Raw genomic sequence first — 140,672 nt, 5'->3', positions numbered from 1 at the left:
TTGGGAGAAGTTGGCAGCCTTTAGTTGAGATACTACTATGCCAGGGCGCAGAGCCGCGGGTCTGGGGTCTCGAGGCTCTGTTGGGGGGTGGGGGCTTCATTGGAATGGCATGAGGTTCTGGCAGGGTGTGGTTATCAACTGCATCGTGAGGGGCATAGTTAGAGGGGGGCCGAGGGGTTAATTATGTTTCCAAGAGGGGCGTTGTAATTAGATGCCGGGCAGGGTGTTTTCAGATGATGCCTTGGCAGAGGGTACAATTAACTTCGGGGCGAGAGAGTCAATGACGTCTGTAGGTAGGACATAATTATGGGGTGGGGGTCCAGGTGGCCGTTGGTGGGGGGACACAGGTAGGCGTGTTGCAGTGTGTTGGCTTTTAGATGATAAGACACTTGAGATTTTTGTCAAGAGTGTGTGTGTGTGTGTGTGTGTGTGTGTGTGTGTGTGTGTGTGCCAAAGCTCCACTCTGGGTTTTTGGTTTTGGGTTTTTTTTTTTTTTGCTGGCTAATTGGAGATGAGAGTCTCACGGATTGGTCTGCCTGGGCTGGCTTTGAACCGGGATCCTCAGACCTGGTCCTTCTGAGTAGCGTGGATTGCAGGCGTGAGTCACCAGCACCTGACCTAAAATAGTGGGGTTTGTTTGTTTCTGTTGTTGGTATTTTTTAAAGGTTAGCAGAAGCGGTGAAATGTTGTTCAGACCTAGTCATTGCCGTTCGGACCTGGTAATTACGCTCATAATGCAGATGCTTCTGGAAAAAGAAAAATAGCCTGCAATGTCTTCCATCAAAACACAGGCTACCCAGATCTTACTACTTGCAGGGGACCACGATCTCTTTTCTCTGTAGCATGCTAGAATCACTGGAAGCGGGCGGCTGCCACCTGCAGCTTCTGTGCGTATTGTCCCCGAGAGCCGAGCCAGCGGAGCAGGCATCGCCTCCTGAGCCCCGTCTCTCCTCTCGGCACGCATTTCACGCCCAGCAGAGTGTGCACGGGCACGGGGGAGTGTGTGTTCATGGGAAGTGAGCGGGATGAAGTGAATAATGAAATGGATTTGCTCCCATCACAAAAAAACAATTGGGCCTCTGTGTGTGTGTGTGTGTGTGTGTGTGTCTGTGTGTGTGTCTGTGTGAGTGTGTGTGTCTGTGTGAGTGTGTGTGTGTGAGTGTGTCTGTGTGTGTGTGTGAGTGTGTCTGTGTGTGTGTGTGTCTGTGTGTCTCTGTGTGTGTGTGTCTGTGTCTCTGTGTGTGTCTCTGTGTGTGTGTCTGTGTGTCTGTGTGTCTGTGTGTGTGTCTGTGTGTGTGTCTGTGTGTGAGAGTGTGTGTGTCTGTGTGTGTGTCTGTGAGTGTGTGTCTGTGTGTGAGTATGTGTGTGTCTGTGTGTGTCTGTGTGTGTGTCTCTGTCTGTGTCTCTGTGTCTGTGTGTCTGTGTGTGTGTCTGTGTGTGTGTCTGTGTGTGAGTGTGTCTGTGTGTGAGAGTGTGTGTGTCTGTGTGTGTGTCTGTGAGTGTGTGTCTGTGTGTGAGTATGTGTGTGTCTGTGTGTGTCTGTGTGTGTCTGTGTGTGTGTCTCTGTCTGTGTCTCTGTGTCTGTGTGTCTGTGTGTGTCTGTGTCTCTGTGTCTGTGTGTGTGTCTGTGTGTGTGCCTGTCTCTGTCTGTGTGTGTCTGTGTGAGTGTGTCTGTGTCTGTGTGTGAGTGTGTGTCTGTGTGTCTCTGTCTGTGTGTCTGTGTGTCTGTCTGTCTGTGTGTGTGTGTGTGTCTGTGTGTCTCTGTGTGTGTGTCTGTGTGTCTCTGTGTCTCTCTGTGTGTCTGTGTCTTTGTGTGTCTCTGTGAGTGTGTCTCTGTGTGAGTGTGTCTCTGTGTCTGTCTCTGTGTGCGTGTGTGTGTGTGCGTGCACACGTGTCGCTGCGGGGACTTGAACTCGGGGCTCGGGCGCTGTTCCTGTGCTGAAGGCTGGCGCCGCAGCTCCGCCCCCAGCGTGTTGTTTTTGTGTTCATGGCGTGGCGCAGGTGGCCTGCAGACGGTGACAGGTCCGTGCTTTTCCGTCTGCACAGTGTCCCCCCCAGCAGCTCGTGGGTGGTTCGCTGGAGATCAGAGTCTCACGGCCTTCCCTGCCCGGGCCGGCCTCGAACCCCGGTCCTCAGCGCTCAGCTCTGAGCAGCTGGGCTGACCCGCGGGCGCCACGGACACCAAAGAACCCCAGAAAAACAGCCCCCCAAAGCCAAGGAGCAGCCTGCCCCGGGCTCGGGGGAGGCGCTCGGCGGCGCTGCCCGCCCGCCCCGCGGGGCCGCCGGCACCGGCAGCCGGGCCTCCGTCTCGGTCTCGGTCTGGTCCTGTTGGACGCAAGCTCAGGAAGTGGAGGCGATGTGACAGGAAGTGACCTTGGGTGGCGTGGCCTAGGCAGTGGGCGTGGCCTAGGCAGTGGGCGTGGCTGTGGGTAGCAGGCGTGGCCTGGGCAGTGGGCGTGGCTGTGGGTAGAGGGTGTGGCCTGGGCAGTGGGCGTGGCTGTGGGTAGCAGGCGTGGCCTGGGCAGTGGGCGTGGCTGTGGGTAGCGGGCGTGGCCTGGGCAGTGGGCGTGGCTGTGGGTAGCGGGCGTGGCCTGGGCAGTGGGCGTGGCTGTGGGTAGCGGGCGTGGCCTGGGCCGTGGGTGTGGCTGTGGGCAGCAGGCGTGACCGTGGGTAGCAGGCGTGGCCTGGACAGTGGGCGTGACTGCGGTCAGTGGGCGTGGCCTGGGGCAGTGGGCGTGACTGCGGTCAGTGGGCGTGACCTGGGTAGCAGGCGTGGCTGTGGGCAGTGGGCGTGGCCGTGACCCTCGCCCTGTCCGCAGGCCACGCCCTTCCGGCTGCCCCTGAAGAAGTGCGCGGTGGTGGGCAACGGCGGCATCCTGAAGAGGAGCGGCTGCGGCCGGCAGATCGACGACGCCAGCTTCGTCATGCGGTGAGCGCGCCCCGGCCTCCCCCCACCCTGCATCCCCCCCACCCTGCATCTCCCCCACCCTGCATCCCCCCACCACCCTGCATCTCCCCCACCCTACCCTGCATCCCCCCCACCCTGCATCCCCCCCACCCTGCATCCCCCCCACCACCCTGCATCCCCCCCACCCTGCATCCCCCCCACCCCACCCTGCATCCCCCCCACCCTACCCTGCATCCCCCCACCCTGCATCCCCCCCACCCTACCCTGCATCCCCCCCACCCTACCCTGCATCCCCCCACCCTGCATCCCCCCCACCCTACCCTGCATCCCCCCCACCCTGCATCCCCCCACCCTGCATCCCCCCACCCTGCATCCCCCCCACCCTGCATCCCCCCCACCCTGCATCCCCCCCACCCTGCATCCCCCCCACCCTACCCTGCATCCCCCCCACCCTGCATCCTCCCCACCACCCTGCATCTCCCCCACCCTGCATCCCCCCCACCCTACCCTGCATCCCCCCCACCCTGCATCCCCCCCACCCTACCCTGCATCCCCCCACCCTGCATCCCCCCCACCCTGCATCCCACCCTACCCTACCCTGCATCCCCCTACCCTACATCCCCCCACCACCCTGTATCCCCCCCACCCTGCATCCCACCCTACCCTGCATCCCCCCTACCCTGCATCCCCCCCACCCTACCCTGCATCCCCCCCACCCTACCCTGCATCCCCACCCTACCCTGCATCCCCCCCACCCTGCATCCTCCCCACCCTGCATCCCCCCCACCCTACCCTGCATCCCCCCCACCCTGCATCCTCCCACCACCCTGTATCCCCCCCACCCTGCATCCCACCCTACCCTGCATCCCCCCCACCCTGCATCCCCCCCACCCTACCCTGCATCCCCCTACCCTACATCCCCCCACCACCCTGTATCCCCCCACCCTGCATCCCACCCTACCCTGCATCCCCCCACCCTACCCTGCATCCCCCCTACCCTGCATCCCCCCTGCACCCCCCCACCCTGCATCCCCCCCACCCTGCATCCCCCCTACCCTACCCTGCATCCCCCCCACCCTGCATCCCCCCCACCCTGCATCCCCCCCCCCCGCCTCGGCCCTCTAGCGCCCCAGCCTCCCCAGCTCTGCGCCAGCCTCCCCAGCCCCCCCAGCCCCTCCCAGCCCCCCCCAGCACCCCCAGCACCCCCAGCTCCCCCAGCCCCCCCAGCGCCCCTCCCAGCCCTCCCCAGCGCCCCCAGCCCCCCCAGCCCCTCCCAGCACCCCCAGCCCCTCCCAGCCCCCCAGCCCCTCCCAGCCCCCCCAACCTCCCCAGCGCCCCCAGCCCCCCCAGCCCTCCCAGCCCCCCCAGCGCCCCCCCAGCGCCCCCCCAGCCCCTCCCAGCGCCCCCCAGCCCCTCCCAGCCCCTCCAGCGCCCCCCCAGCCCCTCCTATCCCCCCCAGCCCCCCCAGCCCCTCCAGCGCCCCCAGCCCTTCCCAGCTCCCCCCAGCCCCCCCAGCCCCTCCAGCCCCCCCCAGCCCCCCGTCAGACCCCCCAGCCCCCCTCAGACCCCCCAGCCTCTCCCAGCCCCTCCCAGCGCCCCCCAGCCCCTCCCAGCCCCTCTAGCGCCACCCCAGCCCCTCCCAGCCCCCCCAGCCCCCCCAGCCCCCCAGCCCCTCCCAGCCCCCCCAGCCCCCCCAGCGCCCCCTCAGACCCTCCCAGCCCCCCTGCACCCCCCCAGCCCCTCCCAGCCCCCCCAGTGACCCCCCAGCCCCTCCCAGCCCCCCCAGTGCCCCCCCAGCCCCTCCCAGCCCCCCCCCAGCACCTGGGTCAGGGCCCAGGCCCTGAGTTCAAGACCCACGGCCGACAAAAACAAAACCCACAAAAGATTTGATCATTATTGTTACACACATGTCCCTCTGTTATTACAGGTTAGTTATAAGTAGCACCTGCAAGGTTTTCTTGAGCTTTTATCCACGGTAGGAAATAACCAACTTGATTTGTTTTGCAATGATCAATCCAATATACAGTACACTCCCTCCATGCTCAGAGCTAACCATTTTAACAAATCATAGTTGATTCTTTAGTCTCCAAGGGCATTGAAGGTCATAGCTTCTCTTCTTCCTCCTCATTCTTCTTTCTCTTCCTCTTTTTTCTTTTTTTTGCTTTGCCAGTCCTGGGCCTTGAACTCAGGGCCTGGGCGCTGTCCCTGAGCCTCTCTGAGCTCAAGGCTGGCGCTCTACCACTTGAGCCACAGCGCTACTTCTGGCTCTTTCTGTGTACGTGGTGCTGAGGAATCGAACCCAGGGCTTCATGCATGCTAGGCGAGCGCTCTACCACTGAGCCACCTTCCTAGTCTGATCATTGCTTCTTTAACAGTCAGGATCTAGCCAGACACCGGTGGTTCACGCCTGTCATCCCAGCGACTCAGGAGGCTGAGATCTGAGGATGGCAGTTCAAAGGCCAACTTGGGGCAGGAGAGTCTGTGAGACTCTTAATGAACCACCAAAAAGCAGGAAGTGGGGGTGTGGCTCAAGTGGTAGAGTGCCAGCCTTGAGCAAAAAGAAAACCCAAAAACCCTCAAGGGCAGCACCCAGGCCATGTGTTCAAGCACGCGCGCGCGCGCACACACACACACACACACACACACACACACACACACACACACACACACACACACACACACCGCTCATTCTCAAATGCTGTCTTTCCCCCTTCTGTTTGTAGATGCAATCTCCCTCCCTTGTCGAGCGAGTACACTAAAGATGTGGGCTCCAAAACGCATCTGGTGACAGCCAATCCCAGCATCATTCGGCAGAGGTAAGAGGAGAGGAGGCTGACACACTCACCAGCTTCTGCTGGCCTGGGAACCGGGAACCTTCTGCATAGGCAGGAAGGAGGGAGAGGGAATTGGAAACAAACAAGACTGGCCATGGACATCCAAACAGTGTCTCCTGCTTCCTCTGGGATCTCTGTGCTAGTGTCAGAGCTGCCACCAATCACGGGGAGGATCAGTCATTTTGTTCAAAGAAGCACCACTCCTATCCAGCTTCCTCTAGTTATTTATTTATTTGTGTGTTTATTTTGCCAGTGCTGGGGCTTGAACTCAGGACCTGGGTGCTGTCCCTGAGCCCTTTCATTCAAGGCTGGCGCTCTACCACTTGAACCACAGCACCACTTTCAGCCTTCTGGTGGTTCACTGGAGATCAGAGTCTCACAGACTTTCCTGGCCAGGCTGGCCTCGAGCCGCGAGCTCGAGTAGCGTGAGCTACTGGTACCCGGCTGACCGGTGCTTTTGTTGTTAATCTTTTTATTCTCCAGCAGGTATCTGTGTCATTTGGAAGAATGGCTCCATTTTTTTTTTTTTTTACTTTTTAATTTTTTGCCAGCCCTTGTGGGGCTTGAACTCAGAGCCTGGGCGCTGTCCCTGAGCTTCTTTTTGCTCAAGGCTGGTGCTCTACCACTTTGAAACACAGCACCATTTCTGGTTTTCTGGTGGTTCATTCTAGATGAGAGTCTCACGGGCTTTCCTGCTCAGATTGGCTTTGAACCGCGATCCTCAGATCTCAGCCTCCTGAGGAGCTGGGATGACAGGCGGGAGCCACCGGCGCCTGGCACTGGATGATTATTTTTCTCCCTCACATTCGAAGGTGATTTTTCCTGCTTATCAGCCATGACAAAACTCTTGAGTGAGTCCTTCAATCGCTTTCTCTTTTCTTCCTTGAATGTTAGGGACTTTCTTTTCTGGAAAAAAACGGAGCTTTTTTTCCTCCTCTCTCTCATGTAAATCACTTCCCAAAATAAAACTGCTGAAGTAGAACGGCCAAGGGTATTTTTTTTGTAATTCTCCTTGTGGAGCAGCTGCTGCGCTGAGCACCTTTCTGCACCAGGCTCTCCGCGAAGCACGAGAGGAGGCTGATAATTGATCAGCCCTGATCGATCATGGATCGGCTCATTAGAAGAATGCTTTGCCTTCCTGACATATTTCAGGGTCGATGCTGGGGATTGAGCTCAGGGATTCAGAGCTGAGCTCTCTCGTCTGAACTCTGCCTCCAGACCCTTGTGCACCGGTTACTTTCCAGCTAAAGTCTTTATGCCATGCCTGGATTGCGTTCCTCCTACGTGTGCTTCTTTGTGTCGGCGGGGATGACAGGCGTATGCCACCATGCCCAGCCATTTTGGTTGAGATGGCGTCTAGAGAATTTTACTGCCTGGGCTGCTTTTGACCTGCCGAGTCTTTGGACATTGCATCTCCGTCCCCCAAGTGGCTAGGATTACAGGCTTGCGCGACGCCCCCCAGCTTAACGTATTAATGAAAAGAGCTTTACCAACGTCAGTGTCCTCAAACTCATCAAGAGAGAGATTTCTGCCCAGGGCCCAGGTGGCTCCCGCCTGTCAGCCCAGCTACTCAGGAGGCTGAGATCTGAGGATCCTGGTTCGAAGCCAGCCTGGCAGGAAAGTCCGTGAGACTCTTATCTCCAATGAACCACCAGAAAACCGGAAGTGGTGCTGTGGCTCAAGTGGTAGAGCGCCAGCCTTGAGCTGAAGAGCTGAGGGACAGCGCCCAGGCCCTGAGTTCAAGCCTCAGGACTGGCAAAAAAAAAAAAAAAAAAAAAGAGCTGCTGTTGTCAGCATCTGTGGATCTCAGCAGGAAATAAAAATAAATGTCCTAAGGTGGAAAGTGAACGCCGGGGCCGGGCAGCCCGCACCTGCCGCTCCTGCGGTTCCTGCGGCCCTTTGGGGCTCTCTGCAGGCCCGGCTTGGCGTGGGGGGCGGGAGGTGAGGCCAGTGTGTAATGAATCAGCCCTTGACCTTGAGAGACCCCATGCCAGCCGCCGGGCCGCCCGCTGCCCCTCCCTGCCTAGCGCGCTCTCCGGCGATGCTCAGCGCCACAGACACAGAACCGGTCAGAGGAAAGCAACAACCTCTTGGTCACCCCGTGTTCTCCTCCCCAGTTATTGGTGGAGTCCCTCCCTCCTTCCCTTCTTCCCTCCCTCCCTCCCTTCCTTCCCTCCTTCCTTCCTTCCATCCCTCTCTCTTTTTCTTTCTTTCTTGAATATATGTGATGGTACTGGCACTTGAACTCAGGGCCTGGATGCTGTCCCTAAGCTGTTTTGCTCAAGGCTGGCGCTCTACCACTTGAGTCATAGCTCCACTCCTGACTTTTTGATGGTTCACTGCTGGTAAGTCTCTTGGACTTCCTGGAGAAAAGTCCTTGGACTTTTCTACCTGGGCTGGCTTCCAACTACAAAAATCAGATGTCAGCCTCCTGAGTAGCTGGGATTATAGGTGTGCACCACCAGCGCCCAACTTGTTCCTTTTTTTTTTTTTTTTTTTTAAGCACAGGTTTGTACTCAGGGCCAGGGTTCTGTCCCTGAATTTAATTTAATTTTCCTTCCTTCCTTCCTTTCTTCCTTCCTTTCTTTCTTCCTTCCTTCCTTCCTTCCTTCCTTCCTTCCTTCCTTCCTTTTCTTTCTTTCTCAGAGCTGGCACTCTACCACTTGAGCCACAGCACCCTTTCTGGCTTTTTTTGGTATTTAGAGTCTCACAGGCTTTCCTGCCCAGGCTGGCTTTGGGCCCTGATCCTGAGATCTCAGCCTCCTGAGTAGCTGGGATTACAGGTGTGAGCCCCTGGCACCCAATATCTTATACATATTTTAATAAGATTGACCCTTTGAATTTCCTTTACTCAGGGTTGAGATGAACATCATTGCTCTTTGTGTGTGTGTGTGTGTGTGTGTGTGTGTGTGTGTGTGCCCGTTCTGGGACTTGAACTCAGGGCCTGGGCGCTGTCCCTGAGCATTTTCTCTCAAGGCTGGCGCTCTACCACTTGAACCACAGAGCCATTTCTGGTTTTCTGGTGGTTCATTGGAGATCAGACCCTCACAGGGCTGGGAAGCTGGCTCGGTGGTAGAGTGCTCAGGGTTGGATTCCTCAGTACCACATACACAGAAAAAGCCAGAAGTGGCGCTGTGGCTCAAGTAGTAGAGCGCCAGCCTTGAGCTAAAGCTCAAGGGACAGCGCCCAGACCGAGTTCAAGTCCCAGGACTGGCAAAAAAAAAAAAATCTCCCAGACTTTCCTGTCCAGGTTGGCTTCGAACTGTGATCCTCAGGAAAGATAGTTCTCTTATTTTCCATCTCCTTTACAATAGCAGTACCTAATTATTTTTCAAAGATACATATTTTTTTCCCAAGAAGTGTCCAGTGCATTTCCACTCTGGAGCCTTCTACGAAGGCTTCTTCCTTCACTAGAATCAAAAGCACTGAGGTTCAGAAGGCCAAAGGCTACTTGGTAGCTGGAAAGTTTGGGGTGAAGCTCTGTTTTTGCTGATTGGATTTTCTCGTGGTTTCTGCTGCCGTGTCTCGAAGCCACGCGGCACACGCGTGGATCTGGCCCTTGACTGCCTTTCTCTTCCCTCATCCCGTTTTCACTGAGCCTCTTGTCTGTCCATAGATTCGAGAACCTTCTATGGTCCAGAAAGAGCTTCGTGGAGAGCATGAAGATCTACAAACACAGCTACATCTACATGCCTGCGTTCTCCATGAAGACGGGCACCGAGCCGTCGCTCCGGGTGTATTACACGCTCACTGACGTGGGTGCCAACCAGACCGTGCTGTTTGCCAACCCCAACTTCCTGAGGAGCATCGGAAAGTTCTGGAAGAACCGGGGCATCCACGCCAAGCGCCTGTCCACGGGATTGTTCCTGGTGAGCGCAGCCCTGGGCCTGTGCGAGGAGGTGGCCATCTACGGCTTCTGGCCCTTCTCGGTGGACATGCATGAACAGTCCATCAGCCACCACTACTACGACAACGTCCAGCCCTTCTCCGGATTCCACGCCATGCCCGAAGAGTTCCTCCAGCTCTGGTTTCTCCACAAAATCGGGGCGCTGAAGATGCAGCTGGACCCCTGCGAGAGGCCCTCGCTCCGGCCCACCCCCTAGGAGCCACGGGGACAGCCAACAGGACCGACAGCCGGGCGTTGGTGGGTGCACCTGTAGTCTCAGCCTGCCACTCAGGAGGCTGAGGTCTGAGGATGGAGGTTGGAGGCCAGCTCAGGGCCCGGGGGGGGGGGGGAGGGGGGGAGTCCAGGAGACTCTTGATCTCTGATGAACCACCCCCTCTTCTTTCCCCCCCAAAAAAGTGGAAGTGGAGGTGTGGCTCAAGTGGTAGAGCGCCAGCCTTGAGCAAAAGCAGCTCAGGGTCAGCGCCCAGGCCCTGAGTTCAAGGCCCAGGATGAGCATTTCCCCTCCCACTGGAAAAACAACAACAACAAAAGGAACGAGCTAGACTTTTTCCAGGTTTTCTGTGAGACATGGAAAGCGAAGGAGTCTGGCCGTGACGCTCTGTGGCCTGCACAGAGCTGCGCTGCGTGTGGGAAACTTCACACCGCCATTGTGTGCATTCTGCAAGCAGGAAAATACTCCTGAGATTGGTTGTTGACACACACACACTGACACACACACACACCATTGCTGGGATCCCAGTTTGGAGTGTGACAGTGGGAAATCAAGACCGTCTGTGCTTACTGAGACGAAAGTTACTCCAGACACAAGAATCCAGGGCCGAAGTTACTCCAGAGAGAATCCAGGGCCGACTGGCTTCATCGTCATTTAAACACGAAGACCCGTTGTACTGACACTGCTGTGAGAATTAGAGGTCGTTTGGTTGGTTGGTTGGTTTGTTTGGTTGTTTTTCAAAATTATTAATTTATTTTTGCCCTAACTGATGTCAAATGTGTGTAGATGATGGGGGTATATTTTCAAATACCGTATTGAAGCCAGGCGCCCATGGCTCACTCCGAGGCTGAGATCTGACGATTGGGGTTCAAAGCCAGCCTGGGCAGGAAAAGTCCATGAGACTCTTAGCTCCTGCAAACCAGCAAAAAGCCAGAAGTGGAGGTGGGGCTCAAGCGGTACAGCACCAGCCTTGAGCAAAAAAAAAAAAAAAAAAGGCCAAGTAGGAGTATATAACACCTTGAGTTCAAGCCTCAGTATTGGCACCAAAAATTAAATACAATAAAAATACCTTATTGAGTAATAAGGCTTTACAATGCCACCGCTGATCTATGTAATCTGTTGACTAACGTCTGCATTGCTCTACTGTTTCCAAAAACAAAACAACAACAAAAAACAACATCGCAGCAAACCTCGTTTCTTCTTGCTCAGCGTGGAGCGTGTCTGTAGCTCATGAAGCATCGCTGAATTTAGATGTGTCCATTCATAGGGCGGATAACAGGGCAATTCCTCACCTAGACATTGACAGCATGTTAGGTCTGCATTGCCTATGTCTGTCTGCGTTGTTGCTATGATTTTTGTGCAAAAAAAGTCTAATTATTTGTCATCTGCATAATCGAATGTCTAGACGTGCAGCAAAGCGTACTCGAATGTCCAGACATGCAGCAAAGTGTAATTCAATATCCAGACATGCAGCAAAGTGTAATTGAATGTCCACACATGCAGCAAAGTGAAATTGAGTGTCTAGACATGCAGCAAAGTGTAATTGAATGTCTAGACATGCAGCAAAGTGTAACTGAATGCCTAGACATGCAGCAAAGAGTAATTGAATGTGTAGACATGCAGCAAAGCGTAATTGAATGTCCAGACATGCAGCAAAGTGTAATTGAGTGTCTAGACACGCAGCAAAGCATAATTGAATGTCTAGACATGCAGCAAAGCGTAATTGAATGTCTAGACACGCAGCAAAGTGTAATTGAGTGTCTAGACACGCAGCAAAGCATAATTGAATGTCTAGACATGCAGCAAAGCGTAATTGAATGTCTAGACATGCAGCAAAGTGTAATTGAGTGTCTAGACACGCAGCAAAGCATAATCGAGTGTCTAGACATGCAGCAAAGTATAATTGAATGTCTAGACATGCAGCAAAGTATAATTGAATGTCTAGACATGCAGCAAAGTGTAATTGAATGTCTAGACATGCAGCAAAATGTAATTGAATGTCCACACATGCAGCAAAGCAAAGCACAATGGTGGAAAGGTTAGTGTGTGAGGAAAACAGACACTAGGCAGATCTCTTTGTGAGCTAATGCGTGTGAGCCAGGTCTGCACACGTGTGTGCAAGGCCCAGAAAGCTTTCCTGCAGTGAGCAAAACATCCCACACGATCCGGTGGCCAAGTGTGTAACTACATGGAAACCAAAGACCAACCTTCCTCCCCCTCCTCCTCCCCCTCCCCTTCCTCCTCCTTCTCCCCCTCCTCCCCCTCCTCCTCCCCCTCCCCTTCCTCCTCCTCCTTCCCCACCTCCTCCTCCTCCTCCCCCTCCCCTTCCTCCTCCTCCTTCCCCTCCCCTTCCTCCTCCTCCTTCCCCACCTCCTCCTCCTTCTCCCCCTCCCCTTCCTCCCCCTCCTCCCCCTTCTCCTCCTCCTCCTCCTTCTCCCCCCCTCCTCCTTTTGGTAGTACTGGGGATTGAACTTGCAGCCTGGTGCTTGTACTCTACCACTTGAGCCACACTTCCACCCCTTTTCCCATTGTCCTCTTCAGGATGGCCTTACGGACTGTGGCCCTCCTGCTGTACTTGCCCGTGTCTCTGGAGATGGCAGGCGCATGCCACTGGGCCCAGCTCTCGTGCCCGGCCATTGCGTGGCGTTCACCACTGCTGGGGATACAGGTCTGTGCCACGGCACCCAGCACTAGTTGAGATGCAGTCTTGCAAAAAACCCAAAACAAAACATTTTGGCCTAGGTAGGTCTCGAACCCATGACTGCTTGATTTCTGTTTCCCAAATACGTGGGATTACAGACTTGAGCCACCACACCCAGCCAACAGAGACAGGACCACGCCCTCAGATGAACGGACTTTTTCCTTCCTGCTCACTTCAGACCCACAGACGTGAAGTCAGTCCCCCGGGCAGGGTTCGAGAATACCAGTTTTAGTGCTGTGTATTTTCTTGTGGTCTGCCCATTGCAACCACTTCAACACACAGCGAGGAAATCCTGCACACAGGAACACCCCAATGTCTTCAGTACTTGCCAGGCAACGGAAATCTCTTGATTTTGTTGTTGTTGTTGTTGTTTGTTTTTGGCCAGTCCTGGGGCTTGAACTCAGGGCCTGGGCACTGTCCCTGAGCCTGTTTGTGCTCAAGGCTGGCGCTCTACCACTTGAGCCACAGCGCCACTTCTGGCTTTTTTTTTCCTGTGATTAAGTAGAGATGAGATCATTTCACAGACGTTTCTGCCTGGGCCTGGCCTCGAGCCACGATCCTCAGATCTCAGCCTCCTGAGGAGCTGGGATGGCAGGTGGGAGCCATGGATTTTAGTTCTATAGTGAATGGCTCTGCTTCTTAGATCCTGGGTATTGGGAAAGCATCGTGAGTAAGCTGTCTTAGCACTCAGAGATCGCTCCTCTTTTCAGCTGTTAGTATTTGATAATTACAAAGAACGCATTTTTTAACCCATATACTTCAATGCATATGTAAGAAGCCTAACCAAATAAAAATCCCTACAAAAGTTAATTATTGATTAATTAAATATCAATTACCTTTCCAATTGAAAGTAGGTATTCGTTAACTTTTCAGTTAGGCCTGGCTGACATCCACAGCGTAAAATCCTAAAATCACACAGTGGACCAGAGTGGACGCAGCAGAGAAGAAAACGCTTTCTGCACGTTGGTCACCTCCATGAGACCCCCCGGGTCGATGGATGCAGTAGATTTGTAGCATAGTAGAATGCTCAATTTAAAAAACTGTGCTGTATGGCTTCTAAAACACCGTGGCTCCCGCCTGTCACCCGCGCTGCTCAGGAGGCTGAGATCTGAGGATCGCGGTTCAAAGCCAGCCTGGGCTGGAAAGTCCGTGAGACTCTGATCTCCAGGGAACCAGCAAAAAGCTGGAAGTGGCGCTGTGGCTCAGGTGGTAGAGCGCCAGCCTTGAGCACAAAAGTTCAGGGACAGCGCCCAGAGGCTCTGAGTTCAAGCCCCAGCGCCGACACCCCAAAATAATGTAACACAAAATACAAAATAGAACTGACAGCTATCGATAGTGTTTGCCTAGCCTCCTGATGCAGCTTGCGTTAGTCACTCTGCCTTCTGTAGAGCTGTGTGCCATGCCTGGAAATGCGTGTCATTGTCACCATTCAAGGATGCTTCTAGAAAGCTCCTCATGGACACCCGGAAGTTCCCACGAAGCATCCTACAATCTCAACTCAGCTTTGCACAGCAAATCATCGCCAAAGAGAAGGCCAGTCATTCCAAGATGGAACCTCAGAGCAGAGCCGTTGGGAAGTTCAGTTGTTCACATGATCTTAACGGTCCGTCCTATGCAGAGTGGCGATGAGTGAATGATCATGTTTTCTCAGGGAAGATTGTGGTTTGGCATTACTAACTCACAAGTAACATATACGTGTGTGTGTGTGTGTGTGTGTGTGCGTGCCTTGCTTGGTTCATGCATATGAACAAAAATGTGTGTGTGCATACATGTAGCATGAACTCATGCATCACTATCCTCCATTATATATAACTAAGAAATTACATATAATTGGATATTTAATTATATATATAAATGATCAGATTCTAGGGAGGACCTTAGGAATAATATATATATGTACACACATATACATATATATTCATAAACACACACACACACACACACACACACATATATATATATATGCTTTTCTAGAATTTTCCTGTAGAATACTCTGGAATACTCTTATTACTAAAAGAGAAAAAAAAAAGTTGAGTTTGAGTTTGAAACTTTCTTCATTGAGTTTATCTCAAATTAAGACCTTCAGAGTTCACCCTGGTATGTTTACCAACTTTGGTTCATTATAGTTGTGTTGTTTTTTGTTTGTTTTTTAACCCTTCAGTGGTAGCACCGAAGACATTCAAGTTACGGTTAGATTTGTTCAGGAAGCAATTATTTCATCACTTTCAATGTACCTGCCAAGAGATGGTATTTTTTTTCCCACCATAGGACAAAATCCGAACTAGTTTTTTTTTTAGTGACAAAAGACGTATTGCTTCATGAGACCAAAATGGATGCAAGGAGCCGGGCACTGGTGGCTCCCGCCTGTCATCCCAGCTACTCAGGAGGCTGAGATCTGAGGATTCAGGTTCAAAGCCAGCCAGGGCAGGAAAGTCCATGAGACTCTGATCTCCCATGAACCACCAGAAAACCAGAAGCGGTGCTGTGGCTCAAGTGGTAGAGCGCCAACCTTGAGCTGAAGAGCTCAGGGACAGCGCCCAGGCCCTGAGTTCAAGTGCCAGGACCATCGAAAAAGAGGGAAGGAAGGATGGACAGAGACCACGAGTTAATTAAGTACCATGGAAGGACTTTATGAGGTTTGTCTGATAATCGCATTGGTTCTAAAGAGCGAGAATAAGGCCCAACTGTCTGCTGTTAGTCACACTTGAGTGAAGTTAGGAAACGTGGCGGGTAAATACTGAAGCACTTGGTTGTGTTCAGTGGCACAGAGCTCACCCAGGTCCCCGTCCTGTCTCGAGCACAGCACAGCACAGCACAGTGGTGTATGTGAAAGATTTTTCCACAGAAGAACACTCAAAAGCCAGACGCTGCCGGCTCACACCCATCACCCTTGCTACCCAGAGGGTGAGATTGGACGATCAAAGGTTCGAAACCATCCTGGGCAAGAAAGTCCTCCAACCAGACTCCTATTCTCCAATGAACCAGCAAAAGGCTGGAAGGTGGGTGTGGCTCAGGCGGTAAGAGCACCAGCCTTGAAGACAAAAACTCAGGCCACAGTGCCCAGGCCCTGAGTTCAAACCCCAGGAATGGAGCAAACAAAGAATCAGAGAGATCTCTACTGTAAGCTTCCAGAACAAGCCATTTCTGTCTGAGCCAGATAGACTAATTTTGAGCGAGTCGTAATGTGTGGCGAGAGATACTGTGGAAATGTGCTGTGAGGCTTAACGTTTTCACAGTATTACTTTATTTTTGCTTAAACTTGTAGTCTCTAAATTTGGATGTCCTTTTGTAGCACAATCTGACCTTCCTGTCCTTTTTTTTTTTTTTTTTTGGCCAGTCCTGGGACTTGAACTCAGGGCCTGGGCGTGTCCCTGAGCTCTTTCACTCCAGGCTGGTGCTCTACCACTTGAGCCACAGCTCCACTTCTGGCTTTTTCTGTGTGTGGGGTACTGAGGAATCGAACCCAGGGCTTCATGCATGTGAGGCAAGTGCTCTACCCCTGAGCCACCTGCCCAGCCCCCTTCCTGTCCTATTTGTAGCCAATAAGAGTGGAGATTTTTTTACCAACCCCCCCATATAAATGGATTTCCTGATCATTTAGAAATTAGGAAGAAATAAAACCATCCACCCCTCCCCATACAGAATGGCTCAAAAGCAATGGAAATGAGCTCATTGGAATTCAGAAATCTAGAGCATCTGCCTGTCTATCTGTCTGTCTGTCTGCGAAACTCCCAAATATGCAATGCCATTATACCTTGAGTGACCACTGTAGCATTTCATTTTGCCAAGGGACTCTATATCAGCTTTATTCTTGTCACCAGGGTAACAACAGCAGCAAAAAGAGCCTGCCCGCCTTCCACTCCGTCTGCCGTGGCTCTTCTGTCTACATGTGCACGATCCAAGCATGGTGCACATTTTATTATTGTTTTTTGCTATAAGGGAGTTGTAAAAAAAAGCACGCTACTACTTTCTTCGTATTTTTTCTTTCTTGTATCAGCACTGTTTTTTGTGTCTTCTCTCATACACACACACACACACACACACACACACACACACACACACACACACACACACACACACACACACACACACACACACACATATATCTTGAGTAATAGCCAAAACCCTTGATTCTTTTTTCTCTCAAAAGACAAGTCATCGCGAGGAGCCGGTGGCTCACGCTCACCCTCTCAGCTGCTCAGGACGCTGAGATTTGAAGTCAGCCCGGGCAGGAAAGTCCGTGAGACCCTGATCTCCAATCAACCACCCAAAAGCTGGAAGTAGAGCTGTGGCTCAAGTGGTAGAGCACCAGACTTTAGCACATAAAGCTCAGGGACAGCGCCCAGGCCCTGAGTTCAAGCCCCAGGCCTCCACACACACACACACACACACACACACACACACACACACACACACACACACACACACACACACACGTGATTTAGCTCACAGAGAGGAGGGAGCTCACCTGGATGCGGTTGGGGAGAGGCTGCGGTGTCTTCATTCCTCCTAGCTCCGATCCCACGCCTGTATTTCCTTCCTGGACGTCTGTGGCCTTGTGACCAGGCTGTAGGGAGGTTGCAGGAATTGTAGCCAACGTGACTGTTTTCTACCAATGTGTGCTCCTTCTCTAGGCCTTGGAGACGTCTGTTCATGCTAGGGAAATATCCAGGTCTGATGATGCCATGTCAATGTCCTTTTGCTGTAAGGCAGAGAACCTTCTAGTAGGGTGGGCCCTGGGTGGTGGCTGTGGGAGACATCGATTAGCAATGGCTGCTGCTCTGGCCAGTTCCAGTCTTCATAGAAGACTCCATCTGTGCCTGTCTCTCAAGTGGTCAACGCCCATGCAGGAAGCTCTCTCATTGGTGGGTTCAGCTGGTAGACCCGCCCCTAGCATCATGCAGAATGACAATTGGGGATGATTGACAGCTGCTAGGACCTATGTTTAAGCCAGACACAGGTGGCTCCCGCCTGTCATCCCAGCTACTCAGGAGGCTGAGATCTGAGGATGAAGGTTCAAAGCCAGCCAGGGCAGGAAAGTCTGTGAGACTCTTATCAACAAAAACAAAACAGAACAGAACAAAAACCAGCCAGGGGTGGTGCTGTGGCTCACATGGTAGAGCACCAGCCTGGAGCAAAAGAAGCTCAGGGACAGCACCCCCAGGCCCTGAGTTCAAGTCCCGGGACTGGCACAAAGCAAGCAAGCAAGCCTGCTTAACATTTTCCTCCACAATTCTAGAATATTACAAGGCCTCTGGGGACTGTAAAACATAGCTTGGTCTGAGAATTATCAGGGGGAACTTCCCCCCCTCTTCTGATCTCTTTAAATTCTAGTACAGCACCTGACATCGTATTATTGTACGCATGTGCAAGCTGTCATTTTCCAAGTGCCGGGTTGAGTGGCGAGGGGCAAGATTCACAAGGAAGACCTCAAGTTTCTCTTCTTTCTCCTACAATGTAAATCTGACTATTACGTGCAGGTGAAGATTCTTTGATTTGGCTACCAAATTGAAATCAGCTTGGAAATGCAACCACACTTGTTTCTCTGGTTTAAAAATCAAGCTGTGGCAAGCCGCCACTTTTACAATAACCATAAAAGATGTAAAAATAAAAGAAAGCTTTGTTGGGCAGGAACTGGACATGGTCAGAGTTTGTTTCCTTTTGTGCGTGTTTTAGGGTTTTCGTTTTTCCAGTGTCAGATAAAATGGAGCAGGATTAGAAAAAAAAAATAAGAGCACTTTTTTCGGTTCTTGTAAAAATGTGACTGGTGAAAATATTCTCGTCTCTTGAGGGTGCTGGTGGCTCACGCCAGCGACTCAGGAGGCTGAGATCTGAGGATCGTGGTTCAAAGCCAGCCTGGGCAGGAAAATCCATGAGACTTCTATCTCCAATGAACCACCAGAAAACCAGAAGTGGTGCTGTGGCTCAAGTGGTAGAGCACCAGCCTTGAGCTGAAGAGCTCAGGGACAGCGCCCAGGCCCCGAGTTCAAGCCCCAGGACCTGCACTCATAGACAAAAGGCTCTGTTAGTTCTCTTGAGTTGAGAGGAGGTAGGTTTGCAATAAGACTATGGCTTTTCCTTTTTGTGTGTTCAGTCATTAATTCTGGCTGTCCGTAGAAGGCTCAATAGACTTCCATTTCTCTACCTCCCTTACTTGGAGAAACATTGGGAACTGAAACCTGGCTGAATAAAACAATTTTTAAAAATGGTTTTGTGATGTCTTTTTATTTCTCAGAAGTATCCGCATAATGCGATTTCCTTTTCTGCTCATTTAATTTCATATTTATGTCCACAGATACATATATATATATATATATATATTCATATGGATTTAAAATAATGCTCTGTAGCTGAGTGCTAGTAGTCCCGCCTGTCATCCCAGCTACTCAGGAGACTGAGATCTGGGTATCATGGTTCAAAGCCAGCCTGGGTGGGAAATTCTGTGAGACTCTGATCTCCAATGAAACCACCAGAAAACCAGAAGTGGTGCTGTGGCTCAAGTGGTAGAGCACCAGCCTTGAGCTGAAGAGCTGAGGGACAGTGCCCGGGCCCTGAGTTCAAGACCCAGGACCTGCAACTCCCCCCCCCCAAAAATTATATGAATGAGTCACTATCGTTCTTTGTGTCCTGGGGAGCATGTTCACAAATCCCTAGGAAAATGCAGCCCATATTTGCTGCTCAGCTGGGTGGCTTTGAGCTCCTGGGTGTCATGGAGAGGAAACTAATTCAATGAAATGATTGGCAACTCCTATTCCCTGGGGTCCCACGGGCCACGTTGGGCCCTTTGCTCAGCCGAGTGGCATCAGGGAAGGTGACCTTGGTCAGGTGCAGGCTCGCAGAAGCGGGTCACATGACTTCTTGCGGCGTTTATTCCTATCTGACCTGGTTTTCCTGCTATTTTAGAAGGGACTGTGCTATCCAGTGGGAAAGAAATCTGCAGCGTGTTTAGCTGAGTCATTTGGAGAGAGAAGCAGAGACTGAGTGTAAATGTGGCTTCTGGGAAGCTTTGGGGGGGCGGTGGCGAGTATTAAATAAGGAAAAACCTCCATTTCTGTGAGTGCTGCGATTCCACATTGATTTAACTATTCAAACACAGAGCTTAAGAATCCAAATGCATCTGTTTAAAATCCCCCTGCACACATACACACACTGGAAAGGAGAATAATTATAAAGATAGACTTAAAAAAATTTTTTTTTTGCTTCCAAACTTCTTATTTGAGGCCGGAGGCCTGGCTCAGGTGGTGGAGCGCCAGCCAATGGAGTTAAGAATCGTGGTGTCAGACAAAAACAAAACGGATTTTTAGAAATACATATTATTTCACATGCACGGTGAGACTTCCTAAAGATAAGTAAAATAAAAGTTGCGGGAGTTATGCATTTGTTTAGGATTCATATTATGCTTTTGAGAATGGGAAAGAAAAATCCCTTGGTATTCCTTTCAGGTAGATTGATAACAAAGTTGGCCTTAATATCTGAGAACATTTTCAGACCAAGCCATGCAATCACGATTTGGATTCACATGATGATTCAAGCCAGGCACCGTGGCTCCCGCCTGTCATCCCTGCTCCTTGGCAGGCTGAGATCTAGAGGATCGCGGTTCAAAGCCAGCCCGGGCAGGAGAGTCTGTGAGACTCTGATCTCCAATGGACCAGAAGTGGTGAACCAAAACTGGAAGTGGTGCTGTGGCTCAAGTGGTAGAGCGCCAGCCTTGAGCTGAAGAGCTCAGGGACAGCGCCCAGGCCCCGAGTTCAAGTTCCAGAACTGGCACACACACACACACAAAATGACAGTTGTGTTTATTTGTCATAGAAGTCATGATCTTTACAATTAAGGACAAAAGGACAGCAAGAGAGAAGACAGCATTTACTCAGAGATCGCTGCAATTCGTACCGGCTGCATTTCTGATTTTAGCCTGGGCGCTGTCCCTCAGCTCTTCAGCTCAAGGCTGGCGCTCTACCACTTGAACCACGGCACCACTTCCGGCTTTTTCTGCTTATGTGGTGCTGAACCCAGGGCATCGTGCATGCGAGGTGAGCGCTCTACCACGGAGCCACCTGCCCAGCCCCTATTTCTGAATTTCTGAGGAATGTCTCTCTGACTCTCTGTCTCTGTCACTCTGTCTCTCTACTGAGAGCTGAACTTTGATCTTTGTTATGAGGCCTAGAAACTTGACAAAGATGGAAGGCAGGTTATCCTGTGTCTCTAGTTTTCCATTTCTTGAGTTATCTTCACACCTGCCACCAACAAAACAAAACAAAACAATACAAAAACCCATGGAAAGAGTCACATCGCTGTTCAGTCCTGAGCTCTTACACCATTAAGACCGAGACCTGTATGTGACTCCTTTAAGCCCTAACCAGTTACACACTGTTCTCCATGCTTTCTGTCCACAGAACATGCAGCATTTTGTTTTCGTTGTTTTGGGTTTTTCTTTTTGTAACATTTTACAGGGTCTGTATTTCTATTTGATTATTCAATCATTCATTCATTAATTCCTTATTTATTATTGGTTGAGGGGCTTGAACGCAGGGCCTGGGCGCTGTCCCTGAGCTCCTTCACTCAAGCCTGGTTCTCTACCACTTGAGCCACAGCGCCACTTCTGGTTTTCCAGTGGTTCATTGGAGATCAGAGTCTCACAGACTTTCCTGCCCGGGCTGGCCTTGAACTGTGATCCTCAGATCTCAGCCTCCTGAGTCGCTGGGATGACAGGCGGGAGCCACCGGTGCCTGGCTGTATTTGAAATGTTTTGTCCAAATAAAATGACATTAAAATGCACAAATTTGGAGCGAAGTGAACATTTCTAGAGAGTGAAGTGTAAATTCACACACACACACACACACATAGAAAAGTTAACGACATGCTTGGATAAGTTAAGTCCAAAGATTAAAAACACCCAAATGGGAATCACCCACCATTACAGCAATGAGAGTAAAAATGATTGTAATGATACGGGTGAAATGCTTCTGTCGTTTAATATATTTGCCCACTTGGTTTTAAAGGTGCATTTTAACAAAACAAATGGTGGGAGGGAAGCATGGAACTTGTCATGTTTGGTTCCCAGCGAAGGACATTTGTTCTGAGTTTTCTTTTTCTTTTTGCAGTCCTCAAAGCCTCTGCTACATTTAAAACCTGTTCACTCACAGAGCGGCCCAGCCACACGATGGAGGATCCCATCAATCATACACCTGTTATTCATGCCGCGTCGCTCCCTCTAACCACTGCAGTCCCACCCGCCGCCCTTCCCTGTCTGAGATTACTTTTTACTTTTCATTTGGGGTGGTCACACACTTTTTTGGGGGGCCCAGAGCTGAACTTCCACCATGACCCCCTGCCTCCTCCTCCCATGTACTTGGATGGCAGACCTACGCCACCACGCTCATCTTGTTTGTTAAGATGAGGTCTCACCACCCACGGTGCGGGTTGTTCTCTTCTGCAGAAGCTAGATCTAAAATATCCCAGACATGATGCATGGCACAGGGGGCTGGACACACAGCCAGACCCGAGAGGGACGCTGGGAGGGAGCAGCTCCGAGGGCCAGGCCTGTGATCAGAGGAAAGAACAGCGATCCGACGGACTCAGGAAATGGACATAAGAGGTCTTGTTTCTTTTTGTCTCATGGGTGGGTTTCTCTGTCTCTGGGAGGGTGAGGGGGGGCACAGAAATGGGGGGACAGAGGGGAAAACAAGGCAGCCGTGGTTCTCACTGGACACCAGGTGGAGAATGAACTCTACCACTGGTGGGTGGGGACGGGAGGGAAACGGGGAGAGAGCGAGGGAAGGGGGGGCAGGGTCCACAGAGAAATGCTCTCTCAGGACACTGGTGGCTCATGTCTGTCATCCCAGCTACTCAGGAGGCTGAGATCTGAGGATCATAGTTCAAAGCCAGCCCCGGGAGGAAAATCCATGATTTTCCTTATCTCCAATTAATCAAAGAAAAAGCCAGAAGTGGTGCTGTGGCTCAAGGGGTAGAGCGCCAGCCTTGAGCAAAAGAAGCTCAGGGACAGCACCCAGGCCCTGAGTTCAAGTCCCAGGAGCAACACAATTTTAAAAAGGAAGGAAGAGAGAGATAGAGAGAAAGAGATAGAGAGAGAGAAAGAAAGAAAAGAAAGAAAGAAAGAAAAGAAAGAAGGAAGGAAGGAAAGAAAGAAAGAAAGAAAAAGAAAGAAAGAAAGAAAGAAAGAAAGAAAGAAAGAAAGAAAGAAAGAAAGAAAGATCTTGACTTACAGCCAGGTCAGAGCCTTGAGTAATGAATCCTTCCTCTGGTCGCCCTGGTTGGGTGCTCTGGACACTAGGGGGCGCTCACGTCCAGGGAAAATACCCATAGCCCATCTGTGGGGAGGGGTTGGTTGATTTTAAACTTTTTATTTCTTTAATAAATATCATCGAGTGTGAACTCTTCGATTATGTACAAACCTTCTCAGGCTATAATAATTATATAATGAATACATTTATAGTATACATATATATTTATGTGTATATAATACAATTATCTAATTAATACAATAATTATCTTCTGTAGCCAGGTTTTAAGAGATTTAAAACTTGGTAGACGGGAGAGATAAAGTGTGCGTGTATACATGATAATAAGTAGAGGCATGGGATAGATTGAATAATTAACCCCCCCCCAGTTAGAATTATTAGAGAGGGCCTAGCATGGTCGTACCTGCATGTAATCTCAGCACTTGGAAGGAAACTGAGGCAGGAAGATCACCAGGCCTGCACACAGGGACCCTGTCTCAAAAAAAAAAATTCTTTTTCAAATAAGTACTCAGCACTTACATTTCTTCCATTACACTGTGCAGGTCCTGTTTTCACAGGAGTTGATAGAAGGGAGGAAAACAGAAGAGCTGTCTCTTGCAAGTCCCTTAAAAAGTAGCTGACGTCGTACTGAGGACATATTCTCGTTCTACAGCGCCCATTTTCCTTTCCTTTTTATTTTTTAAAAATTAAACATTTAAAATTGTGATGACAAAAGTGACGGGCAGAGGGGGGACAGTGACATCAGTCTGGTCGTGAGCGCATTTCTTTTTTGGACTCTGTCCCCCCTTCCCTCGCTCTCTCCCCATGTTTCCCTCCCGTCCCCACCCACGCGTGGTAGAGTTCATTCTCCACCTGGTGTCCCGTGAGGACCACGGCTGCCTTGGTTTCCCCTTCTGTCCCCCCATTTTGTGCCCCCCTCACCCTCCCAGAGACACGAACACATGAGACAGAAAGAAAAGAAAGCAGAAACAGCAACAGAGGAAAAAAATCCTCTTGCTTTCTTTTCTTGAAGTTCACTTGGATAAAATTATCTTCTAGGATCAGAGGCACAGAGGCCTGGTCCCTTTGTGTTCTCCCCTAAGCCTCCTCCTGGGGTCTCACTGTGTGTGAATATCTAGAGTCCTGTGTCATTTATCATGTCCCGGGGTATTTTAGATCTAGCTTCTGCATAAGAGAGAAAACCGGCACCGTTTGTCTCTCAGCGTTTGGCTTATCTCATTTAACGTGATTTGTTCTAGGTCCATCCATTTCCCTGCAAATAGCATAGTATTTTTTTCTGATGGTCGTGTAAAATTCCATTCTGTGTAGGTACCACATTTTTGGATCCACTCGTTTATTGTAGGGCATCTGGTCGGTTCCCACAACTTGGCTATTATGAATAATGCAGCAACGAACATGGTTGTGCAGGTGGCTTTATGGTATCCTGACTTAAGGCTGTTCTGGGTAGGTGCCTAGGAGTGGTATGGCTGGGTCATACCATGTTCAGTTTTTTGAGGAACCTCCTGACTTCTACCCAGAGTGGTTGCACTAGTTTTTATTCCTACCTGCAGCAGTACAATAGGGTCCCTTCCCCCCAACATCCCCCCCAACATGTGTTATCCCATTTCCCCTTTCTTGTCCTTCAGTCTTTCCTTCCTTCCCTTGCTCTTCCTTCTTTGGGTATTCCAAAGTGTGTGATTCCACACACTCATTTTAGGGTGATGAGTAGGATCGTTTGAATTAAACATGGTGCCCATTTCAGCTCCAACATGAACTCATTCTTGAGACATCATTTTCTCTTCTTTCCCCTCCAGGATGTAACTGGGGTCACCGACACCCTGGGGTCCTATCATCGTGGAAATGTGCCCAACTCCTGCCCCCCATCAGCAGGAAGTGCTCACCAATCCTTTGAGTCAGGGAGGCCGAGTGGCCAGTGGAGGCCGAGCAGGAGAGGAGGGATTTCTGAACGCCTTCCTTTTCTGTTCCTTTTGAGCACTTTCTATATTCCAGGTGCTACTTGTGAGCAACCTGCAAGGATCCACCCAATCCACGGTGAACAAACCGAACTAATGCAGTCTAGGGAGAGCTATGTGGCCACAATGAAGGCGAAGCCTACTTGATTGACAGATCCATTACCCCCGCCCCATTGAGCTCTTCAATGTCTCCATGCATGGCTAAGCTCCTGGGTAGCTAAACATGGAAGAGCCCCGGGCTAAGAGAAGCCATCAATCTTCCAAGCTAAAAAAAGAACACAGTTCAACTATCAAACAGTCTCCCCAAAGGCAGGGCGTGTGGCTCTGAATCAACAGTTAATGAGAAAAATAATCCCTGACATTTAGTCAGCCACCCTTTGTTCAATTTACCTCTTGATACAGAGTGGGGATTTTTTTCTTGTTTTTTTTTTTCTTCTCCTATGATTGAGAGGAAATGATACAATAGGAGGGCAGGAGAGGGAGGAATAAATAATAGAAGAATAAAAGGGGGAAGGAGAGGAAGATGTGGCAGAATGGAGGAAATAAGGGAAGAGGTGCTGAGTAGATAATCGTAAAGAAAATAACTTCGTGAAAGACACCGAAATAAGGATGTGACATTCCCAGAAGATTTCACATGCCTTGAGAAGAAAAAGAGAAATCAAATTACTTATAACAAAGACTTCCCACAGTTTGTAAAGATGGGAAATTCATCAGATGACTTCAGATGACAATTTTCAAAACCTTTTTAATACCCAAGGTGCACACACACACACATACACACACACACACACACACACACACACACACACCATTTAGTTTAGCCTACCTGAGAAATATGTTTTATTATTGGCAGGATAGAGGGGCTTGAACTCAAGGCCTGGCTGCTGTCCCTGAGCTCTTTCCCTCAAGGCTGGTGCTCTACCACTTGAACCACAGCTCTACTTCCAGCTTTTTGCCAGTTCATTGGAGATAAGAGTCTCATGGGGACTTTTCTGCCCTGCTAGCTTTGAACCATGGTCCTCAGATTTCAGGCTCCAGAGTAGCTAGGATGAGAGGTGTGAGCCACCCGTGCCTGGCCAGACAATGACTTTCAATTTCCTTGTTGCTCAGTTGTTTGGAGCCAACCTCTTGCTTTTCTGACTGGTTTTCCCTCTGCGAACTTCCCCTTTCATTTGACTTTATGCAACAGCCCTACACGCTAATTTCCATGTTCAGTAAAACTCTTTCTGCTTAGTCAAATGCTTAAGGACTTCCTGGATAAGAATTACAAATGAGTAAACTTTATAATTCTACTTTACATGGAATTTATGCTTCATTTGACTTCCTCCTTTTTTTTTTTTTTTTAACAACTTCAGCCATGGAGAAACAATGAAGGAATTGTACATTTTATTTTATTTTGGTTTAGTTTAGTTTTTTTGTTGCTCATGGGGCTTGAACTCTGGCCCTGGGCGCTATCCCTGAACTCTTTTGCTCAACGCTGGAGCTCTACCACTTGAGCCACAGCGCCACTTCTGGTTTTCTGGTTCATTGGAGATAAGAGTCTCATGGACTTTTTGCCCAGGCTGGCTTTGAACTGTGATCCTCAGATCTCAGCCTCCTGAGTAGCTGGGATGACAGGCGTGAGCCACCGGTGCCTGGCTGGAATTGTACATTAAAAAAAAGAATATATTTTTGCCAGATGCCAGTGTTCATGCCCTTCATCCCAGCTACTCAGGAGGCTGAGATCTGAGGATGGTGGTATGAAGCCAGCCAGGGCAGGAAAATCCATGAGACTCTTATCTCCAATGAACTACTCAGAGGAAGTGGTTCAAGTGGTAGAGCGACAGCCTTGAGCAAAAGAGCTCAGGGACAGCGCCCAGGCCCTGAGTTCAAGCCCCAAGACATTAAAAAATATATATATATATATTATATGTTATATATAATTATATATATAATATGGCATATTACATATATATAATATATCACTAAAATATTTCCAAATGCTGAACCATGTGGGAAGTTTAATTACTCCTTATATAAAAGGAATTTCTCAGCAGTGGGCTCCTGAGACTTCCTGCCACACCCATATTTTATCATTTACTCCCTGTTTTCTATGGCCAGGTCCTGAAGTTGTTTGGTTTTGTTTCCCTTAACGTGGGAAAAGATTCCTTGTGTCCTCATCTCTCTGTTTTCAAACTTCAGAAACGCAAAGCCGGAGGAGGATATATAATTGAATAGAAATGAACGAATGACGGTGCATTTGATTCTGAAATGTCCCCTGAAAGCCATCCCCAGGTTAAATGACAATCGGATCCACAACCCTGTGTTGCTGGGGGAGAAGCAGACGTGTTGGAGGGGGCGGAGCCTGGGGGGAGGAAGTTAGGCTATTGGGAAAATCTCTCGTAAGTCCCAGCTGGACCTAGGCCTGACTTCCTGTTGGATCCCTAATTAAAATATAACCAACAAAAGCCAAGAGTCCCTCTGACAAGAACTTCCTGACTCTACTTTAGAACTTCCTCTAAGCACGAAGCGTTCAGGTATCTCTTTTCTGTGTGTGCATTGTACGTGTGTGTGTCCTGAATTTCATGGTATCTTTTCTCAAGTATTTTTTCTTTCTTTCTAAGTGTGTGTGAGATCACAAACAAACATGTCTACCAATTCCTTTCTTTCTTTTTTCTTTTAGTCGGTCCTGGGATTTGACCTTGGCACCTTTGTGCTATTCCTGAGCAATTTTTTTTTTTTTTGCTCAAGACTAGCGCTCTACCACCTTGAGCCACAGCTCCACTTCTGGTTTTCTGGGAGTTCATTGGAGGTAAGAGTCTCAAAGATGTTTCTGCCGGGCCTGGCTTTGAACCACGATCCTCTAGATCTCAGTCTCCTGAGTATAACTGGGATGACAGGCGGGAGCCGCAGTCTCCCAGTGTTTCTCCCCATTTTTAGGAGAATCTTTCTCTTTTCTTGGACGCAGTAGCTGCTCCTTGTGCGTCTGTGAGTGGCAATCTACTGTCAGATCATTTCTCCTGGGACCTGATTCATTCTAGCAACCCACAGGCCTTAGGCCAAAGGATTTGATTAATGGCAGTATCTGTGGTGATTAGGCGTTGATAGCCGGGCACGTCAACTAATGCCTGAAATCAGTTGGAGGAAACATTTTGTAACCAGCATTATCAGAAAGCCTCAGATAGCATTTTACCGTAGACTTTGCTTCAGTGAAGGTTTAAAGATTATTCTTGGGGAGCCCTGAGCAGGGTATTTATATGTTGGCCAGACGGGCACAGGGATTGTCAGTGTGCTGATCTCTTAGCCTGGGATCAGCTCAGTGAGAGTCTGCTCTGTCCCCCGCCTCGGTCTAGGAGATCGCTCCTGATTCATCCCTCGCAAGATGTCAGCCGAGAACCAGCAGAGCGAGCTTCCCAGGTTCAAGGGCACCCTGTACCCAGCCCTGACGTCGGAGGAGCTGCTGAACTCTTTGGATTCCTTCCAGGCAAGAGAAGATGATGTGTTTCTGGTGTCCTACCCCAAATCGGGTGAGCTGCTGTTCATACTTAAAATATATACGAATAGTGTATCTATAATTATATATCTATATTATATGCACACACTGATAATGAACATGGCCATTACTTTTGCACATTTCTGTTTCAGGATTTTCCATTGCTTATGCTAATGAAAAAAAAAATGATGTTACAGATGTTAAAGATCAGCCGGGCACTGGTGGCTCCCGCCTGTCATCCCAGCTACTCAGGAGGCTGAGATCTGAGGATCACGGTTCAAAGCCAGCCTAGAAAAGAAAGTCTGGGACATTCTGATCTCCCATGAACCACCAGAAAGCCAGAAGTGGCGCTGTGGCTCAAGTGGTAGAGCGCCAGCCTTGAGCTGAAGAGCTCAGGGACAGAGCCCAGGCCCTGAGTTCAAGCCCCATGACTGATTAAAACAATATCTATGTTTCATATATGTACAGTATATATTGCATATGTACAGCATTTGTAAGTATATCTTTATATACTTGATACATGCCTGTCTTCATATGTATATATATATATATATATATATTTGTACAATGTGTGAAGAATGATGACTACTACTTTGAAGTGAGGTTCAGGGCACACTGTGGGAACAGAAGAAGGTCTGAGCGACTCAGCCAGGGGACAGACACTCAGAGGCATTGTGGGATAGTGGAGGAGTTAGTTCATAGATCACCCGAGAGTCACTTGGGGAAAGCTGAGTATGGAGCTGCAAGTCGAAGAGGCTGAGACTCCACGGGCTGCGAAGAACTCTTGCAAGCCGGAAAGCAAGCAGGTCAGTTCAACAGCCGTTTTCTCTTCCAACTTTTTCCTTGGGGCCAGTCCTAGGACTTGAACTCAGGGCCTGGGTGCTGTCCCTGAGCTCTTTCACTCAAGGCTGGTGCTCTACCGCTTGAGCCACAGCTCCACTTCTGGTTTTCTGGTGGTTCCTGGGAGATCAGAGTCTCACAGACTTTCCTGCCCAGGCTGGCCTTGAACCGTGATCCTCAGATCTCAGCCTCCTTGAGTCGCTGGGATGACAGGCGGGAGCCACTACGCCCAGCTTGTGTTCCTGAGTCTACTCTGTCGAACCATCTCACACATTAGCACAGGTTTGGTTGGGTGTAGGAGTGACCGTGTGTAACACAAAGAAATGACAGCGTTGATTGCTTCTATGGCCTGCTTGTTGCTTGATGCTGTTATTTCTTGATGCTGACCCACCATGTTCTGTGTGTGTGTGTGTGTGTGTGTGCGCACAGGTACCCACTGGGTTGCAGAAGTCATCGAGAACATCGCCAGCACCAGACTCGCTCTGATGTCACCCCTGGAACGGGGAGACGTCTCTAAGTTCGAAGAGCTGAAGACGTGTTCGAAACGGAGAGTCATCCCCACGCACCTGAGCTATGAGATCCTGCCCGCGACCATCAAGCAGAAGCAATGCAAGGTAACGTGCCATGGTGCAGGGCCCGGCGTCAGGACAACCATAAAACCAGGCCTCCACCGGGCACCGGCTACTCCGGAGGCTGAGATCTGAGGATCGTGGTTCGAGGCCAGCTCAGGGCAGGGAAGTCCATGAGACTCTGATCTCCCACGAACCACCAGAAAACCAGAAGTGGAGCTGTGGCTCACGTGGTAGAGCGCCAGCCTTGAATGAAAGAGCTCAGGGACAGTGCCCGGGCCCTGAGTTCAAATCTTACCCCTGGCAAAAATGAAAGAAAGAAAGGATAATTACAAGTTTTAAACATTCACAGATGCCCAATAAGATCTGTTTGGTTACAATCTCCAGAGACATGCGCGGGACAGTCTAGGTGGTATGTAGCTACCTAACGTAGGAGACAAAGTTCAGTTTTGTCACTATTATTATTATTATTATTGTTGTTGTTGTTGTTATACGTTTGGAGATGGGTGTTTAAAGAACATCAGAACATTCTGTTCGGATCGGGGGAAAAAAATCAAAAAGGACCGAGGCTTGAAAAGCAAGGACAAGTGCATGTGGTGCCTGGAAATTCCTGGAAATTTCTGGAAATCAATTGCTGGACGTGAGGGAGCCGTGGCGGCAGGAAAGGACAGGGGGACTCGTGCCCGGCCGCCACGGGGCGGCCTGTGGGGCCTGCGCACCCCACGAGCCGGGCCCAACGGCCTGGGGTTCGCTTCACCCCAAGCCATATCCATCCCAAGCCCGAGAACATCATGGAGTCACCCAGCCCACTACGTTCACCCCAGAAAAACCCCTCTGGCTTCTTCCAATCTCGGTTCTGCTTTCTTGGTCGCCATGTCTTTGTGCTGTGTTATCCGCAGGGGGGGTGGTACAGAACTTCCCACATGGCCCCAAATCACAGATGAACACAGACAGATTCCCACCGAGCTGCTGATTGATGGCTGCCTTTCTCCCCCTTTGTCTTCCCTTGTTTGCTTTGTCTTCCCTGTAGCTGTTGACCAGGGAGATCTCTGAATCCAGGGCAAGTCGAGAGAAAGCTCAGTAGAGAAAGCTCAGAGCGCCAGGCCCTGGGTGATGATCGAGGCGAGCCGGCTTTCTTCATGTGACAAACAATCCTGGACTCTGTCCACCACACAGAGAAATGCTGAGCCATGAAAACTGAGTAGCAAGTCAACTCCTTATCATCCCAAGCCGGGCCTTCCACCCTGACTGGCCATTCACAGGCCAAGGGAATATCTTGTACCCATCCTGCAACATGCAAGCGGTCTTACTCAATCCAGCCTCTTACCCTGGCTTCTAGAAGCTTCTTTCGAGCTCCTGCCAGACTCCACTCGCCCCTAACCAGGCAGGGGTGGACATTGGTGATAAGAATCTCACAGACTTTCCCCAGGTGATCTCTCTCACTCGGAACCGCGATCCTCCTATCTCAGCCTCCTGAGTAGCTGGGATTCCAGGCGGGAGCTACCAGCTCCTGTTGAGTTTTGAAAGATGGGGTTTCTACATCAACGATATTCTTTCTTTTTAGAGAATGTTGGTTGTGTGGCTTGTTTGTTTGTTCGCTCCATTCCTTTTCACTGAGTTTATTTCCATCCCAGAATAAATTTATCTCGTCCACAGATGATCTACGTTGTCAGAAACCCCAAAGACACAGCTGTTTCTCTCTTCCATTATTATCGAGACAACCCCGACCTTCCTGACATAGACACCTGGGCTGCGTTTTTCGAGCTCTTCCTCAGAGGAGACGGTAAATAGAACAACATTTTTTTGGGGGGCTAAGGGGGAGGCTGTCGTGGGACTTGAACTCAGGGCCTGGGCGCTGTCCCTCAGCTCTTCAGCTCAAGGCTGGTGCTCTACCACTTGAACCACAGCACCACTTCCAGTTTTCTGGTGGTTCATTGGAGATCAGAGTCTCATGGACTTTCCTGCCTGGGCTGGCTTTGAACCACGATCCTCAGACCTCAGCCTCCTGAGTAGCTGGGATGATAGGCGTGAACCACCAGTACCCGGCTTCAAAATAGATCCTTTTGCTAGTCTTGTTGAATACCAGGAATGAAGGCCTGAATATTTATATTACTTGCACACAGCAAAGAATATTCAGGACTTAGCCGGGCATGGTGGCTCACACCTGTCATCCCAGCGACTCAGGAGGCTGAGATCTGAGGATCACAGTTCAAAGCCAGCCTGGGCAGGAAAGTCCGTGGGACTCTCATCTCCCATGAACGACCAGAAAACCAGAAGTGGCGCTGTGGCTCAAGTGGTAAAGCACCAGCCTTGAATGAAAGAGCTCAGGGACAGCGCCCAGGCCCTGAGTTCAAACTCCAGGACCAGAAAAAAATAAAAATAAATAAGAATATGCCTAATATAATCTTAAAAAGAATATATATTTATAGATACAATAGAATATAAATATTCATATTTATTATTATATATTTCATGTCATATATTTATGTTATGTAAATATATTTCCATATCTATAAATATATATTCTTTTTCAGATTATTTAGATGCTCAAATTATGTAATGACAGTTAGAACCTGTGGCAATCAACAAAGCACACAGAACTTTAAAAATAGCTGCTCATGAAAGTGCTCTTATCTGTGAAGTCATTGTATAACGGAGACATTCTGATCTTCTGTACTCATCTCCTGGTGTGGATAATCCAGCTGAGTTAGATTACAAAGCCAAGTTAGCCAAGGGACACAACACGGCATTTATCTAATCAACTGTTGTTCTGATAATATAAATAAATACACCTTAGCTTTTCAAGTTAAGCAATAACTACAGCTTGAGTCCTGGCAATATGCGAGATGATTAGCTCAGTGAAACAAATCTGTGTTCAACTCTTTTAGTTGGTTTTCCTTTTCCTATTGTAACTTCCTCTTTTTTGGCCTTGAGCTCTTCAGCTGTCTCTGCCCTCTTCAGCTCAAGGCTGGCGCTCTACCACGTGAGCCACAGCGCCACTTCTGGTTTTCTGGTGGTTCCTTGGAGATCAGAGTCTCATGGACTTTCCTGCCTGGGCTGGCTTTGAACCGCGATCCTCAGATCTCAGCCTCCTGAGTCGCTGGGATGACAGGCGTGAGCCACGGCGCCCGGCTCCATGGTTAGAATTTTTGAATGAAAGTTTAGGTTCATTTTTAAGCCAGAGTCCTTATCCCAGTCACTAGCAGTCCTTAGTGCTTACAAAAACAGAGTTAGCTTCTGAGAGAGATCCACAGCCCTCCGACACCCAACACTACTCTTAAAGCAATGTAGACGGCTCCTTCTCCCAGGTGTCTAAGAATGTGGGGAGGGAGTCAGAACGATTTTATAAAGAAGTCTTCCTAGAAAGGTCTAGAACTCCCTTCCCATGGAAGGTTCTAGAGTGTCCTCCCAAAAGAAAGTTCTAGAACTCTTTCCCCATAGAAAGGTCTAGAATGCCCTCCCAACAGATAGTTGTAGAACTCTCTCCCCATAGAAAAGTCCACAATGCCCTCCCAATAGAAAGTTCTAGAACACCCTCCCAATAGAAAGTTCTAGGACACCCTCCCAATAGAAAGTTCTAGAACTCCCTCCACTGGCCCAACTTCTTTAGGAATCCATATCCTTGGAATGTACCAGGTACTTTCTTTCCTTTCTTTCTTTCTCTTTCCCTCCCTCCCTCCCTCCTTCCCTCCCTCCCTTCCTCCCTTCCTTCCTTCCTGCCTTCCTTCCTTCCTTCCTCCCTCACTCACTCCCTCCTTTCCTTCCTTCCTTCCTTCCTTCCTTCCTTCTTCCCTCTCTCTGTCTTACACCTTGTCTTCTTCCCTGTCTTCCTTCTATCCTCCCCCCTCCCTCCCCCTCCCTCCCTCCCTCCCTCCCTCCCTCCCTCCCTTCCTTCCTGCCTTCCTTCCTTCCCTCCCTCCTTCCTTCCTTCCTTCCTTCCTTCCTTCCTTCCTTCCTTCCTTCCTTCCTCCCTTCCTCCCTTCCTTCCTTCCCTCCCTCCTTCCTCCCTTCCTTCCTTCCTTCCTTCCTTCCTTCCCTCCTTCCTTCCTTCCTTCGTCATACTGCAGTTGTTTTCTCCCTCAGAGAAGACTGACCAGCAGCGGCCACGCTGGGTCATCTCCTTGGAGACTAAGGGACAGCTCTACGCTGCTCGGCCATGTGTGTCCCCAGCTGACCCTTGACAGTTTCTCCGCCGTTCCTTCCAGCGCACCCTTCCCTCCTCTCGCCTTTTTCCCCGGCCCTGACTCCAGTTTATCCCCCGCCGCGCTGCGGGCCCATTTTTCCGTCTTGAAGGTCTTCCCTCCACAAGAAGAACTTTGCTCCACATCAACTCACCCCACTGTCCGACTGGCTTTATACCCCCCCCCCCCCCCCGTGTTTAACCAGGGTATCGCTGCTGGCGTCTAGAAAACTCTTTGGCCAGAACAGTGGTTGTGCAAGAAAAGCAAAACTCTTTAGGTAGCCGGGTGCTGGTGGCTCCCGCCTGTCATCCTAGCTACTACTCGGGAGGCTGAGATCTGAGGATCGCAGTTCAAGGCCAGCCTGGGCAGGAAAAGTCTGGGAGACTCCTAAGCTCTGACGAATCATCATAAAAATCCAGAAGTGGCGCTGTGGCTCAAGGGGTAGCGCACCAGCCTTGACTGAAGAGCTCAGGGACAGCGCCCAGGCCCTGAGTTCAAGTCCCAGGACTGACAACAAAACAAAATTCTAACCCTGGGCTTGGAATAGACAGATACCTCAGGCCTGTCATCCCGGCTCCTCGGGAGGCTGAGCTGGGCAGACTGAAGTGTGAGGCCAAATCCAGGGCAGAAAAGTTTGCAAGATCTTTTTTTCTTTCTTTTTTTGTTGGTTGTGGGACTTGAACTCAGGGCCTGGGCGCTGTCCCTCAGCTCTTCAGCTCAAGGCTGGTGCTCTACCCCTTGAGCCACAGCACCACTTCTGGTTTTCTGAGTAGTTCATGGGAGATCAGAGTCTCACAAACTTTCCTGCCCGGGCTGGCCTTGAACTGCGATCCTCAGATCTCAGCCTCCTGGGTTGCTGGGATGACCTTTTCTTAAACAAACAACTGAATGCGATATTGGAGCCAGATCTCCTAGGTAGAGGAGCAGCCACTGATTGGCATCTCCTGGCTGGTAGTGGGTGGAGGGTGAGACCAGGCTGAATGCCGGGATTTACTCCTACACAGCACATTTCCTTCTGACCAGCACTCATGGCTCCAGTCAATCACCCCTCAGACCACGGTGCCCTTGTGTGCTTCCCCTCTCCGCCCCCCCCCCCCCCCCCGCTGGCCACAGGACCTTGGGCTTGGCCGATGGTCTCCCCAGATTGCGTAGTACCTAATCTCAGGTAGCAGTGACTCAGGATTTTCAGTTGGTGTCATAAATTTGCACATGGGGGAAATCTGTCTTTCTCCTCCTGGTGTGTTTGCCCGGGGTAAAGGTTGGTTATGCCTAGCAGAATCTCCTGTGGTTAAGTCCAGCACTGGTACGATAAGGGATTATGTAAGTGGCAGTACTGATAAGGAGATGATGTCTGCGTAGCTTGGTCTGTCTTTATAGCACCCCTGGGTGCGAGAGCTGGTGAAATGTCTCCCCAGGAATATCCTAGGAGTTCTAGAAAAATCTTGATGTAAAAAGACACTGGGGCTGGGCACCAGTGGCTCCCGCCTGTCACCCCAGCTACTCGGGAGGCCGAGATCTGAGGATCACGGTTCAAAGCCGTGAGACTCTTGCTAAACAACTCTGAAAAAGCCTGAGGTGGCGCTGTGGCTCAAGTGGTAGAGCGCCAGCCTGGAGCTGAAGAGCTGAGGGACAGCGCCCGGGCTGTGAGTTCGAGGAATCACACACACACACACACACACACACACACACACACACACACACACACACACAGGAACAAACAAAAACACACTATGTAACTGTTAAATCTTGAGGCCCTGTAGCCTTCGCTCACGACATTATACTTCATTGAACCAATCATGAAAGCAAGAGTCCAACGAGTATCTCATTTGCTCCTACAAAGTGATTTCCGGCCATGATTTAATGAATGGTAGCACGGACACACCCTGCTTTCCTTCCAGTTGTGTACGGGTCCTGGTTTGATCACGTCTTAGGCTGGGAAGAGCGCAGAAACGATAAGAACATTCTAATCCTCTACTACGAAGACTTGAAGAAGGTGAGCTCAGCCCGGCTGCGAGACCCCGGCCCTCAAATCCCACTTCCTCCATCTCCATCTCCTCCTCCTCCTCCTCCTCCTCCTCCTCCTCCTCCTCCTCCTCCTCCTCCTCCTCCTCCTCCTCTTCCTCCTCCTCCATCTCCTCCTCCTCCTCCATCTCCTCCTCCTCCATCTCCTCCTCCTCCTCCTCCTCCTCCTCCTCCTCCATCTCCTCCTCCGCCTCCTCCTCCTCCTCCTCCTCCTCCTCCATCTCCTCCTCCTCCATCTCCTCCTCCTCCATCTCCTCCTTCTCCTCCTCCTCCTCCTCCTCCTCCTCCTCCTCCTCCTCCATCTCCTCCTCCTCCATCTCCTCCTCCTCCATCTCCTCCTCCATCTCCTCCTCCTCCTCCTCCATCTCCTCCTCCTCCTCCATCTCCTCCTTCTCCTCCTCCTCCTCCTCCATCTCCTCCTCCTCCTCCTCCATCTCCTCCTCCTCCTCCTCCATCTCCTCCTCCTCCTCCATCTCCTCCTCCTCCTCCTCCTCCTCCTCCTCCTCCTCCTCCATCTCCTCCTCCTCCATCTCCTCCTCCTCCATCTCCTCCTCCTCCTCCTCCTCCTCCTCCATCTCCTCCTCCTCCTCCTCTTCCTCCTCCTCCTCCTCCTCCTCCTCCTCCATCTCCTCCTCCTCCTCCTCCTCCTCCTCCTCCTCCTCCTCCTCCACCTTCCTCCTCCTCTTCCTCCTTCTCCTCCTCCTCCTCCATCTCCTCCTCCTCCTCCATCTCCTCCTCCTCCTCCTCCTCCATCTCCTCCTCCTCCTCCTCCATCTCCTCCTCCTCCTCCTCCTCCTCCTCCTCCTCCTTCCTCCTCCTTCCTCCTCCTCTCCTTCTTCTTCTCCTCCTCCTCCTTCTCCTCCATCTCCTCCTCCTCCTCCTTCTCCTCCATCTCCTCCTCCTCCTCCTCCTCCTCCTCCTCCTCCTCCTCCTCCTTCTCCTCCTTCTCCTCCTCCTCCTTCTCCTCCTCCTCCTCCTCCTCCTCCTCCTCCATCTCCTCCTCCTCCTCCTCTTCCATCTCCTCCTCCTCCTCTTTTGTATTTCTCAGGATTTTTCTAAGAGCTTGAAGAGAATCACGGCCTTCCTGGGCATGCATCTGAGCGACAGCGAGGTTCAGCGGATCACATGGAAAACATCATTCAGCGAGATGAAGAATAATGCGGCCAAAGAAATCCTGGACCCAAACCACACCATCTGCGCCCTGACCTCCGACAGGAAGCTGGTCTTCAGGAAAGGTAAGAAGAGGAGGAGAGGGAGAATTATTTTTTTCTCAGTCCTGGGGCTTGAACTCAGGGCCTGTCCCTGAGCTTCTTTGGCTCAAGGCTGGCGCTCTACCCCTTGAGCCACAGCGCCATGTCCGGCTTTTTCTGTGTCTGTGGGACTGAGGAATCGAACCCAGGGCTTCATGCATGCTAGGCGAGCGCTCTACCACTGAGCCACCTGCCCAGCCCAGGAGGGCAGACTTTGTCTGGCGCTTTGAGCTGGACGTTGATTCAATTCCCCCAGGTTGGTGAGTTTCTCATCTGGAGATTCAGAAAATCCCAGACAAATATTCCAAATAAATAAAACAAAAATCAAAAGTGCTGGTCAGGTGCCAGTGGCTCCCGCCTGTCATCCCGGCTCCTCAGGAGGCTGAGATCTGAGGATCCCTGGTAAAGGCCAGACCAGGCAGGAAAGTCCGTGAGACTCTGATCTCCAAGGAACCACCAGAAAACCAGAAGTGGCGCCGTGGATCAAGTGGTAGAGCACCAGCCTTGAGCTGAAAAGCTCAGGGACAGCGCCCAGGCCCTGAGTTCAAGACCCAGGACCTACCCACAACTACACACCTCGTTGGTTTTGATCTGATGCATTTTCAATTTGTGTTTTGTTCTTGTGTTTGGTCCAGGGGTGGTAGGGGACTGGATAAACTATTTTACTGCCAAGCAGAAGAAAATCTTCGACGAGCTTTTCGCAGAGAGAATGAAGTATAGCGAGGTGGCCAGACACTTGAAGGAGTATTCCTAATGGCGACCAGCAACACCAGCTACTTCCCCTCTGTGCTGGGGGGAGTTTGGAGCGCGTGTAAATAGGATTTTCCCCTCTGTGGAAAGTGGATTCTTTCTTCCAGTGACAATCAGATCGTTTGTGACTGTGTCAAAAAGCATCGTGTATTTATTCCTTTCCTGACGCTCGTGTCACAGGAAGGGTGAGATTATCGGCATTGGCTTCCAATGAGAAAAGATGATTCTAAGAGTTTATTGCCACAGGCATTCAATAAGCCATGTTCATTCCAAACAAAAGAAGGGAAAGATGATCCAAAACAGCGCCTGGGGTTGGGTGTCTGTAATCCCAGAGGCTCAGGGGGCAAAGTAGTGAGGATCCTGGTTCAAAGCCAGCCCGAACAGGGAAGTCTGTGACACTCTTATGTCAATAAACCACCACGAAGTCACCAGTGGAGCTCAAGCGGTAGAGTGAGAAAAATAAATTAATACAAAATGAATCAGAAGCTCAGGAACAGCGCCCAGGCTGTGAGTTCAAGCCCCACGACTGACCAAAAAGAAAAGAGTAAATGGAATGAATCCTTAAACACACATACCCACCGATGCATCATGACCAGGGAAGGAAGGGCTGAGATTTGTTCTTGAACCTTCTTTGGGGGGGTTGGTCATGGGACTTGAACTCATTTTATATGGTATATATATATATATATATGTACTTATATGCTATATATATAAATATATATATATTTTATATACCTATATATAGGTTATATATATATCTCACATATTTGTGTATATACACACATGTTCACATACACAGAACATGTATCAACATAGATACATATGCAGCCATATGTATGTCACACATGTACGCACACAGACACGTTTACCGAAATACATTTATGTCTATGCATATATTATAAATATAGAAATTTACATTTGTATAAATATCTTTAGGCAAATTTATGTTTAGAGAAGTACTTGTATAAATATGAATACACACATACAATGGAATTTTACTCATCCACCGGGAAAAACGACACACCATGCGCAGACAACGGATGGAAAACGCAAGAGCCTGTGTGGAAGTTAGAACTAAAGTCTACACAGACGTGAGACCCACAGCTAGAGTGCCACACACACACACACACACACACACACACACACACACACACACACAGTATGGCCCCCGCCCAGGGAAGAATTCCAATGGTGCCAGTCCTGGAATAACCGACAAGTTGAACAAAGTGAGCAGCGGGAAGCCGGGCAGAGTGTGTGGGGTGGAGGAGGGCTGAGGCCAAGGGGCAGGGCGCAAAGATGGCCGCCAGGCTGCTGCGCCCCGTCCAGAGGTGAACATGAAGCCAGGGGACTGAGGGGAGGGGAGGGGCGGGGAGGGAGGGGGGTGGAGGGAGGGGGTTGGGGGAGGGGCGGGGAAGGAGGGGGGTGGGGGGCGGGCCGGGGAGGGAGGGGGTGGAGGGAGGGGGGTGGAGGGAGGGGCACCGTGGATCAGATGCGTGGTCACGAACGTCCATTTTGAACTGAAATCCCTCTGTATGTGCAAAGGGATTGTGTATACATTCATGCACAATAAATGCATAAAATATAAACATATACAGTAATAGAAAAATATGATACAACTGTATCATCATCATCACCATCATCATCATCATCATCATCATCACCATCACCACCATCACCATCATCATCACCATCATCATCATCATCATCATCACCATCACCACCATCACCATCATCATCACCATCATCATCATCGTCATCATCATCACCATCACCACCATCACCATCATCACCATCACCATCATCATCACCATCATCATCACCATCATCATCATCACCATCATCAACATCATCATCATCATCATCATCACCATCATCACCATCATCATCACCATCATCATCACCGTCATCATCATCATCATCATCACCATCATCATCATCACCATCATCACCATCACCATCATCATCACCATCATCATCATCATCATCATCACCATCACCACCATCACCATCATCATCACCATCATCATCATCGTCATCATCACCGTCATCATCATCATCGTCACCATCATCATCATCATCATCATCATCATCATCACCACCATCATCACCATCACCATCATCATCATCATCATCACCATCATCATCATCGTCACCATCATCATCATCATCATCATCATCATCATCATCATCACCATCATCACCATCATCATCATCATCACCATCAATAACGGTGACATCCATGAACGTCCCTCATTGGGGAAAGCTGGGGACAGCCAGCCTGCGTCTTACTGTGCATGGAGACAGGAACTGGGTCTCCCAAGGAGCCCCGGAGGCGTGCTAGAGAGCCCCTCATAAAGTGGGTTTCACCAGAACCTGACTTTCTTTTTGCCAGTTCTGGGTCTTGAACTCAGGGCCTGGGCGCTGTCCCTGAGCTCTTTCACTCCAGGCTGGCGCTCTACCACTTTGAGCCACAGCACCACTTCTGGTTTTCTGGTGGTTCATGGGAGATCAGAGTCTCACCAACTTTCCTGCCCGGGCTGGCTTTGAACCGCGATCCTCAGATCACAGCCTCCTGAGTCGCTGGGATGCCAGGCAGGAGCCACGGAGCCCGGCTCCATGCATAACTTAAGGGACAGTTTCTCAAAGTCGTGCCCATGACTTGGCTGCTTCTTGGGATCACTGGAGTGGACAGTCGGGGTGGAGACCCCCCAAGTTAGACCCTAGGAGCCCTCAGACAGGGGGTTGGGGGAGTAAAAGATCTCTGTGTGCTGAACCCCTTAGTGGAGGTTGATTGGTATGAAGAGTAGGGTCCAGGCCGGGCTAGTGTGTGTGTGTAAATATATGTGTGTATAAATACTCTTCCTTGTAAGTGATGTCACACTGAAGATCTGATCCATCGGCCGCCTGGGGAATGTTCTGGAACTGCCACCTAGTGTCTGATCTTGGGTAATTACCATTTCTGTCCCAGAAGGTCTGTATGAGACAGGACTTAGTTCGTGCCGGTCCTGGGGCTTGAACTCATGGCCTGAACGCTGTCCCTGAGCTTTTGTGGCTCAGGGCTGGTGCTCTACCACTTGAACCACTTCTGGGTATTTCTGGTGGTTAGAGATGAGTCTCACGGACTTTCCTTTCCGGGCTGGCTTTGAACCGTGATCCTCAGAGCTCAGCCTCCTGGGGAGCTGGGGTGGCGGGCGGGAGCCGCGGGCCCCGCCACTAGTGCTCATTTTACATACAAGAATGAGCAGACAGACAGGATACACAGAGCATATTTTCTTTGGAATGCCGGGTTCAGGAACCGTTCCCTTCGGCCCCCTCCATCTTCCCAGCCACTTGAGGCTCACCCCCAATTCCGCCAGACCCTTCTGAGGTGCGCTGAGAGGGAGCCATGGAGGAAGGCTGCTCTGGACCCAATGAACACCTCTCTGGAGCAGGTCTGGGTGTGGCAGCGTGCACCCGCCCCGCAGTACACACTACTCACCAGTGGTTTCCTATCACGTTTGAACAGCTCCATCTGAGCCGGACGCCCATGGCTCCCGCCTGTCATCCCAGCCGCTCCGGAGGCTGAGACTAGAGGATCACAGCTCGAGGCCAGCCCGGGCAGGAGAGTCCGTGAGACTCTGATCTCCAATAAACCACCGGAAAACCGGAAGTGGCGCTGTGGCTCAAGTGGTAGAGTCTTTTCCTTGAGCTTTAGAGCTGAGGGACAGCGCCCAGGCCCTGAGTTCAAACCCCACAACGGACCAAAAAATCAAAATCACCATCATCTCACAGGAGGCTGCAAACGATTCTCCCTGTTACCTTCCAACAATAACGTTCACAACACGTGTGCTTGGGATATGTTTTTGCCGGTCATGGGGCCTGAACTCTGGGCCTGATTGTTGTCCCTGAGCTCTTCAGTTCAAGGCTGGCGCTCTACCACTTGAGCCACAGCGCCACTTCTGGTTTTCTGGTGGTTTCTTGGAGATCAGAGTCTCATGGACTTTCCTGCCTGGGCTGGCTTTGAACTGCGATCCTCAGATCTCAGCCTCCTGAGCAGCTGGGATGACAGGTGGGAGCTACTGGCGCCGGGCTCTTCCTTGGACATTTGATGCAGCTGTTCACAGCCTGCTGGAGGCCGGTCTGCCGTGGCAGGTGTTGACATGGTTGTCCGGTGGCTTCTTTCCCGGGGGTGGGAGGCGTGGTTTAAAGGCGGCGCTTCGCCCTCGTCTCGAGCCACAGAAAGCTTTGCCCGCGCCTTTGTGAAATGCGGTTTTTATTGATGAGGGGAAGGCCGGGCCTCGGGCCCGCGGCCTCCAATACATACACAAGACTCCCGGTGTCGTATAAATCACACAAGGACACACTTCACGCGGCGGGGGAGGGGGGCACGCACACACGGGGAGGAGCTCACACCTGGTGTTTACTGAGAATCTGAGCGACGCTGCCGTCACCCCTGGAAATCAGGATCTCATCGAGATGTGGGGGTACACTTATTTCATATGGGGGGCGATTGGGGAGAGGGTGTGTGGGGGAGAATCTATCATAAATCACATCATACCTTCTGCACCATTAGATCATGGAGAGGCCGGACTGCACCCAAAAGCAAAGACCAAAAGGACACCCCAAAACCCAAAGCGGCGGCCAGGCCTGCGTTTCCCTCCAGGACGCTCGCCTGTCTTATTTTTGGCATGAGTTAGTCACCTTCTCCATCAGAAGGAAAATGTGCTCGGCGAACTCTCGGATGGCGCCCCGGCCGCCGCTGCACCTGCAGATGTAGCCCCCCGCTTTCTGGGCGGAGGTGCAGGCGTCGGCGGGGACCCCGCTGAGCCCCGCGCGGTTCAAGCACTCCTCGTCCGACACTTCGTTCCCTGGGAACAGAAGGAACACGGGTCAGACCCACCCGTCGCGCACACACTTAAGACCTGCCCACAAACACATTGACCAGCAGCCGGGCGCCGGGGCTCCCGCCTGCCGTCCCAGCCACTCGGGAGGCTGAGATGTGAGGATCGCGGTTCAAAGCCAGCCTGGCTGCAGGAAAGTCTGGGGGGCTCTGATCGCCCGTGAACCCGCCAAAAGCTGAAGTGGCGCTGTGGCTCAAGGGGTAGAGCGCCAGCCTGGAGTGAAAAAAGTTCAGAGACAGCGCCTGGGCCTTCCCTTTTGCAAAAACAAATATATATATATATATATATATATATCTCAATCATCGCAAGGTAGAACTGGAGTCTAGGGTTTTCCTGATCCATTTAACACAACTAAAACGCTTGTGTCAGTTGGAGAGATGTACTTTGTGCTTGACGATTGTTAGAAATTCTACACATGAATCCCATTCTGTTTCAATTCTTATTTGGTGCTGATCGTAGGGGTGAACTCAGGGCCTGGGCACTGTTTTGTTTTTTTTTCCTTTTTCGTGGCTGGTGCTCGACCACCTGGGCCACAGCTTCTCGTCCAGCTGTTTCCTACTTCATTGGCGATAAGAATCGCACGGGCCTTTCCTGCCTAGGCTGGCTCTGAATCAGGATCCTCAGCTCCTCAGCCTCCTGAGCCGGGATTACAGGCGTCTGCAACCTTCTCGTGCCACACTGTATTTCCTCGGGATCAGCCCGTGGAAGTCGCAGACCTCCCCGGGGCTGAGCGTGACTGACCGAGATACGCCACTTGCTTCCAGCACAACCCCATCTCCTTCCGCCACTCGTCCACCACGGCCAGCTTGTCCGCGACGCTGATTTCCATTTTGCAGTCCAGCTTCAGGGAGGCGAGCGTCTGCTTGGAACACGTCCTCTCGGAGATGAATCGCACCTGCAGACCGTCCAAACGCAACGGGAGACCAAAAGATCAGCAGGAAAAGGGAGATGGAAGCGTTCCAGCCCAAGGTGGAGCCCCGTAACTACTCAACCCCGCACCGGCGGCCCGGTCCGAGGAGCCATCAGGCAAACACCAAATAGCCAGCTTGGTTTTTTTTTTTTGGTCAGTCGTGGGGCTTGAACTCAGGGCCTGGGCGCTGTCCCTCAGCTCTTCAGCTCAAGGCTGGCGCTCTACCAGTTGAGCCACAGCACCACTTCTGGTTTTCGAGTGGTTTCGCTGGAGATCAGTCTCACGGACTTTCCTGCCCTGGCTGGCCTCCAACCTCGATCCTCAGATCTCAGCCTCCGGAGTAGCTGGGATGACAGGCAGGAGCCACCAGTGCCTGAATGACGCTTTTCATTTGAGATCATTTAATGTTTTAAAATAAACAAATAAGCAAATTAAATGGCAGTGATAGCCGGGCACTGGTGGCTCACGCCTGGCATCCCAGCTACTCAGGAGGCTGAGATCTGAGGATCGCGGTTCGAAGCCAGCCCGGGGCAGGGAAGTCTGTGAGACTGATCTCCAACGAACCATTAAAACGGCCAGAAGTGGCGCTGTGGCTCAAGTGGTGGAGCGCCAGACTGGAGCCAAAGCAGCTCAGGGACAGCGCCCGGGCCTTAAGTTCAAGCCTCGGGTTTGGCATACACACATGCAAGTGGTAATTCAAAAGAAGAGGCTGCCCTGAACACAGTTCAGAGACAAGGCCTTATGGGAAAGACTGGGCCGCTCCGATTTTACTGGACACATTCCACTGTTGACAGTATTGCCAGCCATTATAAACTGTCCACTGTCACAGGAACAGACAGACATAGTAGTTGCTAATTAAACGTCCTCACGATCCTTGGGATCATCTTTCTCAGCAGGTGAAGGTTAAACTTCAGCTAATACTACAAAGGCTCCAGCTCACATTTCCTTGCACGTTCTTTGATTCTGAATCGAAATTTCATTAAAAAAAAAAAACCCAACAACAGACACACCACAAAACACCACACACCACAAAACACCACAAAACACCGGGCCGCTGGGTCACATACCTCGACACCACTTTTCTTTAACAAACTTATGCCAATAGCATCTTTTACGTCATAAGATATGATTTCTTTGTGGTCTCCCGATACATACACGTGGCCGTTGGTGAGACACCCGTCGATATTGCAAACCAAAAGTTTGATCTCTTTAAGCTTCTCCTTGCCAAAATAGCCGTATCTGAAAGAAACCCCGCCGGGCCTTTGAGTCCACGCGTGGTGCTCGTAGGCGACGCCGCGGGCGGGCGGGCGGCTGGCCCTGCCTTGTAAGTCTGCGCCGGCCGTGTTCGAACCCACCGTGTGTGTGGACAGAGCAGAACCGTGACATGCTGGTGGAGCTGACCCCGCGTCTCAAGACCACAGAACCGGTCACGGTGGGGCTTCATTTATACCCGGCTTCTAGCTGTGAGCAAGCTAAAGACTTAGCTAACCTAGGACATGTGGAGAAATCCTGACTGGAAACACCGTTACGGGCAGGGCACTGGGGGCTCCCGCCGGGTCGCCCCAGCCACTCGGGAGGCTAAGATGTGAGGATCGTGGTTTGAGGCCAGCCTGGGGAGGAGCTCCAAGGAACCAGCAAAAAGCCGGAAGTGGAGCTGTGGCTCAAGCAAGCAGTATAACCCGAGTTCAAGCTGCAGGACTGGCACAAAAGCACCCCCCCCCTCCCCAGCAGGACTCTTCCAGCTCAGCCATTTTCTCTTGCTTTGTCTTACCTTAGCACCCTTTGCTCGGCGATGGGCCAGTCAATGTCCACGTCGATGTCCACGCTGTGTTCCGCCCGCATCTCATAGTACGCCATCTTCCCTCCCTACAGAGACGGCAACACAAAGTAGCAGGGGGGTACTGGGTGCTGAGTCCTACCGTGGGCTCGGGACTGCGTGGCTGAGACACACGTCAGCCTGGAGCCCCGGCAGCTCAGCACCAGCGCCCTCCTCGTGAGAGGCTGAAACCCCCAAGCCGCCAAGGCCCTCGGCCCCGGTGCCGGGGCTTTGAGCGTCTCTGCGGGCCCTGGGACTTGAACTCAGGGCCTGGGTGCTGAGCCCTGGGCTCTTCCGTTCAAGGCTGGCCGTTGTGACTTCTGGCTTTTTGGGGCTCCGAGTCTCGTGGACTCTGCTGCCCGGGCTGGCCTCGAACCGCGATCCTCAGTTACGGCCTTCCTCATTACAGACGGGAGCCACCGACACCCGGCCTAGCCGGTACCAGCTCCTCGTTTTTCTTTCCGTAGATGTCTTTTACAATCTCACCAACAGGAATACCCTGTCCCAAAGCCCTTACATACATCCTTCCATTTTTTTTTTTCTGGAAGTTTCTCTAACGGTCCTCTAACGGTTCCAGCCGGTGTGTTCCCCCTTGCAGCTCTGGGGTGTGGGAAGGCTGAATGACACCACTGTCCTGGGTCCCTGAGCCCCACAGGGGACAGCGACGTCTGGATGATGGGTGAGGTCGCAGCTGGGCAGGGGATAGGGGGTGGAGGGGCCCATGGGGGGGGTGGAAATCTCACCCCCAGAAATCTGGCTGCGGTGAACAGCAGGATTTCTTTCTACCCGCGAGGGAAGGGTTAGGGCGCGTTGGTTCTTAAGAGATGGGGAGAGAGGGCGGCTGTATACGAGATCGATGGAATCTAGCGCTGAATGGCCAGTGTGCTGTGTGTCTACACTCGGGCTACAAGGCCAGAGCAAGCCTCTTCTCTATCCCCAGACTCCTGCCCAACTCTGCAATCCATTTGCTTGGTGTGGGTACTGGAGTCTGAGTCCATTTGCCTGGTGTAGGTGCTAGAGGCTGAGTCCATTTGCCAGGCTTGGGTACTGGAGGCTGAGTCCATTTGTCTGGTATGGGTACTGGAGGCTGAGTCCATTTGTCTGGTGTGGGTACTGGAGGCTGAGTCCATTTGCCTGATATGGGTACTGGAGGCTGAGTCCATTTGCCTGGTGTGGGTACTGGAGGCTGAGTCCATTTGCCTGGTATGGGTACTGGAGGCTGAGTCCATTTGCCTGGTGTGGGTACTGGAGGCTGAGTCCATTTGCCTGGTGTGGGTACTGGAGGCTCAGTCCACAGGGTCCAGGAACGGGGTGAGGGCTTTTCCACCCGGCTCTTTGTCAGCCATATCAAGCCTGAATCTTTTTTTTTTTTTTTGGTGCTGGTCCTGGGGCTTGAACTCGGTGGCTGGGTGATTTCCTGGAGTGTTTGTGCTCAAGGCTGGTGCTCTACCACTTGAGCCACAGCGTCACTTCTGGCTCTGTGCTGGTTCACTGGACTGAGGAGTCTTGGACTTTCTGGGCCGGCTTTGAACGGCGATCCTCGGCTCTCAGCCTCCACAGCAAGGATTAGTCCCTGGCAACATGGGTTATTTAAAGGGTCCAGAGGTGGACAAAGGAAGGGGAGAAGGCAGCCGAAAATGCAGTGCGAACCCCACAAAATGCAGAAGGGCGAGGGGAGGGGTGGGGGAGAAGTGGGAAGGGGGGACGTGGATCAAGATATTTCGTATTCATGAACTGCTTTGTCCAGCGGCAGCTCCTTTGGACAACTACTTAAAACTAACATCACAATCCACCTAACTCACCAGGGACTACAGATCGTGGACACTGAAGCCCTGTAAAGATTGAAATGCACTCCCTAATTCTTTTTCCTTTTCTTCTTTTGGAGGAGGCTGGTGGTTTGAACTCTAGCTAGCTCTACCCTTGTTTTGTTGGTGGCCCTGGGACTTGAACTCGGGGCCTGGGCGCTGTCCCTGAGCTTCTTCAGCTCAAGGCTGGCGCTCTACCACTTGAGCCACAGCGCCACGTCTGGCTTTCTTGCGGGTTCACTGGAGATCAGAGTCTCACGGACTTTCCTGCCCGGGGCTGGCTTCGAACCGGGATCCTCAGCTCTCAGCCTCCTGAGTGGCTGGCTGACGGGCGGGGCAGGGGCGCTGCTCGGGTTGGGAGAGCACGCACCTGCAGGTAGCCCATCTCGATCAGGTGGCGCTTGGCAAAGTAGAAGGAGCCGTTCTCGTACAGCTCCCCGCTCCAATCCTGCCGCCGGGGCCGCTTGGCGGGGTTCAGGTTCAAAGGCTCGGTCACCTCTCGAACTGAAGGCGAAAGGCTCTGTGAGCGGACCCGACTTCGAACCGGGGGAGTGGGTGGGTGGGGTGGGGGACGCCCTCAGAAACGCCACAAAGCGAACAAAACCAGCCACGTTCACCTACCTAGAGACAACAACTCAAAAGGGGTTCTTGCTATGTGTTTTGGTTTTTTTTTTTTTCCTGCAGGTCGTGGGACTTGAACTCAGGGCCTGGGCACTGTCCCTGAGCTCTTTCACTCAAAGCTGGCGCTCTACCACTTGAGCCACAGCGCCACTTCTGGCTTTTTAGTGGTTCACTGGAGATCAGAGTCTCACGATCTTTCCTACCTGGGGCTGGCTTTGAACTGTGATCCTCAGATCTCAGCCTCCTGAGTAGCTGGGATTTCAGGCATGAACCACTAGTGCTTGGTTTAATGTTTGTTTTTTTTTTTTTTAATCTAATGTGGTTAAGAAATCCCTTTGGCAGAAGCTGAGCAATTTTTCTGTTCAATTACTATAGCTTCATTTTCCTCCCCCCCCCCCCCCCCCGCCCGATGCCCCAGGTCTTGAACTCAGGGCCCGGGTGCTACCCCTGAGCTTTAGTGCTCAAGGCTGGTTGGTGCTCTGCCACTTGAGCCACAGCTCCATTTGCAGCTTTTTGGTGCTGAACGAGCTAAGAGTTCTCAAGGACTTTTCCGCCCGGGCTGGCCTCCAACCACGATCCTCAGGTCTCAGCCTCCTGAGCGGCTGGGCTGACAGGCGGGAGCCATCGATTCTTGCCGTATTTTCAGTTCTGGGATTTGGTGCATCGGTTTTAAAATGCAAATCTACCTCTTAGCCCGCTACGTACCGCATGAACATCGCTACACCGGCGGGTGCTGCGGCCATTCTCGGTACGAACCTGGAGAATCGTCATTGCCAGCCTGTCTTTCCAGCCTTCCCTCGCCTCCCTCGCTCTCCCTGAGCGCTTCCTCCGGCTTCCCCGCGGTCTCATGGGGGACACCCAGCCAGCCCAGACACTCAACACCCCACAAGCGGCACACGGCAGCTCATGACCTGCTCATGGCGTCTTCCCTCAGTGGGTGGATGACCAGATGGATGGATGGTGGCACTTGCCAATTTCTCCAGCTGGAGCTCAGGCTCCCAATGGAAGCCCGGCCCCGACTCCTCATGGAGCCCGAAGAAGCCATTCCACAACCCAAGGCTGTGGGATCGCCAGACTTTTCTTGGATGGATGTGTAGGAATTGCATGAAACATCCCCCCCCCCCCAAAAAAAAGGCCACGTCTGCTCAACAGGCACACGGATGTAAGAGACTCGGGAGGTGTGACGGAAAAAAGTAAAAAGCAGCCGGGCTCCGTGGCTCCCGCCTGCCATCCCAGCTCTTCAGGAGGCTGAGATCCGGAGGATCGCAGTTCAAGGCCAGCCCAGGGAAGGGAAAAGGCTGTGAGTCTCTTTATCTCCAACGAAGCTCCCCAAAAGCTGGAAAGTGGAGGTGTGGCTCAGGGGTTAAAGGACACACCTTGCGTGACAGAAACTCAGCAAGGTCAGCACCCAGGCCCTGAGTTCAAGTCCAGGAACTGGTACTGATTAAAGAAGGAAAAGACACGGAGAGCGCGCAGGAGGGACTCAGGTTCTGCCTCGTCTCAAGACCAGGAAGCCAAGGCTCAAGTGTCACCCACACTTCCTCTCCCTTCCCTCCCAGGGTTCCAGGCGGGTGGGCCGGGGGGGGGGGCAGGGACGGTGGGGGGGCCGCGCGGGGCACGTTCACCTCCTTTCTGGATCTCGCTCCATCGGAACTGGTGGCGGCGGACCACGGAGAACACGGAGTCGTAGCCTTCCTCGCGCAGCATGTCAGCCACCTTCTGCAGGTCGCTGGGGTGGAGGCAGGGCGACGTGGCCTGGATGTTCCCCACGATGTCCACCTCTGCGGGGCGGGAGGGCGGCCGGGGTCAGGCGGGGAGGGGGGCCTTCCCCTCAACCCACCGTGTCTCCGCCTTGCAAGCCATCTCCGTGCTGGCGCTCTACCCCTTGAGCCACGGCGCCACTCCTGGTTTTCTGGTGGTTCACTGGAGATCAGAGTCTCACGGCCTTTCCCTGCCCGGGCTGGCCTCGAACCGCGATCCTCTAGATCTCAGCCTCCTGAGGAGCTGGGATGACAGGCGTGTGCCACGGCGCCCGGCCTGCTTTTTATATGGACTGCAGAGTTCAGGCCTGCGCGCTGGCCCTGGCGCTTCTTTTGCTCTGCCGCTTGAGCCACAGCACCGCTGCTGGCTTTTGGACACTCGCGTGTCATGGTCACAGCCTGGGCAGGAAAGGCCGTGAGACTCTGATCTCCAAGGAACCACCAGAAAACCAGACATGGCGCCGTGGCTCAAGTGGTAGAGCACCAGCTTGGAGCAAATGCAGCTCAGGGACAGCGCCCAGGCTGTGAGTTCAAGCCCCAGGACCGACATACACACACACACACAAACCCCAAACCCCAAACCCACCCAGCAGAATGCCGGGTGGAGGAGCGAAGCCTACCATTGTGGTACTTAAGGAACTCTACAATGGCGTCCAAAGAGGTAGAGCTGTCTTTGGAGGTTTCCGAACTTCTCCGATGTACCTGGGCTCCGAACTGTTTGGCTATGTTTTCTATTTCATCATGGTCTGTTGAAACCCAAACACTGTTCAGATATTAAACAAAAAGAAAAAAAGAAAATTAAATAGCCAACCCACTCCTTTTCCTCCCACCCCCAAAAGAAGATAACCCTACACTGGGTCATACAAAGTACCTCTGTACCATCATTAATTCTTAGTCTACTGGGTTTTTTTTTGGGGGGGGGCGGGGGGTGAGGGGGCTTGAACTCAGGGCCTGGGTGGTATTCCCACTTCCGCCTTTGTGTGATTCGTTGGAGGTTAAGAGTCTCACAGAGTTTCTTGGATTCTAAACCCGATCCTCCATTTCCAGCCTCCAGAGTGGTTGGGATTATAAGCATGTGCCACTGTACCTGGCCCAGCATTTTTTCCTCCCTATCCTAATGAGTACGGAGTTTGAGCCTGTTAGCCTGATTTCTGCCTGGCAGAGAAATCGGCCTTAGGTCAATTAAACCACAGGTGATTTACAACCCAAACCCAACCCAAACCCAACTTCATCCCTGAAACACAGCGATCAGGAAGTTACCATTTTCCTCCTCTTCCTCCCAAGGGCAAATGTTTGCTGAGGCGAGGAAGAAAAGGACAGGCAGGGCAGACCAAGGTCCTGGGGTCATACTGAATCAATAAAACCTGAAACACATCACCCAGGAGCTAAGCACGGGGCGGGCCGGATGCACAGGGAGTCTTTGTTCACCCTGAACTTCCTTGTACCTCGGATCGGGGGTTCCCCATGCCTGCCCCGCCCCCAATCTTGCTGGCCCTTGTGTGTTTGCCACGTGTTCCTGGCCTGCGTCCAGACACACCCTCGGGCCTGTGCAATCCTGAACCAGCTCACAGCCCACAGGCACTGGGCGAGCATTTCAACATGCCATCAGGCCCGCGGAGCCTACGGTATTTACTCTCTGTCTTTTCCTTGAGACCAACTCTGCCAAAAGCTGAAATGCTGAAGAAAAGACATTTCTTGCCCAACATTCGGTGGCTCCCGCCTGTCATCCCAGCGACTCAGGAGGCTGAGAGCTGAGGATCGTGGTTCAAAGCCAGCCCAGGGCCAGCAAAGGTCCGGGAGACTCTGATCTCCCATGAACCACCAGAAAATGGGAAGTGGCGCTGTGGCTCAAGTGGTAGAACGCCAGCCTTGAGAGAAAGAGCTCAGGGAGCAGCACTCAGGACCCGAGTTCAAGTCCCAGTAGGGGTAACCAGAGAAATAAACCAAAAGAAGACATTCCCTTTCATGTTTCAGGGTTGAGCAATGTTAGCACTTGTGAGCATTGTCAAGATTACTGCTAATTGCGCATTTCCCGGAAACTGAGGCACAGGAAGAGTCAGACAGATCCTTGGACCCAAGGGGGGAGAGGTGCTGTGAAATATTAGATGGTTAGATCGCTTCTTCGGGGCTGTACTGGGGGCTCGACCCGAGAAAGTCCCCAAGGAGTTAAGACCTGGCCTTGAACCATGATCTTCAGAGCCCAGCCTCGGACAGCTGTGAGCCACCACCAGTGCCCTGCCTGAGTTTTCTTTCTCACAGTCCTATTACCGCGACAGTGGCCGATACCACAGGTGGCTCAAAGGACCCGAGCACACACACCACCCACATTATTTTTTTGGGGGTCCGGTCGTGGGGCCTGAACTCTGGGCCTGGGCGCTGTCCCTCAGCTCTTCAGCTCAAGGCTGGCGCTCCACCACTTGAGCCACAGCACCACTTCTGGCTTTTTCTGCTTATGGGGTGCTGAGGAGTCGAACCCAGGGCCTCATGCGTGCGAGGCGAGCGCTCTACCCCTGAGCCACCTGCCCAGCCGCCTAAAAACCTTTTCAGGAAGCCAGTTTTCCGGGCTAGCGGGGTTTGAACTCCGGGCTTTGTGCCACGCTGCTCCTGGGGCCCTGACGCCCCCCTCATTCAACCCCAGCTGTCTGGACTGCAGCTGGGGCCTCCCCACCCCGGGCCTCCACCTCGGGGCCTCCCCACCCCGGGCCTCCCCACCCCGGGCCTCCACCCCGGGCCTCCACCTCGGGGCCTCCCCACCCCGGGCCTCCACCCCGGGCCTCCACCTCGGGGCCTCCCCACCCCGGGCCTCCACCTCGGGGCCTCCCCACCCCGGGCCTCCACCTCGGGGCCTCCCCACCCCGGGCCTCCACCTCGGGGCCTCCCCACCCCGGGCCTCCCCACCTCGGGGCCTCCCCACCCCGGGCCTCCCCCTCGGGCCTCCCCACCCCGGGCCTCCACCTCGGGCCTCCCCACCCCGGGCCTCCCGCTTCTTTCCGTCCTTCTGTGCACTCTGGGCTTCTCTGAGGATGAGGACCCAGTGAAGGCGTGGCGAATGGGCACTGGGGCGCTCTGTCTGTCTGTCCGTCTGTCTCTCGCAGGCTGCCCAAGCCTCTTTATCTCCCGGTGCCAGCTTCCCTCCGCCCGGCCCCACCCGCGGCGTCCTCGGTGGGGGACAGAGAGATCGCTGCGCCTCGGCCCCCTGACCCCGGCCCGGCCCGGCCCCCGGCGGCGGGTGCTGACTCACCGGGGTGGGGGGGGCCGGGGTGCGCGCCGGCCGGTCCAGCCCCTCCCCAAGGGCGGAGAGCGATCGCCTCTCCCCGGCGGCCTCCAGGGCAGGCCCGAGGGGCGGGCCCGGGAAGAGGCCGGGAGACTCGGCCGGCCCGGGTCAGCGCTGTGCACGGCCCCGGGTCCCCGCGCGATCGCCGGCTCTGGGCGGCCCCGGGTCCCCACGCGATCGCCGGCCTGGACGGCCCCGGGTCCCCGCGCGATCGCCGGCTCTCAGCGGCCCCGGGTCCCCGCGCGATCGCCGGCTCTGGGCGGCCCCGGGTCCCCGCGCGATCGCCGGCCTGGACGGCCCCGGGTCCCCGCGCGATCGCCGGCTCTCAGCGGCCCCGGGCGATCGCCGGCCCTGGACGGCCCCGGGTCCCCGCGCGATCGCCGGCTCTGGGCGGCCCCGGGTCCCCGCGCGATCGCCGGCCCTGGGCGGCCCCGGGTCCCCGCGCGATCGCCGGCCTGGACGGCCCCGGGTCCCCGCGCGATCGCCGGCTCTCAGCGGCCCCGGGTCCCCGCGCGATCGCCGGCTCTGGGCGGCCCCGGGCCCTCGCGCGATCGCCGGCTCTGGGCGGCCCCGGGTCCCCGCGCGATCGCCGGCTCTCAGCGGCCCCGGGTCCCCGCGCGATCGCCGGCCTGGGCCGCCCCGCCCCGCCGCCCCGCCGCCCCGCGCACCTCTGGAAGACGCCCGAGTCGAGCGCGGCGCGCAGCACCCAGCCGATGAGCGGGACGCCGGCCAGGCGCCGGATGTTCTTCAGCGGGATGCCCTTGCTGCCGCCGCGCGCCAGCACCAGCGCCGCCAGGTGCGGCGGCTTCTCGGCGCCCCGGGCCGCGCCGCCGCGGGCGCCGCGCTGCAGCTTCGGGGGCCGGCCCCGCGCCGGGCGGCCCCGCGGGCTGGACGCCGAGGCGGCGGGCGCCCGCTCCACCGCGTCCATCTTCCTCCCCCGCCGCCGCCCCAGCTTCTCCGCATCCGGCGGCGCGGGGGCCCGCCCGCCCGCGCCGCTGCGCCCGGCGACGCCCGCCCGCTGCGGGCTCCCGCCCCGCACTCCCGCCCGCCGCCCGCCGCCGCCGCCGCCGCGCCGGCCCCGCCCCGCGGGGCACGCCGGGAGACGTAGTCCACGCCGCCGCGAACCCGGAAGCGGCCGCGGCTCCAGGACACAGACACACAAGGGACGCCGGGAAATGTAGTCCAGGTGCCACCGCGGCCAGTCCCTTCTGGCAAGGCACGCCGGGAAGTGTAGTCCACACCACCGCCACTCCGGAAGGACACCGACGCCCTACATCACACCTCTCCCAGCAACGGTCGCCCGGAAGTGTAGTCCACGCCGTCGACGCTCAGGGAAGCGACCGCCGCCCCGGGAGCCGGTCACGCCTGCGTACGCACACCTGCGTACGCACACGCCCCTTCTGGCACGGCATGCCGGGAAATGTAGTCCACGCCACTGCCCGTCGGAAAGAGGCCGCCGCTCCCGGAGACGGCCACGCCCACGCCACGCCCCTTCTGGCAAGGCATGCCGGGAAAGGTAGTCCAAACCCCACCGCTCCAGGAAACGGTCTCGCTTATGCCACGCCCCTGTGGCAAGGCACGCCGGGAAATACAGTCCAAGCCACCGCGGCTCGGAAGGCGCGTGTCACGCTCCAAACGTCTTCCTAGGCACGCCGGGAAATGTAGTCCATGCTACATTGCTCCACCCACACCACGCCCCCTCCTCTCGCAAGGCATGCCGGGCGATGTAGTCCTACCCTCAGCTATGACTCAGTCCAGCCTGAGATCTGAGGATCCTGGTTCGAAGCCAGCCTGGGCAGGAAAGTCTGTGAGACTCTGAGCTCCCATGAACCACCAGAAAACCAGAAGTGGCGCTGTGGCTCAAGTGGTTGAGCACCAGCCTTGAGCTGAAGAGCTCAGGACAGCGCCCAGGCCCTGAGTTCAAGGCCCAGGGCCTACACGCACCCATCGCCCATGCACAGCACTGCTGTGCAGGTTCTTGTTGAAGCCTGGAGCTTGCTGGCGGGCGCCCTGCCCCGATCCACGCCTCCAGGCTGACTTCTTGCTGGCTACATTGGATTTGGACTCAGGCTGGCCTCACACCCTGGTCCTGCGAATCCCAGCCTCCTGAGCAGCCGGCTTACGGGAGGCCAGGCCCCGCCAGGCCCCGCCAGGCCCCGCTGCGGTGGCTTTAGGCTGTTAAGGGCTTTGCACCCACTTAGACTTCCTGCTTTGGTTGAGCCAGGGTCTGGCTTTGATTCTATTTCTTTTCTGTTTTCATTCATTCATTCATTCATTCATTTATTGCCTCCTCCTTGCAGGGACAGAGCACGGATTTGGGGTTCGGTGTCCCTCTGGAGTCCTTGGAGCGTCTGGGAGGATTGAATTAGGGGTCTTGAGATGAAGAGATGACTCTGGAGTATATAATCACAGAGGTGTGTGTGTGCGTGTGTGTGTGTGTGTGTGTGTGTGTGTGTGCGCGTGTGTGTGTGTGTGCGTGTGCTAGTGTCGGGACTCCCACTCAGGACCTGGGTGCTGTCCCTTAGCTCTATCATCGAAGGCTTGACGCTCTGTCATTTGAACCACAGCTCCACTTAGGGTTAAATGGAGATGAGAGTCTCACAGATTTTCCTGCCCAGGCTGGCTTTGAACCGTGATCCTCTACATCTCAGCCTCCTGAGTCGCTGGGATGACAGGCGGGAGCCACTAGGATCTAGCTACTCCCAAATTCCTAAAAGACAGACAGATGTGTCAGCGTCAGAGGGAGAGAAAAAAAAGACGTAGAAGTCAAAGCTGGGCACTGGTGGCTCCCGCCTGTCATCCCAGCGACTCAGCAGGCTGAGATCTGAGGATCGTGGTTCAAAGCCAGCCCGGGCAGGAAAATCCGTGAGACTCTGATCGCCAATGAACCAGTAAAATGCTGGAAGTGGAGCTGTGGCTCAAGTAGAAGAGCACCAGCCTTGAGAAAAAGAACTTCAAGGATGCACCGGGCCCTGAGTTCAAACCCCAGGACCAACCCCCCCCTCCCCCCTCGCCCCTCCCCGGGTTACTTCTCCAACTTTAAAAAGTGAAGATATAATCTGGCCACTAGATGGCTCCCTTTGCCTAGGCTGGAATTAGAGAGAGAGAGACAGAGAGAGAGGAGGGAGGGGAGGGGAGGAAGGGAAGGGAAGGGGGAGGGAGGGAGAGTCCTGGGGCCTGAACTCTGTCCCTGAGCTCTTTTGCTCAAGGCTGGTGCTCTACCACGTGAACCACAGCACCACTTCCAGTTTTCTGCTGGTTCACTGGAGATCAGAGTCTCAAGGACTTTCCTGCCCAGGCTGGCTTTGAACTGTGATCCTCAGATCTCAGCCTCCTGAGTAGCTGGGATGCCAGGCGGGAGCCACCCATGCCCGGCTATGAGAACATTTCTGGCAATTCTTCTTAAGGATCTATTTGCTTGGGATGGAATGGGCAGTGTCTACAGGAATTAATGTTTTTTCATTTCATGCTATATTCAAAAACACACCGTTTTTGAATGCCTGTTCTAGACAACACACAAATACTAAGCATGAGGCTGGGCTGTATAAATTAAAAAAGACCAAAAACCCAAACCAAAGCCCCGCAGCTCCATCAGAACCCTTTGCGAGTTCATGGAAGAGAACAGGTATATCGATGATTAAATATGACATGTAGAAAGCAAAATATAATCGGTCTCCAATCTCCATGCATTCAACCTTCATCTATGAATGGGACTTGAACTCAGGGCCTGGGCGCTGTTCCTGAGCTCTTTCTCTTAAGGGTGGCGCTCTACCACTTGAACCACAGCGCCATTTCCAACTTTTTGGTGGCTAACTAGAAATAAGAGTCTCATGGATTTTTCCTGCCTAGGCTGGCTTCTCCCCACGATCCTCAAATCTCAGCCTCCCTCACAACATCCGAACCAATTGAATCTGTAGAATGGAATCATCAGATCTCATGTCTGGATTGATTCCCATACAAATTAAGCTAGTACCTGGGGCTGGTGGCTCCCGCCTGTCATCCCAGCTGCTCAGGAGGCTGAGATCTGAGGATCGTGGTTCAAAGCCAGCCGGGGCAGGAAAGTCCGTGAGACTCTTACCACCAGAAAACCAGAACTAGCACCATGGCTCAAGTGGTAGAGCACCAGCCTTTGAGCTGAAGAGCTCAGGTATAGCGCTCAGGCCCTGAGTTCAAGTCCCAGGGACTGGCACAAATAATACTAGTCATACTATGAACAATAATAACAATAGAGCAGAATTCTTTTCTCTGAAGCTTTTTGGCTGGTGATCCATTAAGGGGAAAGAATCGATCGAGTGTACAGGAGATTCCTGGGTCTTGTTGAAGACCCGGGAATGAATCGGTAACCGGTTCTTCCCTACCCGGGGCTGAATGACCGTGCAGCGGTCAGCAAACCCAATGGAGACATTCATGTCATCCTGCTCCTTGAGCCATAGCTGAGAGTCCTAGAAAGTTCTTCTCTCTCTCATGCCCTGATGCATTTGTTGAGTGGTTTTGCAGCCAGGAAGGGGGGGGGTTCCTCTTGTTTATGTTGGGGGTCACATGTCTAGGACACGCTGTCTATATCCACGACCAGCCGTGGTGTGCAAGTCTGCACGTCCACCCTCTTCCTCTCCCAAGAAGGGAACCAACCCACGATCGAGTTCTCACAACACCAAAGACACACTTAGGATTTAAAACAATCCTCAGCGGGGAAACGGAACGATGCTTGTGGTTTTTTTTTTGTTTGTTTCTTTCCCTCCAGTCTGATCCAGGAACCAACAACAACAAAATCCACACAAAGCCCTGGGTCACAATATGACTCTTCCACCAAGAAAAACTAGAAATGATGCACACAGACAGGAACATCTTATTGTTTTTTAAATAAATGTATGTGCTTCCCACACGCGTTCATGTTCCCAGAGATCTTGTGTCAAGGTGAACAGCCGTGCAAAAGCTTCCCACGGGAAAAACATTTCTCACCACCCAGTTTCCTGGCTAGTACGAGGTTCACAGAAAGAACCATCACCAAAGGTTATTGCCACACAAGCCTGGAAGGCCTTTCTAGAACATTCTCTCCCCCCCCCAACCCTCCATCCCTGGGACTGGATGAAAGGTGGTTGTGATTATTTGTGATCATTGTGATCATTTTGGAAGGGGTTGGGTGTCGGTCCTGGGTCTTGAACTCAGGGCCTGGGCGCTGTCCCTGAGCTCTTTCACTCAAGGCTGGTGCTCTACCACTTGAGCCACAGCGCCCCTTCCAGCTTTTCGGTGGTTCATTGGGGATCAGAGTCTCTAAGATTTTTGTCTGCCCGGGCTGGCTTCGAACCGCGATCCTCAGATCTCAGCCTCCTGAGTCGCTGGGATGTCAGGGGAGACCCAGCAGCGCGGGGCTTTTTCCTGCTATTTTGGTATTTCTGCTTGTGTAGTTCATCTAATTCGCAATCTCCTTGCTCTCCTCTTAGGTGAGTTTTCGGGGACAGAGTCCAGATTCAGTTAGGCTCTAGTCTTTCCAGTCTGGGGTGAATTTGGAGGGTCGAGATGTATGTGTGGGGTTTGGTTTTATTTGGGGGGGGGATGTTGGGATCGGTGAAAGAGAAAAGCTGGAGGGAATTTTGGTGGGAATTTGGCAAGCCAAGGCCTTGGAGGATGGGAAAGAGAGAAAGCTGACGTACCAGAAAGATAAACAGGAAACTCACCTCAGAAGAGGTGATTGTATTGCAGATGTATTGTATATTTTAGTTCTGCATTCTCAGAAGAAGTAGGGGAAAAGTCTCTTCCATCCTTCATCTTTCTAGAAAATGACGGTGGGGAAAATCCTTCTCCATTTTCCTTTCACCCCAAAGGAATGGAAACTGAGCCCTTACACCTCAGGAGGCTGAGATCTGAGGATTGTGATCTAAGGCCAGCCCAGGCAGGAATGTCCCTGAGACTCTTCATCACTAACGAACCACCACAAAGCCAGACGGGGAGCTGTGGCTCAAGGCGGTAGAGCACCAGCAGCGGAGATCAGAGTCTCACAGACTTTCCTGCCTGGGCCGGCTTTGAACCGTGATCCTTAGATCTCAGCCTCCTGAGTCGCTGGGATGACCTTCTTCCTGAAGACATCCATGCTTTGTGCGATTTGTGGCTAGTGAATGAGGAACAGCAAGCCTTAGGTTGATTTTGCTGCTGCAGTTTCTAGAAAGATCGAATGTGTTGTCTTATTTTTTTAATCTCTTGGCTTTTGGCCTATGGTCTTGTCATCTCAAATGACCGAAGTGGACACGCTCCGTGTCACCCACGTTCAGGAGTGTGAAAAATGGTTACGTGACCGTACCCACCCGATCGGTAGTGTTTATCTGAGTTTTATTTTTTTTAGCTCCTCCGATGGCTTTCTAGATGAGCTGGCCCTGATTTGCGATTCTGGGAACGCCGCCAATGACGCTCTGTTCTTTCTGTTACTTTTCCTTTTCTTTCTTTTTCCCCTTTAACCTCCCAACCTCTTTGAGCACTCCTTTAGGGCGTGCTTGAATGTCAACGTGCAAATGAGTGTGCATCGCAGATCTGTTCAGATGGATTTGCACCAAGGTATGGATAATCATTGTATGGTGTGTGCCGGTCCTGGGGCTCGAACTCAGAGCCTTGGGTGCTGTGTGTTAGCTTTTTCCCTGTCTTAAAGCTGGTGCTCTACCACTTGAGTCAACCTCCGTTCTTGTCTGGATTTAAATTTAATTTTTTTTTTCTGGTTAATCGGAGAGGAAAATCTCTTAAGATTTCTCTGCTGGGGCTGGCCTCCAACTGTGATCCTCAGACGGCAGCCTCCTGAGTAGCTGGAATGGCAGGCGTGAGCCGCGGGGCGTAGGGTTCTTTGAGTTAATGTTGAATCTGATCAGGACGGTGCCAGAGCATAGTGATTTTTCTTAAGGCACTGAGACCGGGCCTGCAGAAAAGCTGCATGTGAAAGAGCCGGGGTCTGGCCTTCACGCCTTGCATCCTGTCCTGGAGAAAGAAAATAATATATAATCACATGTAGCCATATAAAACCATATCTAAGTAACACGTATACAATGTGCAGTGACAGAAATAAAAATATATGATAGCCCAATAATATATAACATATAAATAATGCATATAAAATAATACATGGCAATAAAAGAATATAACAAAACAATATATAAATAATGTGTTTAAAAGAATATAGAGCAATAAAGTAATGTATAAGAAAATAACATGTAATAGATAAATCATGTGTATAAAAGAATATATAGCACAAAATAATATATAATAACAAAATGATATATAAAGTGTGCAAAGAATATACAGCAATATATGTTGCAGTAATATATAATAACTAATCTATAATATATATAAATAGTGTGTATAAAAGAATATGGAGGGCTGGGCAGGTGGCTCAGTGGTACAGTGCTCGCCTAGCGTGCATGAAGCCCTGGGTTCAATTCCTCTGTATCCCATACACAGAAAAAGCCAGAAGTGGTGCTGTGACTCAAGTGGTAGGGCACCAGCCTTGAGCAAAAGCAGCTCAGGGACAGCGCCCAGGCTCAGAGTTCAAGCCCTGGGACTGGCCAAGGAAAAAAGAAAGAAAAAGGAAAAAACCAGAATAGAATATATAATAACAAAATAATATCTACATAATGTGTATAATAAATAATGTGTATAAAACATAGCAACAGAACACATAATAAAAGTGCATCGATGACTAATGTGCATGCAGAGTGCACAGTAATAACATGATCATTTATAATAACAAAGTGACATGCAATAGCACGGATGTGTATAAAAGCACATGGACTAATAAGCATGTAACGAAATGTAAAATAATAAATAACATGACAATATAATAATAAAAAATAAATAATAAAATAATAGATAATGTGATAATATAATAATATAATACAAGAATAGATAACATGATAATATAATAATATATTAAAATAATAGATAACATGATAATATAATAATAAAATAATAGATAACATGATAATATAATACTATATTAAAATAATAGATAACATAATAATATAATAATAAAATAATAGATAACACGATAATATAATAATAATACAATAATAAAAAATAATAATACGATAATATAATAATAAAATAAATAATAATAGATAACATCTATAACAATAGATAAAATAACAGATAACATCTATAGAGGATGAGAGAATAATGTGTGATGGTAAAACAGCGGTGGACAGACTGAGCGCCCATCTGGGGCCCCCCTGGCTCTCTGGTCAGCGCGTGGGCTGGCGGGGTGGAGGAGGCAAGGGCCAGGGTCGCGCGGGGCACGCGGGGCACCTGGCCCCCTTGCCCGGCCTTGGCACTCACGGGGGTGTCGGGGTCGGAGGCGTCGGCGCAGGCCCCACGGGGACCGCGGGTGGCGCGCGTTTTGTGTCGTCGGGAAACCTGATAGGAGGCGGCAGCTGTGTTTCCCCCGCCCCCCCCCTCACTCCGCCGGCGCCGCTGCCGGGAAAACAACCCGCCTGGGGCCGGGGGGAGCCGGGGGAGCCGGGAGCCGGGGAGCCGGGGAGCCGGGGAGCCGGGGAGCCGGGGAGCCGGGGAGCCGGGGAGCCGGGGAGCCGGGGAGCCGGGGAGCCGGGGAGCCGGGGAGCCGGGGAGCCGGGGAGCCGGGGAGCCGGGGAGCCGGGACGCAGCCCGCGCAGCGCGGGGCTGACTGCGCCCAGAACTTTTTCTGGGGTGGGGGGGAGGACAAGGAAGGAAGCAGAGGGGGTGCGGGGAGCCCCTCCCGCCTTCTAGACCTTTCTGCCGCGGGCTCCCGGCTGCCGCTTTCTTCTTTTATTATGTTTTTAGGGGTCCTGTGATCTCGACACCCCGAAAGCCACGCGCAGCCCCGGGGAGGGCCAGGTAGGCCTCTGCGCTCACCACCATTCCCTCACTCCTGGGGGGCCCGGGACCCTGAGCGGGCGGGGCTCAGGGTCACGGGCGTGTGCGTGTGTGTGCGTGTGCGTGCGTGTGCCTGCGCGTAGACTGGAGAGACCCGGGGAAGATTCAGAGGGGCCAGGGGGTCAGGGTCATTGGCTGCATGTGCGTGTGTGCATGTGTGTGCGTGCGTGTGCATGCGTGTGTGCATGTGCCTGTGCATAGACTGGAGAGACCCGGGGAAGATTCAGAGGGGCCAGGGGGTCAGGGTCATTGGCTGTGTGTGCATGCATGTGCGTGTGTGCATGTGCGTGTGTCCATGTGCGTGTGTGCATGTGCGTGTGTGCATGTGCCTGCGCTTAGACTTCAGAGACCCGGGGAAGATTCAGAGGGGCCAGGGGGTCAGGGTCATCGGCTGTGTGTGTGTGTGCATGTGTGTGTGCATGTGTGTGCGTGTGCATGTGTGTGCATGCTTAGACTTCAGAGACCCGGGAACAGTCAAGGCTTAGGTTCAGAGTGGGCAGGGGGTCGGAAGTCATCGGCCGTGTGTGCACGTGTGTGTGTGTCTGTGTGTGCACGTGTGTGCGTGTGCTTGCACTTAGACTTCAGAGACCCTGGGGCAGATTCAGAGCGGGCAGGGGATCAGAAGGCAGTGGCTGTGTGTGTGTGTGTGCACATGTGTCTGTGTGTGCACGTGTGTCTGTGTGCTTAGACTTCAGAGACCCCCCCCCCCGGGGAAGAGGCAGAGCGGGCAGGGGGTCAGAAGTGTGTTAGACTGTGAGTTTGTGGCTCAAAGGACTGACACCATCGGGATCCCCCCGGGTGTATTCTATCCTTTAGCTAATACACGTTATAGATGTGTGTTTGGTGTGTAAATAGTCTATACACCGTCAGGGTCAGTGGTGTATACACTATCCACGTGTATACATATATGTGTATAGAGAGACAGACTCTATAGGTGCTGATATGTATCAGTATAAATAACATATGCATATGTAAATATGTACAGCATATACTATATATACTGTATATATACTGTATATATTAACTACACATAGTTAATACTTAATAATAATGCATATGATTCTGGATGTGCTGAGTATGTACAGTATATACTATATATGCTGTATATACTGTATATATGCTGTATATATAATTAATAGTTAATAATATGTATGATTCTGGATGTGCTGAATATGTACAGTATATACTGTATGTACTGTATATATGCTGTATATACTGTATATATTAACTATACGTAGCTAATAGGGGTACCCGTGCATATGATTCTGGATGTGCTGAGTATGTACAGTATATACTGTATATACTGTATATATACTGTATATATACTGTATATACTGTATATATTAACTACACGTAGCTAATAGGGGTACCCGTGCATATGATTCTGGATGTGCTGACACAAATGCTGGAATGCCTTTCAGAAGGTTTTCACGCTTGTGGGGACAAAAAGAAACCAATCGCATTTTCCCTTCACACCGGGTTCCTCTTCCTCCTCCCTGCTGGGCCTCCTCCCAAGTTATCTGAAAAGGAAAGGGAGGACAGAGGGAGGTCAGAGGTCAGAGGTCAGCTAACATCTCCTCCCTAACTTTACTCAATGACAAGTGGGAATTTAACACTTAGAGGACCAGTTCCCTCCCCACCCCCTGCTGTGGCTCCCACCTGTCATCCCAGCTGCTCAGGAGGCTGAGATCTGAGGATCAGGGTTCAAAGCCAGCCTGGGCAGGAAAGCCTGTGAGACTCTGATCTCCAATAAACCACCAGGAAACTGGCGCTGTGGCTCAAGTGGTAGAGCACCAGCCTTGAGCTGAAGAGCTGAGGGACAGCGCCCAGGCCCTGAGTTCAAGCCCCACGACCACCAAAAAGAAAAGAAACAAGAAAAAAAGTCTCATGGCCTGTTCTGCCCTGACTGGCTTTGAACCGCCATCCTCAGCTCTCAGCCTCATCAGTACCAGGAGGAATTGCTCTCTGGAGCCCCCCGTGATTTTACTCTCATGGAGTAGCACATTTGCCACCCAGGCTCCCCTTTGAGTCCAAACCAGCAGCATCTGTCACTCCATAATATTTCTGACTCTTGAGCCATTCCAGTCACCTGTCACTCGACTCCATTCGTCCAGGTCCCGTGCGGTGAGTTGTCCTCAGAGAAAGACCCAGAACTACCTGGAACCATGCCATTCCCTGGGTATTGCTGGCCTCTGCAACCAACGGGCTCTTTCTGTGCGACGTCTCCAGCTAGTTATTTACTCGTCTTTGTTGTTGTTTTCCCCTCAAGGAATGAACACAAGAAATGATTTGATCTGATATGGCACCATGGTGATTGATTTTTTTTTTTTTTTTATCGGTCGTGAATCTTGAACTCAGGGCCTGGGCGCTGCCCCTCAGCTCTTCAGCTCAAGGCTGGCGCTCTACCACGTGAGCCACAGCTCTACTTCCCATTTTCTGAGTGGTTCACTGGAGATAAGAGTCTCATGGATTTTCCTGCCCAGGCTGGCTTTGAACCAGGAACCTCAGATCTCAGCCCCCTGAGGAGCTGGGATCGCAGGCACTCACCGGCGCCTGGCTACGACCCTCTGTTTAAAGCCACAGTTGGGTGAAGGAACACTTGTTCCTCTCTCTTCCTCTGCTGTTTAGAGAAAAGCCTAGAAGAAGAGATGAGTTTCTCCTTTTGCGGCAACAACATTTCCTCCTACAACATCTACGATGGCGTCTTGCAGAACCCTTGCTTTGTGGATGCCCTCAATCTGGTCCCGCATGTCTTCCTGCTCTTCATCACCTTCCCCATCCTCTTCATTGGTGAGTGCCGCGATGTCTTGTGTTAGGTCGCCCGGCATTTCTATGTCTTCCTGAAGGCCGCGATTTCGACGAAGATGGCGGTGTTTTCCCTTCTTCTGTGAACGCGAATGAGTCCACTGGTGAGAAAAGTACATGTATTTTGTGTTTTCTGATGAAGCTTGGGTTCTGGTGGGCCCAGAGGCCACAGGCATGTAATACTGTGTCATACGTGTGTCATATGTGTGCTTAGACATTGGAGGAAAAACTGGGAGGGGGGGGACATGGTCCAAAAAGAAATGGACTCTGACCTGACTGCATGTCCCCTTTATCATAACAATAAAAAAGGTATTTACAAGAAGAAATGGGATATATATATATATATATATATATGTATATATATATATGTATTAAGCAAGGGTTAAAAGAGACAGTCTATGAGGTAGAACGGAAGCCTATGTTGATCTCTTGCTTAGTGCCAGGAGAAGGGAAAAAAGAAGCTGGTGTGTGTGTGTGTGTGTGTGTGTGTGTGTGTGTGTGTGTGTAAGTGGAGTACTAGGCTGAATTGAATTGTCCAGAGAAGCAGAAATGGCTGGAGGGGTGGAGGGATGACAATACCACATTGCCGGCCCATTTATAAATCCCCAAATTGATTATCCCCGGTGTTAATCTGCCAGGGCGAAACAGAAAGAAAAGAGAGCAAGTCAGGTGCTGGTGGCTCCCGCCTGTCATCCCAGCTACTCAGGAGGCTGAGATCTGAGGATCACGGTTCAAAGCCAGCCCAGGCAGGAAAGTCCATGAGACTCTGATCTCCAATGAACCACCAGAAAACCAGAAGTGGAGCTGTGGTTCAAGTGGTAGAGTGCCAGCCTGGAGCCACAAAAGCTCAGGGACAGCGCTTGGGCCCTGAGTTCAAGACCCCCCCCCCCAGCCCCCCACCATGGAGAGAGCTGTTTGGGGACTTGAAGTTAAAAAGTAGATGTGAGTGAGGGTGTTTCAGGTAAAAATAATATACACGAAAAGTATCTGGAAATGAGTTGGTTAATATAGTTTCCCCTAGGGTTTAACCACTGGCAGAATGATAATAAGAATCCAATGATTTAGGGCAGTTTGGTGTCATTTCCTCCAAAGAAACAAAGTAGATCCTTTTGCTTACGATCTATAAGATGATCAAAAATACAGCTGTCGCTGGGGGCTGGTGGCTCACGCCTGGCCTCCCAGCTACTCTGGAGGCCGAGATCAGAGGATCAAGGTTCAAAGCCAGCCCGGGTGGGAAGTGAGATCTTATCTCCAGTGAACCATCAGAAAACCAGAAGTGGTGCTGTGGTTCAAAGTGGTAGAGCACCAACCTCTCATGAAAGAGCTCAGGGACAGCGCCCAGGCTCTGAGTTCAAGTCCCATGATATGTACTTCATATATATACATACTTTTGCTGCTCCTGGGGCTTGAACTCAGGGCCTGGGTGCTGTTCCTGAGCTCTTTCTGCTCAAGGCTGGCGCTCTACCACTTGAGCCACAGCTCCACGTCTGGTTTTCTGGTGGTTCATGGGAGATGAGAGTCCCACGGACTTTCCTGCCCAGGCTGGCTTTGAACCACGATCCTCAGATCTCAGCCTCCTGAGTAGCTGGGATGACAGGAACAATTTGTTTCTTGATTCCCAGTCAACTTGTTGAAGGCTAAGCTTGTAAGCATCTCTATTTAATCTAAGAACAGAGGCTGGTGAAAAAAAAAAGATCTTTAAGTAGAAAGAACCTGAAATGAACCTTGTTAAAACGCTATAGAAAAAAACCATGCTGTGATTGCTAACGATCACTTACACTACTAACTGCTCAGGCTGCCTAAGCCAGTGAGGGATTATATAGAAATCTCACCATAGCGTCAGGAAAATTATAATAATGCCCCAGGAAAGACCGTACGCGCATCCAAGAGTTTATGAAATTCTGGGAGACTATGCTAAGTATCCCTTCGATGCCAAAGTACATTTGGAAACAACCAGAGCATGATTCAATGTTCTTTTCAAAGAATGTTTTAGGATGGTTTTTTCCCCCCATAGGGGAAATTCTTTCTACAAGCATGCATTCTTGAACATTCTTCAAATATGTTAGTCTCTCCTATAGTCAAAAAAGAAGGAGAAAAGGAGAGCAAACTGGGTTATTTCCTAACACTCCATAATTGAGGTATTATTCTCATTTTAAGGGGGAAACCTGTCCAGTTTTTACCCAACCGTCCGTTTCTGTGAATTCCCCAACCAATTCCGTTCTTTAAAATCCAGGTGCGGTGGCTCACGCCTGTCATCCCAACAACCCAGGGCCCTGGGCAGAAAAGTCCCAGTGAGACTCTGATCTCCAATTCACCACTCAAAAAAAACTAGAAGTGGCGCTGTGGCTCAAGTGGGAGGGTGCTAGCCTTGGGTTAAAAAGCTCAGGGACGGCGCCCGGGTCCTGAGTTCAAGCCCCACAACTGACCTCCCCCCCCCCAAAAAAAAAAGAGAGAGAGAAAGGGCTGGAGACATCAAATTTCCACTGATCAACTTTTCTGTTGTGGAGTGAGTCAGAAAGCTGTCAGTAAGAGCTGCTGGTGTCTGTGACACACATGTGCACACTCAGCCTTGCTTTTCTGAATAGTGCAACAAATAAATGCTGGAGTTTTTGCCAAACTGAGGTCAAAGGGTTATCCTGCGTGTGTATGACTGTGTGCACTTGCACGTGTGTGTGCCAGGGCTTGAGCTCATCGTCTCCCCTCTTTCTTGGCTTTTCCACTCAAAGCGGGCGCTCTACCCCTTGAGCCACAGCACCATGTCTGGTTTTCTGGTGGTTCATGGGAGATCAGAGTCTGATGGACTTTCCTGCCCGGGCTGGCTTTGAACCGCGATCCTCAGATCTCAGCCTCCTGAGTTGCTGGGATGACAGGCGGGAGCCACCGGTGGGTGCTCCACTGGTTCCTTGTTTGCTTCTGAATATCGTGAGAATGGGCTAGAATTTCCCCTGTTACTTTAGAAGTACTCAGGTTCCAGAAACTTCTCCAAACCATGCAGTGATGTGTTATAATAAGAATAGTTGTTAGAATTTGTTACCGTAAATATCGCAAACATACATATTTACATATCATGGATAGGATATGTTATAACAAATGTATATTTACACATATTTATGTTCATTATCTACCGATGTATCTGTCATCATAAATCCATATGTGTAAATATTTATATGAAACATCATTTTTACATGCGTTATATATTTCACACACAGCGAGGCCGAAGGAGGATTCTCTTAGGAGAGGAACAGAAAGGCACAAATGTCTATCGAAATCAGCGCCAGGAAATGGAAACAATCGTTTTCTTCTTTTTTGATATTTTTGTTTTATTTTGGCCCATGGGTGGGTTTCTCTGTCTCTGGGAGGGTGAGGGGGACACAGAAATGGGGGGACAGAGGGGAAACCAAGGCAGCTGTGGACCTCACTGGACACCAGGTGGAGAATGAACTCTACCACGTGTGAGTGGGGACGGGAGGGAAACACTGGGGGAGAGAGCGAGGGAAGGGGGGACAGGGTCCACAGAGAAATGCGCTCATGACCCGACGGATGGAGCTGTCACCTCTCTGCCCATCACCTTTATCATCACAGTAAAAATTATATATATATATATACACACACACACATATATGTATGTATACATACACGTTAGGACTGGGCAGGTGGCTCAGTGGTAGAGTGCTCGCCTAGCATGCATGAAGCCCTGGGTTCGATTCCTCAGTACCACAGACACAGAAAAAGCCAGAAGTGGCGCTGTGGCTCAAGGGGTAGGGCACCCGCCTTGAGCTGAAGAGCTGAGGGACAGCGCCCAGGCCCAGAGTTCAAGACCCAGGACCGGCATCAAAAATAATAAAGAAATATATATTATATAACTACTTATTATATACCTAGTTATTACATACACAGATAATAGAATGCACATAAATTGGTAGCGCGTAGGTGTCACGTTATGCAATTACGTCTATAATGACGATCCTTTTTATCTCGAAGGGGGAATGATGGTGTCAGTTAAATCACGCGTGATTGTCAGGAAGCTTTTGTTTCAGCTAGTTTTGATGTTTCTCTCCTTCCCCCCTCCCCCTCCCTCCCCCCTCCCTCCCCCCTCCCTCTCCCCTCCCTCTCCCCTCCCCTCCCCCTCCCCTCCCCCTCCCCTCCCCCTCCCTCCCCCTCCCTCCCCCTCCCTTCCCCTCCCCCTCCCCTCCCCCTCCCTCCCCCTCCCTTCCCCTCCCCCTCCCCCTCCCCTCCCCCTCCCCTCCCCCTCCCCCTCCCCTCCCCCTCCCCTCCCCTCCCCCTCCCCTCCCTCCCCCCTCCCCCTCCCCTCCCCCTCCCCTCCCCCTCCCCTCCCCCTCCCCTCCCCCTCCCCTCCCCCTCCCCTCCCCCTCCCCTCCCCTCCCCCTCCCCTCCCCTCCCCCCTCTCAGGGTGGGGCAGCCAGAGTTCCAAGGTGCAGATTCATCACAACACCTGGCTGCACTTCCCCGGCCACAACCTGCGCTGGATCCTCACCTTCGCGCTGCTCTTCGTGCACGTGTGCGAGATGGCTGAGGGCGTCGTGTCTGACGCGTGAGTGCTGGGCTCAGTGGCCGCCGGCGGTCCTGGGGGGTCCGGGGGCACAGGGCCGGTCCTGGGGGGTCCGGGGGGCACGGGGCCGGTCCTGGGGGGTCTGGGGGCATGGGGCCGGTCCTGGGGGGTCTGGGGGCACAGGGCCAGTCCTGGGGGGTCCAGGGGCACGGGGCCGGTCCTGGGGGTCCGGGGTCAGCAGGCCGCTCCTGGGGTGTTGGGGGTCAGCAGGCCTTTCCTGGGTTATCCAGGATCACAGTGTTTTTCCTGGCACTGGGAGGTAAACTGAGGCCTCTAGCAGCTGGAAGCAGTAGCACTGGGGCCATGGCTGGTGGCAAGAGCAGCGCTCACAGGTCCTGCAGGACGCGGGAGGGGGTGTGGGGGGTGGTGCATGTTTGGGGTGCTGTCTGGGTTTGGGGGTGGTGTCTGTGTTTGGGGTGGTGTGTGTTTGGGGTGGTGTGTGTTTGGGTGCTGTCTGGGTTTGGGGTGGTGTGTGTTTGGGGTGCTGTCTGGGTTTGGGGTGGTGTGTTGTGGGGGTGGTGTGTGTTTGGGGTGCTGTCTGTGTTTGGGGTGCTGTCTGTGTTTGGGGTGGTGTCTGTGTTTGGGGTGGTGTCTGTGTTTAGGGGTGGTGTGTGTTTGGGGTGCTGTCTGGGTTTGGGGGTGGTGTGTGTTTGGGGTGCTGTCTGGGTTTGGGGTGGTGTGTGTTTGGGGTGTGTGTGTGTTTGGGGTGCTGTCTGGGTTTGGGGTGGTGTGTGTTTGGGGTGTGTGTGTGTTTGGGGTGCTGTCTGGGTTTGGGGTGGTGTGTGTTTGGGGTGTGTGTGTGTTTGGGGGTGGTGTGTGTTTGGGGTGGTGTGTGTTTGGGGTGGTGTGTGTTTGGGGTGGTGTCTGGGTTTGGGGTGGTGTGTTGTGGGGGCGGTGTGTGTTTGGGGTGCTGTCTAGGTTTGGGGGTGGTATGTGTTTGGGGTGTGTGTGTGTTTGGGGTGGTGTGTGTTTGGGGCGCTGTCTGGGTTTGGGGGTGGTATGTGTTTGGGGTGTGTGTGTGTTTGGGGTGCTGTCTGTGTTTGGGGCGCTGTCTGGGTTTGGGGGTGGTATGTGTTTGGGGTGGTGTCTGTGTTTGGGGGTGGTCTCTGTGTTTGGGGGTGGTGTGTGTTTGGGGTGCTGTCTGGGTTTGGGGGTGGTGTGTGTTTGGGGGTGGTGTGTGTTTGGGGTGGTGTCTGGGTTTGGGGGTGCTGTCTGTGTTTGGGGTGGTCTGTGTTTGGGGGTGGTGTGTGTTTGGGGTGCTGTCTGTGTTTGGGGTGCTGTCTGTGTTTGGGGTGCTGTCTGGGTTTGGGGTGGTGTGTGTTTGGAGTGCTGTCTGTGTTTGGGGTGATGTCTGCATTTCTCACCTGTGCTTTCCACGTCTTTGCTTCCTGACTCAGCTCCTTCTGAGCCTGGGGAACGTCCTGTCCTTTTACACACGTTCTTGCGCCCTGATCTGTAACGTTAGGTGTAAATACCAAGATGGCTGACGTGTATGTATGTGTGTGTGTATATACATGTATGTATGTGTGTATGCGTCATATTATGCGCATGCATTTACATACAGATGTTACGCACAGACACATGTATGCGCACAGACATTTGTTTTTTATTTTGTGCCAGTATTGGGATTTGAACTCAGGACCTCACAATCTAGCTGAGCTTTTTCACTGAAGGCGAGCGCTCTACCACTTGAGCCACAGCACCACTTCTAGCTTTTTCTGCCTATGTGGTGCTGAGGAATCGAACCCAGGGCCTCAGGCATGCAAGGCAAGCGCTCTACCACTGAGCCACCTGCCCAGCCTCTCCCTCTCTCCTTTCTTCCCTCTCTCCCTCCCTTCCCTCCCTCATTCCCTCCCTTCCTTCTTTCCCTCCCTCCCTCCTTTCTTCCCATTCTCCTTCCTTCCTTCCTTCCCTCCCTCCTTCCTTCCATCCTTCCATCCTTCCTTCCATCCTTCCTTCCTTCCTTCCTTCTTCCTTTCCTCCCTCCTTCCTCTCCTCCCTCTTTTTATCTCCCTCTCTTCCTCCTTCCCTCCTTCCTCTTCCCTCCTCCCTCCTCCCTCCGTAGTTTGGCTTAGCATTTCCTTTGTGGTCAGTATTTCCTGACCACACTATTTCCTGGGTGTCTGCGCTTCTTCAACAAGTGTCTGCTCAGCTTCTCTGCCAGTTACTCGTGGGCTTGTTGATTCTTTGACAAAAGTGACTTTCCGTGAATAAAATAAAATACAGTTGCAAAGAAAATGAGAAACCCACAGGGCACCGGCGCCTCCCGCCTCCCCTGCCAGCCACCCCGGAGGCTGAGATTCAGAGGATCACAGTTCAAAGCCAGCCCGGGCAGGAAAGTCCCCGAGACTCTGATCTCCCATGAACCACCAGAAAACCAGAAGTGGTGCTGTGGCTCAAGTGGTAGAGCGCCAGCCTTGAGCTGAAGAGCTCAGGGACAGCGCCCAGGCCCTGAGTTCAAGTCCTAGGACTGGCAAAAAGAAACCAACACAAACAGACTGTGCTTTGTTCTCCATAGCCGGCGGGACTCCAGGCATCTGCACCTGTTCATGCCGGCGGTGATGGGGTTTGTGGCCACAACCACGTCGATAGTCTATTACCACAACATCGAAACATCCAACTTCCCTAAACTCCTTCTAGGTGAGCCTCAATGATCCCGAGACCCAACTTGCTCTCTATTTAGCCCCAGCTCACTCATTTCTCTTAGCTGGATGTATAGATGGACTTCCTTTTTCTGTATAGAAGAGGTCACATGTCTGGTTATTCGTGTGTGTGTGTGTGTGTGTGTGTGTGTGTGTGTGTGATGGTGCCAGGACTTGAACTCAGGACTTCAGTCTCTCAGCTTTTCCCCTCCAAGCCGGTGGTGCTCTACCACTTGAGCCAACAGCTCCACTTCGGGCTTCCTGCTGGCCAAAGGGAGGAAAGCGTCTCTCAGATTTCTCTCTCCTGGCTGGCTTTCAAACTGAGATCTTCAGATGGCAGCGTCCGGGTCGCTGGGAGTAAAGGAAGGGCATCAGTGCTCGGCCTGCAGACGTTTTATGATCACTTGGGTCTTCCCTGCTGCTGTTGGGAATGGCATTGTCCTTCCCATCGGACTTGCCAGTTGTTTGGGACATTGCATGAAACGCAGTTGATTTCGCATATGGACGGTGCAACCGGTCATCTTGGAAATGGACTCATCATTAACGCCAGCTTGTTAAGGCTTCTAGCTAAGCACACATACCTCTAGCGTGCTCATCTAGCCCTGTCTTGTTGCTCACCTTGGCTGGGCAGGTGGCTCAGTGGTTGAGCGCTTGCCTTGCATGCATGAGGCCCTGGGTTCAATTCCTCAGCACCACATAAGCAGAAAAAGCCAGAAGTGGCGCTGTGGCTCAAGTGGTAGAGCGCTAGCCATGAGCTGAAGAGCTGAGGGACAGTGCCCAGGCCCAGAGTTCAAGCCCCATGACCGACAACAACAAAAGTTAAAGTTAACTGAGGTCCCTATGTAATGCAGATCTTCCTTTTCTTTTTGTTTTCTTTTGCTTACTGGAAATGACTGAATCTTGGTGCCTAGGCCCCGAGTTTGAGCCCAAGACTGGTACCAACTCTTCCGTCCCCCAAATCCAAAATATACAGTGCAGAAAAAGACAGAAATATACAGTGCAGAAAAATATACAGTGCAGAAAAAGGGTGTTAAGAAAAAGGAATATTCACCTGTAGAACATTGCCAATTGGCCCCTTGGTGTTCCTTGCAAGTAGAATACTAGCTTTTGCTATTTCTTTCTTCCTTTTTTTTTTCCCTTCCCTTTTCTTGTGTCAATCCTGAGGCTTGAACTCTGGGCCTGGGCGCTGTCCCTGAGCTCTTTCACTCAAGGCTGGCGCTCTACCACTTGAGCCACAGCGCCACTTCCAGCTTTTTTTTGATGTGGAGCTAAATGTCTCACAGACATTTACTGCCCTGTCTGGCTTCGAACCTCCATCCTCAGATCTCGGCCTCCTGAGTAGTTGGACCCAGCTGCTTTGCAACTTGAAAGCATTATTATGGTATTTGTTTTTTTTGTTTTGTTTTTTTTTTTTTGGTCGGCCGTGGGGCTTGAACTCTGGGCCTGGGTGCTGTCCCTCAGCTCTTCAGCTCAAGGTGAGCGCTCTACCACTTGAGCTACAGCGCCACTTCCTATGGTATTTAGATATTAGTGGGAAAAAATTTAAATTTCAAGGAGAGATTTCTTTTTCTTTTTAAAAACAGCTGGGCGCCGGTGGCTCCCGCCTGTCATCCCAGCTCCTCAGGAGGCTGAGATCTGAGGATCGCGGTTCAAAGCCAGCCTGGGCAGGAAAGTCCGTGAGACTCTGATCTCCCATGAACCACCAGAAAATCAGAAGTGGTGCTGTGGCTCAAGTGGTAGAGCGCCAGCCTTGAGTGAAAGAGCTCAGGGACAGCGCCCAGGCCCAGAGTTCAAGACCCAGGACTGACAAAACAAACAAACAAACAACAAACCCTCAAAAACTACTTCCCCCGCGCTCTCTTTTTCAGCCTTGTTCCTGTATTGGGTGATGGCCTTTATTACCAAAACAATAAAATTGGTCAAGTACTGGCAGTCGGGGTGGGGCGTGTCTGATCTTCGCTTCTGCATCACGGGCATCATGGTGATCCTGAACGGGCTGCTGATGGCCGTGGAGATCAACGTCATCCGGGTCCGAGTGAGTATTGCATGCTTTTCCGGGCTCTTCCGGGCCTCCAACAAACACGACAGTCAGCCCGAAACAACCCAGACTCAATAGCACGCACACGCGCGCGAGGGTGTGGGCAAATATGAGGTTGACTTACCACCCAGCGTCCAGCTTTAAGACCTTAGAGATTTCCAGTCAGGTGCCCCTGGCTCCCGCCTGTCATCTCAGCTACTCAGGAGGCTGAGATCTGAGGATCGAGGTTCGAGGCCAGTCTGAGTAGGAAAGTCCGTGAGACTCTGATCTCCCATGAACCACCAGAAAGGCAGGAGTGGCGCTGTGGCTCAAGTGGTAGAGCGCCAGCCTTGAGTGAAAGAGCTCAGGGACAGCGCCCAGGCCCTGAGTTCAAGCCCCAGGACTGACCAAAAGTGAAATGTGACTTTCCAAATGGAGACGCTCTCGGGTAACGATGACTCTGTGGGACTCCTCTCTGCCACAGAAGTACGTCTTCTTTACGAATCCCCAGAAGGTGAAGCCACCCGAAGACCTGCAGGACCTGGGTGTGAGATTCCTGCAGCCCTTCGTGAATTTGCTCTCCAAAGCCACGTACTGGTGGATGAACACGCTCATCATCTCCGCTCACAAGAAGCCCATCGATCTGAAGGCCATCGGGAAACTGCCCATAGCCATGAGGGCGGTCACCAATTACGTCTGCTTGAAAGATGCCTATGAAGAGCAGAAGGTACTTTTTAGCCTTGTGACCACAGTGTTAAAGAGTTGGGCTGAGTCGGGCGCTGTGGCTCCCGCCTGTCATCCCAGCTACTCAGGAGGCTGAGGTCTGAGGATCATGGTTCAAGGCCAGCCCGGGCAGGAAAGTCCGTGAGACTCTGATCTCCAATGAGCCACCAGAAAACCAGAAGTGGTGCTGTGGCTCAAGGGGTAGAGCTGAAGAGCTGAGGGATGGCGCCCAGGCCCTGAGTTCAAGTCCCACGCCTGACCAAAAAAAAAAAAAAGTTCATATTCACTACCAAACACTGTGAATCAATCCTCCAACGGTCAGCTAAGATTAATTCTGTAGTGTAAAGCTGGGAAACCTAATTCAGTAAGGTGCTATTTATTTATTTTGTGTGTCTTCCTCCATGTTTCTAAAGCTGGTTTATTCCGAGCCCTGCCCTGTGGCTCATTCTTTTAATCCCTTATCTTTGGAGACAAAGACGGGAGGATCTGGGCAAAGACTGCCAGACACTTACTTCAAAAACAAAAATAAGAACAAAACAACCTATTGGTTCCTTCTGGAACTTTATGGTGTCTTTATTGCTTTAAGAATCTTCAATACCACTAGTCATTTCCAATTGTGTCTCAAAATGCTTCATCATTGTAACCATCCACTGAGAGCACAGGGTCTTTGAAGAGGAAAGCAATGGATCTAGTGAAGGTTAGTTATTATTATTATTGTTATTGTTATTGTTATTGGCTGTTCTAAAGCAAGCTCTACAAAGCATTTATAGTAAATGACAAAAATGACCTTGTGCATCCAAAAAAGAAAAAAATCAGTGCTCTGAAATGCCAGCAAACCAGAAATGAACCCATGTCAACTCTTCAGGGTCTCTGGAGAAAAGCGTTACATAATAACTTCTCTGCGTCCCTGCCAAAGTCATGATTTATGGTGGAGATGGAGAAGATGTACTCCGTACTGCTTGCTTCCGTCCAGTGAGCTAATGCTGTGGCATTGGATAGATTCTAGAAAAGAGTAAAACCGCTGCCTTTGAAGGGGGAATTTACTATCTGGCACCTTGCAGCCCCGTGAAATCCGTGAAGCTAGTTCATCGGTTCCAACCCGGGCTGTGCTGAGTCTTAGAAGCATTTTTATTTGATTTCTTTGGTGCTGGTACTGGGGCTCGAACTCAGAGCCTCACCCGCTTGCTTTGCTTTTTAACTCAAGGCAGATGCTCTTACCATTTGAGCCACACCTTCACTTATGGCTTTTTGGTAGTTAATACTCTGACTCGTGTGTGTATGTGTGTGTGTGTGTGTGTGTGTGTGTGTGTCCTGGGACTTGAACTCAGGGCCTGGGCACTGTCCCTGAGCTCTTTCACTCAAGGCTAGTGCTCTACCACTTGAGCCACAGCTCCACGTCCGGTTTTATGGTGGTTCATTGGAGATCAGAGTCTCATGGACTTTCCTGCCCGGGCTGGCCTCGAACCTCGATCCTCAGATCTCAGCTTCCTGAGTAGCTGGGATGGCAGGCGTGAGCTCCTGGTTGGAAGTTGGACAGGACCCTACCTCGTTTTTGGTTTGGTTTTTCAGAAAAAAGTAGCAGATCATCCGAATCGGACCCCGTCTATCTGGCTGGCGATGTACAGAGCTTTCGGCCGGCCCATTCTTCTGAGCAGCACGTTTCGCTACCTGGCCGACCTTCTGGGCTTCGCGGGTCCTCTCTGTATTTCCGGCATAGTCCAGCGCGTGAACGACACACAGAACAGGACAGTCAACACCACCGGCGTAAGTGTACCAGGCTGCCTAAAAGAAGCAGATCGTGTGGCAATCGCGGTCTGCCATTTTTGTTGTTGTTGTTCTTATGGGGGGTCTCGCACCCCAGACCTCGTGGGATTCGGTTTGCGTGCTCAGGCCTGGTGCTCTACCGCTCACACAGACCTCCAGCTCTGCTTTTTGCTGGTGATTTCAAAATAAGACAACAACTCTATCTACGATTTGATGCTGGCCCAGGCCCAAAAAAAAGTTAGCAAGATCCCTGCCCCATCTCAACAACCATGTTGGGTGTGGTGGCTCCTGATTGCAATCCCACAAACACAGAATGTATAAATAGGAGGATTACAGTCCAAGTCCCATATAGACATACAAGACCCCATCTGACAAAGAACTGAAGCAGAAAAACAGGACTGGGCATGTGGCTCAAGGAATACCTGCTTCAGAAGTATGAAGTCTTGAGTTTAAACCCCAGAATGATCAGCCGGGCACTGGTGGCTCACGCCTGTCATCCCAGCTACTTAGGAGGTTGAGATCTGGAAGACTGCGGTTCAAAGCCAGCCTGGGCAGGAAAGTCCTTGAGACTCTGATCTCCCAGTGAACCACCAGAAAACCGGAAGTGGAACTGTGGTTCACGTGGTAGAGCACCAGCCTTGAATGAAAGAGCTCAGGGACAGCGCCCAGGCCCTGAGTTCAAGCCCCAGGACTGACCAAAAAAAAAAGATCAAGGTGAAATACATGTATACAGTTCCTGTCACATGATAGATGCTGATTAAATATTAGTGGGCGCTGAATTTGAGAAAGAAATAAAATAAATTGTCTGGCCAGATAAGTTGGTAAATATAAAAACTTGATTTTCTCCATGAGGAAAATAACTGGTTTGTTTTTTTTTTTTTGGGTCCGGTTGTGGGGCCTGAACTCTGGGCCTGGCCACTGTCCCTCAGCTCTTCAGCTCAAGGCTAGCACTCTACCACTTGAGCCACAGCGCCACTTCCGGCTTTTTTCTTTTTGCTTATGTGGTGCTGAGGAATCGAACCCAGGGCCTCAGGCATGCAAGGCAAGCGCTCTACCACTGAGCCACCTGCCCAGCCCCAGATGACTGGTTTTGTTCTTACAAATTACTCAATTTTCTGTAACTGTCAGTCTGTTGGAATTACTCATAAATATGGGTTAATTTTTTTAAAAAAATGACCATTTCCAGGTTCATGTTTGCACAATCTTAAATCTAGAAGATCAAGGTTCAAGGCCGGTCAGTCGTATTTCTTCTAAAACCGCTTTTCCTAGGAAGTGTTTTATACTTAGAAGTGTCAACTGGTTAAAATTGTTTTCACCTATTTTGTAAGAGTAGGTTTGTTTATGTATTTGTTTGTGTTTTTGAGTGTGTGCCGGTGCCGGGGCTTGAACTCAGGGCCTAGGCACTGTCTCCGAACTTTTTCACTCCAGGCTGGTGCTCTACCTTTTGAGCCACAGCTCCACTTCTGGCTTTTCTGGTGGTTCACGGGAGAAAAGAGTGTTAGAGACTTTCTTGCCCGGGGCTGGCTTTGAACCCCGATCCTCAGGTCTCAGCCTCCTGAGTAGCTGGGATGACAGGCGGGAGCCACCGGTGCTGTTTTATAAGAGCAAACTATGTTCCTGGTAGGTGAGAAGATCCGTTTTAATTTGTTTTCCTTTTTCTTTCTCCTCCTTTGCCACAAGATTTCAAAAACCCTCTCCTCCAAGGAATTTCTTGAGAACGCTTATGTTTTAGCTGTTCTGCTTTTCCTGGCCTTAATTCTGCAAAGGACATTTTTGCAAGCATCCTACTATGTGACCATACAAACAGGCATCAACCTCCGGGGCGCCCTGCTGGTAAGTACAAGCCAAGCCCTGAAGGGTCTTTGTTTCTTGACGATGCTGTTACTGGGACTTGAACTTGAGACTTGGTGCTCATGATCCACTTTCTGGCTCACGGCTGGTACTCTACCATTTCAACCATGCCTCCAGCCTGGCTTTTTGAAACCACACCATCTTCCTGGGCTGGCTTTGAACTGTGATCCTCTGGATCTGAGCCTCCTGAGTAGCTAAGACGGCAGATGTGGGAGCCACTGGACCCTAGCTCAGGCTTTCAAAATTATTATTATTATTATTATTTTGGCAGTCCTGGGACTTGAACTCTGGGCCTGGGTGCTGTCCCTGAGCCCTTCAGCTCAAGGCTGGTGCTCTACCACTTGAGCCACAGCGCCACTTCTGGTTTTCTGGTTGTTTATTGGAATAAGAGTTCCATGGCCTTTCCTGCCCAGGCTGGCTTTGAACCTCGATCCTCAGATCTCAGCCTCCTGAGTAGCTGGGATGACAGGCGGGAGCCACCAGCACCCAGCTAGCCTAGCTCTTCTTTCTTTTAAATGTATTTTCCCTTTCTTATCATAACAACATTTCTAGGATCTGCTTCATGAAAGAAGCAGAGCTAAGTACTAAACTCATTGAATTCAAACTGACTTTCAAAGACGAATTAAAGCTGGGTGCCCATGGCTCATGCCTATCACCCCAGTTACCCAGGTGGCTGAGATCTGGCCAAACCAGCCTGGGCAGGAAAGTCTGTGAGACTCCTATTGCCAATGAACCAGCAAAAAGCCAGAAGTGGAGCTGTGGCTCAAGTGGTAGAGCACCAGCCTTGAGCACAAGAGATCAGAGACAGCACGTAGGCCCTGAGTTCAAGCCCCAGGACCAACACACACACACACACACACACACACACACACACACACACACACACACAATTCAAAATATGTAGAGAACTTGAGCTTCTGTTTGAAACTGAATGTAGATTTTGCTTATACTGCTAGAAAAAATAAGTTGGTATGTTATTGAGGACAAAGGAGTATACTAATAGAAATAGAGGCTGCTTTAAGAAGACAACCTTAGTGCACCCCAATCCCATTCTTCATTTTATTAAACTACATGTCTTAAAAAATGCCAGACCCGGGGCTTGAACTCAGAGCCTTTCACACTTCCTTGGCTTTTTGTTTACCATTCAAGGCTGGCGTTCTACCACCCGACCCACAACTCCACTTGCAGCTTTTAGCTGGGTCGTTGGAGATGAGAGTCTCTTGGATTTTCCTGCTTGGGCTGGGCTTCAAACCTTGATCCTCAGATCTCAGCCTCCTGAGTAGCTGGGGTGACAGGCGGGAGCCACTGGAGCCTGGCTGATTCTGTTTTCGTTGTTGTTTGTTTGTTTACAATGAAGGTAAATAATGACGATGTGGATTTGAGGTCAGGGGGCTTATGTCCCTTGTGGTGTTTTCTTTGTAGGCCATGATCTATAATAAAATCCTGAGGCTCTCTACTTCGAACTTGTCCATGGGTGAAATGACCTTGGGCCAGGTCAACAACCTGGTTGCCATAGAGACCAACCAACTCATGTGGTTTCTCTTTCTGTGTCCTAATTTGTGGGCAATGCCTGTCCAGGTAAGTCAACTGCAGGTACAATGTGGTTCGCAGAAGAAAACAAACGAACAGGAGGAACAAAGCAACAATACTTCCGTGTGTGTGTGTGTGTGTGTGTGTGTGTGTGTGTGTGTGTGTGTGTGTGTCCCTGGACTTGAACACAAGGACCTGGGCGCTGTCCCTGAGCTCTTTCACTCAAGGCTGGCGCGCTCTACCACGTGAGCCACAGCGCCACGTCTGGTTTTCTGGTGGTTCATGGGAGATCAGAGTCTCAGGGACTTTCCTGCCCAAGCTGGCTTTGAACCGTGATCCTCAGATCTCAGCCTCCTGAGTAGCTGGGATGACAGGCGGGAGCCACAGGTACCTTGCAAAAAGCAACAATTTTTGAATGATGCTTTCCAAAAATGCATACATTATTGTTATTGTAAAGGTTATTACAGAGGGGTTATAATCGTCATGAAAATACAATTCTTTTTGGACCCTGTCCCTCCTTCCCTCCCTCCCATCCCCACCCATGAGTGATGGAGTTCATTCTCCACCTGGTGTCCAGTGAGGACTGCAGCTCCCTTAGTTTCCCCCTCTGTCCCCCCATTTCTGTGTCCCAAAGACACAGAAATGAACAAACAGAACGAAAAGAAAAGAAAAAAACAGCAACAAAAGCAAATCTCTTGTTTCCTTTCCTAGGAGTTCACTTCCTAAGATATTACTTTATATGATCATAGGCGTGTGGCTGCTGAGCTTTGGTTAATCAATCCTAGGCCTATCCTCCTTTGGACTCACAAAAAATTACACCCCCCCCCAAAAAAAACCCATCAATAACTCAACAGTCCAATTAAGTAATCGGCTAAAGACTCAAAGAGAGACTTCTCAGAGGAAGAAGTAAGCATGGCCAAGAGACACAGGAAAAAATGCTCAACGTCGCTGGCCATAAAAGAAACACAAATCAAAACCACATTGAGATTCCACCTCACCCTAGTTAGAATAACAATAACAGATGCTGGTGGGGAGGTGGCCAAAAGGGAACTCTTTGGCCCTGTGGGTGGGAGTCTCAACTTGTTCAACCCCTCTGGAAAGCAGTATGGAGGTTCCTCAAAAGACTCCATATAGAGCTCCCCTAGGACCCAGCAGTCCCACTGCTGGGCATTTATTCAAATGACCACAAACCAGGCTGCACTAAAGCCACCAGCACAACCATGTTCATTGCAGTATTGATTACCATAGCCAAGATATGGAATCAGATCAGACAACCCTTGTGGATGAATGGATCAAGAAAATGTGGTAGATAAGCCCGATGGAATTCTATGCTTCCATCAGAAAGAATAACACCCATTTGTAAGGAAGTGGAGTAATCCAGACTTAAAGAAACATAGGCTGTGTGGTTTTTCCCCTTACTTGTGGTAAGTAAAATATGTCTATCAATCTACAAGTAAACACCCTGAATGATTTAGAAAAAAATACACCGGGACATGATCAATTATACAGGTCTCTAGATATTCACAGGAGGCCAAAGGAGGATACTTTGGTTGTCAAGAAACCAAAAAAACTCAGGAACAAGATGGCGTCGATTAGCGAAGCAGGATTTCAAATTTCACTGCTCGGGTTCCAACAGAGGTTCAATTTCTCTGTGTTTGCCAACAGTGAAATTCTCTACGCATGACTCTTTCTTAGTTTGTGGAGGGTCAAATCTATGGAGGGTGACAATGTTTTTCCAGAAGGTTCTTTTTAGAACTCACCGTCACCTTATAAGATCCCAAAGCATCGTGGGGCTACTTGGTAACTTTGTGCAATCGATCGGTTAGGAACTGGTCATACAGCTCCCATGACGGTGGTATCAACAGTTGGCTTCCAAATGAAATGCAATCTGCTTAGGAGGAGAAATGCTACCTCCTTTTGAACACCAGCTCACCCAACCCTGCGGATTTTTCTCCGCCATATATGTTTCCTTTCTAGATCATCATGGGGGTGATTTTGCTCTACAACCTGCTTGGATCCAGCGCCCTGGTTGGAGCGGCTGTAATTGTCCTTCTTGCTCCCATTCAGTACTTCATTGCCACAAAGCTGGCAGAGGCTCAGAAAAGCACTCTTGTAAGTAGCAAGCGTGGGGACACTGTCCTTGGGAAATCTAGCCAAACTTGACTTGTTTGGGTATGCATGTTTTTATTTATATATTTACGTAGTTCTGTATACTTATTTATATAAATAAATATAAATGTGTATATATATATTTATGTTTTTGTGCCAGTCCTGGGACTTGAACTCAGGGCCTGGTTGATTTTTCATTCCTACCACTTTTGAGCCACAGCTCTACCTCTGGCTTTTTTTTTTGGTGGTTCATTGGAGATCCGAGTCTCTCGGGCTGGCTTTGAACCACGATCCTCAGATCTCAGCCTCCTGAGTAGCTGGGCTGCCAGGCGGGAGCCATCTTGGGCCGGGTACCACCTCTGTGCTGTTGGAGCCATTTTTCCAGGACGGTCTCCTTCGGGGTGGAACAGAGCCGTGTCATGACTCTTTCCCCTTCCTCCTGTCCCGTGGGTGGCCCCGTGGTCTCTGTGGTGGCCTTGTGGCGTGGATCATAGTGCACCCTTGTATACGGACAGGATTATTCCACGGAAAGACTGAAGAAGACCAACGAGATCTTGAAAGGCATCAAGCTGCTGAAGCTGTACGCGTGGGAACACATTTTCTGCAGAAGCGTGGAGGAGACGCGTCTGAAGGAACTGTCTAGCCTGAAAACCTTCGCGCTGTACACGTCTCTGTCCAGTAAGTCACGGGGACCACGGAGAGGGATCCACACGCGCACACGGTGCGTGGTCCCCGCACAAACCCATCCAGGGCTTTGCGAGGCCTGTGGTAAAGCCACGTGTGGCTGATGAGATTGGACACAAACCCTAGAACAGGCCCAGGGCCCCACCCCGGGCATCTCCATCTTCTGGGCCACTTTTGAACCCGACCCAGCTAGGACAGAGAACGCATAATCAGTGCAGAAAACCCTCCCGGGGTGTTCCATTGCTGTTACGGAGTGACCGTATTTTGTGGCTTCAAAACGCAGCTACGGTTGAACCAGACCCCGGTAGCTCACGCCTGTAATCTGAGCCACTCAGAAGCTGAGGTCAAGTTCCAAGCCAATGTAGGCAGGAAGGTCTGGGAGACGCTTTTCTCCCGCTCACCAGCCAAAAGGCACGCTGGAGGCATGGTTCAAGTGGTTGAGTGCCGGTTCTTTCTTTTTTGGGGGGAGGTGTGGGGTGACTTGGTCCCTGAAATTCTAAGGTGTAAGCAGAACTACCAAGCAACTTGGCTTTTTGTCTTTGCGGCTGCCCAAACACTAGCACGTTAGCTGAAAATATGACTTTTCCTTGTTCCGTTTGTGTGTGTCCTGTTCATCAAATGATAGTGACTTCTATTTCTGAATGAGAAATCTGAATAAGATTTTTGGTTTTTGGCCAGTGCTGGAGTTTGAACTCAGGGCCTGGGTGCTGTATCTGAGCGTTTGCGCTCAAGGTTGGCGCTCTACCACTTGAGCCGCAGCTCCATGTTGGCTTTTTGGGGGTTCATTGGAGATAGGAATCTCAAGGAACTTCCTGCCTAGGCTGACTTTGAACCATGATTCTGGGATCTCAGCCTCCTGAGTGGATGGATTACAGGCGTGAGCCACTGGTGACAGCATGGAAGTATTCTTAATAACTGCAAGATCTATAAGTAAAAAATGGATATCACTGCTGGAATGTGTGAACTTCGGGAGCTGTCCAGTTCTTACGGCTTTACATGTGCAGAATAACCTTATTTCCATATATTTAAATTAATTTATACCAGTACTTATATACATTACTATTATAAAATCCACATTTAGCTCAATATCTATATCGACATCTATATCTAATTTTAATTTTTAAAGATATTACAAATTTTAACGATACTTAATAATTATAGCCATATAATTTATAATACAATAGTATAAAAATAATATTTATATTTACATTAACTGTAGATCCTTTGGGGAATAGAGATTAAATTCTTTTCCTTTGCCTCCCTGAAGGATAATGTTTCCTGATTTCTGTTGTTATAATATGAAAACAAATATATGCAGTTCTTCCATTTAAAAAAAAGTTTCAGCTGGGCGCTGGTGGCTCATGCCTGTCATCCCAACTCCTCAGGAGGCTGAGATCTGAGGATCGAGGTTCAAAGCCAGCCCAGGCAGGAAAGTCCATGAGACTCCTATCTCCAGTAAACCACCAGAAAACCCGAAGTGGCGCTGTGGCTCAAGTGGTAGAGCGCTCACCTTGAGCTGAAGAGCTCAGGGATAGCACCCAGGCCCTGAGTTCAAGCCCCACGACTGACCTCCCCCAAAAAAGTTTCTAGTAGGTGGCGGTGCAGTCTTAAGCTACCCAAGAGGCTGAGATGGAGGTTGGAGGCTAGAGGCCAGAGTTACAGACATAAGCCATCGACACCCAGCCTTTGAGCTGTGTTTGGTTTTACTCTGGGCAGCCATGAAAATGAAGGGGTCTCACCTGTGGAATTGTTTCCTGTTAGGTAATAGACACAGGGGACCCTCAGATGCAGGGAGAAAAGTGGAGGTGGGGGGAATAAAAGGGGTGGGGAATAAAACAGCGATGGGATGGGAGGAATGGGAAACACAGAGCATTGGGAAGTTGGGAAAATCACTGGGGAAAATGTCCAAAGGGCGCAGGATACGCGCTCCGTGGCAGGGAACAGCGTCTGTTGGAGTCTTTGAAACCCATGTACTCCCTCTGCTTGCTCCAGTGAACTTCCCTTTTCCATGTGACTTTTTTCTTTCCAGGCAACAGATTCCTTCCCCAAACCCAATCTCATAATACAAGACCATTTGTGAATAGTAAAAACATTCAATCGCTGGCCCAAGAGCGATGTGCATATGGCCGTAGAAAATGCTGCTCATGGAGATGAACTCAAAACACATACACACAGAATCCACCTCCCAAATAACCAGCCAAATGCCTGTCTGGTGGTACGGATGGAGTGGTAGAGCACCAAGCCTAACTAAGCAAGTGCGCGTGTCTGAATTTAAACCTTGGTCCCTAAAAGGAGAAAAAAAAATACAATTACATTTTAAAAAGAAGAAGAAGAAAGCTAAATGTGTCCGCTTAAGATTAGCGTGGAAAGTTTATAACATGCCAGACAGCCTGAGCAACTGTCTGTGGATGCCAAAATGTTCCTTACTATACTGGACCTTTGAGGAAATGAACACATGAATGGATGAGTAATTGAAATCCCCCCACTCACGTGTTGGATTTCTCTCCACAGTCTTCATGAACGCCGCCATTCCCATTGCAGCCGTCCTTGCTGTAAGTCATTTTTTTTGTCTTTCTTCTTGTTGCGTTTGTCCATGATCAAAAAATGATGGATCGCCGGGCGCCGGTGGCTCCCACCTGTCATCCCAGCGACTCAGGAGGCTGAGAGCTGAGGAGCCAAGGTTCAGAGCCAGCCTGAGTAGGGAAACGTCCCGTGCGGCTCTGATCTCCCATGATCCAGCAAAAAGTCAAACGTGGGTGTGGCTCGAGTGGTAGAGCACCAGCCTTGAGCAGGAAAAGCCAAGCAAGAGCAAGTGGCCTTGGCTGTGCTGGTGTGCACACACACACACACACACACACACACACACACACACACACCAGGTTTATGCACAGATATGTGTGGGGAGTGATATATAATCATTTCATCTCTCTACCACTCGCTTTTCTTTTGTCTTTTTTTTTTTTTTGGTCAGTTGTGGGTCTTGAACTCAGGGCCTGGGCGCTGTCCCTCAGCTCTTCAGCTCAAGGTGAGTGCTTTACCACTTGAGCCACAGCGCCACTTGTGGTTTTCTGGTGGGTCATTAGAGATGAGAGTCTCACAGACTTTCCTGCCCGGGCTGGCTTTGAACTGTGATCCTCAGATCTCAGCCTCCTGAGCAGCTGGGATGACAGGCGGGAGCCACGGTGCCCGGCTGCACTTCAAACACGTTACACATTGGTTTGTTTGGGAAGAGCCGGGATTCCTTCCCTCATGTGCCAGCCCGCTGTCCCTGGAGCCCCCCCCAAACCCACAACTCCTAGCGGGGATGGAGACCCACGCCAGGCGTTCTTTGGCTGGAGAGGTGGAAGCAAGGCTGCGTTTTCCTCCTGTCGGTGCAATGGAGTCTTCACAGTCCCTTTGTGAACTCACGTGCCCATTGTGATGGAAATTGAGATCTCGCTTGCTGCTGAGACATCACCAACCCACGGTGACATCACCAACCCACGGTGACGTCACCAACCCACGGTGACGTCACCAACCCACGGTGACGTCACCAACCCACGGTGACGTCACCAACCCATGGTGACATCACCAACCCATTGTGCCATTACCAACCCACGGTGACATCACAAACCCACTGTGACATCACAAACCCACAGTGACATCACCAACACACGTGACGTCATAAACCCACTGTGACATCACAAACCCATTGTGACATCACCAAACCACGGTGACATCACAAACCCATTGTGACATCACAAACCCACGGTGTCATCACGGCCCCATGGTGATATCACCAACCCACGGTGACATCACAAATCCATGGTGACATCACCAACCCACGGTGACATCACAGATCCACGGTGACATCACTAACCCACGGTGACGTCACAAACACACTGTGACATCACCAACCCATTGTGACATCACCAATCCACTGTGATGTCACAAACCCATTGTGACATCACCAACCCACTGTGACATCACACTGCCACTGTGACGTCATGGAACATGATGATGTCACAAACCCACTGTGACCTTCCAAGCCCTACTAAGACCTCCTAGCCCCTTTGTGAACCACACCTGGCCTTGGGGACATGGCGACCCTGCTGCTCCCTCTGAGGGGTCTGGGGACATCGCGGCTGCTCTCTCTGAGGGCTCTGGGGACATCGCGGCCCTCTGCTCTCTCTGAGGGCTCTTCCTCTCGCCCAGACGTTCGTGACGCACGCGTACACCAGCGGCAACAACCTGCAGCCGGCCGAGGCCTTTGCCTCACTCTGCCTCTTCCACATCCTGGTGACCCCGCTCTTCCTGCTCTCCACCGTCGTCAGGTTCGCCGTGAAAGCCATTGTCAGGTAAGTCCCGGCCCAGCCAGGCTTCCTGGCTGAGCGATTCTAGAAACACCCGTGAGCTCCACCCCCCACCCCCGGGGAAGCTGGAGCAAGGGGAAAAGGCCCTGAGCCCCCGCCCCAGAGTTCTCATGCTCAACTTCTGCTGTGCTGGCTCCTGGGTACAAAATGGTTCTTCTGAAATAACCATGAAACCGGGCACCGGTGATCACGCCTGTCGTCCCAGCTGCTCAGGAGGCTGAGGCGTGAGGATCGCAGTGCGAGGCCAGCCCGGGCAGAAAAAGTCCATAAGACTCTCATCTCCAGGGAACCACCAGAAAACCAGAAGTGGCGCTGTGGCTCAAGCGGTAGCGCGCTCACCTGTAGCACAGAGAGACTCAGGGACAGCGCCCGGGCCCTGAGTTCAAATCCCAGGACCAGCAAAACAGCAACAGCAACAAAAATCACTACTGGTGATTGGAGACCTTAGGTAGACAAGCAGTGTATGGCATCTTGCCTCCGACTTTGACAATGAGACAATTCCCCCAAGTCCCCCCGTGTTTACAGGCTGAGAAAAAGCAGCATGTGTTGTTTGTTTGAGGCTCAGGCAACGGCTTACACCCACTAGCAAGTAGCTCAAAACCAGATGCCATTCAGATGAAGCCGGGCGCCAGTGGCTCACGCCTATCATCATGATTCAGGAGGTGGAGATCTGAGGATCGCAGTTCAAAGCCAGCCTAGGCAGGAGAGCTCGGGCGATTTTATCTCCCATGAACCAGGGGGGAAAAAAGTCAGGAGTGGAGGTGTGGCTCAAGTGGTAGAGCGCCAGCCTTGCGTGAAGAAAGCCATTCCTGAGGATCCAGGAGTTCAAGCCTCGGTCCTGGTACACACACACACACACACACACACACACACACACACACACACACACACACACACACACACACACACACACACACACACACACACACACACACACTCAGATGACTGTAAATTGTCCTCCTATGAATCAAGGTCTTTTCGCAGTTAGGTCGTTTGTCATCTTTGGGAGCTGCTGGGGGTTTGAAGAACTCGAATCCTCTAGCTCAGCCACCCCCAATTCCGCTGACATAGTGTCGTCCCTCTGTCGAGATTACAGGCGGTCCGTGGAAGCTCCTGCTTCCAAATAAGGCAGCGCTCTGGCCCGAGGGAGACACTTCAAACCGAGATCCGTGACCCGGCCTTGGCTATTTTGGGGTGTGTTTATTTTCATCTCTCTCCCTCCACACCCCCCAACCCCCCCGCATTTCACAGCTCTCTTCCTTTCATGGCTGCTGGGTGCAATCAGAATTCTGCCTCGGCAGCCGGGCTCGGGGAAATCCAGAAATCCTGCAGCGCCAAAAGCACTTCGACCGGCTGAGCTGGGGGAAAGCAAACAGTCAAAGCAATCCAAAGATGGTTGTGTTAAGTTTTTTTTGGGGGCTCCCTCACCCCCATTCATAGTTTGTAATCCCGCTGCCCTGAATTCTAGGATGCTTAAAAGGAGCTCATTCCCTGAGTGGTTCTGGATGAGCAACACCCCTGTTTTAGATTTAGGGATTTACTGGTTTGATCACGGGCCGATCTGTTTATAAAGGGAACAGTTCCCGAGTGCCAAAGCCACGGACCAAGTAGGATTGACTTCTAAAAGCTTATCTCTCTAAAATGAATGTTAGGGGTTGACTAGTGCACACTTCAGAGAAGGCAAATCTTTTATTCCATTTTATTGTGCCAGTCCTGGGGCTTGAACTCAGGGCCTGGGCGCTGTCCCTGAGCTCTTTCACTCAAAGTGAGCGCTCTACCACTTGAACCACAGCTCCACTCCCGGTTTTCTAGTGGTTCATTGGAGATCAGAGTCTCACAGACTTTCCTGCCCGGGCTGGCTTTGAACTGTGATCCTCAGATCTCAGCCTCCTGAGCAGCTGGGATGACAGGCGTGAGCCACGGTGCCCGGCTGCTCTCCATCATCTGTCTCTATCATCTGTCTATTGCTAACTCTATGTTCCATTTATATGCATGCATACATTTTTATCTGTATGATAGTCATGTTTATGTCTATATCATCTCCCTAAGTCAATATCCCATTAATATTTTTGTCTGCATCTATATCTATATATTATATATCTATATATTTATATATCTATTATATACTATATCTGATATATACTGTATATTATATACTCTATATCTTTATAGAGAGTATGTATTTACATATAGATATGTACTATATCTATGTAATTATATTGATATAATATGTATTATATACTATAGTATATACGATATATAGTATATATACTATACATACCATATATACACCATATAGCATATATGCTATATATACTATGTATACTATAGATATACCCTATACCATAGTATATATTATATAATACTTATATAGAAATGGTATATACTATTATTATGTAGATATAGTATATATATACAATATACTATAGATATAGTATGTTCTATACTATATAAAATATATAGTATACTATATATACTATATAGTATAGTATATATACTATATACTATATATACTATATATACTATATAGTATATACTGTATATACTGTATATATATAGTAAACTATACAGTATATATACTAGTATATACAGTATACATACTATATAGTATAGAACATGCTATATCTATATACTATATAGTATAGAACATACTATATAGTATAGTACATAGTATATACTATATAGTATATATACTACATAGTATATATATGGTATATACTATACAGTATATACTATAGTATACATACCTATATTGTATATAATTTTGTGTATATATTATATATTACATAGTATATATAGCATATACTATAGCACATATATAATAGGTATATATATTATATATCATATATAGTATATATTACATATTATACATTATATACCAATTATATATAGTATCTGTTATGCACCATACCGTGTTCTATATTGTATGAGATATCTATGGCATCTTATGTATTTATTATAGGATCTATGAGCTCTATAGTAGATCTGTCCTGTGTCAGCATCTTGTGCATGTGTCATTGTCACCATGCTGGCTGCCGGCTGCGTTTCGGGTTTGTCCTCACTCCACTGCCTTTAACGAGGAGTGGAAGGGAAGTGCAAGGCCAGAGCCCTGCACAGGACGGCTGCTGGCCACGGGCTGGCCACGGGCTGGCCATGGGGTGCTGGCCACAGGCTGGCCACGGGCTGGCCACGGGGTGCTGGCCACGGCTGCTGGCCACGGGGGGCTGGCCGTGGGGTGCTGGCCACGGGCTGGCCACGGGCTGGCCACGGGGTGCTGGCCGTGGGGTGCTGGCCGCGGGGTGCTGGCCGTGGGGTGCCCTGCTGTGGGTCTGCAGGGTGCTGCAGGCCTGGCCACGGGGGGCCTGCGGGCCTCCCCGCTCCCCGGCCCCGGCTGAGCGCGGGCGGGCGGGCTGGGCGGGCGGGCTGGTGTGTGATCCGAGCTGACCTGTGTGTGTGCGCACGTGTGTGCGCGTGTGCTGCTTGACCTCCGCAGTGTGCAGAAGCTGAGCGAGTTCCTGCTGAGCGACGAGATCAGCGGCCACAGCTGGAGAGCCGGGGAGGGCGCGCTGCCGTTTGAGTCCTGCAAGAAGCACACGGGCGTGGTGAGCGCTTGGCCCTGCGGGGGGTGCGGGGGCAGAGACGGGGTGCGGGGGGCAGAGACGGGGTGCGGGGGGCAGAGACGGGGGGCGGGCATCGGGCGGCCACTGGAAGAAAGCAGAAGCCTTGGAGTTTAAATCTCTAGGGAAGAGGATCGCCAGGCGTGTGCATGCACACCCTCACAGACAGACAGACAGACACACACTTGCACAAAGATCATCCAACCACGGGGCTGGGCTGTAGCTCAGTTGGCAAAGCCGTTGCCCAGCAGATCCAACATCATGGGTCCCATCTTCAGTACCCCCCCAACACAACAACAACAACAACAAACAGTTCAAAGCAATCGGAACTCAGGGTATTGGAGGTAGGAAGACAGGTGTTCGACCCCTTGAACCATACTCCCAGTCTTTTCTGCGTTTGTCCTTTGTCGGGCAGGGCCTTGTGCGTGAGCCCAGAGCTAGCCACAGCGCCTGCCCGCGCTCCCTGTGCATTTCATCTAGCTGAGATGGCACATACACACTACCATACCTGGCCCATTGGTTGAGATGGGGTCTCATGGACATGTCTATCCAGGTAGATCTCAACGCTCAGCCCTCCCAGGCTGTCCACAGGCTGCGGGGAGAGAGAGGTCAGAGGGCTGTGTGATTCAAGGAGCAATTATTTTGGGTGCGGGGCTGGACATAGAATCCAGGGTTCCATCCTGCTACGCACGTGCTGAGCTACACCCCCAAGCCCTGAGCATCTATGTTTGACACCCAGGTGATGAGAACTTCAAGTTCAGAGTGTAGCAATGAGGAAGAAGGCTCAAAGATATCTATATCTCTATCAATATCTCTATCGATATCTATACACACATATCGCATATGCACACGTACATGCGTGAGTATAAATGTGTGTATACATACACATTTGAATGTCGTTTTATATGTGTGTAAATATGTCTGTATATATTATGTGTGTATATAAATGTATGTGTGTATATGTATATGTATGTACGTGCATGTGTATATGTTTTATATATACATATAGGTGTGCATAGTTGTGTATACACAAACATGTATGTCCATGTCCACATATATGTGTATATATATATATATATATGCATTTATATATATATGTTTACAGAGAGAGATCCTATCCTAGTACATCGAGGATTGGTGTTGAACTCGGTGATTATGTAACACACACCACCTAAGAAGAGAAATGGTCACGACACAGTTAACTGTCCCAGTCATTGGACATCAAATGACATTAGAATGAAGGAGACTCCATGATATCAGAGTCTAGAGGGAGACGGGGAATGTCGCTGAAAGAAAAGTACTGAAGGGGGGCTGGGAAGGTGGCTCAGTGGTAGAGCGCTTGCCTTGCATGCCTGAGGCCCTGGGTTCGATTCCTCAGCACCACATAAGCAAAAAGAAAAAATCCGGAAGTGGCGCTGTGGCTCAAGTGGTAGAGCGCTAGCCTTGAGCTGAAGAGCTGAGGGACAGCGCCCAGGCCCAGAGTTCAGGCCCCACGACTGGACCCCCCCCCCAAAAAAGAAAAGTACTGAAGGAATTCTTTAAAAGTAACATCCACATTCTATGTGAAGTTAGAAAGATGATGATTTTCCCCCAAATGAGCCGTGTTATAAATTCCAGTTCACCTTTCATAGGACCATTGGGAAAACCCATACTTATTTTTTGTCAGTCATGAGGCTTGAACTCAGGGCCTGGGCGCTGTCCCTCAGCTCTTTCACTCAAGGCTGGTGCTCTACCACGTGAGCCACAGCTCCACTTAAGGTTTTCTGGTGGTTCATTGGAGACAAGAGTCTCACAGGCATTTCCTGCCTGGGCTGGCTTTGAACCTCGATCCTCAGATCTCAGCCTCCTGAGCAGCTAGGATCATGAGAGTGAGCCATGAGGATCTAGAACTTTCCATGCTGAGATAGAATTCACCCATCTCTCTCAAGACCAAAAAAAAAAAACCCAATAATTCCTCACCTTGTGTGTGTGACTTTTATCTGGCACATTCCTTCCTTCCCCCAGAAATTCCCCGGGATTTGAGTGAAGTAGTAATGTGAAGGTCAGTAAAACCTTCCTTTTTCCCCCGAATAGCTTCAACCTGTGTTTTTTCTTTTCCCATTGGAATGTAGCAACCGAAAACGATCAACAGGAAGCAGCCGGGAAGGTATCACCTGGACAGCTGTGAGTCGCGGCGCCTACGTTCAGTAGAAACGGAAGATGTTGCCATAAAGGTCATTTCATTTCCTGGATTCCTGTACCAATAGAGCACAGGCGGTACTGGTTTGGGGCCGGGCATCTGGTGAGGGTGTCCTCTGTCTGTGTCTGATGGCGGCTGTGGTTTGTAGTTAAAAACACGCTGCGGGGTGTATGATTTCTCAGTTCTGCTTCTCTGTGCTTCAGAAATAACCACGGGCTGTTTCCCTCTGCGTTTGTGTGAGATGCTACTGTGTCCTCTCAAACTCTTGCATGAACGGATTCATAGGCAAACACTGATATTACAGAGCTAAGAAATGAGAGTCGTGTGTGTGTGTGTGTGTGTGTGTGTGTGTGTGTGTGTGTGTGTGTGTGTGTGTGCCGGTCCTGGGGCTTGAACTCAGGGCCTGGGCGCTGTCCCTGAGCTCTTCAGCTCAAGGCTGGTGCTCTACCACTTGAACCACAGCGCCACTTCCAGTTTTCTGGTGGTTCCTGGGAGATCAGAGTCTCATGGACATTTCCTGCCCGGGCTGGCTTTGAACTGCGATCCTCAGATCTCAGCCTCCTGAGTAGCTGGGATGACAGGCGGGAGCCATCGGTGCTTGGTTTACAATCTACATCTTTTCAAGAGAAATGAATTAGTTAGTGATGGTTTGGGGATTTGGCCTTTGGGCTCTGGCGTGAAGCTGAAGTAGAACAGGCGACCTGTGCTACCTAACACTTATCCAGACCTAGCGCTGAAGGTACGGGACAAGGCCCAGGAAGACGGGGACCAATCAGCGTTGAGCAGGATGCAGCGCAGATCCAAGAGCAGGCCTGATCCTCTGTACCCTGGACCATCCGCATCCTGGAGACTCAGCTGTTCAGAAACCTACTTATTGTAGCTACCCTGAGAGAGAGAGAGAGAGGAGGGAGGGAGAGAAAGAAAGGGAGGGAGGGAAAAGACATGTCTGCATCTGCCACTGCAGCAAGCTTACCCTTGCAGGGAGTCAGTGAATGCTCTTGTTGCTTGACCGTTACTTTGAGATGAGACTTTGGAGCAATGGCTCTGTCTCTTTGAGTCATTGTTCATCACCCGAGGTGGCCATAAAACTTCAGTGTAGATGCTCTGAGGGTGGGGGGAAGCGAGGCCAGAGAGTTCCAGGGAGACACGCTCATGATTCTTCACTTTGGTATCCGCTGGAGTGCTTTAAACATGTAACCATGAGCCCGGCTCTGCGGCTCCCGCCTGGCATCCCAGCGACTCAGGAGGCTCAGATGTTGAGGATCGCGGTTCAAAGCCAGCCCTGGCAGGTGGGTCTTTGAGACTCTGATCTCCCACGAGCCACCAGAAAACCTGAAGCGGCGCTGTGGCTCAAGCGGTGGAGCGCCAGCCTTGAGCGAAAGAGCTCAGGGACAGCGCCCAGGCCCCGAGTTCAAGTCCCACAACGGACCAAGACAAACAAATAAAAACCACCACCACCACGTTTTAGAAAACAACCAGGAAGACATAGTACAACCTCCCGATTTGGTGCTAGGTCGGAAAAGAAGAAGGGACGGTTTCCACCGAGCATCGAATGCCCACCCATGAGCGGTGGGATTGGTGCTTTACCATCGATGATATCACCTAAGTAAGGCCGTGGGCCATCTTCATTTGTGCAGAGTTAGCCTACGGCATGCATGCTAGGATAAAATTATGATTGCACAGCTAGTAGACAGTAGACAATCCCCAACAAGAGTCTAAGCACCAGAGAGAGACAGAGAGAGAGAAAACGTGATTCAGAGCAGCCGCAGTTCAGAGAGGAAGCCATTGATGTCTGTGAAAAGCTTCTAGAAGAGAGACGCTTCTTAGTGACGTTTGGGGACAGTATCGCGCATGTCAACGCATACATGTCTGGGCAAGAGGACTTCAGGGGGACACCAGCAAACAGTCAGGAGACGGCGAGATCAACGTGTTTCCGGGACAGAAAGGGCAGGGCCGTGGTTTAAGCTGCTGGAGTTAAGTGACAGGTGACAGGTAGGAAGCGTATGGGGGGGGGGGGAGACCACTTTCCCTCATGGAGAATGGAGGCCTGGAGTGGTTGGAATGTCGGCAGGTTTGGAATTGGGTCAGGCTGGATTCAGGAAGGGGGTAGACAGGCATTGGTGGCCAGTGAAGAGCTGCTGTATTTCTGGCAGTGGTATCAAGTGTTTGGTCTTGTGTGTGTGTGTGTGTCCAGTGCTGGGGCTTGAACTCAGGGCCTGGGTGCCGTCCCTGAGATTCCTTTTTGCTCAAGGCTACAGCAATCTACCACTTGGAGCCAACAGTTCCACTTTGGTGGTTCATGGGAGAGAAGAATCTCACGGACTTTGCTGTCTGTCCCGGGCTGGTTTTGAACTGTGATCCTCAGATCTCAGCCTCCTGAGTAGCTGGGATGACAGGATTGAAGAATCCGGGTAAAGACGGCAGGAGTGTGTGGTTTATGACAGGCCGCTAGCTAATGGGGTGCTCAGGGGCAAATGAGGGGCTACTTGGTTCAGGTGTCCATGGCTTGTGAATCGATCAGATGAATACTTGAGACTCTGAGCAGGGGATCGGTCCCTGTCTAGCCACGGTAAGCCAAGAACTTGACTCTCTGACATATTCTAGAATAAGATCTCTAGGACTCCGTTGATCGATCATTGAGACGGTGCCTGTCTCCTGTGATCCCAGCTACTCAGGAGGCTGAGATCTGAGGATCGAGGTTCAAAGCCAGCCCAGGTAGGAAAAGTCCATGAGACTTTTTTTTTTTTGCAAGTCCTGGGACTTGAACTCAGGGCCTAGGTGCTGTCCCTGACCTTTGCTCAAGGCTAGAAAGTTCTAGCTACAGTGACACTCCCAACCTTTTCTGAATAGTTTATTGGAGCTGAAAGTCTCATAGACTCTTCTGCCCAGGCTGGCTTTGAACTGTGATCATCTTAGCTCAGCCCCCTGAGTAGCTGGGATGACAGGCGTGAGCCACCAGTGCCTGGCTTTCCGTGAGACTCTTATCTCCAGCGAACTACCAAATAGTCAAAAGTAGAGCTGTAGAACACTAGTAGCCGTGTGCAAAAAAAAAAATCTCAGGGACAGAGCCCAGGCCCTGAGTTTAAGCCCCAGGACCTGCACACACACAAAGAAAAATACTGAATTACTTGTGACCCGTGTGTGTGTGTGTGTGTGTGTGTGTGTGTATGTGTGTGTTTGCTGTAAGTAGAGCTTGAACTCAAGACCTCACACCCTTGCTTGGCTTTTTCATGCAAGACGGGTGCTCTGCTACTTGAGCCACAGCTCTACGTCCAGCTTTTTGCTGATGAACTGGAGATACGAGTCTCTCAGATTTCTCTGCCCGGGGCTGGCCTCAAACTGTGATGCTCAGATCTCAGCCTCCTGAGTAGCTGGGATGACAGGCGGGAGCCACCGGCGCCCGGCCCTGGTGATGCGTGTTGATATTTAAAACAGGTATTGCTTCATGTGTCTGTGTTTATTTTCTGCTCACCTGGACTCCTTCCGACATTACCAAACGTGGTGGTAAGTCGACTCCATTCCAGAAATTCATTCATTACGGGGCCTCCCTCAGCTGTTAAAAGTCATCTTGATGATTTCTGGTAGATTCTGTTGTTCCCTTGGCCTTGTCTAGTAAGGGAGACAAAGAAGGAAGGTAGGGATTTCTTTGGAAAATGTTTATGATGGTTCTGTCGTTTTCCAAGAAGCAACACTTCCTTGGGTAAGGGATCCAGGAGTTCAAAGGACTTTTCTACACCTCTTGCCACCAATCAGAAAACCCCTGCACGTGCGTTATTTGCTGTGTGTCACTGAGGCCATAAAGCAGCTGTGACATGGAATTTATCTGGGGCTGGGCAGGTGGCTCAGTGGTAGAGTGCTCGCCTAGCAATGCAGGAAGCCCTGGGTTCGATTCCTCAGTGCCACAGACACAGAAAAAGCTGGAAGTGGCGCTGTGGCTCAAGTGGTAGAGCACCAGCCTTGAGCCAAAGAAGCTCAGAGACAGTTAGAGAGAGAGGAGAGAGCGATATCTCGTTTTTCACTTTGGCATTCTTATTTTCCAGGTCACCAATGGGTTTTTCTCCTGGGGTAGCAGTATCCCTACATTATCCAACATAGACATTCGAATTCCAACCGGTAAGAGTGGCTTAAATGGCGGGGGTTTTTTTGAGGGGGGGAGAGGGAATTGTTAATTATTTTTTTGTTGGTTGTGGGACTTGAACTCTGGGCCTGGGCGCTGTCCCTCAGCTCTTCAGCTCAAGGCTGGCGCTCTACCGCTTGAGCCACAGCACCACTTCTGGCTTTTTGCTGGTGTATTGGAGATAAGAGTCTCGTGGATTTTTTCTGCCTGGAGTTGGCTTCAAACTGTGATCCTCAGATCTCAGCCTCCCGAGTCACAAGCCAACCAGCAACCTGGGTTGAAGTGCATTCTCCTTTGATTTTTCTAGAAACTTCTTTCTCAACGTGTGGTTGCCCTGTTTTGTTTCCGTAGGTCAGCTCACGATGATCGTAGGCCAGGTCGGCTGTGGGAAGTCCTCTCTTCTTCTAGCCATTCTCGGGGAGATGCAGACTTTGGAGGGTAGAGTTCAGTGGAATAAGTAAGTATATTTGCATTTCATTGGTCAGATGCTCTGCTGTGCATCTGATGGTCTTCCAAAGGAAGGAATAAATCAGCACAGACGTCAAAAAGTGAAGGGAAGTCTTAAATGCCGTGCATGAAAATGATCAAACAATTCATGGATGGGCGTTTGTGGTAACCTCAACGAAGATGCGTGAAGTAAGATGAGATGTGAATGAGTAAATGGGTCATAAATGTCTTTGAGAAAATTAATGGTATTTCATAGAGAGTAAACCTATTATTAACTTCTTTTAGCTCGAGAGCTAGCAGTATTTGTAAGGCTCAAGTGCAGAATGTTGGTGGATAGACGAGGAAATATGGAGCAATCGATGGGGAAATCCTTACCATGTTTCTCTTCCCACTTGAAGGAAGGAGACACTGGAAGAATCTAGAAGCATAGGCCAGCGTAGTAGGCTGTTTAATCGGAAGGGGGTGAAATAGGAAATCCTCTCGTGTGATGCTCTTTCTAAATATCAGGGTTGTGGTGTGTGAATTTTTAAAGCGAACTGTAGTAATGACAACATCATCATAATAACAAATCGAGTCAGAAAGAGGAAGGGGAACTCATCTGTATTCACCCAGTACATGCCGATCGTGTTCATAAGACATCAGATTAATGTCTTGCCTCCCCAGGACATCGTTGGCCATGTGTGGAGACATACTTGGTGGTAAAACCAAAGAGCTGGTTATTAGAAACCTGAGGAATCACCTCCCAGCATGCACTTTGGCCTAAATCTTGGTTTTGCCCACGTTGGAGAGCCTGGCTCAACAATTTCCAATTTTATCCCCACGGCCAGTAATTCTATCTGCTGTTCCAGGCATCTCTCAGGATGTGAGCCAAGACTTATTTATAGAGAGAGGTCAATGGCGGCCCATTTTGTTTTATTCTGTTTTACTTTGTGTGGGTCGTGGGGCTTGAACTCAGGGCCTGGGTGCGGTCCCTGAGCTGTTTTTGCTCAAGGCTGGTGCTCTCCCACTCTGAACCACAGCTCCACTTGCGGTTTTCTAGGGGTTCGTTGGAGATGAGAGTCTCACAGACTTAACTCCCTGGGCCGGCTTTGAACCGCGATCCTCAGGTCTCAGCCTCCCGCGTAGCTGGGATGACAGGCGGGAGCCACTAAGCCCAGCAATCTTTCATAGTCTCACCAGCGTGATCCCATGAGCAGTGGACATTTTCACCTGCATGGCCAAGCTATGAACGACACCATCCATTTCCCCTGCTCCTCCTCCTCAATCTCAGAGACGCCAGAACACGATTGAAGTCACCTGCTGGCATTTCAATCCTAACGAATACTAGAGAGCAAAGGCCAGGGCCCCCCACCCCCCACATCTTACATAAAGCCTCCCAGGGCAAAGGGAATATATTTCCCCTTGGGTGCCAGTTAGATCTACATTAGAAGCGTTTAGGAGTCTTGCGCTTAGATAGACAATATATCATATTATATCGTGGTATATCTTATATGTATTATATATTATACTATATGCTACTATAGGTTATTATATATACAATATGATGGTATAGACTGTTATAAACGGTATGTAAAATGACATATAATTATATATTTATATAATTTACATATTATGGTTACTCTATAAACAGGTCTACGTGCAAATATAGCTATATGGATATATACTCCATAAATATTGATTTACTATCTAAACATATATTGAATTTAGTTTATGTTGCCGTGGCTAAATGAACTTCCAGGGTGGCTGGGGTCCAATGTGAATTCGCAACACCAGAATCAATCAGTGAAACCAACCATTGATCTTCCCACCAGCAATAACCCCATCATGTAGGAAATAACCAGATGCAGCGAGGGAGTCTGATTTCTGGGGACACTTAGAACCACCCGAAGAACCCCACAGATCCACCCAAATACCTCATGGGACTCTGACGGCGGTGGTTGGATTTATTCCTGGAGTCTGCCTTTCTTCCAGGCTTGGTGGGGACCTAGAGATGTCTTATAGACACCCCCAAATACTTCTTCCCAGGGTAGCCAAGTAGCCATGTAAGCAGACACAGGGCAAATGGTGAAGACAAGGAGGGATTGGAAATACAGGGAAGGGAGACAACCGTCACGTACAAAGGTCTGGCTCCGTCTTCTTTGTGAGTCGTTGGAGCCATTAGCACCTGCCCATTTGCGTATTCGTTCATGCGTATTGTTGATGTGTTCATCTCTCGCCTCGTAACATACACCTTTCCTTCTACATTTATTGCTTCATCATTAATGAATGCTGTTTGCCCATACTTGCAGTGTAAATGAATCTGAGTCTTCTCTTGAAGGAAACAGAAGGTATTATTATTACTATTATTATTCCTTATCATTTCGTCTTAACTTGACTTTAATAAGAATAACCCCCTTTTTCCTTCATCTTTAATCCCTGATTCGCCAGCCATCCTGTGCATCCCTGTGTATAGTTGCTTATTAAAACGTCTTGGCCAGTTACTCACAAGCCGCCGTGATTCTCCAACCTTGGCAGTCTGCCAACAGGATTCATTTTCCAAATGAAATGGCTCATCAGGTCCATTTCATTAACATTAAAATAATAATCTTCTCCACGAGTCGTGTCCGTGAGACTCTGAGCTCCCAGGAACCACCAGCAAACCAGACATGGCGCTGTGGCTCACGTGGTAGAGCGCCAGCCTTGAGTGAAGGAGCTCAGGGACAGCGCCCAGGCCCTGAGTTCGAGCCCCACGACCGACCAAGAAAAAAGAAGCCACCAAAAACTCTTGTGAATCCAAAGGTTGAAGGAGGCGGACAAATCAAAGTTTGGGTTTCACCGCTTCTTTGTGTGCAGACTTATTCGTAATTTATCTTAAAGCGTACCAGGGAGTGGATGGACATTCTCTTGTCTTCCCCAGAGCCTCTGAACCAGAGAATGTTTCCAGAAGATTCCTGAGCATTTCTAATGTTTCCTTTAACCATCATCCTCTCGGTTAACGGTCATCCTAGATCACTAACGGATCCCGGAATTCTGACTTTGACCCTGACCTGTCCCTTCCCCTCCCCTCCCCAAACCCCAGGCTCATCATCTTCTTCCTCTCCTACACCCCTACATGTTCCTAATTCTTGCAAATTAAACTCCCAGCTCCCCTCCCCCCCCCAAAGAAAAAGAAGGGGAGGAGGGATGGGGAAGACATTATTCTTATGGTCTTGGAATATTAAACGATTTCGCTATGATTTCCAAAATGGAGCTCAAATGTATAATTTCCCGGTGGAGTCGGACTCTTCTCAAGATGCCTTTTAAAAAATGTTTATTATTATTATTATTATTATTATTATTATTGGTGTGTGGGCTAGTTTAAGTCCTCCGTGGTGCTCACGGCTGGCGCTCTACTTCGTTGACCAAGCCTCCAGTCCAGCTTTTTGCTGGTTAACCGGAGATGGTGTCCAGTCTCTTATTCTTTGTTTTGAAATATTTCTATGGCTAGGTTACCTATATGTGTTTTGCACATTGATCATTTGAAATGTGTTAACGAAGCCACAGACGCAGGCTATAAATACAGCATCCATTCAAAGGTTTATGAACAATATCAACAGTTCATTAAAGTAGGTTTTTTATTTAATTTTTGTTTTGTGCTGGCTTTGAACTCAGAGCCTGGGCGCTGTCCCTGAACTTTTTTGCTTGGGGCTAGCGCTCTACCACTTGAGCCACAGCTCCACTTCCAGCTTTTGGGTGGTTCCTTGGAGATCAGAGTCACATAGACTTTCCTGGCCAGCCTGGCTTTGAACCTCGATCCTCAGATCTCAGCTGGGATGACAGGCGGGAGCCACCAGTGCTGGGCTTTAAAGTGCTTTGTAATATAGGACAAAATACCTGGCTTCTCGAGAGAATGAATTATGAGTCGGCTTTTAAATTATTTTAGTTTCTTTTCTCATTTTGGAAAAGAAAATTTCAATGAGTGGTTTAAACCTAGAAGCACTTCATCAGGATAACAGAATCCAACTTTTCTAGGACATGTTGGTGTAATTCCAACCTCTTTCATTTAGGAAGCCTCAATATTGAGTCATTTCTGAATCGAGCTGATCGCTCTTAAACTTTTCTCTTTTCGAAGTTTTCCCACTTCTGTGTCTGAGATACCTCGCCAACCTTTCTTTTTCCTTAATTGTAGTAAATCGCACACACAGACCACAAGACCTTTGCATAACTCCAGTGTTTCCTTTTCCCTTCCCAGCAGGAGCAGGTATTCTGTGGCTTACGCCGCTCAAAAGCCTTGGTTATTAAATGCCACCGTGGAAGAAAACATTACCTTTGGGAGCCCTTTCAACAGACAGAGGTAAATTCCCTACCCCTCTTCTTTTTTTTTTTTTTTTTGGTGCCAGTCTTAGGACTTGAACTCAAAGCCTGGGCTGGCTTCGAACCGTGATCCTCAGATCTCAGCCTCCTGAGTCGCTGGGATGACAGGCGTCCATTTAATCCTTGGTTTCCGCCTGAGATTTCCTCCTCTCTCTCTGCACTCTGTTTCCATCCTGCCGAATCAAGGCCTCTGAGTCAGCTTGTGTGTGTGCGTGTGTGAGTGTGCATGGGCGTGTGTGTGTGCATATGTATAAGGAGGGAGGGAGAGAAGGGGAGCTTGAGAGAGAAACTGAGGCAGACAAAGAAAGAAAGAATGAGACAAAGGAGAGAGAAATGAAGATGGAGAAACAGAGAGAGATAAAGACAGAGAGGAGGTAGAGACACAGACACAAAGGCAGAGAGCGAGAGAGACAGACAGACAGACAGAGACAGAGACAGAGAGAAGAACACACAGGGACAGAGATAATGGTAGAGACAGAGATAGAGAGAAAGAAACAGAGACAGAAAGTAGAACAGAAAAGAGAGAGAAACAGATGGAAAGATACAGAGACAGAGGAACACAGGGAGAGAGAAAGAGAGAAACAGAGAGAGATAGACAGACACAGAGAGATAGAGACAGACAGACACAAAGGTAGAAAGAGACAGACAGAAAGAGGAACAGAGACAGAGAGACAAAGAGAGGCAGAGATGGAGAGAGAGAGAAATAGAAAGAGACTATGAGAGAAAGATTCTGAGAGCCGGGCGCCGGTGGCTCCCGCCTGCCATCCCAGCGACTCAGGGAGGCTGAGATCAGAGGATCGAGGTTCAAGGCCAGCCTGGGCAGGAAAACAAATCTGTGAGACTGCTCTCCAACGAACCACCTCCCCAAAGCCTGACGTCGTGGGGCTCGAGTGGTAAAGCGCCAGCCTTGAACGCACACACACACACACACACACACACACACACACACACACACACACACACAGGCCCTGAGTTCAAGACCCGGGACCGGTAGATTAAAAAAAAAACCACAAAGACCAAAACCCCAGGGAACCCCAAATACCTCGCCATGTTTGTGTGTGTGTGTGTGTTTGCCCGAAGGTACAAAGCGGTCACCGACGCCTGCTCTCTTCAGCCGGATATCGATCTGTTACCGTTTGGTGATCAGACTGAAATCGGAGAGAGGGTGAGCGAGATGGATGATGGCACACAGCAATCGCGCAAACCCCATGAAATGACCTCGTGGTTTGCCTGCAAAGCCCGCGGGCCTCCTGACGGCGGGCGGCTCGGGAAGGGTACCAGTGTAGGGCGGGCCTGCTCCTGGAGCCATTAAACTTGCTGGTTCTGGGACTTGAACTCAGGGCCTGGGCGCTGTCCCTGAGCTCTTTTGCTCCAAGCTGGCGCTCTACCACTTGAACCACAGCGCCACTTCTGGTTTTCTGGTGGTTCCTTGGCGATCAGAGTCTCATGGATTTTCCTGCCCAGGCTGGCTTCGAACTGGTGATCTTTCAGATCTCAGCCTCCTGGGTAGCTGGGATGACAGGCGGGAGCCCCTCAGTTCTCTTCCAACTATTGCCACCGTTTAATCAATCAACGACAAGTCGTGGGAGCATTCTTTCGTTGAGGTCACGAATGGGGAGCAACGTGGAGGGGTCTTCTCGATGTTTCTCTCCCAGGGGATCAACCTGAGCGGGGGTCAAAGGCAGCGGATCTGCGTGGCGAGAGCTCTCTATCAAAACACCAACATCGTGTTCTTGGTGAGACGGTTGGCTTCCCCGCTGTGCTTTTCCTTGGGTGTCTCTGTTGCGTTCATCCGGGGCTCTTGGAGGAGTGGAATAGTATACAGGAGGGAACACGGACAGGGTGGTTTTACTCTGACCGCAGGATGACCCGTTCTCGGCCCTGGATATCCACCTGAGCGACCACCTGATGCAGGAAGGGATCCTGAAGTTTCTCCAAGATGACAAGCGGACCCTGGTGCTGGTGACGCACAAGCTGCAGTATCTGACGCATGCGGACTGGGTGAGGCTCGGGCTGCGTGGTCCCTGCAGGCGCACTGCTCTGGGCATGACCTTCCCGATGACCTTCACCCCCCCCCCCCGCAGATCATCGCCATGAAGGACGGCAGCGTGCTGCGGGAGGGGACGCTGAAGGACATCCAGACCAAAGATGTAGAGCTGTATGAGCACTGGAAAACGCTCATGAACCGCCAGGATCAGGAGCTGGAGAAGGTGGGCGCGAGGCTCGGGGCGAGAGGCCCCGGGTTCGAGTCCTCGGCACCCCACAGGCAGAAAAAAGCCGGGAGGGGCGCCGTGGTTCAAGCGGTAGAGCGCCGGCCATGAGTGAAAGGGCTCAGGGACGGCGTGTGTGATCTGTGATGGCGTCTGGTCGTGAGTGCTGCAGACACGCGTGTGTGCACAGGTGTTAGCTATAAACCACGATCGGGCGTGAGCTCGGCCATAATTGCCTCAAGTCTGCATCTGGAAGGGGGTAAGGATGTGAATGCACACACGTGTGATAAGGATGTGAATGCACACGCGTGTGATAAGGATGTGAATGCACACGCGCGTGCTCAGCGGCAGGATTTGGTTTCAGCTAGTTTTGACCTTTCTCTCCTTCCTCCTTCCCTCCTTCTCTCTCTCCTCCCTTCCTCTCCTTTCTCCTTCCCTCCTTTTCTCTCTCTTCCCTCCCTCTTTCCCTCCCTCTTCTCTCCCTCCTTTCTCCTCTCTTCTCTCCTCCTCTCCTCTCCCCCCCTCTCCTCCCTTTCTCTCCTTTCTCCTTCCCTCCTTCTCTCTCTCCTCCCTCCCTCTTTCCCTCTCCCTCTCTTCTCTCCCTCTCTTTCTCCTCTCCCTCCCTTCATTTTTCCCTCCCTCCCTCTCCCTCTCCCTCCCTCTCTCTTCTTCCTCCTTCCCTCCTTTTCTCTCTCCCTCCCTCCCTCCCTGTCCCTCTCTTCTCTCCCTCCTTCTCCTCTCCCCCTCTCTCTGCTTCCTTCCTCTCCTTCCTCCTTCCCTCCTTTTCTCTCTCCTCCCTCCTTCCCTCTCTCCCTCTCTCTCCTCTCCCCCTCTCTCTCCTTCCTTTCTCTCCTTTCTCCTTCTCTCCTTTTCTCTCTCCTTCTCCCTCCCTCCTTCTCTCTCTGTCCCTCCCTCTCCTCTCCCTCTCTCTCTCCTCCCTTCCTCTCCTTTCTCCTTCCCTCCTTTTCTCTCTCCTCCCTCCCTCTTCCCCTCTCCCTCTCTCTTCTCTCCCTCTCCCTCTTCTCTCCCTCCCTCCCTCTCTCCCTCTCTCTTCTCTCCCCCTCTCTCTCCTTCCTTTCTCTCCTTTCTCCTTTCTCCTTTTCTCTCTCCTTCTCCCTCCCTCCCTCCCTCTCTCCCTCCCTCTCTCCCTCTTCCTCTCCCTCTTCTTCTCTCCCTCCCTCCCTCTCTCCCTCTCTCTTCTCTCCCCCTCTCTCTCCTCCCTTTCTCTCCTTTCTTCTTCTCTCCTTCTCTCTCCCTCCCTCTCTTCCCCCCCTTCTTCTCCCTGTCTCTCAAGAAAGAGCTAGAAAAGGCGGGCGTTTGGCTCTGAGAGTCCGGCCAGTGCTGTAGAATTCTCGCAATGGTTTCTTTCGCCTTTGAAAGTGTTCGACGCCCAGCTGGATAGTGTAGAGTTTTCCTCCCCAGAGTCTAACCTAATAGTATCATTACCTGTCATCCATGAACAAGCTGCGTTAGCCTGTGATACTGTGTGTGTGTGTGTGTGTGTGTGCGCGCGCTGGGATTTGAACTCAGGGCCAACATGCTCTTGATTGGCTGGTGCTTGACCCCTTGAACCACCACACCTCCAGTTTGGGCTTTGTTGGTGGTGAACTGGGGGTAAGACTCCCTTGGGTTTGTCTTCTTGGGCTGGCTGTAGCTCGCGCTGCTCAGAGCTCAGCCTCCTGAGTTGTTCGGATTACAGGCGTGAGCCACCAGACTTGTATTTGACCAACAACTGGCTTCTCTATAATTCTATTAAGCAAACGTAATGGAAGAGGATGGCGGGTCCCGGACCCCTGTCCCCTGAGCAACCCTGACCTGGATTAGTAAATATTTGTTGGATAAATGAAACGGTGTTTACTTCATCCTCAACCCAAACCCAAACCTCAACACAACGTCAGACATTGAACCTGCCCGGGGCTTACTGCGAGCATTTATACTTCAGAAAGTTGGCTCTAATAAGATTTCTTTCTACCTTTTTTTGGTGTGCTGGTCCTGGGGCTTGAACTCAGGGCCTGGGCGCTGTCCCTGAGCTGCTTTTACTCGAGGCTGGTGCTCAACCACTGGAGCCACAGCGCCACTTCTGGCTTTCTTTTGGTGGATCATTGGAGATCAGAGTCTCATGGACTTTCCTGCCCCGGGCTGGATTCGAACCATGATCCTCAGCTCTCAGCCTCTTGAGTTAGCTGTGATGACCGGCGTGAGCCGCCATATGCATTTTTAAAGGAAGGTATTTACAAACATGGTAGAGGAATCAGACCTCCTGAACGGAGCGAAAAATAGCCATAAAACAAGCAGGGATAGAAGTCTCCAGGGCGGGCTCTGTCCCCCCTGTGAAATTCCCTCTGGACCTAAGGCACTTCTGGGACTCCAACTCCTGGGACTCCAATTCTGGGTCTCCAATTCTGGGTCTCCGTACTGAGTGACAGCCCTGAAGGCTGACAGGAAACAATCTATGTAAGCCAGGGACGGACGGGTGGCTCCCGCCTGTCATCTCAGCTACTCAGGAGGCTGAGATGTGAGGATCGCGGTTGGAGGCCGATAGGAAAGTGCGTGAGGCTTTGATCTCCAAGGAGCCCCCCGGAAACCAGAAGTGGCTCCCAGGGGTCTGTAGAAGTCATCCGTGGGGAGATCAGGTCCTTGCTTGACGGACATCTTTCCACTGCAGGACATGGAGGCTGACCAGACCACGCTGGAGAGGAAATCTCTACGCAGGGCCATGTATTCAAGAGAGGGCAAGGCTCAGATGGAGGACGAGGATGAAGGTAAATCTCTCTCTCTCTCTTTGTTTGGTCAAGTCCTGGGACTTGAACTCAGGGCCTGGGCGCTGTCCCTGAGCTCTTCAGCTCAAGGCTGGTGCTCTACCACGTGAGCCACAGCACCACTTCCAGTTTTCTGGTGGTTCATGGGAGATCAGAGTCTCACGGACTTTCCTGTCCAGGCTGGCTTTGAACCGCGATCCTCATAGCTGGGATTACAGGCGTGAGTAGCTTGGCACTGGCCTTCAACTGACTTTTTTTTTTTTCCTTCTGTTCACCTCCCAAGAGTCTGGGATTACAAGAAGGAGTCACTGTGCTCGGCTTGTGAAGCTTTATACGCGTGTGTGATCATAAGAACTCTATTTCTGGTGTCCCCCCGAAGGCTGACCTCCCCTCTCTGTGTCTGTAGAGGAAGAAGAGGAGGAGGAGGAAGATGACAACATGTCCACGGTCATGCGATGCAGGACCAAGATGCCCTGGAGGACCTGCTGGTGGTACCTGACTTCCGGGGGCTTCTTCCTCCTCTGCCTTATGATCTTCTCGAAGCTGCTGAAGCATTCTGTGATCGTGGCCATCGACTACTGGCTGGCCACCTGGACGTCCAAATACAGCATCGCCAACACCGGCAAAGCCGACCAGGTACGGGCGGCCCCGCACGGCCCGAAAGACGAAGAGGAGCCGAACGAGACCAGCCACGAGGCGCGATCTCGGCTTAGACAGCAGTCGCTCTGGGAGGGGGCGGGGCCACCAGCAACTCCCAGGGGAGCAACCAACACACCACCAACTGTCCTGGTGTCCACGTAGCAGCTACGGCTCCCGTCTGTCATCCCAGCTGCTCAGGAGGCTGAGAGCTGAGGATCGCGGTTCAAGGCCAGCCAGGGCGGGAAAGTCCCTGAGACTCTGATCTCCAAGGAACCACCAGAAAAGCAGAAGTGGCGCTGTGGCTCAAGTGGTAGAGCGCCAGCCTTGAGTGATGAGTGAAAGAGCTCAGGGACAGCGCCCAGGCCCTGAGTTCAAGCCTTACACACACACACACACACACACACACACACACACACACACACACACACACACACACACACACACACGGAGATCTATCATGTTTAGCTGTTTAGCTCATCAGGAGAAACATTTAAGGAGAATGTGTGGATTTGAATTCAAGGGGGTTCTATTCCCATGTGGGACACACACGTGACTTATGTGCATCATGTAAGAGTCACACGCATGTATATGCAGACATGCGAGTACACACATACATGCACACATGTACACATAGACATATGTCTATATACATGCATCTATATACACATATATACACGCGTCCATACATACCTGCATACATGCACACACATAGGCATAAATATACACGCATGTACACACATACACATACATAAACACATATACACATAGACATGTGCACACACATAAACACGCACATATGTACATATTCACAATCCACATATATACATGCATTTGTATGCACACACACATATGTACACATGCATACACACCCATACACAATATACATGCATGCACACACATATACATACATACCTGTGTACACATATACACATGTGTGCAATGCACAGGTATGTATAAATGCATGCACACTACACACCTACACACCACGCCTACACACCTATATGCACACACACACACACACACACACATCTAGGACTTGTCTGCCTTTGCGCTGACGAGTTTTCTTTAGCTCTGCACCAGTCTGTTCACTGGTGAGTGGCTGAGAAGAATGAACACAGGAGCCTAGCATCTTACCCCGATCTGAAAACACAACTGATTCCTCTTCCATCCCTGGCTGGAGCGCAGAGGGTGAACCGGGGCCTGTGGACTGTGGTGCAGTTCTCTAGATCTCCAAACCCTGCCTTTCTGACCTGCTGTGTGCGAATGTGTGCTGGTACTAGGATTTGAACTCAGGGCCTTGAGACACCGCCCCTGAGCTTGGCTGCTCAAGGCGGGGGCTTTCCCTCTTAAACCACACCCCCACTTCCAGCTTTTGGGTGGTTCGCTGGAGACGAGGAATCTCCCCCCCGAGGCAGCCCTGCGTGAAACCTCCGATCCTCGCCGGGATTGCAGGCAGACGCTTCCGAGCCCAGCCTCCTCTGCAGAGGGGGGGTGTGTGGAGGTCTTAGGGGGATGGCCACGTTTCCGTGCTTGCGTTGCAGACCTACTACGTGGCGGGGTTCAGCATCCTGTGTGCCGCGGGCATTGTGCTGTGTCTGGTGACCTCGCTCACCGTGGAATGGATGGGGCTGACCGCAGCCAAGAACCTGCACCACAATCTGCTCAACAAGATCATCCTCGGGCCCATCAGGTAAAAAAGAACCGAGAGAGAAGTCACCGCTTCCTCCCAGCCTCCCTCTGTCAACATCCGTGCTGGAAACTTCCAGAAGGTCACCAACGGTAGGGGAACACAGCAAACATATCCCAGCGACTCAGGAGGCTGAGATCTGAGGATCACGGTTCAAGGCCAGCCCAGGGCAGGAAAGTCCATGAGACTCTGATCTCCCAGGAACCACCAGCAAACCAGGAGTGGAGCTGTGGTTCATATAGTAAAGCACCAGCCACGAACAAAAGGCCAGAAGAGAGTTCAAATCCCCATCACACACACACACACACACACACACACACACACACACAGAGACGCATTGCACACAGACAGACAGACAGACAGACAGACACACACAGATGCATTGTACACAGACATAGACCTATTAAATCAAATCCTCTCATACAAATCACTGGAGATGCCAATCATCTTGGAAAGGATCTAAACAACTAATATTAATAGTATTAACGTTATTAATATTAATAATAACAATGTGCAGATTGTCCTCAGTCCTCGAGCAAGCCGACAGGCTGGCATCCTGCCTCTGTGACCCAAGCTGTCCAGTTAAGGTTCTGGAATGTTCAGTGAGATAACACAGACGTTTCCTCCTCCTGCAGGTTTTTTGACACTACCCCTCTGGGTCTCATTCTCAACCGATTTTCAGCCGATACGAATATCATCGATCAGGTGAGGGCTTGGCTTTCGAAGTCTCCAACGGCATGTCCCAGTGTGCGGCTAGGGCAGAATCTTCTAGAATTAGCGGGATGATTCTTTCTTTTCTTCTTCTGGTCTTCAAGAAGCATGAGTATTTTCTCCATTTCCCGCTCATGTAAATACACGGATTTCCCCCGTCCATGCTCAGGCAGTAATTCTTCCTGTGGCCTGGCATCCCAGCTGCTCAGGAGGCTGAGATCTGAGGATCGTGGTTCAAAGCCAGCCTGAGCAGGAAAGTCCCTGAGACTCTGATCTCCAAGGAACCACCAGAAAACCGAGCGTGGTGCTGTGGTAGAGCGCCCGCCTTGAGCTGAAGAGGTGAGGGACAGCGCCCAGGCCCTGAGTTCAAGCCCCACCACTGACCAAAACAAAACCTGTCCTGCAGTGACCCACAGTAAAGTCTAAAAGCAAATCACCGTAAGACGGGGGTCCTGGAGGAAGGATTGTTTTCAACCCGGCCTTTGCCTTTCTGGCATCGCTGGTGATCTTTACAACACAAGGAGTGAGCCCCCGATTTAGAAAAAACAAAATGGACAAAGGCCTGGCATACGGGCTGAAGCGAGCTGAGGATGGTGATGGTTTTATAGCTCTGTGCTTGATCAACCTGCTCCTGAACCCCTCCCAGAGATACACCTGCTCCCGAACCCCTCCCAGAGATAAACCTGCTCCCAAACCCCTCCCAGAGATACACCTGCTCCTGAACCCCTTCCCAGAGATACACCTGGTGGGAGGAGACGAGGGGGTTCAGATTCCTCCCCAGCCAGCAGCAGAATTGTTAGAAGAACAGAAATGCGATTAGAAAGAAACGGAGGGAAGGAAGGAGGAAGGAAGGAAGGAAGGAAGGAAGGAAGGAAGGAAGGAAGGAAGGTAGGGAGGGAGGAAGGTAGGGAGGGAGGGAGGAGAGAAGGGAGGGAAAAGGAAGGAAGGGAAATGGAAGGAAGGAAGGAAGGAAGGAAGGAAGGAAAGAAGGAAGAAAGGAAGGAAGAAAAGAAGGAAGGACGAAAGGAAGGAAGAAGGGAAGGAAGAGAAAGAGAAGGAAGAGAAAGGGAAGGAAGGAGGAAGGAAGAAAGGAAGGGAAAGAAAAGGAAGAAGGCAGGAAGGGAAAGAAGGAAGAAAAGGAAGGAGGGAAGGAAGAACAAAGGGAGGAAGGAAGAAGGAAGGGAGGAAGGAAGAGAAAAGGAAGGAAGAAGGAAGAGAAAGGAAGAAAAGGGAAGGAAAGAAGAAAAAGAAAAGGAAGGTAGAAGGAAAGGAGCGAAAGGAAGGAAGGAAGGAAAGAAGGAAGGAAGGAAGGAAGGAAGGAAAAAGGAAGAAAGGAAGGAAGAGGGAAGGAAGGAAGGGAAAGAAAAGGAAGAAGGCAGGCAGGAAGTAAGGGAAGGAAGGAAGAAAAGGAAGAAAGGAAGGAAGGAAGAGAAGGAAGGAAAGAAGGAAGGAAGGAGGGAAGGAAGGAAGGAGGGAGGGAGAGGAGAGAAAGCCAATGGACGTGATGAACGCGTTGGTCTGGACGGTCCCGCAGGCGCCCTCCAGGGCTGGGGACGGATCCTGCGTGGCGTGGGCCATGGGGGGGCGTGGGCGGCCGTGTGTCCTTGGGCTGACCCCTGGCGTGGTCTTCCAGCACATTCCGCCCACCCTGGAGTCCCTGACGCGCTCCACGCTGCTGTGCCTGTCGGCCATCGGGATGATCTCCTACGCCACGCCCGTGTTCCTCGTGGCGCTGCTGCCGCTCGGCGTGGCCTTCTACTTCATCCAGAAGTACTTCCGCGTGGCCTCCAAGTCAGTCCTGGCCCTGTCCCCGGGGGTGGTGGCTGCAGGGGGGTGGCGCAGAGCCCGGGCCGGCGTTAGAGATGAGGTCGTCAGCCTGCCCGGATGGATGAAGGACTGTCTCTGGGACTTGAACTCAGGGCCCGGGCGCTGTCACTCCCGGCTGGCGCTCTACCACGTGAGCCACAGCACCACGTCTGGTTTTCTGGTGCTTCATGGGAGTTCGGTGAGGGTCTCTGACCCTGGGGTCACGGGAAGCCTGAGTTTGTTTTCGTCCCCGGCCTGTCACCCTAGGGACCTGCAGGAGCTCGATGACAGCACACAGCTGCCCCTGCTCTGCCACTTCTCAGAGACGGCCGAGGGGCTCACCACCATCCGAGCCTTCCGGTGAGTGTGCCCGTCTCTGCTGGCAGGGGTGCAGGTGTGAACTGGGGAGGTGTGAACGGCGGATCCCGGGGAACTACGAAAAGCGGGGTCACCCCTCTCCCCAATGGGGGCGCCGGCGGGCTCGTGCTTCGAATCCTGGCTGCTCAGGAGGCTGAGATCCGGAGGATCGCCGTCCTGAGATCCGGAGGATCGCGGTTCGAAGCCAGCAAAGTCCGTGAGAGGGCTTATCTCCCAAGGAAGCAGCAAAGAGCCGGATGTGGGGCTGTGGCTCGAGGGGTAGAGCGCCACGAAGAAGCTAAGGGCGACAGCGCCCAGGCCCTGAGTTCAAATCCCAGGGCTGACAAACTAAAAATAAGCACATAGATAGATGATCACGCGTGTGCTGTGTGTGTGCGTGTGTGTGTGCAATGGTCCTGGGGTTTGAACCCAGGGCCTGTGTGGCATCTCTGAGCGTTTTCTTTTGCTCAAGGCGAGTGCTTTACCGCTTGAGCCACACCTCCCCGTCCACGTTTTCCCCGATCTCACTGGAGATCAGAATCCCACTGGGCCTTCCTCACCCCCCGCTGGCCTCAAACCTCCATCCTCACGTCTCAGCCTCCCGAGTGGCTGGGATGGCAGGCGTGAGCGCCGGCGCCCGGCCGACGCGACTCTTCTCGATGGCTTCTCGGGGATGTTTCTAGATGGCGGCTGGTGGTATTTGTGAGCCACGGGGGGCTGCGTTTTATGTGTGGCTTTGGCTGTTTGTGTGTGTGTCTCTCTCTGAGCTCTTCTGGAAAAAGTGAGCATCTACTACCTCCTCTCCTTGGTGCTGCTCTTCGCGTGTGTTTGAACCACCAGAGGATTGCGGTTCGATCAGACGCAGGGTCGGCGGCCTGCCTTCTTTCTTTTAAAGAGAAAAAAAAAACGTATTTTATTATGTGTTTGCTTTGGTCTGAAAAACAGAAGGTCTTAGAATGTTCTAGAAGATTAGCTTGCCTGGGGATGGAGAGATACGGGCAGCGTGTGTCACAATTTCCATTAGGAAAGCATCTTGCCTGCCAAGGAGAGACGCGGGAAGAATGCTCTCTCCCTCCCTCTCTCCCTCCTCTCTCTCTCTCTCTCTCTCTCTCTCTCTCTCTCTCTCTCTCTCTCTCTCTCTCTGACTACTGTTGGCTGCCAGCTCTGTTCACACACCCCGCAACACCCCAATAACAAGATCGAGGGGGCCAGGTGAACCCTCGCGGTCTGGTGCTAGCCCCCATCTCACATCCCATCAAGCCGGCTGGGCCAGCTGGCTCCACCTTTAGTCCCTGATGTCATTCTCGTTTCCCCCCAGGGCCCAGGAAGCCATATTCTGCTTTCTGTAACATCAAAACTCCACCTCGTCCCTTCAAACCCTTTTCCCGGTGCATTCTGGGAGATCCGACTGGCCCTGTTTCCCCCCCCCCTTGCCGGTCCTTCACTTGGTCTAACCACTCAGAGAAGCCGACCGGCCGCAGCTTCTCTGCAGTCCGTGAAGCATTTTTTGTGCCTGGAGGTCACTGCAATTTAGATTCTAGGATGCGCCCTTGCTTTATTTATCTGGCAGTCCTGGGACTTGAACTCAGGGCCTGGGCGCGGTCCCTGAGCTCTTTCACTCCAGGCTGGCGCTCTACCACCTGAGCCACGGCGCCACGTCTGGTTTTCCGGTGATTCATGGGAGATCAGAGTCTCACGGACTTTCCTGTCCCGGGCCAGGCCTCGAACCGCGATCCTCTAGATCTCAGCCTCCCGAGGAGCTGGGATGACGGGCGGGAGCCACTGAGCCAGTGCCCCGCATGGATTCCTTCCGTTCCTTTGTTGGTGACTGCTGTCTGACAGGCACCGATCTTGGTTGCAGGCACGAGCCGAGGTTTAAGCAGCGGATGTTGGAGCTGACAGACACCAACAACATCGCCTACTTGTTCCTCTCGGCCGCCAACAGATGGCTGGAGGTCAGGACGGTGAGTTTCCTGGCAGGGCTGCAGGATAAAAGCCAAACCAGGAGCGGAGGTCAGGGGCCGGGCAGGTGGCTCAGGGGTAGAGCGCTCGCCTCGCATGCACGAGGCCCCGGGTTCGAGTCCTCAGCCCCACAGACACAGAAAAAGCCAGAGGTGGCGGCGTGGCTCACGTAGTAGAGCACCAGCCTCGAGCAGAACAAAGGCCCTGAGTTCGAGTCCCAGGACTGACACACAAATAATAATATTAAAATTGGCGTAATTTGTCCTAAGGAGAAACATCTTATATCAATCAGTTCATGAGAACATTCCAGCCAGCTCCATTCCAGAACATTCCAGCTCCTCAGGAGGCTGAGGTCTGAGGATCGTGGTTGGAGGCCAGCCCGGGCAGGAAAGTCCGTGAGGCTCTGATCTCCCATGAACCCCCAGAAAACCGGACGTGGCGCCGTGGTTCAGGTGGTAGCGCGCCAGCCTTGAGTATAAAGAGCTCAGAGACCACGCCCAGGCCCTGAGTTCAAGTCCCAGGGTGGACCAACTAAGAGAACATTCTAGAACTGTCATGGGGAGGTGGTGGGGGGTGGGCCTGTGTGCATGGGTGCCGCATGCGCCCCTGGGTCAGCACGTTCCCCGCCGGCCTCCAGTTGCGTCTGTGCAGAGATCAGGGAGGTGAGGATGCTGTGCATGCCGGGCTGGCCTCGAACTCGCGGCCCTCCTGCACTCCGCCGCCCGTGCTGCGGCCCAGCCCCAACCCTCCCGCTGCCTTCCACGCAGACAGCGGCCCTGCGGCTGGAAACCCTCCTCACAGACAGACAGACAGACAGACAGAAAGGAGAGGGGAGGGGAGGGGAGGGAGGGTTTGAGGAAGAGGAGGAGGGACGGTGATCACAATGGCCTTTGCTTCAGATTCTACGCAGGAAAAAGCCAGTGTGGGCGAGAATCTTCCATTGCTGGGTCGCACGTTCTTCTGTGGGCGGAAGGTGAACGTTCAGGGTCCTTTGTGTGTGATTAGCGCCGTCAGCGGTGCCTGATTATCACCGTGTTTTTGTGAACACACACACACACACACACACACACACACTCACACACACACACACACCGTCCTGTGGACAAACCCGTAAGATCCATGCGGTTCAGAAATGACTTGATGTGGTTGGTGGCGGCCCTGGGACTTGAACTCAGGGCCTGGGCGCTGTCCCTCAGCTCTTCAGCTCAAGGCTGGCGCTCTACCACTTGAGCCACAGCACCACTTCTGGCTTTTTGGCGGTTCCTTGGAGATCAGAGTCTCACAGACTTTCCTGCCTGGGCTGGCTTTGAACCGCGATCCTCCTATCTCAGCCTCCTGAGTAGCCGGGATGCCAGGCCATCAGTGCGTGGCTCTCCTATCTATGTTGAACGAGAGGACACAGTCTCATAAGTCACATCAGAAAACACAAAGGATCTAGAAGAATGTTTTCAAATGCTTTGGCTGCTATCACAGTCCGTTTTCCAGGGCCCCCCAGCTTTTCCTGGCACTGGGGGACCCCTCTCTCCTCTGGGGTTCGAGCTGTGGTTTGTGTGTGGCGTGTCACCCGCTTTGCAAGGCTGTCCAGCGCGGGGTGGTTGTTTTCGCCTCTTTCTCCTCTTGATCTCTGCACTACGCAATTCCACGCTCTTGGCCTGGGAGCCTGCGGGTTTGCAGAAGCTGTGTCATTCCATCCAACGCTGTCTGTCTGTCCCAGGCCTTTGTCCTGCTGCGTGGGGAAAGAGGAAACACACACCGAGAGGCCAAAAGCAAAAAAGGGAAAACGATCCCTTTTCAAAAGACATGTGAACAAGAGAAGCAGGCGGCCTTCAGGCTGAGCGTGCTCAGGAATCCATCTGGGGAATTGGCCGGGGTCCCCCAGCTTTCTGTGGGTTCACAGACCCTCTTACAACTTTGGGGGTGCTCTATGGTGCTCTGGTGTCTGATGGGAATGGAGACGCAGAGGTGTTAGGATTTTTTCCAGTCCCTGTCACAGGGATGATTGCAGCTGTCCCTGGAAGAGAGGAGAATGTTCTAGAAACCTGACAGATGGTTCCCTGGAAACCAAAGTCCTCTCTTGTGTAGAGGAGCATGGTTCGTCTAAAATGAATCCAAGTTGGGCTGGGCAGGTGGCTCAGTGGTAGAGTGCTTGCCTAGCATGTATGAGGCCCTGGGTTCGAATCCTCAGCACCACAGACACAGAAAAAGCTGGAAGTGGTGCTGTGGCTCAAGTGGTAGAGCGCCAGCCTTGAGCTGAAGAGCTGAGGGACAGCGCCCAGGCCCCAAGTTCGAGCCTCAGGACTGGCATCTATGTATCTATCTATCTATCTGTCTGTCTATCTATCTATCTATCTATCTATCTATCTATCTATCTATCTATCTATCTATCTATCTATCTATCTATCTATCTATCTATCTATCTGTCTGTCTGTCTGTCTGTCTGTCTTTCTGTCTGTCTGTCTGTCTATCTATCTATCTATCTATCTATCTATCTATCTGGAAGGGAGTATGTTCTGCTCTATAGGATTTATTGCTTCAAGATATTAGTGCAATCATTTTTCTTTTTTCAATTCTATGTGGTGATTCTGTGAATCAACATGGAGTTATAGCTTAGTGCTTGTTTTGATCTTTGATGTTTATGATATACGTACGTGTGTGTGTGTGTGTGTGTGTGTGTGTGTGTGTGTGTGTGTGTGTGTGTCCTGGGACTTGAACTCGGGGCCTGGGCGCTGTCCCTGAGCTCTTTCACTCAAGGCTGGTGCTCTACCCCTTGAGCCACAGTGCCACTTCTGGTTTTCTGGTGGTTCCTGGGAGATCAGAGTCTCCTGAACGTTCCTGCCCGGGCTGGCCTCAAACCACGATCCTCAGCTCTCAGCCTCCTGCGTGGCTGGGCTGACAGGTGGGAGCCACCGGCGCCTGGCCACAAATGGACACGTTCTGAGCAAGGAAATGTCACGTCCCATCCTGGCTGACTCGGCCATGGCCACCCCTGGCAAATTATTTAACGCCCCTGAACCCCGAATTGTGTGGTACGGGGTGAGAGCAGGCCTGGGGGGTCACAGAAGCCGTGTGAGCCAATCTGAGGACAGCAGCATCCACGCTGACCCCCGACCCCTCGTGTCGGGGGTCCCTCACCTGACAGCTCGCTGGGGGGGGGGTCGAGGACCTGGGGGGCCGCCTCCCACTCCCCGCGCTGCCCCTCTTGCAGGATTACCTGGGCGCCTGCATCGTCCTCACGGCCTCCCTGGCCTCCATCAGCCGGCCCTTCAACTCCGGCCTCGTGGGCCTGGGGCTCCTCTATGCCCTCACGGTAGGTGATCTGGAACCTTCTGGAACCTTCTGGCTCTTTCCCTCCGTCCACCCCGACTCGCAGACGCTGGGGAAGACCGGTGGGATGTGGAGCGGACGGGGCCGGCCGGCGATCGCTGATGCGGGCCCCCAAGGTGGCTGATGCGACCAGCCCAGGGTAGAAGGACCCCGACGTTCACGCACGCCCCTCCCCCGGCCAGGGGATTGTCACACGCAGCTGGGGGTGTGCAAGCGTGAAGCGGCGTGAGCAGTGTGCGCACATGGCCGCCGTGTCCGGGGGGGGGGGCTTCTCACCTCCGCCGCCCCGCAGCTCTCATGGACTGCACCCCAACATGGAGCCCCATCCGAGAATGCCCAGTGATCCTGCGAACAGCAGACTCCCAGGGCTGGACAGGGGAGAGAGAGCGGGGAGGGATGGACAGATAGATGGATGGATGGACAGACAGACAGACAGATACAATAAGTGGACAAATGGATAGATGGGTGGATGGATAGACAGACAGACAGACAGACAGATACAGATAAGTGGACAAATAGATGGATGGATGGATGGATGGATGGATGGATAGATAGATAGATAGATGGATGGATGGATGGATGGATGGATGGATGGATGGATAGATAGATAGATAGATGGATAGATAGATGGATGGATAGATGGATGATAGATAGATAGATGGATGGATGGATGGATGGATAGATAGATAGATAGATGGATGGATGGATGGATAGATAGATAGATAGATAGATAGATAGATGGATGGATGGATGGATGGATGGATGGATGGATGGATAGATAGATAGATAGATGGATGGATGGATGGATGGATGGATAGATGGATGGATGGATGGATGGATGGATAGATGGATGGATAGATGGATGGATGGATGGATGGATGGATGGATAGATGGATGGATAGATAGATAGACATCAGGTGATAAATCAGTAATAGATTGGTAGATAACGGGTGGATGGATGGATGGTGGACGGACTCATGACAAATAGGCGTTAGACAGACAACAGACATAAATAAGATGGACGGCCGACCCATAGAAGCCAGACGATGGATGGAGGGTAGACCCCTGGACGTGGCAGACATGACAGGCGGATGGCGGATGGACGGATGATGGATCGCATAGGTCTTCCATCAGTCCGCCCAGCTGGGCCGAGTGGCTTTCCCTGTGAGCCAGCTCATGGTTTTCTCCCTCCTCCTCCCTCCCCGCACAGATCACCAATTACCTGAACTGGGTGGTGAGGAACTTGGCCGACCTGGAGGTGCAGATGGGCGCCGTGAAGAAAGTGAACAGCTTCCTGTCCATGGAGTCAGAGAACTACGAAGGCACCATGGGTACTGTGCCCTCTGTCTGTCTGTCTGTCTGTCTGTCTGTCTCTGTCTCTGTGTTAGACAGCATCCTCAATCTACATAGCCCGGGACATCTTCACACTGAGAGCCTCTTTCTTCAAGTGCCGGGACTACAGGTGTGCGGCACAACCCTTGGCTCCCTTATCTCGGGTGTTGTTTTCTTTAAGTAGTTGTCCAGAGGAGCTGCCATTGACCCAAGCATTTGAGGAATAAGATGCCTTTTGATCCGTGTCCCCCCCTTTCCATATCCCCACCCACCCCCCTCCCCACCCCACCTTGCTTTTCCTAACTTTCAAGATATGTATTGAGTGTATCTGCTTCCGCCATTTAACCGAGAAGTGTATGTGTACAATGCATCTTGATCCCTGTCAACCCTTCAACATCTTTTTGGGGGGTTGGTTGTGGGACTTGAACTCAGGGCCCGGGCGCTGTCCCTGAGCTCTTTCCCTCAAGGCTGGCGCTCTACCGCTTGAGCCACAGCGCCACTTCTGGTTTTCTGGTGGTTCACTGGAGATCAGAGTCTCATGGGCTTTCCTGCCCGGGCTGGCTTTGAACAAAAACATTTCAAATTCTTACTTGAGATGCGTTTACTTGGAATGTGAATTAAAATGTCAAAAGAAACAGAGGATCTTCTGGCAGAAATCTTGATTCATGGGTGGGGGATTTTAAATCATTGCTGAAGATACATATTGAAAAGTGTGTGCTTCTGTCTGTCTGTCTGTCTACTCATCCATCATCTCTATTATGCCATCCGTCCATCAATCTGTCCATCCAGTCATCCATCCATCTTCTATCCTTTTATCTCTATCTACCTATCTATCCATTTTTCTGTCTATCTCTCTGTCTATGATCTATCTTTTTATTCAACTATTATCTACCTGTCACGTACTTATCATTCATCCAGTTGTCCATCCATCATTTCTATCTAATCTATCTATCTATCTGTCCGTCTGTCTGTCTGTCTGTCTGTCTGTCTGTCTGTCTATCTATCTATCTGTCTGTCTGCTGTCTGTCTGTCTATCTATCTATCTATCTATCTAATCTATCTGTCCATCTGTCTGCCTGCCTGCCTGCCTGCCTGCCTGCCTGTCTGTCTGTCTGTCTATCTATCTATCTGTCTGTCTGTCTATCTATCTATCTATCTATCTATCTATCTATCTATCTATCTATCTATCTATCTATCTATCTAATCTATCTGTCCATCTGTCTGCCTGCCTGTCTGTCTGTCTGTCTATCTGTCTGTCTGTCTATCTATCTATCTATCTATCTATCTATCTATCTATCTATCTATCTATCTATCTATCTATCTATCTATCTATCTATCTATCTAATCTATCTGTCCATCTGTCTGCCTGCCTGTCTGTCTGTCTGTCTGTCTATCTGTCTGTCTGTCTATCTATCTATCTATCTATCTATCTATCTATCTATCTATCTATCTATCTATCTATCTATCTATCTATCTATCTATCTGTCTATCTATGTGTCTATCTATCTATCTATCTATCTAATCTATCTATCTATCTATCTATCTATCTATCTATCTATCTGTCTGTCTGTCTGTCTGTCTGTCTGTCTGTCTGTCTGTCTGTCTGTCTATCTATCTATCTATCTATCTATCTATCTATCTATCTATCTATCTATCTATCTATCTAATCTATCTGTCCATCTGACTGTCTGTCTGCCTGCCTGCCTGTCTGTATATCTGTCTGTCTATCCATCTATCTATCTCTTTATCTATCTATCTATCTACCTATTATCTATCTATCATTTTTCTGTATGTGTCTACCTGTCTATTCACCTATTATCCATCTATCTATTTCATCTACCTATCACATACCTGTCTGTCATCCATCCATCTATCCACCCATCATTTCTACCTCTCTGTTGATCTCTCTCTCTGTGTTTGTCTATCTATCTTTATGTCTATCTATCTGTCTGTCTGTCTGTCTATCTCTCTCTCTCTCTGTCTACCCACCCACCTCTGATCGCCGACTTCTCTGTTCCCCCTTCTAGATCCTTCGCAGGTGCCGGAGCACTGGCCACAGGAAGGGGAGATCAAGATTCACGACCTGTGCGTCCGCTATGAGAACAACCTCAAGCCCGTTCTGAAACACGTCCAGGCTTACATCAAACCCGGGCAGAAGGTACCGGCCTTGCCGCCTCTTCGTTTCTTTTCTAAACTTCAGGGCTCTGCTGAAGCCTCTGTCACTGCTCAGTTTCTCTGTGCGTCCAAACCATCGGTATATGTTCATGAGGGCTCAGGTGCGTTACCGTGCGTGGCAGATAAAATGATCTGAACAGAAGATAAAAGAAAGGCTGGGTGCCAGTGCTGACACCTGTAGTCCCAGATGCTCAGGAGGCTGAGATCTGAGGATCATGGTTCAAAGCCAGCCTGGGCAGGAAAATCCGTGAGACTCTGATCTCCCATGAACCACCAGAAAAACCAGAAGTGGCACTGTGGCTCAAGTGGTAGAGCGCCAGCCTGGAGTGAAAGAGCTCAGGGACAGCGCCCAGGCCCTGAGTTCAAGCCCCAGGACTGACACCAAAAAAAAAAAAAAAAAAAAAAAAAGAAGGAAAAAAAGTGGACTTTTTCTCTCTTATAAACCAATCATTTCTAAGAAAAAAAAATTGACTGCTTGTTATTTGGTCTAACTGTATACTGAGCCAAAAATAAGCCCAGAAGACAAACAGACAGAATAGATCGTGAAAATGAAAAGATTCAGGATTTAGTCCTTGAGCATCTGCTGAGGATTTCATGATTTTTCGTTTCATAATGATAATATTTTTATTGTGGTTGGGGAGTTTGAACTCAGGGCCTGGGCGCTGTCCCTGAGCTCTTTCACTAAAAGCTGGTGCTCTACCACTTGAACCACAGCACCAAGTCTCGTTTTCAGGTGGTTTCTGGGAGATCAGAGTCTCACGGACTTTCCTGCCCGGGCTGGCCTTGAACCACGATCCTCAGATCTCAGCCTCCTGAGTCGCTGGGATGACAGGCGGGAGCCACCAGCGCCTGGCTTCAAAATGATAAAGCACCAGAGCTGACAGCCAGAATTGTGCCTACTTCTCACTGTGTTATCTAATGCTCGGCGGTGTCTTCTGTTTTTTGTTCCTGTCTTCCTCTCTCTGAGTGCTGATTGCTTGGTTTCAGGTGGGCATCTGCGGCCGCACGGGAAGCGGGAAATCGTCTTTATCCCTGGCCTTCTTCAGAATGGTTGATATATTTGATGGTGAGTGGTAAACTCCATCTTCCCCTCCACACCCTCCATCAGCGCTGTAGTACTCTCATGTGTATTTTATTTTTTGTGGTGATCCTGGGACTCGAACTCAGGGCCTGGGTGCCGTCCCTGAGTTTCTTTTACTCAAGGCTGGTGCTCTACCACTTGAGCCACAGCGCCATTTCCGGCTTTTTCTGTGCATGTGGTACTGAGGAATCGAACCCAGGGCTTTGTGCATGCGAGGCGAGCGCTCTACCCCTGAGCCACCTGCCCGGCCCCTGGTGCTGTCCTTTCAAAAAATTAAATAAATGAACAATAACATCAACTGGCCGAATTCTGCGAATAGTTGGGAGAATTCTGTGGCCTGCACCCAGTGCTAAGCCCGTGTCCCACACAAACAGACCAGAGACAATGAAAGAAGCCACGCTTGGAAGAATTCAAGGGATCTGCTTGAAACTCCATGCCAGAACTGGTACTAACGGTTCTAACGAACTGGGAAAAATAAGTTGGATCATCTGCTTCTAACAGCAGGAAACAGAGGTGGCATTTAAAACAACAACAAAAAAAGACAGATGGTTTGCTTTCCTCAGCTTTCAATCTACATCTCTATTCCTCTATCAAAGGGAAAATAAATTACAGGAAGAAATAATCTGCATTCTTTTATGGGTGGGGTCTGCTGTGGGACTTGAACTCAGGGCCTGGACGCTGTCCCTGAGCTCTTTCGCTCAAGGCTGGAGCTCTACCACCTGAGCCACAGCAGCACTTCTGATTTTCTTGTGGTTCATTGGAGATCAGAGTCTCACGGACTTTCCTGCCTGGCCTGGCCTCAAACCACGATCCTCAGATCTCAGCCTCCCGAGTAGCTGGGATGACAGGCGTGAGCCACGGGTACCTCAAGGCTCCCGCCTGTCATCCCAGCTACTCAGGAGGCTGAGATCTGAGGTGCAGAGTTCAAAGCCAGCCCGGGCAGGAAAAAAAAATCCTTAAAAATCTCTTCTTCAATGAACCACCAAAAAGCTGGATGTGGAGCTTATGGCTAGCGTCAAATTATATAGATTAAAAAAGCTCAGGGACAGTGCCCAGGCCCTGAGTTCAAACTCCAGGACCAGGACAAAACAACTCATTTACACTAAAGTGTAAATGACTCAAACGACGAGAAAAAAAGAAAAAAGAAAAACAGCGGCTAACTGGGCCCATGGTTCTTGAATCTTCTCAAGAATCTCCTCCTGGGAGAGCTGCAGGGAGTTATTCGGGGGGAGGGGGAGGTTCCCGCTTCCCCTGCGTGAGGGAGAGGCGGCCAGGGGCTGGTTTTCCCATGTGAACCCCAAAGCTGCACAGGGAGGCGTGGCTCAGGCGGTCGAGCGCCAGCCTTGAAGACAAAAAATTAAAAAAAAAAAAAGACCACAAGCTTCAGGGACCACACCAGGCCCTGGGTTCAGGCCCCAGGACTGGCGCACACGCACACACACACACACACACACACACACACACACACACACGCACACACATGCCCATGGCAGGCCTGCGACTCTTCTTCTCTCCCCCCAGGGAAGATCGTGATCGACGGCATCGACATCTCCAGGCTGCCGCTGCACACGCTGCGCTCGCGCCTCTCCATCATCCTCCAGGACCCCATTCTGTTCAGCGGCTCCATCCGGTGCGTGAACCTCCGGATCGCCCGCAGCTCAGCCAACGTTGGGCTGCCTGGGATGTGAGCAAGGTGTGCGTGCGTGTGTGTGTGTAAGTGTGCATGTGTGTGTGTGTGTGTGTGTGCGTGTGTGTGCGTCCCAGGCAAACGTGGCCCAGCATGATCCTCTCACCCTCCCTCATTTCCCTCCCACCTGGGGCAGAGATTCATAGCAGACAGTTCTGGAATGTTCCACGCCAGGGGACATCCTAAGCCTTGGGGTGGGGGGGGATTTGCGGTTCAGTTGCTCTCTCTACCCCAGAAACCTGCACCCCAACACCCGCCACAGCTTGACCCCCTTCCCAAGTGTTCATGGCTGCCCCCCAAAATAAATGGAAGGAAGGAGGGAGAGGGAGGTGGAGGGAGGGAGGAAGAAAGGAAGGAGGGAAAAGGAGGGAGGGATGGAAAGAGAGGGAAAGAGAAAGGCAGGAAGAAAGGAAAGGAAGAGGGAAGGAGGGAAGGAAGAAAAAAGAAGGAAGAAAAATGAAAGTAGGAAGCAAAGAAGGAAGGAAGGAGGGAAGGAAGGAAGGAAGGGGAGGGAGGGAAGGAGAGAGTTAGGGAGGGAGGAAAGAAAAAAGAGGAGGAAGGAAGGAAGGAAGGAGGAAGGAAGGAAGGAAGGAAGGAAGGAGGGAGGAAGGAAGGAGGGAGGGAGGGAGGAGAGGAAGGAAGGAAGGAGGGAGGGAGGGAAGGAGGGAGGAAGGAAGGAGGGAGGGAGGGAGGAAGGAAGGAAGGAAGGAGGGAGGGAGGGAAGGAGGGAGGAAGGAAGGAAGGAGGGAGGGTGCTATCTCTTCTGTCAGGTTAGTTAAATGTATTTTCCGAGTATTAAACGCCGTGGCCATTGTCCTGGGTGCAGGTGAGCTTTCTTCTGCAGGTGAGTATTTTAAAACTAAAAGCAAGCCCGACACGGTGGCTCCCGCCTGTCATCCCAGTGACTCAGGAGGCTGAAATCTGAGGATCGAGGTTCAGAGCCAGCCCGGGCAGGAAAGTCCGTGAGACTCTGATCTCCAATGAACCACCAGAAAACCAGCAGTGGAGCTGTGGCTCAAGTGGTAGAGCACCAGCCTTGAGTGAAAGAGCTCAGGGACAGCCCCCAGGCCCTGAGTTCAAGGCCCAGGATCAGAACACAAAACCAGACAACCCCCAACTTCAAAGAACAACTTTCCGAAACATCATTGCAAATGAACGCTGTGTCATTTCCTATACCGGATCCTGTCTTCCATTACCCCCTCCCCTCCCCTCCCTTCCCCCTTCCTCCTCTTTTCTCCCTCTCTCCCCACTTAATTATGAGGACAGGTGTTTGTCCTCTCCATTTAATGATGGCTCCAGCCTCATTTTGTTTTTGTCAGTCCTGGGTCTTGAACTCAGGGCCCGGGCACCGTCCCTCAGCTCTTCAGCTCAAGGCTGGTGCTCTACCACTTGAGCCACAGCTCCACTTCCATTTTTCTGGTGGTTCCTTGGAGATCAGAGTCTCACGGACTTTCCTGTCCCGGGCCGGCCTCGAACCGCGATCCTCTAGATCCCAGCCTCCTGTGGCCGCTGGGAGGCCAGGCTGGGGTGTAGCTCAGTGATTTGTAAAACTGGGTGCTGAGCACTCTTCTGAAGACTGAGTTTTCAGCACCCACGCAGGGAGGCCCGTGATCACACGCGCACGCAGCCGCGACGTGTCAGCACTTTATTATTCCTCATGGACAACTACACGGGGTTTTTAACGCCTTCCCTCCCCCCCGACAGGTTTAACCTGGACCCCGAGTGCAAATGTACGGATGACAGGCTGTGGGAGGCGCTGGAGATCGCACAACTCAAGAACATGGTCAAGTCTCTGCCCGGAGGCCTAGGTACACCTTCCCGAAAAGGGCTGTGCCAGGCTCGACAGCTAACGCAGCCCGAGAGCGCAGCTGCGGCTCAGGCTAAAAAACCCATCACGGCCGCCTAGCAATGGCCGCTGGTGCTCAACGCAACCCCCCGGCAGCGCCTTAGGGTGTTTCTATTTACTTATTTGTGCCAGTCCTGGGTCTTGAACTCAGGGCCTGGGCGCTGTCCCTGAGCTCTTCAGCTCCAGGCTGGTGCTCTACCGCTTGAGCCACAGCGCCACGTCTGGTTTTCTGGTGGTTCCTGGGCGATCAGAGTCTCTCAGGCTTTCCTGCCCAGGCTGGCTTTGAACCGAGATCCTCTAGATCTCAGCCTCCTGAGTAGCTGGGGTGACAGGCAGGAGCCACCGGTGCTGGGCTCCTTAGATGTCCAGTGAGTATGATGGCGGGAGGAGGGACTAGGACGCAGACGCGGGAAGCAGGGGGATGGGGGATAGGGGGTGCCCTCCCTCTCTTCCTGCGTCTCAGCATTGAGGCTGAGACTCACAAGGAGGAGGGGAGGACGCACCAGCTCAGCAGAAGATGCCGCCCATGACACCTTCATGAGATCCCCCTCCCCCTCCTCCTCCTCCCCCTCCCCCTCCTCCTCCTCCTTCTCTCCTTCTTTCTCTCCTCCTTCCTTCTTCTTCCCTCCTCCTCCTCTTCTCCTCCTCCTCCTCCTCCTCCTCCTCCTTCCCCTCCTCCTCCTCCTCCTCCTCCCCTTCCTCCTCCTCCCCCTCCTCCTCCCCCTCTCCCTCCCCCCTCCTCCTCCTCCTCCCCCTCCTCCTCCTCCCCCTCCCCCTCCTCCTCCTTCCTGTCCTCCTCCCCCTCCCCCTCTCCCTCCCCCCTCCTCCTCCTCCTCCCCCTCCTCCTCCTCCCCCTCCCCCTCCTCCTCCTTCCTGTCCTCCTCCCCCTCTCCCCCTCCCCCTCCCCCTCCTCCTCCTCCTCCCTCTCCCCCTCCTCCTCCTCCTCCTCCCTCTCCCCCTCCCCCTCCCCCTCCTCCCCCTCCCCCTCCTCCCCCTCCTCCTCCTCCCTGTCCTCCTCCCCCTCCCCCTCCTCCCCCTCCCCCTCCCCCTCCCCCTCCTCCTCCCCCTCCTTCCCCTCCCCCCTCCTCCTCCCCCTCCTCCCCCTCCTCCTCCTCCCCTTCCTGCTCCTCCTCCCCTTCCTCCTCCTCCCCCTCTTCCTCCTCCTCCTCCTCCCTGTCCTCCTCCCCCTCCCCTCCCCCTCCCCCTCCTCCTTCTCCCCCTCCCCCTCCCCCTCCTCCTCTTCCTCCCCTCCCCTCCTCCCCTTCCTGCTCCTCCTCCCCTTCCTCCTCCTCCCCCTCTTCCTCCTCCTCCTCCTCCCTGTCCTCCTCCCCCTCCCCTCCCCCTCCCCCTCCTCCTCCTCTTCTCCTCCCCCTCCCCCTCCCCCTCCTCCTTCTCCCCCTCCTCCTCCTCCTCCTCCTCCTCCTCCTCCCCCTCCCCCTCCTCCCCCTCCTCCTCCTCCTCCCGGTGCCAGTCCTAGAGCTGGAGCTGAGGCTGGGCGCTGTCCTTTTGCGTTTTGTTCTGTTTTCGTCTCTCTCGAGGCTGGTGCTCTCCCGCTCGAGCCGCAGCTCCGCCCCTGCCTTTTCTTTTTGGTGACTCATTGGACACAAGCCTCCCACAGGCCTGTGCGCTGCGAACCTCGATCCTCCTCTCTCGGCCTCCTGAGAAGCTGGGGTGACAGGCGAGCGCCCCGGGCCGGCCGGTGACACCTTCCCTGTCTTCTTCCTCCCAGACGCCATGGTCACCGAGGGCGGGGAGAACTTCAGCGTGGGGCAGCGGCAGCTGTTCTGCCTGGCCAGGGCCTTCGTCAGGAAGAGCAGCATCCTCATCATGGATGAAGCCACCGCCTCCATCGACATGGCCACGGTGAGCCCGTCACGGCCCGCCTGCGTCCCGTGAACACGGAGCCACAAGCCGGGCGCCCGTGGCTCCTGCCTGCCATCCCAGCCACCCAGGAGGCTGAGATCTGAGGATCCTGGTTCAAGGCCAGCCCAGGGCAGGAAAGCCTAGGACACTGTGATCTCCCAGGATCAGCCCAAAAAAAAGCTGGAGGGGGAGCTGTGGTTCAAGTGGTAGAGCGCCTGAGTTCAAGACCCACGACTGACCCAAACACACACACACACACACACACACACACACACACACACACACACACACACCAGAGAAGGAGAAAGGAAAGAAGAGGGAAAGGTGTGTCAGGAGCACTTACCGTCTGTTTCTTTTCCTTTGCTTCACCAGGAAAATATTCTGCAGAAAGTGGTGATGACGGCTTTCTCGGATCGCACCGTTGTGACCATTGCAGTGAGTACCCCAGACGAAGGGTCATGCATTTCTCTGGAAATTTCCTTTTCTTTTGACCTGCGATTCTATGAGCTTCGAGTCTGTGCAGTTAAAATATACTGCTGGTGCGTGAGGTCTTTTTTTTTAATGTTTCTGTCCCTGTGCAAAAGAAAAAAGAAAGGAAAGCAGAAATGACGACTCGATTCTGAAAGCATTACTCTTTCCTCAACTCTGCACCCAACTACCACCAACTGACAATAACAACACATCCCGAGTCTCAGGACCCCCGCTGGCCAGCAGCGAATTCTCTACACGAATGATCTTTCCCAGCGTCTGATGGTCTGATGAGGAATTTCAGAAACCAAATTCTTAATTTTTCTGGAACCTTCTGCTAGTATTCACCCTTGTGTGATAATCGGGATGTTTTTCATTCACTTGGCTGTTTTTCTTTAAATAAATAAAACAACAAGCTGGGTACTGGAGTTCTTGCCTAGCTACTCGTGAGGATCTGGGTTTGAATCCAGCCTGACCAGAAAAGGCTGTGAGACCCTCATCTCCAGTGAACCAGCAAAATGCCAGAAGTGAAGGTGTATGGCTCAAGTGGTAGAGCACCAGCCTTGACCTCAAAATCCAGGCAAGAGTATGAGCTCCTGAGTTCAAGCCCCAACCTGGCACAATAGGTGGATAGATGGATGGATGAATGGATGGATAGATGGATGATAAATGGTTGTATGGATGATACAGCTGGATAGATGAATAAGATGGATAGATGGATGGATGGAGATAAACAAGTAGATAAATAGATGAATGGATGAATATGAAAAATGGGTATATGCATGATATAGAGAAATAGATAAGATAGGTGAATGGATGGATGGGTGGATGGATGATAAATGGATTGATGGATGACATAGATAAGATGGGTAGATGGATGTAGATTGTAGATAGATGGATGAATGGATGGATGACATAGATGAGCAGATAGATGATAAATGGATGGATGACATAGATGGATGTATGGATGGATATAGATGATAGGTAGATATAAAGATGAGCAGATGTTGGATAGAGATGGTAGATAGATAGATAGATAGATAGATAGATAGATAGATAGATAGATAGATAGATAGATAGATAGATGATAGATAGATAGATAGATAGATAGATAGATAGATAGATAGATAGATAGATAGATCATCTCTTATATAAGGGAAAGTAATTTCTCTGTCTCAGGTTGTACCAACCAAATAGAAAACTTTACTTGAGGCCTGGTGAGTTAATATTTCTCTGACTTTCAACAGAACACGGTTTTCTTTGCTGCTGTTCAGATGTGGAACTCCCCATTTCCGATGTAGACTTTTACGGCTGCACAGATCCCGTTCTTAACCTGCTCCCTCGGTCCTGTCTTCCTCCTGCTGACCCTCCTCTCTTCTCTGCGTTTCTGGTTTTGTCTTTTTCCTTCTCTCTCCAGCATCGAGTCTCTTCTATTGTGGACATGGGCCTGGTGTTAGTCTTTTCCCAGGGTATTTTAGTGGAGTGCGATTCGGGTCCCAATCTGCTCACCCATAAGAACGGACTCTTTTCCACTTTGGTGATGACCAACAAATAGACTGGCATGATCTACTTTGCCGAGTACCCCTCTTTTCTGGTAGTTATCTGGAGGGGGGAGGGGGGAGAGGACTCAGTCTGCCATTCTAGAGGGGGCTGGGAGGGGCGAAGTAACTGGGTTAAGCTGGGAGGTCTCTAGTCAGCTCAGCCAACTACTCTTGCATGTAACATTTCTTGCCATTCAATACGAAATTTGCTCGTAAATATATGCAGATCGCATGTAAATATATGCAAATGCATGCAAATGTATGCACGCATGGTTGTGTTCATATATCCTGGGGACCCGATTTATCTCCATCCCCAGGACTCATTTCTCAGTCCCTTAAGGATGTGTTACAGGCAGCCTGATTGGCCGGGCTTCAGTGATTCAGGGCTATTAATCCCAGCTACTCAGGAGGCTGAGATCTGAGGATCATGGTTCAAGGCCAGCCAGGGCAAGAGAAGCCCATGAGACTCTTATCTCCAATAAACCACCAAAAAGCCAGAAGTGGTGCTGTGGCTCAAGTGGTAGAGCACTAGCCTTGAGTGACAGAGCTCAGGGACAGCGCCCAGGCCCTGAGTTCAAGACCCAGGCCCTCGCACACACACACACACACACACACACACACACACACACACACACACACACTACAGCTCTGGTAACAATTCCAGCATACTGTGGGTATTTAAAAATATGTAAATAAGTGGTTCATTCAAATAAGAGAAAGAAGAAGACTTTGTTTCCTGCATCTTCTAGCAGGCCAATGTGAGTAAATGCCCACCAAATGCTGGGCGGCATTTACACATTCCACGGTTCTTGGTTTTTATTGTGCAATGTGTAATATATATTAATATAATATAATACATAATTATATTTAATAATTGTATACATTATATACTATATAATATAGAATATATTACATAATTATATTTATAATATATGCTATTATATAATATAAATATAATGTATAACATATAATGTAATAGAATTATATATTATATAATGCATTATATAATATATATTATATAATATATATTTTTATAACTTTTATTGTGATTAAGTGATTACATAAATTTCACAGTATTAGGAGACCGTGATACTTAGTTAAAGTCACAAACACATTCTTACCAGGAGGCAAATTGTCATTATTATGGTCCATGAAGTTTGTGACTTCTCTGAGCTTTGACAGTACAACGATTTCTTCCACATCGGTGGGATGTACATTTCTTTCCTTTTGCTTAGTGTTAGCTTAGTGTTATTATATACTATATATAATATATAGTATGTACCATATATTATACATGATATATAATTATATAGTGTATACCATATATTATTATATACGATATATAATTATATCGTATATATGATATAATTATACATCATATGATATTAGATGCTATATATTCATTATTGATTTTCTTTTCCTTCACAGCACCGTGTTCACACCATTCTCACCGCCGACCTGGTGATCGTGATGAAGCGTGGCAATATTCTAGAATATGACACCCCGGAAAGGCTCTTGGCCAGGGAAGACAGCGTGTTTACGTCCTTCGTGCGTGCAGATATGTGAAGGGCGGGCTTCGTGATGTATATTGCAGACAGCGCCGCCGTAACCTGATTAACCGCTCATTCGCTTGGGAGGCACCAAACCTCTGCACATTTGTGCACAAGAAGCTGTGTGTGTGTGTGTGTGTGTGTGTGTGTGTGTGCGCACGTGCCATGACCGGTGCTTGAAGTCAGGGACCTGTTGCTCTCTCTCATTCACTCCATGCTGGCGCTCCACCACCTGCACCACACCTTGTGGCTTTTTGCTGGTTCATTGGAGAGAAGAGTCTCTCAGAGTTTTGTCTTCTCGGGCTGGCGTCCAGCTGAGATCCTCAAAGCTGGGCCTGCTGAGGAGCTGGGATTATAGGCGTGCGCCACTGGCTTCTGCCTGAGTTGATATTTCCTTTTTTTGCTTTTTGTCTTTTTCAAGATATTACCACCTTAGCGCCATTATATTTCCTAGAACCCAAGCCCCTATACGTGTAAGGATCACAGACTGCATTAGGCACTTGTAAGTTACTTGGATGAAGTCAACTGCTGATGCTTATCCATTACTCTAATTCTGTTAAATATCTTCCAAGTCTATAATGTACACACACTACCATTAAACTCTTCCTTGCACAAATAAATTCTTTTTTTTTTTTTTTGGCCAAGTTTGTTGTACTTGAAAGAAAATGAAACAAGGACATGTTTTCTGGTGAAAAGCTCCAACTCCTTATCTGCTTCATGGAAATATTTTGTTGTTTTCATTCACTTCAGCCTTATAGATTTGTTTTTGGTCAGTGGTGGGTCTTGAACTCAGGGCCTGGGCGCTGTCCCTGAGCTCTTTTGCTCAAGGCTGGCGCTCTACATTTGAGCCACGGCGCCACTTCCATTTTTCTGGTAGTTCATTGGAGATCAGAGTCCCACGGACTTTCCTGCCCAGGCTGGCTTTGAACCATGATCCTCTAGATCTCAGCCTCCCTCAGGGGTGGGCAGATGAACAGAGAGAGAAAGGGTGAATGAATGAATGCTATCTTCTTCTACAGCAGAACATGGAGCCAGATGATTTGAAGGGAGGGGTGGGACGGGGAGGGAGGAGGAAGGGGTAGAAGGGGGGACATGGATCAAGATGCAGGGTCTTCACAATCTGCCATGTGGAATTTACCCCTTCTGTACAACTACTGAAAGCTAATAAGAGCAAAATTCCAAGCCACGCCAGGGCTCTGTGGTCCTGGGAGAAGAAAAGATTCTTCTTCAAGGATTGTGATTGATCCACTGTTATCTTGCGAGATCCTTCCGAGATTAACTCCAGCCCCTCAGAAGACTTCCCTTAATAACTGACACTCAAGATGGGAGCTTATAATCTCCTGTACCGTGGACACTAGATACTGGTGTCCCGAAGACTAACGGTTATTGTCTTCTTCTTGACTGGTGTGTGTTCCACTATTAATAAATAGGATTTCTACGTGCATGTATTTTCATTTTCACTGCTCACTGGGCCCCTGGAGTCCTTATCTTCATTTCTGGCTTGTGTTTAGTCCATTATTTATTCTCTTCAGTATCTGAGATGGCGTTTATCTCTACAGTGAATGTGTTCAATAAAATATTGGCTTGTGTTATGTAATAAATTATGCCTTCTCTTTGCTCAATGGAAGAGGGTGGTTTTCCTTCGAATTCTACTTTGTGTCAGCCAAAACTAGTCAATAGATTTAAATTACTGCAAGCCAATTCTTGGCCTTGCTTTAAAGATCTTTTGAGTCCTGAGAGTCATGTACTCTATTACTTTTGCATGCACATGCCCCTCTGTGTGTGTGTGTGTGTGTGTGTGTGTGTGTGTGTGTGTGTGTGTGTGTGTGTGTGCTGGTACTGGGGCTTGAACACAGGGCTTGGGTGTCATCCCTTAGCTTTTTCCCAGAAAACTGGTGCTCTACCACTTGAACCACAGCTCCACTTCCAGCTTTTTGCTGGTTCATGGGAGATATGAGTCTCATGGACTTTCCTGCCTGGGCTGGCTTTGAACCACGATTCTCAGATCTCAGCCTCCTGAGTAGCTGGGATGACAGGCGTGAGCCACAGCAGCCAATAAGGATTTTCCCTGAAGAAAAAAAAAAAAAACCAGACTCTCTCCTCTTTGTCCCGACTTGCCTGAATTTTCTAGCATGAATACCCACCATGCAATGAAACGCGATATTGGAAATGCAAGATATCTAGGCCTCTGTCCAACCATGAAGAGGGAGAGAAAAACAAAAAACCAACAACCTGGCAAGCCAAAGAGTTCATGGGAAATTCTTGGCTTAAATAATATTTTAATAAAGCTCAGCTATGTGTGCCAACGAAGCAGGGAGGGATGACATCATGATTTATGAGTTAAATATCATGCGAGACTGGTCATGTCTAAGGCCATCTTGAATCAAACACTCGGGGGAAGGGGAGTCACTGGGGGGAAAGAGCAAAGGAAAAATGGTGAACACAGTTCAGATATGAACAGAGTCCACACCGCATACACTCTGATTAAAAAACAAAAATTGGGCTGGGCAGGTGGCTCAGTGGTAGAGCGCTCGCCTAGCACGCATGAAGCCCTGGGTTCGATTCCTCAGCACCACACACACAGAAAAAGCCAGAAGTGGCGCTGTGGCTCAAGTGGTAGAGCGCCAGCCTTGAGCCAAAGAAGCTCAGGGACAGCGCCCAGGCCCTGAGTTCGAGACCCAGGACTGGCAAAAGGAAGGAAAAAAAAAAAGCAAGAAATGCTCATAATAGCAAAATCCAGCCCAGGAGCTCATGGCGTTTTGTGCACACAATGAAATGCTACATTACACAGAATAACCTAGCTACGGCTCACGCACAACTACAACAAAAGCAGCCAATGGGAGACTTCCCCAAGCTCTACCAGGCAGGGCGAGGTGACAGTCTGGGGGAGGGGGGGAAAGGGTGAGGAATTTTCTAGAAGGAAGGCTATGTTTTCATAGCCTGGACTTGTAATCTATGTGCGTAGCACCCTACCCCTTGAGCCGCACCTCCACTTCTAGCTTTTATTGGTGGTTCATTGGAGATAAGAGTCTGGTGGACTTTCCTGCCTGGGCTGGCTTTGAACTTCTGTCCTCACATCTCAGCCTCCTGAGTTGTTTAGCTGGGATTACAGGCGTGAGCTACTGGTACCCGGCTCGCCAAATTGTCATCTACTCTCAGCTCTCTAGGGTGCATCCCTGGGAGCTTTTAGATTTCCTCAACTTTTTACCAAAGGAAAAAAAAACTTTATAAGTGCCTAATACCTTTCGGTTGTTATGGGATTACCATTTCAGGATTTCCTTGTCTTTGGACAAAACAAGCTACCTGGACCTGAATTCACTAGGACCCTCCACTCTTCAATTCCAGCCTGGAACCTGTTTAGAGGAGCAAAAGATCTACAGAACGCTTGTTTTTAGGGGGGTTGGGACTCAGAGAATTGGTCCACATTCCCCATCCAGAAGAAATTTTATCTTTGAACAGAAGAAGAAAAAAAAAACATACTCCAACCAATAATCCTTGACAGAAGGAAGAAAAGCTAAACTAATCTTGGCTTCCTGGGGTACAACAAATCAAACGATCTCTTACGTCGCAGGGCTGCGCTTCCCAGATTGCTCCGGCTGTACTTTTGAAAGGTGGTAGGGGAAAAATTAAAAAAAAAAAAAAGCACTCTACGGAAAGTTCTGGAAAATGTCACGTCTCTTTCCAAGCCTTGGCCATGAATCACTGCTTTTGCAAGGCTGAGAGGGCTTTCGAAATCACTCTACGAGCTAAGAGTTTTTATAGCGGGACCAGCCCCAGGAGAAACCACGCTTGCTTTTCCGTGTGTGGTTTTTGTGATTTCGGTCCGTCGTGGGGCTTGAACTCAGGGCCTGGGCGCTGTCCCTGAGCCTCTCCCCTCTTGGAGTTGATTCCTGAGGGCCTGGTGCTTTGGTGATCGACCCTGTCTTGGTGAAATGGAGCAGGTAGTTAGGTTCAGTCTAAGGTTTGGGTTTTGCTAGAAGGGCGGGAGGTGGAAGGATCCTACTCAAGTCTACGCCATGAGAGGATCGTGGTCTCATTTTCTTACCCTTCCACGGAGTAGCTCCAGGAAGCTGAAGGCTGCATCTGCTGTGTCTGTCTGTCTGTCTCCTCTCCTCCACAGACCCAAACGTTGGAGATTGGGAAGGGAGAGGTGCAGCAGCCGCTTAAGTCAGGCCAGCCCTGTTCTAGAATGTTGCAGAAGGCAATGTGTCTTGCTTCCTCTATGGAGAACTAAACTCTCCAAAGCGAGCAGCTACCATTAATGCCTTCTCTGTCTGACCAGTTAATTTAGACCTGTGTGGGTATCTGAGCTGAGCATGCCAAGCTAGGAGAAAGCTCTCTGGTGAATAGTTCTGGAGAGTTCTGATGGAAAAGGGAGAGCTCTTCTTTTGGTAGAGAACCATATCGTCACCTCCAGAAATATTCTCGGAACCTGGCACCGGCGCTTCACGCCTATAATCCCATCCGCTCAAGAGGTTGTGTGATCTGAGGATCGCAGTTAGAGGCCAGCCTGGATAGAAAAGTTTGTGAGACTCTATCATCACCAATGAACCAGCCAAAAGCCTGGACTGGAGCTGTGGTTCAAGTGGTAGAGTGCCAGATTGAGAAAAAAAATGCCCAGGGATGGCATCCAGGCCTTGAGTTCAAGCCCTAGGTCCAACACACACACACATACACACACACACACACACACACACACACACACACACACACACACACACACACACAGAAATTCCCTGGAGCAGATCACAAAGATGAGTCACATGGAGGCCCTTGATGCGTGATAAGTCAAAAAGGAAAGTGAATTTCCAGCATGTTGCTTTGATTACAAGCATACGTGATCGTTTTTTTATGAAGCTGACTTCAAAGCAATACGCTCCAGCAAGGTTTAAATGAGAACATACGAAGCAAACAGGCCGACCGATGTTCTAGCCTTGAACACGAACCGTTTCCATCATCATCTTGAAGAATCTCTAAATCTTTTAGTCGAACCAACGTGACCTGGAAAAAACCAGAAGTTTCTGGGTGACCAGGCAAAGTCAAGCATCATCAGATCCAACACACTCCAACCAACATCTCAAGACGGATTCCACCCGCGCGGGTTTGTGTTTGGTGTTTGAAATGTTGAGGGAGACATCGGCCTTGATGCTGATCGCTTTTCTACTTGTTTGAAAGCATGGGACAAATGTGACCTGCAGAAGCCTGAAACTGGTCGGGCACCTGTGACTCACGCCTGTAATCCCGGCCACACAGGAGGCTGATTTTTGAGGATCAAGGTTCAAAGCCAGCTCAGGCGGGAAACGTCCATGAGACGCTTATCTCCAATAAACAACCCCCCCAAAAAACTGGCCAGGGAGCTGTGGCTCAAGTGGTAGAGCGCCAAGCTGGAGTTAAATGCTAAGTGAGAGAGGGGGGGCGGGTCCTGAGTTCAAGTCCCAGTATTAGCACATGAAAAAATAATAATGACGCAGAGAATTGTCACTCACACACCAGGCTCTCGAGTCTTCAAGGGGTGAAATGTGATCTCTGCACAAGGGGAGAAAGAAAAGAAATTGTCCTTCACCTGCCCTCGTTAAAGACTAATTTTAGGTCTTTTGGTCCACGCGTGGCGTGTTCGTGCTGGGTACACCCTCGGCCCCCGGAGTCCTGGACAGCACAGGACCTTTCCAGGAATTAAAATTCCCATCCCAAGAGGCTCAAATGCCGGTCCTGCCCGGAAGAGAAGAGTCACACTGCTGTCTGCGGAGAGACTTAATGTCCAGAGAGATACTTGACTGTCCAGAGAGACATTTTCTGACTAGAGAGACAGACATTTAACATCTGTGGAGAGACACTGTCTGGAGAGACATTTACTGTCTACAGAGATATTCACCTTCTAGAGAGACATTTTCTGTCCAGAGAGACATTTAACATTGTGGAGAGACATTCTCTGTCTGGAGAGCCATCCGCGTCTGGGAGCATGCGCCGTCCGCCCTTCAGGGCACATCTTTGCGGTGTGTTTTTGCACACCGCTCTAGACAGAGAAGCCCAGGCCCAGCCCCGGCCAGCTGCGGCCAACACTCAGTGAACCACGGGGAGAGGGCTCCCTGCGAGAGGCTAAGTCCTCCCTCCCTCCCTCCTTCCCTCCTTCCTTCCTTCCTTCCTTCCCTCCTTCCTTCCTTCCTTCCTTCCCTCCCTCTTTCCTTCCTTCCTCCCTCCCTCCCTCCCTCCTTCCTTCCTTCCTTCCCTCCTTCCTTCCTTCCTTCCCTCCTTCCCTCCCTCCTTCCTTCCCTCCCTCCCTCCTTCCTTCCTTCCTCCCTCCCTCCTTCCCTCCTTCCTTCCTTCCTCCCTCCCTCCCTCCCTCCCTCCTTCCTTCCCTCCCTCCCTCCCTCCCTTCTTCCTTCCTTCCTTCCCTCCTTCCCTCCCTCCTTCCTTCCCTCCCTCCCTCCTTCCCTCCCTCCTTCCTTCCCTCCCTCCCTCTTTCCTTCCTTCCCTCCTTCTCTCCCTCCTTCCTTCCTTCCTCCCTCCCTCCCTCCCTCCTTCCTTCCTTCCCTCCTTCCGTCCTTCCTTCCTTCCTTCCCTCCTTCCTCACTCCTCCCTCCCTCCCTTCCTCTTTCCTTCCTTCCTCCTACACTCCCTCCTTCCCCCTCCTTCCCACCTTCCCTCTTCCTTTCCTCCCTCTTTCCCTCCTTCCTTCCCTCTTTCCCTCCCTCCTTCCTTCCCTTCTTCCTCACGCCTTTCCTTCCTTCCTTCCCTCCTTCCTTCCCTCCTTCCTTTCTTCCTTCCTTCCTTCCTTCCCTACCTCCTTCCTTCCCTCCTTCCCCTTCCTTCCTCCCTTCCTTCCTCACTCCTCCCTCCCTCCCTTCTTCTTTCCTTCCTTCCTCCTTCCTTCCTCTTATACTCCCTCCTTCCCCCCTCCTTCCCACCTTCCCTCTTCCTTTTCTCCCTCTTTCCCTCCCTCCTTCCCTCCCTCCCTCTTTCTTCCTTGCCCTTCCTCTTCCTCCCCTCATGTAATGACCCCGGGCCTCTGCACATCCCTTCCCCACACACTCTGTTACAGCATGACACACTCATCGTCATCATCATCATCCTCATCTTCTTCAATGTTGTTGTCCTACATGTTAAATATTATCATGTCCAAAAGAAAAATCACAGCTCCCTCCCATCCCCCCAGCCCAGCCCCCTCCACCCACCCCAGCCCCTCCACCCGCCCCAGCCCCTCCACCCCAGCCCCTCCACCCCAGCCCCTCCACCCACCCCAGCCCCCTCCACCCACCCCAGCCCCCTCCACCCACCCCAGCCCCCTCCACCCCAGCCCCTCCACCCCAGCCCCTCCACCCGCCCCAGCCCCCTCCACCCCAGCCCCTCCACCCACCCCAGCCCCCTCCACCCACCCCAGCCCCCTCCACCCCAGCCCCTCCACCCGCCCCAGCCCCTCCACCCGCCCCAGCCCCTCCACCCCAGCCCCTCCACCCGCCCCAGCCCCCTCCACCCACCCCAGCCCCCTCCACCCCAGCCCCTCCACCCGCCCCAGCCCCCTCCACCCCAGCCCCTCCACCCGCCCCAGCCCCTCCACCCACCCCAGCCCCCTCCACCCCAGCCCCCTCCACCCCAGCCCCTCACCCGCCCCAGCCCCCTCCACCCGCCCCAGCGCCCTCCACCCCAGCCCAGCCCCCCACCTTCTGTCCAGCTCCCCAAGCACTGGTACACATCAAACCCTCCTCCCTCCTCCTCCCTCCCTTCCCTCTTCCTCCTTCCCTGCTCCTCCCCTGCTCCCTCCCGCTGGGGAGAGGGAGGCCGGCGCCCAGCGCTGCCCTGGATGGACGAGAGGCCCGGGAGGCTCTAGCTGTCTGCTGCTGCCCTGAGCTCTGAAGGTCCTGAGGTCCCCAGGCCGGGTTTGGGGTGAGGGTGGGGGTGGGGGGGAAGGCGCTTCCCCAGCCCCAAAGAGAGAGGGGACTGTGAACGCGGGGTGTGTCAGGGCTGGGGTGTGTGTCAGGGCTGTGGGGTGTGTGTCGGGCTGTGGACTGTGTGTCAGGGGCTGTGTGGTGTGTGTCAGGGGGTGTGTGGTGTGTGTCAGGGCTGTGGGGTGTGTGTCAGGGCTGTGGGGTGTGTGTCAGGGCTGTGGGTGTGTGTCAGGGCTGTGTGGTGTGTGTCAGGGCTGTGGGGTGTGTGTCAGGGCTGTGGGTGTGTGTCAGGGCTGTGGGTGTGTGTCAGGGCTGTGGGGTGTGTGTCAGGGCTGTGTGGTGTGTGTCAGGGCTGTGGGGTGTGTGTCAGGGGGTGTGTGGTGTGTGTCAGGGGCTGTGGGGTGTGTGTCAGGGCTGTGGGGTGTGTGTCAGGGCTGTGGGGTGTGTGTCAGGGCTGTGGGTGTGTGTCAGGGCTGTGGGGTGTGTGTCAGGGCTGTGTGGTGTGTGTCAGGGCTGTGGACTGTGTGTCAGGGCTGTGGACTGTGTGTCAGGGGGTGTGTGGTGTGTGTCAGGGCTGTGGGTGTGTGTCAGGGCTGTGGGTGTGTGTCAGGGCTGTGGGGTGTGTGTCAGGGCTGTGTGGTGTGTGTCGGGCTGTGGGGTGTGTGTCAGGGCTGTGGGGTGTGTATCAGGGGCTGTGGGGTGTGTGTCAGGGCTGTGGGGTGTGTGTCAGGGGCTGTGGGGTGTGTGTCAGGGCTGGGGTGTGTGTCAGGGCTGTGGGGTGTGTGTCAGGGCTGTGTGGTGTGTGTCAGGGCTGGGGTGTGTGTCAGGGCTGTGGGGTGTGTGTCAGGGCTGTGGGGTGTGTGTCAGGGGCTGTGTGGTGTGTGTCAGGGCTGTGGGGTGTGTGTCAGGGGCTGTGGGGTGTGTGTCAGGGGCTGTGTGGTGTGTGTCGGGCTGTGGGGTGTGTGTCAGGGCTGTGGGGTGTGTGTCAGGGCTGGGGTGTGTGTCAGGGCTGTGGGGTGTGTGTCGGGCTGTGGGGTGTGTGTCAGGGCTGTGGGGTGTGTGTCAGGGCTGTGGGGTGTGTGTCAGGGGCTGTGTGGTGTGTGTCAGGGCTGTGGGGTGTGTGTCAGGGGCTGTGGGGTGTGTGTCAGGGGCTGTGTGGTGTGTGTCGGGCTGTGGGGTGTGTGTCAGGGGCTGTGTGGTGTGTGTCGGGCTGTGGGGTGTGTGTCAGGGGCTGGGGTGTGTGTCGGGCTGTGGGGTGTGTGTCAGGGCTGGGGTGTGTGTCAGGGTGTGTGGGGTGTGTCAGGGGCTGGGGTGTGTGTCAGGGATGGGGGTGTCAGGGATGGGGGTGTCAGGGGATGGGGTGTGTCAGGGATGTGGGTGTCAGGGGATGGGTGTGTCGGGATGGGTGTGTCAGGGGGTGTTGGGTGTGTGTCAGGGATGGGTGTGTCAGGGATGGAGTGTGTCAGGGGCTGGGGTGTGTCGGGATGGGTGTGTCAGGGGATGGGTGTGTCAGGGATGGAGTGTGTCAGGGGATGGGTGTGTCAGGGATGGGTGTGTCAGGGATGGGTGTGTCAGGGGATGGGGATGTCAGGGATGGGGTGTGTCAGGGGATGGGTGTGTCAGGGGATGGGTGTGTCAGGGATGGAGTGTGTCAGGGGTCCGGGTATTAGTGTCATTTTAATCGTAATCATGTGATATTTATCATCTCAACCCACCTGCCCTGCTCCACTGGGGGGACGAGTGACTCATTTTCCCACCACAGACTTGATCCGTCTTAAGGCCAAGAGCTTCCTTCCCCCTCCCTCCCTCCTCCCTTCCTCCTCCCTCTCCTTCCTCCCCCCTTCCCCTCCTCCTCCCCTCCTCCTCTTCCTCCTCCCTTCCTCCTCCCCCACCCCCTCCTCCTCCCCCTCCTCCTCCTCCTCCCCCTCCTCCCCCCTCCCCCTCCCCTCCTCCCCTTCCTCCTCCTCCTTCCCCCTCCCCCTCCCCCTCCTCCCCTTCCTCCTCCTCCTCCCCCTCCTCTCCCCTCCCCCTCCCCCCCCTCCCCCTCCCCTCCTCCACTTCCTCCTCCTCCCCCTCCTCCCCCCTCCCCCTCCCCTCCCCCTCCTCCCCTTCCTCCTCCTCCCCCTCCTCCTCCTCCCCCTCCCCCTCCTCCTCCCCCTCCTCCTCCTCCTCCTCCCCCCCTCCCCTCTCCCCTGCTTTCTCTTCCTCTCTTTGACTCAGTTTCTAAAAATACAAAGAAGTCGC

At 51.4% G+C, this 140,672-nt stretch overlaps 4 protein-coding genes across 19 annotated transcripts in view; 3 read left to right on the top strand and 1 right to left on the bottom strand.

Moving 5' to 3' along the window:
• The window catches only part of St8sia1 (ST8 alpha-N-acetyl-neuraminide alpha-2,8-sialyltransferase 1), a 32,858-nt gene extending 21,899 nt beyond the window's left edge, over positions 1–10,959 (top strand). The window contains exons 3-5 of the mRNA XM_070011568.1: positions 2,820–2,929; positions 5,632–5,724; positions 9,359–10,959. Of these exons, the coding sequence (XP_069867669.1) occupies positions 2,820–2,929; positions 5,632–5,724; positions 9,359–9,845 (690 nt within the window). The 3' untranslated portion in view covers positions 9,846–10,959. The remainder of the gene's footprint in view (positions 1–2,819; positions 2,930–5,631; positions 5,725–9,358) is intronic.
• A 17,113-nt stretch (positions 10,960–28,072) lies between these two features.
• LOC138819980 (sulfotransferase 6B1-like) lies at positions 28,073–37,968 on the top strand. The gene is made up of 6 exons (XM_070011574.1): positions 28,073–28,278; positions 29,514–29,698; positions 31,310–31,436; positions 35,733–35,827; positions 36,905–37,091; positions 37,742–37,968. Exons 1-6 carry the CDS (start codon positions 28,134–28,136, stop codon positions 37,858–37,860), a joined length of 858 nt encoding a protein of 285 aa, XP_069867675.1. The 5' UTR covers positions 28,073–28,133; the 3' UTR covers positions 37,861–37,968.
• Positions 37,969–42,091: 4,123 nt separating this feature from the next.
• Cmas (cytidine monophosphate N-acetylneuraminic acid synthetase) lies at positions 42,092–53,865 on the bottom strand. Of its 2 annotated transcripts, none has more exons than XM_070011762.1 (8): positions 53,591–53,865; positions 50,269–50,411; positions 49,514–49,669; positions 47,638–47,771; positions 45,418–45,512; positions 44,714–44,885; positions 43,478–43,631; positions 42,092–42,703 (listed from the first exon to the last, which is right to left on the bottom strand). In XM_070011762.1, the coding sequence occupies exons 1-8, from the start codon at positions 53,848–53,850 to the stop codon at positions 42,513–42,515; spliced, it is 1,305 nt and encodes a 434-aa protein (XP_069867863.1). In that variant the 5' UTR covers positions 53,851–53,865; the 3' UTR covers positions 42,092–42,512. The 2 variants fall into 2 exon arrangements, with proteins under 2 accessions (XP_069867863.1, XP_069867864.1); XM_070011763.1 differs by lacking the exon at positions 53,591–53,865 and adding an exon at positions 50,909–50,930.
• Positions 53,866–61,644: 7,779 nt separating this feature from the next.
• Abcc9 (ATP binding cassette subfamily C member 9) lies at positions 61,645–132,141 on the top strand. Of its 15 annotated transcripts, XM_070011624.1 has the most exons (41): positions 61,645–61,769; positions 64,437–64,598; positions 69,024–69,165; positions 71,702–71,823; positions 73,694–73,860; positions 74,327–74,569; positions 76,135–76,329; positions 78,010–78,162; positions 79,603–79,758; positions 81,688–81,822; positions 82,335–82,497; positions 85,015–85,055; positions 86,698–86,840; positions 90,349–90,457; positions 92,584–92,685; positions 96,087–96,155; positions 96,692–96,764; positions 97,120–97,225; positions 99,504–99,542; positions 101,426–101,527; positions 102,628–102,712; positions 103,203–103,283; positions 103,411–103,548; positions 103,632–103,757; positions 106,423–106,519; positions 106,923–107,152; positions 108,697–108,845; positions 109,478–109,547; positions 111,187–111,344; positions 111,627–111,719; positions 113,578–113,680; positions 116,884–116,985; positions 118,213–118,333; positions 120,362–120,492; positions 121,497–121,575; positions 123,112–123,220; positions 124,982–125,085; positions 126,853–126,986; positions 127,359–127,421; positions 128,872–129,048; positions 130,424–130,511. In XM_070011624.1, the coding sequence occupies exons 2-40, from the start codon at positions 64,457–64,459 to the stop codon at positions 129,007–129,009; spliced, it is 4,713 nt and encodes a 1,570-aa protein (XP_069867725.1). In that variant the 5' UTR covers positions 61,645–61,769; positions 64,437–64,456; the 3' UTR covers positions 129,010–129,048; positions 130,424–130,511. The 15 variants fall into 15 exon arrangements, 14 of the variants coding, with proteins under 14 accessions (XP_069867725.1, XP_069867727.1, XP_069867726.1 ...); XM_070011626.1 differs by lacking the exon at positions 128,872–129,048 and having other exon boundaries at positions 74,354–74,569; positions 130,424–132,141; XM_070011625.1 differs by lacking the exon at positions 128,872–129,048 and having other exon boundaries at positions 101,429–101,527; positions 130,424–132,141.
• Positions 132,142–140,672: the final 8,531 nt, after the last annotated feature.

This window comes from Dipodomys merriami, unplaced genomic scaffold, assembly GCF_024711535.1.
Source record: "Dipodomys merriami isolate MVZ:Mamm:240054 unplaced genomic scaffold, mDipMer1.0.p SCAF_84, whole genome shotgun sequence".
NCBI lineage: Eukaryota > Metazoa > Chordata > Mammalia > Rodentia > Heteromyidae > Dipodomys > Dipodomys merriami.
Note: the sequence above shows the minus strand (reverse complement) of the source record. Positions and strands in the feature narration are given on the sequence as shown.

What these genes read in the sequence shown, in the direction of transcription:
- LOC138819980 (XM_070011574.1), top strand. Translation starts at nt 28,134, where the DNA reads ATGTCAGCCGAGAACCAGCAGAGCGAGCTTCCCAGGTTCAAGGGCACC. An exon ending in GCTCTTCCTCAGAGGAGACG is followed by an intron (nt 31,437 to 35,732) that starts GTAAATAGAACA and finishes CTTTCCTTCCAG; the next exon opens with TTGTGTACGGGTCCTGGTTT. An exon ending in GAAGCTGGTCTTCAGGAAAG is followed by an intron (nt 37,092 to 37,741) that starts GTAAGAAGAGGA and finishes TGTTTGGTCCAG; the next exon opens with GGGTGGTAGGGGACTGGATA.
- Cmas (XM_070011762.1), bottom strand. Translation starts at nt 53,850, where the DNA reads ATGGACGCGGTGGAGCGGGCGCCCGCCGCCTCGGCGTCCAGCCCGCGG. An exon ending in GCCGAGCAAAGGGTGCTAAG is followed by an intron (nt 44,886 to 45,417) that starts GTAAGACAAAGC and finishes GGTTTCTTTCAG; the next exon opens with ATACGGCTATTTTGGCAAGG. An exon ending in TAAAGAAAAGTGGTGTCGAG is followed by an intron (nt 43,632 to 44,713) that starts GTATGTGACCCA and finishes GACGGTCTGCAG; the next exon opens with GTGCGATTCATCTCCGAGAG.
- Abcc9 (XM_070011623.1), top strand. Translation starts at nt 64,457, where the DNA reads ATGAGTTTCTCCTTTTGCGGCAACAACATTTCCTCCTACAACATCTAC. An exon ending in ACCTCCGGGGCGCCCTGCTG is followed by an intron (nt 78,163 to 79,602) that starts GTAAGTACAAGC and finishes TTTTCTTTGTAG; the next exon opens with GCCATGATCTATAATAAAAT. An exon ending in GCCGTGAAAGCCATTGTCAG is followed by an intron (nt 86,841 to 90,348) that starts GTAAGTCCCGGC and finishes TGACCTCCGCAG; the next exon opens with TGTGCAGAAGCTGAGCGAGT.